The sequence below is a fragment of the Ranitomeya variabilis genome, chromosome 7, assembly GCF_051348905.1.
Source record: "Ranitomeya variabilis isolate aRanVar5 chromosome 7, aRanVar5.hap1, whole genome shotgun sequence".
In the NCBI taxonomy this organism is placed as follows: Eukaryota; Metazoa; Chordata; class Amphibia; order Anura; family Dendrobatidae; genus Ranitomeya; species Ranitomeya variabilis.
In genome coordinates, this window is record NC_135238.1 from 76,150,098 (window position 1) to 76,271,993 (window position 121,896).

General features: G+C 45.1%; 1 protein-coding gene across 1 annotated transcript; it reads left to right on the plus strand.

Annotated features, from left to right (window-relative positions):
- Positions 1 to 53,245: 53,245 nt before the first annotated feature.
- On the plus strand, positions 53,246 to 116,551 carry LOC143786080 (ectonucleotide pyrophosphatase/phosphodiesterase family member 7-like). Its single transcript, XM_077275278.1, has 6 exons — positions 53,246 to 53,561; positions 63,104 to 63,249; positions 90,889 to 91,515; positions 108,553 to 108,826; positions 114,024 to 114,129; positions 115,303 to 116,551. Exons 1-6 carry the CDS (start codon positions 53,309 to 53,311, stop codon positions 115,376 to 115,378), a joined length of 1,482 nt encoding a protein of 493 aa, XP_077131393.1. The 5' UTR covers positions 53,246 to 53,308; the 3' UTR covers positions 115,379 to 116,551.
- Positions 116,552 to 121,896: the final 5,345 nt, after the last annotated feature.

Below are 121,896 nucleotides of genomic sequence, written 5' to 3' on the forward strand. Positions count from 1 at the left end.
TCTTCTGGTCCTTTTTGAAGGTTTCTATGGTAGGCGAGAGTCTGATGTGCTTGGGTAGAGAGTTCCAGAGTATGGGGGAAGCACAGGAGAAGTCTTGGATGCGGTTGTGGGAAGAAGAGATAAGAGAGGAGTAGAGAAGGAGATCTTGTGAGGATCGAAGGTTGCGTGTAGGTAAGTACCAGGAAACCATGTCGCAGATGTATGGAGGAGACTGGTTGTGGATGGCTTTGTATGTCATAGTAAGAGTTTTGAACTGTAGCCTCTGGACGATAGGAAGCCAGTGAAGGGCATAGGGGGGAGCCTGGGGAATAGCAGGGAGACAGGTAGATTAGTCGGGCAGCAGAGTGTAGGATGGATTGGAGTGGTGCCAGAGTGCTAGAGGGGAGGCCAGAGAGTAGGAGGCTGCAGTAGTCAAGGCGGGAGATGATAAGGGTTTGCACTAGTGTCCTGTTAACAGATCGGGCTTATATCTAAAGAGGAACTGGTGGCAGTATACTGTTCTGGTGTTATTGGAGGATCCTGGCTTGGGACCAGTGATGTACATATATACCGCCCTCACCGCAGAGTGCCCTGATAACCAGTACATGACAGGGCAGTCTCTCTGGCGACTACTTATCCTAGGTGCAGTTCTCTGACTGACCTGAGGGTAAGGTGGTCGCAAGAGAGCTGTGACTGTGTAAGCTCCATCACAGATTGGTGATGGTGGGGTGATATCTGTATCCCTCCGGTCCTTTTGTGGTTGTGTGTGTTTTCCTTACAAGCACTAATACGGCGCACCTTCTCAAGGCAGGGTAACTTTTCAGAAATGTATAAACAACTGGGTTCAGCATGTGAGCCATGCATTGCACGTGTATCAGCTTAATGACCTTTAAAGCCACCTAAAGGTTACGCCCATTATCGCAGACAACAAGACCGGGTTGGAGGTGCAGCGGGGAGAGCCTCTGATCTGTCTGTGGTTTTAAAGCTTGCGACAGCTCTGCTGCAGTGTGTGGTTTATGGCTTATCAGATCAGCTTCAGCAGAGCGTGTTGCCACTTTGCCAGTGCGCTGCTGCACAGGTCCCAGCTTGGAAGTGATGGGGAGGGTACTTTAGCAGTGGATGAGGAGCAGGAGGAGGGGAGAGAGGAAGTGGAATATGAAGAGGCGGAAACCCTGACAGAAGTTGGGCCCGCTATTCTTGGGGTGGGTAGGATGTGTGATGTTCCAGCTTGTGCCTTTGTCCCACCGTCCACCAGGTTCACCTGTAAGAAGGTGGCATGGGGTGGTAGTTGTGGGCAAGTCCACTAAGCAACACCAAGTGAGAACCCCAGCCCTTTACATATGAAGAGATGAGTCACTGTGTCAGCTGGAATCCTAATCCCATGAAGCACCACAGAGTTACAATCTTTGTTCCAATGATTAAACTTTACTAAATGGCAAGGTGTCGATCACATCCAGGGGTACAGATCACAGGGGTCAACAGTTCCTATGCTTTTTCTGCCATTTCTACAGACTTTTCGGGTCCCATCTGCTCACCAGCTCCCATCTTGGTCTCAGTCCCCGTAGTCTGCCTGGGGACAATCCTGTCGAGCCGACGCCTGTTAACAACTGCTGGAGTCGCTGTATCCCCCACGATTGGGAAACTCTCTGTGCTCACTGAGGCACTCATCCTGCCCTGGGCAAAACAGCCCAGGCTTCTGCTACCCATGCAGGAAATACTTCCCCTATGCCCCTGTGGCTCTGCACTGTCACACCCTTAACTCCTCCCAGCTGCTTAACTCTTCTGTCCCTTAAGAACGTAAGCACATAAGAACAAATACATTTACAGTAACAAGACATTAAGAGTACATCACATTATGATACCGCATGTAACACAATACAAGAACATGAGAAAACCGCACATTACATTCATAAAACATTAGGAAGCCGCACATGACAAGTTTACTTGACATTCAGGAGAGGGAAGGTAATCGAGTGTCCCCACCACCTCCTTACAAACCCAGTGTGCCGTGACAAAAATGTATTGTCCCTGTCCACAGCTTGTCCAAGTGTCTGTTGTTAGGTGGACATTCCCGATTACTGCGTTGGTGACAGCATGGTTCAGATTGTTTAACATGTGCTTGTCTAAAGCAAGGTTGGCACACCAGGCAAAATAGTGGGGACAATGGCCTGGTGCATGCTTGAAATATTTGGACTACTGCTTTGCATAGGGCACTAAACTAATGTGGACAGCAGAAGCCAGGCTCTGACCCCATAAACAGCGAAGAAAATGGCCTGGTGCATGCTTGGTAGTAGGCAGCAGGAAATGTTTGGACTACTGCTTTGCATAGGGCATTAACTGCCTTTTCAAGTGGACTAATGTGGACAGCAGAAGTCAGGCTGTGAACACAAAAACAGCAGGGAAAATGGCCTGGTGAGTTCTTGGTAGCAGGCAGTAGGAAATGTTTGGACTACTGTTTTGCATAGGGCACTTAACACCTTTTTAAGTGGACTAATGTGGACAGCAGAAGCCAGGCTCTGACCCCAAAAACAGCAGGGAAAATAGACAGGTGCTTTAAAAAAAAGGCAGCACTAATTGCTAGTACTCTGTGTGCTGGAAAAATATTGCTTTGCCTCTAAAAAGAGGTGTTTTAAGATGGACACTGGAAGAACACTTTAACCTCTCCCTACCTAATACACAATCTCTCCCTCCCTGTACTCTGACTTTGTTGTATGTCTTCAGCTATGAAAAGAGCTATGTTTATGTGGTATTATGGAGCTAGTGACTGGCTCCTTTAAACTGTCCCTGCTCGAGTATCTCTCTCCCCCTACCCTACACTGACCTAGTATACACTGCAGGTAGCCCTGAAAAGGGCTTTTGTGTTGTCAAGAGGCCTAAAGACTCTCCCTAGCAGCTGAGCAATCTCTACCTATGCTTGTAGAACACAGCCTCTGGATGCAATGTGCGCAAAATGGCGGCTGCAGGGCTTTGATATAGAAGGGTTAATGTTTTGCCTTTAATTGCCTTTTGCCTACAATTGCTAGAATTGCTAGAATTTATTCTTATGACACTGTAGTCTGATAGTATCCTCTTCAAGGAGGCTATACTTCTTATCATATATTTTCTCAATAGTCAGCCACAACATGTTCAGGGTACATGGTACATAAAGTAGGACCCTGGGTAACGGTGGGGGCTACATGAGTTACATTGAGTTATATTTGTTGTAAATGGTATAAAATACTGCCTCTTGCTCCATTAGATCAGATAAAGTGACTTTGCTCACAGCATGTGTGTAGTTTCCTTTTTTTTCCAAGCGCGCTTGTCAATGAAGGGTATAACCTCCTGATTTGGCCTGATTTGGCATATCTGACATTGGGTCAAAACACAAACAGCTACAACAGCTTAAATAGACCCTATGATGCTGGGCGGCCAGCCAATTACAGTAATGCCACAATCAAGATGTCTGCGGCATTACTGACCAAATGCTGAATGTGTGAACTTGGCCTTAGTCATATACTCAACAAATTTGGCCTTCATGGAAGAGTGGCAAGACGAAAGCATGTTTGAAATCAAGACAAAAGAAGTCCCATTTGCAATTTGCAAAAATCCATGCAGGGAACACAGTTATCATGTGGAAGAAGCTGCTCTGGTAAAATGAGACCAAGGCACAGCTTTTTGGGTTAAATGCAAAACGCTACTTGTGGTGGAAAACTAACACTGCACATCACCCTGAAAACACCATTGCCCATGTCACACAAGGAGGTGGTAGCATCATTCTGTGGGTATACTTTTCTTGCCAAAGGATAAGTGATAACTTTTTGATTGTTGGGGGTCTGACCACCATAACCACACCAATCAGCCAAGCATTGTAGCCGGCAATCTTCGGTGCTCAAACTAAGAATGAATAGTGGTAATGCACATAATTAACCTCTGCTCATTTAGCTTTTCAGATCTGTGATACTTGGAATTAAAGGAGCCCACAGAGGTCCGACTCTCAGCAATTGAAAAGATATCCCCCTGTGGATAGGGTATACCGTAATTTGTAAACGTGAGCTCCTTTAACTCTTGCCAAACAGTTAAATTGCTAACACTAACGCTATAGAAAGAAGTGATATAAAAAATATTTTGAATCCGCTCTGCAGCCATTATTACATTAAGTATCCAGTTTGACATGAGAAATTTCTAGAACGTTCCACTTTAAAGGTGCATGATGCCAGAGGAAGTTTGAACTTGTCCCTGTCTACATATTCATTTTTTAAAACCTCACATCAATATACATTTTATTACTACTCGGGCTGATGATAAGTTTATTGTGTAATAGAGCATTGCTATGACATACCAAAAAGCAGTAGGGTCAACGATCACAATGTCTGGTGCCACATCTTTTGGCAGTCCTGGCTTTCTTTGCCTTGGTGCTGGAAGGGTTAAAATACTTAGTTGGACTCCTGGAGTTCTTTGTCTTGGATTGTATCAGCTGTTCTAAATTCCTTACTCCCATCAGGTATAAGAACCCATCACTTTGCTTCTGACCCTACCATTAATAGTTAATAGAGATGAGATGAGCGACCCTTTCAAGGTTCGGTTCGGCGAACATCCTGTTGTTGCTGAACAGTTCGCCGAACATAGCTGAACCCCATTGAATTCTATGGGAGACATATCCAAACGCAAAGACAACACCTTAAGTGTAGCCAAAAAGCTTCCCAAACAGCTCAAATTAGGGGCAGACACTAGGGAAAGTGGCATAAATTGAGTACAAATAGTATAACTGGGCAACGTGGATGCATGAGACAGGACCCGTGACAGGGTTTGGATCAGCATTTCTAGATTTATTGATCAGTTTAATAGACTACTATTGGAAGAAAAATTTAAAGATAGTAACACAGGTAGTTGACTGATGATCAATTCACCCACAGTTGAAATTTTAGAATTGCACAGCAGCAGTCAGCCATGGTCTATTCATGGACTATCTGGGACTGGACCAGTGGAAGGAGCGGTGCAAGCCTGCTTTGCTTGAAGCCTTGATACATCATGCAACAGCTCAAGCTGCATTTTTGCTCTGCCACACTCAAGTGGCACAAATATCATCTTGGTAGACCACAAATCTTATCAAAATGTAAAGATAGTAACACAGGTAGTTAACTGAAAGTGCAGGCCTGCCGGTCTGGGAGCCCTATTGCTACAGGCAACACACATGAAGGAGACGCAACTTGGAGTGCAAACATTTAAAAAAAATGAATGCCACACACACCTAATGTGGCATCGATTTTCACAGAGTAGAAATAGTGGGCCTCTGCCACCCCTTCCACTACAGGCAACACACCAGATGAAGACCCAAATTGGAGTCCGCACATTTAAAAAAATTATTGTCACACACCAATAAAGTGGCATCAATTTCCCCAGAGTAGAAATAGTATAATAGGCTTCTGGCACACCATTCACTACTGACATCATACCAAATGGAGACCCAACTTGGAGTCTACACATTTGAAAATATTATGGTTACACACCACTAAAGTGTATACAACCTAAGAAAGTATTCAAAGTATCAAAAAACACCACTCAAAAGAGGTATATATAAAATAGTATACATTTTATTAAAAAATAATACATATTAAAAAACATGAATCAAGGGTTGAACATGATACATGTAAGATGGATCTTTGAGGAAATAGTCAAGTAAGATGTGGTCAAGCTGAGGGCAGTAATAGCAGTGGTTTATATAAGCCCTTAATGCCAGGGATGCCAAAAATGGTAATCACGTGCATAAATATATATCATGAAAAGACATTTAGTCAAACCACATGTAAAGGGATAAAATGTACAGCTTACACATAGTGCAGTTAATTGACCGTCCGCAATGCCACAGATGGCCCAACGCATGTTTTGCGGATGTGCTTTCTCAAGGGGAGTGTGTCTGATCATACCTCATCTCATCCATTTATACCAAATAGCCTACTAGTTAGTAAATCATGAACAGTGCATGCCGATACCGCTTCGGGGTCACAGATGCATCGCGTTCGGGCACTCAGCTTCGGCGTGTGTGAGGAGGAAATGCCTCACTAACATCAGTGACACACACCAGTAGTTGGAAGAGGCCTTTAGCAATGCACAGACACTGGGCGCTGAGTGGATGCGCATACGAGTCGCATACGAGTTTTTGTGAAGTATAGTGGGGGCGGCCATTTTGCAGTGCATATACACAACACACTGTTAGTATTTAGAGAAGAGGAGAACAAGTGATGAAGAGAAAATTGAGTTGTAGAATGAACAAGGAGATGTAGCACGAAAGGATTATGGTAGGTATGACTAAAAACCATGGGAATGAACTGAGATAGTTTGATACAAAAATGAAAGTAAATGGAAGAAGACAGAAACAGTATGACAAGATAAAAATGTGGAAGGGGAAAAAAAATAAGGTATGGCATCAATTTACCCAGAGTTGATATGGTATAATGGGCATCTGACACCCCTTTCACTACAGGCAACACACCAAATGGAGACCCAACTTGGAGTCTCCACATTTGAAAACATTGCTGTCACACACCAGTCACCACTAATGTGGCATCAATTTCGCCAGAGTAGAAATAGTATAATGGACCTCTAACACCCCTTCCAGTACAGGTAACACACCAGATGGAGTCTCCACAATTCAAAACATTGCTTGTAACATCAGCAGCAGTGGCAACAGCAGGCACAGAAACCACAACAAAGATGTCACAGACTGTAATAACACAAGATCAATGCAGCAAACTAAAAATTACACCATCGTCGAGCCTGTCCAGTCTGCAACTGGGATGCAAAAGTCCTTTTGAGATCCATGACTTGTTCATCTTGATGAAAGTAAGGCAGTCTACATTGTCAGGGGACAGCCAGATGCACTTATCCATCAGGAGATCACCAGCAGCGCTGAAGACACTTTCTGAGAGAATGCTGGCTGCCGGGCATGATAGGCGAGATCAGGCTACTCTTCTATTTTTGAAGACCAAAATGGAAAAGGGTCCAAACCTCCCTCCTTGATGGCATTGATATTAAGATTGAGATAGTCCTGCACCATCCTCTCCAGTCGTTCACAATGTGTTAGACTTGTACTCTGTTCTGCTGGTGCACAGGCTGGTCTAAAAAAATGTGTGAAATGACTCACAGAAATTAATTATGCCACTTTTGCTGCTGCTAATGTTTTTGCATTGACGTCTTAACGTTCCCAGGGTTAGAAGTTTTTAACTGTGATGCATTGCACACTGTGTGTCTTTGGGAACACCACTGTTAAGATTGTCTACAAGTGTGTTTTGATAATCCAGCATGCGCACGTTCCTTTCCAGGGGGGAAGGTATCTGACAAAATTTATTCTTTTACCGTGGATCTAACAGAGTGGCAAAGCAGTAGTCAGCACTATTTCTAATTTTCTAATCCTAACAATACAGTCATCACGCTGTAGATAGTGTAGCTAGAAAACGTTCGTGTGTTGGGTGCTTCCATTAGATCCAAGCCCATAGTATGTTGGTGGTGGGGTAACACTCAAGAATGCTTCCTCTATCCCCTCCCACCAACCACGGACAAAAGAGAGGGATCTTTGTCTAATTCAACTCCTCACTGTTACGCGCCCATCATGTTTCCCTCCTCGTCATCCTCTTGTTACGTGGCTCCTGTACTTTCAGTAACTTTCAGTTTGTCTGGTACCATGAGCCTCCCTTGATCACTGTAATCCACTCTCTCATGATACCCACCTGTGCGACAACAGTACGGAACTTTTAAATATTGTTATCCCATTCTCCTCTGTTTCCACCACTTCCTCTAGGACGACCACCCCCTCCCACAGACTATACAAAGAGTGCTCCAACATGTAGATGACCGGAATAGTGATGCTGAAGACACTATAGTCAGCGCTAACCATCTTAGCCATATTGAAACCATGCAGAAGGGTACAGAGGTACAGAGGTCCTTCACAAATCAAACAGTTAACCAGTAGGTCAAAAGACCTCTGTAGCTATGCAAGTCAATGACCTGCAGGGTGCGATTGGTGGAAGTGAGCACGCAGTGACCGTGATTTCTGCAGAAGCGCACTCATGCCAGGATAGTGGCAGAGAAAGTGCTGTACCACCAGGTTGAGGATGTGATGCATGCAAGGAACGTGTGTGAGGTTGCCCCGGCGTAGGGCCGCCACGAGGTTTGCACCTTTATCGCACACGGTCTTCCCTGGCTCAAGATTCAGTGGAGAGAGCCATTGCTCAAACTCAGCCTGGATAGCTGCTTACAACTCTTGAGATGTGTGACTGCGATGTCCAAGGCATATTCATATAAACACTGTCTGATTGCGGTGAGCCCTGGCAGCGCAGTAAGGAGGTGGGGGGATTCTCTCTGCACTGTGGGAACATGTGTCTCATTAAGGGAGAGGTTGAGGGTGCAGGTGGAAGCACTAGAGGAGGTGGATGAGCCAGAAGCAATGGAGGAAATGTTAAATACAGAGATTTTTTCCCAAAAGCCTTGGAGATTCTAAGACTTGTGAAGCATCCTCTTTCTCACCTGCCTCCACAGCCACCAGAATCACCCAATGCCCACTCAGCGAGATGTAATGCACCTGTCCATGTTTGCTTGTCCATGTGTCAGTGGTGAAATGCACCCTGGCAGACATAGATTTTTTTCATTAAACGGATGATGCTGTCTGCAACATGCTGGCGTAGTGCAGACACAGCTTTCTTAACCCCTTTACCCCCCAAGGGTGGTTTGCATGTTAATGACCGGGCCAATTTTTACAATTCTGACCACTGTCCCTTTATGAGGTTATAACTGTGGAACGCTTCAACGGATCCTGGTGATTCTGACACTGTTGTCTCGTGACATATTGTACTTCATGATAGTGATAAAATTTCTTTGATATTACCTGTGTTTATTTGTGAAAAAAAGGAAATTTGGCAAAAGTTTTGAAAATTTTGCAATTTTCCAACTTTGAATTTTTATGCAATGAAATCACAGAGATATGTCACACAAAATACTTAATAAATAACATTTCCCACATGTCTACTTTACATCAGCACAATTTTGGAACCAAAATTTTTTTTTGTTAGGGAGTTATAAGGGTTAAAAGTTGACCAGCAATTGAACACCCCCAGCTTTGAACCCCCAAGTATTTCACTACAGTTCATAACGCAGAGCCGTGAAAATAAAAATTATTTTTTTTTCCACAAAAATTATTTTTTAGCCCCCAGTTTTGTATTTTTCCAAGGGTAACAGTTGAAGTTAGAATGCAAAAGTTGTTGTCCAATTTGTCCTGAGTACGCGTATACCCTATATGGGGGGGAACCACTGTTTGAGCGCATGGCAGAGCTCGGAAGGGAAGGAGCGTCATTTGGAATGCAGACTTAGATGGATTGGTCTGCAGGCATCACATTGCATTTGCAGAGCCCCTAATGTACCTAAACAGTAGAAACCCCCCACAAGTGACCCCATATTGGAAACTAGACCCCCCAAGGAACTTATCTAGATGTGTTGTGAGAGCTTTGAACCCCCAAATATTTCACTACAGTTTATAACGCAGAGCTATGAAAATAAAAAATCCTATATTTTCCACAAAAATTATTTTTATCCCCCAGTTTTGTATTTTTCCAAGGGTAACAGTTGAAATTAGACTGCAAAAGTTGTTGTCCAATTTGTCCTGAGTATGCTGACACCCTATATGTGGGGGGAACCACCGTTTGAGCGCATGGCAGAGCTCGGAAGGGAAGGAGCGTCATTTGGAATGCAGACTTAGATGGATTGGTCTGCAGGCGTCACATTGCGTTTGCTGAGCCCCTAATGTACCTAAACAGTAGAAACCCCCCACAAGTGACCCCATATTGGAAACTAGACCCCTCAAGGAACTTATCTAGATGTGTTGTGAGAGCTTTGAACCCCCAAGTATTTCACTACAGTTTATAACGCAGAGCCGTGAAAATAAAAAATTCTTTTTTTCCACAAAAATTATATTTTAGCCCCCAGTTTTGTATTTTCTCAAGGGTAACAGGAGAAATTGGACCCACAAAGTTGTTGTCCAATGTGTCCTGAGTACGCTGATACCCGATATGTTGGGGTAAACCCCTATTTGGGCACACGGGAGAGCTCGGAAGGGAAGGAGCACTGTTTTACTTTTTCAACACAGAATTCGCTGGAATTGAGATCGGATGCCATGTCGCGTTTGGAGAGCCCCTGATGTGCCTAAACAGTGAACACCCCCCAATTATAACTGAAACCCTAATCCAAACACGTCCCTAACCCTAATCCCAAAGGTAACCCTAACCACACCCCTAACCCTGAAACACCCCTAAATCTAATCCCAACCCTAATCCCAACCGTAAATGTAATCCAAATCCTAACCCTAACTTTAGACCCAACCCTAACTGTAGCCTTAACCCTAGCCCTAACCCTAGCCCTAACCCTAACCCTAGCCCTAACCCTAGCCCTAACCCTAGCCCTAACCCTAATGGGAAAATGGAAATAAATAGATTTTTTTAATTTTGTAATTTTTCGCTAACTAAGGGGGTGATGAAGGGGGGTTTGATTTACTTTTATAGTGGGTTTTTTAGCATATTTTTATGATTGGCAGCCGTCACACACTGAAAGACGCTTTTTATTGCAAAAAATATTTTTTGCGTTACTACATTTTGAGAGCTATAATTTTTCCACATTTTGGTCCACAGAGTCATGTGAGGTCTTGTTTTTTGCGGGACGAGTTGACGTTTTTATTTGTTACATTTTTGGGCACGTGACATTTTTTGATCGCTTTTTATTCCAATTTTTGTGAGGCAGAATGACCAAAAACCAGCTATTCATGAATTTCTTTTGGGGGAGGCGTTTATACCGTTCCGCATTGGGTAAAATGGATAAAGCAGTTTTATTCTTCGGGTCAGTACGATTACAGCGATACCTCATTTATATCATTTTTTATGTTTTGGTGCTTTTATACGATAAAAACTATTTTATAGAAAAAATAATTATTTTTGCATCGCTTTATTCTGAGGACTATAACTTTTTTATTTTTTATTTGATGATGCTGTATGACAGCTCGCTTTTTGCGGGACAAGATGACGTTTTCAGCGGTACCATGGTTATTTATATCCGTCTTTTTGATCGCGTGTTATTCCACTTTTTATTTGGCGGTATGTTTTTTTCTTTTTTTTTTTTTTTTTTTACGGTGTTCACTGAAGAGGTTAACTAGTGGGACAGTTTTATAGGTCGGGTCGCTACGGACGCGGCGATACTAAATATGTGTACTTTTATTGTTTTTTTTATTTAGATAATGAAATGTATTTACAGGAACAATATATATATTTTTTTGCATTTTTTGGGGGAATTTTTTTTTTTTTACACTATAACATTGCCCCAGGGGGGGCATGATGTTATAGTGTAAGATCACCGATCTGACACTTTGCTGTGCACTGTGTCAGATCGGCGATCTGACGTGCACAGCTCCTGGAGGCTTCCCGGCACCTGCTCTGAGCAGGCGCAGTGAAGCCACCTCCCTGCAGGACCCGGATGCCGCGGCCATCTTGGATCCGGGCCTGCTGCAGGGAGGAGGAGGTAAAAGACCCTCGGAGCAACGCGATTACATCGCGTTGCTCCGGGGGTCTCAGGGAAGCCCGCAGGGAGCCCCCTCCCTGCACGATGCTTCCCTATACCGCCGGAACACTGTGATCATGTTTGATCGCAGTGTGCCGGGGGTTAATGTGCCAGGGGCGGTCCGTGACCACTCCTGGCACATAGTGCCGGATGTCAGCTGCGATAGTCAGCTGACACACGGCCACGCTCCCCCCGTGAATGCGGCCGATCGCGCTGGACGTACTATCCCGTCGGTGGTCATACGGGCCCACCCCACCTCGACGGGATAGTACGTCCGATGTCAGAAAGGGGTTAAAGAAGTAATGACGACTGGTCAACTGGTACTGGGGGACGGAGAAGGCCATCAGCTTTTTGAAACAGTCTGTATCCACCAGGCGGAAAGGCAGCATTTACATGGCCAACAGATTGCTGATGGTGGAGTTCAAGCTCTTAGCTTTAGCATGTGTAGGAGGAAACATTCTTCTACGTTATCACAACTTCAGGTCTGAGGGCTGGCTGCTGTGCAGAAAGAGGGTGCAGTAGGGTGAACGCGACAAACTGCTGGACTGTGAGTGAGCTGCAGGCAGAGATGTTATGGTGGATTAAGAAAGATGTGGTGTGCTCGGTGAAAAAAAAACAACAGGCATCTCCACTTCCGTAACATCTGATAGGCTCTTACTCATGCATACTCTAGGGGGTAAAGAGATGGAGTTTCTGCAGCTGGAGACCTGTGTGAGATAAGCTAGTCTGCATTTTAGCAGAGTGAGTTTCCCAGACTAAGGCATGTTTATTTTACATGTGCAAGTTCATGCATGTAGTAGTCAAATTATTGCAATTTTTGCCTCTACTGAGCCATTGTTTGCAAATTAGGCAGATAACATGAGTAGGGTCATTATTTGCAGTCTCAAAAAGACCTAGGCTAGGCAACCCTTACCGCCTAACTGGGAACTGCAGACTCATGACCAGTGCTGACCACAGCCAGAGTTGTAGCTGAGGATGCAGTGCTCATCATGGTTGCATCACTCCATGTCTGTGTGGCAAATGACAACAGAAACTCCTCATTTTCCTCCTCCTTTGCTGAGCTACTCAGCTGCATGCCTCTGGGTTCACGCCAAGTGGGATCTACAACCTCATAGTTATCCTCTCTGTTCTCCCACTCCTCACCCTGAGAGTCAGCCTCCTCCTCTTCCTGCCCTGACAGCTCAGTACAGTCCGCGTGCACCTCTGGTATCTGAGTCTCATCAGATTCAACCCCACCCCCATGGGTTAATGTATGGTGACTAGGATCTGAATTTTGCTCAAACCCTACATCGTCCGGCCCCAGATTCAACAGGAAAAAATTGGGGGCAATGGTGCAGATGCTTTCATCCTCTGGATTCTGTGAATATTTGGAGCAGACCTCTGATGCCCATGGAATAGAATGTGAGAACAGATCTTCAGACGCAATCGGCGGATCCCCACAGACAGTTGGGTGGTTGGAAAGTTGTGACATGGGGGGAAAACAAGGGTAATTGGGGTGTCACCTCTGACAATTGTACTGTGTGTGATCTTAAGGTGGAGGAAGAGGAGGCGAGGCCACTTGATGAAGCGCTTGCCATACAATGGAGCACATGCTCTTCCTGAGGCGTACCGCTGTGCGGCTGCCAAAGAATGGGAGTCGAGTAGCCCGTCCAGTAACAGATATTGACAGTTGTCTTTGAATAGGATTAGACAGTGTTTGTTCAGAAGAGCTTTAAGTAACATTTCCACCTAATCCACGTACATGTTGAACACTAAACCTATTCTCCTATTCCTCTTATGCAGCCTTCCCCTTTTTTAACTAGCTGTTTCACAAGCCAAGGCCCAGACCTGCAGTCACCTGTCACTAAATGAACAATCAGTATTTCTTTTCTGAGATAGTATGCCTGAACAACACCTAACGATTGTAAGTGGAAAGATAGCCTTCTGATTTGCCACAGAAATACAGTTTTAGCACAAACTATAGGAAATGGAGTCTGGTGCCTGCAATATTAGCCCTAGTCATTTTGATTAGGAACTAGGACCTCTTCCTGCACTACCAAATGACAAGACTTTGCACAAATCTTTACTGAGGAGATCGTGAAATTGCATAGGATTCCCTCTGATATTGTTTTCAACTGGGGGGGGTTCAATTTATATCTATATTTTGAAAAGCATTTTGTGCTCGTTTAGGGATTCATCTTTCATTTTCATCCACCTTTCATCCACAATCAAATGGTCAAACTGAGAAAGTAAACCAAAATCTTGAGACATATCTTTGGTGTTTTGCATCCGAAAATCTAGAGGAGTGGGTTTTTAATTTACCTTTTGTGGAGTTCACTGTAAATAATCATTGTCATGATTCAGCTGGCAAGTCCCCATCTATTGGGGCGTATGAGTTTCATCCTTAGTTTTGCTCTTTCAATAGTAATTGTTCTTCTGGCATACCAGAGGAGAAACGGCTTTTCTCATCTATTACATCAATATGGTGAGATGTTCTTATTAACTTAAGGAGGATAAGGGTCCAGATACAAGAGTATGTCTGATAGAAAATGCTTACTGGGTCTGGAACTGTGTGTGGTTGATTTGGTGTGGTTATCTTTGAAGAATATTAAATTAAAAGTTCCTTCTTGGAAACTAGGACCCAGGTTCATTGGTCCCTATAAGATTGTTTCCGTTGTCAATCCAGTGGCATTTCACCATGCTCTACCATCTACTTTTAAGACCCATAATGTATATCATGGCTCTCTTCTTATAAAATAATAATAATAATAATCTTTATTTTTATATAGTGCTAACATATTCCGCAGCGCTTTACAGGTTGCACACACATTATCGTCACTGTCCCCGTTGGGGCTCACAATCTAAATTCCCTATCAGTATGTCTTTGGAATGTGGGAGGAAACCGGAGTACCCAGAGGAAACCCACGCAAACATGGAGAGAACATACAAACTCTTTGCAGATGTTGTCCTTAGTGGGGCTTGTACCCAGGACTCCAGCACTGCAAGGCTGCTGTGCTATCCACTGCGCCACCGTGCTGCCCACAAAATGTCTAACCTCCTCTGTACCGACCTTACCAACACTTCCCTGGTTATTGAAAATCAGGAATTCCAGAAAGCTAAAATTGTTGATTCTTGCTTGGTTTGCCAGTCTTTTCAATATTTGGTGAATTGGAAGGGTTACGGTCCAGAGGATAGAATGTGGATACCAGCATCTAATGTTCAGATGACCAGGTTGTTTCTGGCCCTTCATACCTCTTATCCTGATAAACTGGGTTCTCTTAGGAGGGCGGGTACTGTAATGAGGACACCATAACAGAGTGGGGTCAGACGAAAGCAGTGACTGGTGATGCATACACCTGAAATAGTTAGAGCGGCTTCACCATCCAATTAGCAGTACTGTCTTTCTTTGCTCTGGTGCTGCAAAGATTAAACTTCTTAGTTGGACTCTGGAGTTCCATGTCTTGGGTAGTGTTGAGCATTCCGATACCGCAAGTATCGGGTATCGGCCGATACTTGCGGGTATCGGAATTCCGATACCGAGATCCGATACTTTTGTGGTATCAGGTATTGGTATCGAAACAACATTAATGTGTAAAATAAAGAATTAAAATAAAAAATATTGCTATACTCACCTCTCCGACGCAGCCTGGACCTCACCGAGGGAACCGGCAGCGTTGTTTGCTTAAAATGCGCGCTTTTACTTCCTTCCGTGACGTCATGGCTTGTGATTGGTCGCGTGCCGCCCATGTGGCCGCGACGCGACCAATCACAGCAAGCCGTGACGTAATTTTCAGGTCCTCAATGCCTAATTCTAGGCATTCATGATTTTAAAATTACGTTCCGGCTTGTGATTGGTCGCGTCGCGGTCACATGGGCGATGCGACCAATCACAAGCCGTGACGTCACGGGAGGCAGGAAACGCGCGCATTTTTAAAATTACGTCACGGCTTGTGATTGGTTGCGTGCCGCCCATGTGACCGCGACGCGACCAATCACAGCAAGCCGTGACGTAATTTCAGGTCCTGATGCCTATTTCTGCATTCAGGACCTGAAATTACGTCACGGCTTGCTGTGATTGGTCGCGTCGCAGTCACATGGGCGGCACGCAACCAATCACAAGCCGTGACGTAATTTTAAAAATGCGCGCGTCTCCTGCCTCCCGTGACGTCACGGCTTGTGATTGGTCGCGTCGCCCATGTGACCGCGACGCGACCAATCACAAGCCGGAACGTAATTTTAAAATCATGAATGCCTAGAATTAGGCATTGAGGACCTGAAAATTACGTCACGGCTTGCTGTGATTGGTCGCATCGCGGCCACATGGGCGGCACGCGACCAATCACAAGCCGTGACGTCACGGAAGGAAGTAAAAGCATGCATTTTAAGCAAACAACGCTGCCGGTTCCCTCGGTGAGGTCCAGGCTGCGTCAGAGGGTGAGTATAGCAATATTTTTTTTATTTTAATTCTTTATTTTACACATTAATATAGATCCCAGGGCCTGAAGGAGAGTTTCCTCTCCTTCAGACCCTGGGAACCATCAGGGATACCGTCCGATACTTGAGTCCCATTGACTTGTATTGGTATCGGGTATTAGATCCGATACTTTGCCGGTATCGGCCGATACTTTCCGATACCGATACTTTCAAGTATCGGACGGTAGCGCTCAACACTAGTCTTGGGTTGTATTAGCTGTTCTAATTTTGTTCCTGCGGCATCTCCACCATCCATTATAATCTGGGGGTCAATGATAGCCTAGAACACCCCTAGTTCAAAGGATTGGATAGGTGCCTGGATTAGATAGGTACAGTCCCTGGTCACTATGTGACAGGCAGCCCTAAAATCATTACCCTTGATCATTTCTGAGGGCAAAAAAAACTGTATTAACAATGGTAGTTATTAGTTAATAGATGAACTATCTATTTTCGCCTGTTGTAATGAATGTGTGTTAGCAGGCTTGCCCCGCAATTAATATTGTTTTTGTTGCCAGGACTTTCAAGTTACAAGTTTAGTTATCTAATGTCAGATAATAAACTGACCTTAGCTGGATTTTCTTAGATCCACTTTCAAAGGACTGATAAATACAGTAAAATATAAGTAAGTACAGTTAACATATCTATAACTCGCTAATAAACCAGAATCACAACATACAAAGCCAAGAAGATATGTTAACCCCTTTCCAATGTTGGATATAATAGTACACTCAGGTCGGAATCCGTCCCTTTGATGTGGACTCTGGCGCTGAGCCCACATCTTTTCTGGGACATGTCAGCTGTTTTGAACAGCTGACATGTGCCTCTAATGGTCATGGGTGGAATCGAGATCCACCCGCGGCTGTTAACCTGTTAAATGCTGCTGTCAATCTGATAGCAGCATTTAACTCATGCTTACCGGAAGCACACCGGAAATCCCGCCCATCGTTGACCCCATCACGTGATTGCTGGTCTCTGATGGGTTGGCATGACAACCACAGGTCTACAGCAGACCTCTATGGTTGTCATAGCAAGTGAGCACTTCGGCTACACACAGGTGGTCTGATCATCGCCTGTGTATAGCAGAGCCAATCAAATTACTGCAGCTTCTAGTCTCCCATGGACACTATTGAAGCATGCCAAAAGTAAAAAAAAGGTTTTAAAAATATGCCAGGCAGGCCTGTAGTGTATTGTATTATATATATTGCATGCCGCACTGCAATCAGAGGGTGTATTTCAATTGGGCATATCTATGAGTGGCAGTAGGTAATTTCTTTGTATCTTGCCTACCCGTTTATTGTTCAGTGGTCTATCCTTAAGCGCGGTATCAATTCTTTATATCACATAATTTTAGCAACACTTCTGCTCAACAAGTTGTGAGATCCCATTTCGGGGTGTCCTTCTCAACAACAACAGTAATATGGGGGACCCGTTCCAAACCCCCAACGTAGGCTTGGGCGGGTTGCAGGCATAACCATTCAGACCTTTCTTAGGCCACGCCAAACGGTTTTGATTCTGGATCACTTTCAAACAAACAGGGTTCTACTCACGCTGCCAGTGCGTGGTAAAACCAATAAGATGCACCTCTAAGTGCTAACTATTTACAGTAAAAGTTTTCAGGTTATTCACCATTCATGACCCTGCTGTCCTTTAAACTTTAATAAACAATATTAAACATTCTTAACCAGGTAACAAACTGTTAACTCGCATTTATTCACTTATTCATTTATTTATCTATTGCTTTTTCCAGGGCAGATCCTCAGGTCTGCAACCTCCTGGTTGGGAATAGTTTTCTGCAGATGTCACAACAGGTGACTCAAACGATTTTAGTCCAGGATCTGGGGTCTGGGCTTTGGCCGGCATATTACGCTGTTCCATGGCCTCCCACTGAGCTCTGCGCTAATGCCTTTCTGCCTCCAGTTTTAATATCTGCTGCTAGCAAAAATCTTCTTTACTAATCACTTCCACATGGTTGGCTCCTGCTTGGGCCTCCTCTGGGAATCCCATTAAATCTGTCTCTGGGTGACTCCAGCGAATCGCCTCCCCTTTTCTACATGCCCTAAGTGACAAGAGTTCAGGTACCATAGGTTCTTTCAGGGCACCCTCCAGGTCTGCTATGCGGTCCCAGGTTACTGCTGTGACTACCTAAACAGGTGTTAGGGTCGGCGGGAGTTTTAAAGGTCCTACCAGGGTCTCCTCCACTACTGGAATGCATACCTGCATTCCCGGTGCCGGTCTCCTCCTTTGGCTCCGCTGGGGTCAGGAGCGCCGGTGGCAGGGTCTGTTTCCTAGGTGGCATCATTCTCTTCAGCAGCATCTCCTTCCATGCGGTCACCGCTGCCAGCTGAGAATGCAGGAGTTGCTGGGCCAGCTCCTCCATCTCAGCACCGAGGAGCTCCGGATCCAATGCTGTCATCTGGTCCGGGGGTTTTTCTGGCTGACCGGGGAAGTCCACTCCTTTTTCGGTAGGTTGCGGCAGCTCTCCACTGCCGTCCGCCATGTTGCTTTCCGGTTCTTCCTCGTCAGTCCGCTTTCTCGTGGTTTCATTGCACCACGCTTGTCTTCTAGGGCAGTTCCTCTTGTTCTTCCCACCATCCCAAAGGCGGACCTCTCTTGTTGACGGACATACTTCTCTCACATAATAGTATTGGTGAGGGGTGGCCATAGCTTTCGCACTGTTCCTCCAAGTTCCACCCACAACAACACGCCCTTCTCCTCTTGCACGCCACATGGTGCTGCAATGGTGCGGGCAATGGTGGCAATTAACAGTTCAATGGTCTCTCAATTAAGCACAGTCTTAGGAGCACAAGACCCAGTTTTCTGAGTCAGTCTATCCTGTTCATGATGCCAAATTGGAGCGCCCGCAAGGACCATGGGGTACTCAGAACTGGGCCGGTTCTTATAGGTATGTGTCATGCAGCATAGACCCAGTCTATGGCCCTGGGCGTCCAATAAAAGGGGATGAATGGAAATGGGAATAAAGTCTAATGTAGTAATGTTCGTAACGTCACCTGTGGTCTTCGGCCAGGGGTGGCTGACGTTGCTTAAAGGGGTCCTCTGGGTCTGATGGTATTGCAACTTAGATGGTATAGCTCCCCACTGGTAGAGCTTGGTCCCCAGGGCTGTAAGTGATGTGGGTGACAATGTTGCTATGGACAGGTAGGTATGCAGAGTAGGTGATGCCGGAAAAAAACAGAATGACACAGCATGTTGCAGTTTTCACAGATTTAATTACAGTTTGGGCCCCCAGCCGGGGTGCTGTGTCCTCCAGGTAAGAAGTCCAGGAATTACAAGCCAAGTTGTCTATCAAAACAATAACAGCTAAGCATGCCCCTGCATCAGACGGAACACTGAGCTGTCAAAGGTCTGACAGCTTCAGCACTCCCCTTTGCTAGATTGGATGGCTGAGCCAACAGTAACTGTATTTCAGACACACTAAGGGGTGGAATGAAGAAAGTACCCCGTCATCTAGGGGGGGGCCACCAATCCCCCAGGCTTCACAGGAAATTTTAGATGGAAGGTTCTGACTAACAGCTCTGCCTTCACATTTCGAGTTATGACCCAGGATCTCTCCTATGGTCTGTGTCCCCTCCAGTGGATGAGGAATTGCAGAGAATTTCAGACCCTATTAGGTCCTGCAACCCTATGAACCTCATACTCCAAGCCACTGACAATAGAAACCTGAGGAGACAGGGATGAGTGAGACACTGTCAAAGGGACAAACTACTTTCATAGGGATTTATGGAACATGTTAGGGATGCAAAGGGACTGAGGAAGCTTTAGTCTGAATGCAAACTGATTGACCACCTCAAGGATCTCACCTGGACTAATAAACTTCGGACCCAACTTCACCGAATACACTTTAAGTTTATTATTGCTAGATAACAACCAACTCTTAATCCCAATCTCAAAACAGGATTCCCCAAATGTCTTCTATGGGCATTCTGGTTTTTTTGGCAAATCAGAGCGATCCCAATTTGTTTTTAATCTCCCTTCAGACATCCCCAAGTCTTTGTGTAGCGCCCCCACTGCCGCAGGGCCGAGGGGTACCCGGCACCGGGCCCCTGGGTCTCTGTTCTGGGGTTGTCACGGTGGCTAGGCCCGGTCCGTGACCCTGCTGAGGGGCGTACAGTGAATAATGGATGCGGTTGGTGGTGGTGGTGCGGTGCAGTAAATAACGAGGACACCAGGTTGCAGTCACTTTACCTCTTTACTGAAGGTCTCTGAGTCCTCAGTCCGGAATACGGTTCACCAGGCTGCGCAAGTCCGGCCGGTCCAATGGCACCTCCAGAGTTCTCCTTGCAGGTGGAAATCTGTGCCTACCTGCTAGCGCTATGTGTTGTGGTCCTTCCCTGCTGTGCCTACGGAAAGTCCCCACAACTGTTGTGTCCGTTTCTTAAGTTCCCTCACAACTCGATTAGATGATGTTCTGCTAATCCTCCGTCCCTCCCTGATGTTACGGTTAGGACGGCACCCGTATGACGGGTAGGCTCGGAGCTCTTCCGGGACCCTAGAGTCGCCCCTCTCCACAAGTTGCCCCCCAAGACTGCATAGGTGATTTAGATGAGACAGCCCGCCTTTGACTGACTGTCCTGCCGTTGGTTTGAAGTATTGCCTGAAGCTGAATATAGTAATACTTCCTCGGCGTTCCGGCCGCCGGTTGTGCGCCTCAGTAGGATGTTGCCTCGGTCTTACAGCACGACTCCTACTGGTATTCTCCTCCTTGCTTTGATCTCGTTTCTCACTCAGCACAATATATCTCGTTTCTCTTCCTTTCTTAGGGCACCGCCGCTATGCTGAGCAGGCACGGTCCCGTGACGTTCCTTCTTGTAGCCAGGCCTCTGTCAGGGTCCCAAACCTGACAGGGACCCTACCGAATCTTCCCCCACAACACCCTCTGCCACCAGGTGTTGTCTGGTCCAACCCAGTCAGCTTTCTCAACTAACTTCCTGCCTGACCCCCAGTTTACCCAAGTGGTGAGGAGTGGCCTAATAAATAGCACCCTTAGCTCCCCCTGGAGGCCCGACTGTGAAATGTATTGGTGTCTGTGATACCTGGTCAGATGAACTCCTTCAGTGCCATCAGACGTACCATAGCTCCTCTTAGCGGCAGAGCTTCAGTACTGCAACGACCAGGACTCTGGGGCGCTGCCTTTGCATGGTGATCTCCACCCCAGGACATTCAGAACTAATCCTAGAAAATTCACCAGAATGTGGATGAAGACGGTAATTAAAGAAAAACTGTGAGTTTCCAGTAGACTGATTTACTCCATTGTTAAAGGCAAACTCAGCAAGATGTAAAAAGAAGAGACCAGTCCTCCTGCCGAGCTACCACAAAGCACCTTAACCCCTTAATGACCGCCAATACCTCTTTTTACTGACCTCAGATATGAGAGAATAGCATCCCCATGCATGCATGTGACAATCCAGCAGCTGTTGGCTGTCTACTATAGCTGAAAGCTTGCTGAACCAGCCACGATCAGTGTTGTCACTGTCCATATGTTTAACCCCTTAGATGCTGCTTTCAATAGTGACTACAGTGGGTACGGAACGTATTCAGACCCCTTTAAATTTTTCACTCTTAGTTTCATTGCAGCCATTTGGTATATTCAAAAAAGTTCATTTTTTTCTCATTAATGTACACTCTGCACCCCATATTGACTGAAAAAAACAGAAATGTAAACATTTTTGCATATTTATTAAAAACCAAAAACTGAAATATCACATGGTCATAACGTATTCAGACCCTTTGCTCAGACACTCATATTTAAGTCACATGCTGTCCATTTCCTTGTGATCCTCCTTGAGATAGTTCTACTACTTCATTGGAGACCACCTGTGTTTAATTAAACTGATAGGACTTGACTTGGAAAGGCACACACCTGTCTATATAAGACCTCACAGCTCACAGTGCATGTCAGACCAAATGAGAATCATAAGGTCAAAGGAACTGGCCAAGGAGCTCAGAGACAGAATTGTGGCAAGGCACAGATCTGGCCAAGGTTGCAACTGAATTTCTGAAGTACTCAAGGTTCCAAAGAGCACAGTGGCCTCCATAGTCCTTAAATGGAAGAAGTTTGGGACCACCAGAAGTCTTCCTAGACCTGACCATCCTGCCAAACTGAGCAATCATGGGAGAAGAGCCTTGGTGAGAGAGGTAAAGAAGAACCCCAAGATCACTGTGGCTGAGCTCCAGAGATGCAGTAGGGAGATGAGAGAACGTTCCACAACGTCAAATATAACTGCAGCCCTCCACCAGCCGGGCTTTTATAACAGAGTGGCCCGATGGAAGCCTCTCCTCAGTGCAAGACCTATGAAAAACTGCATAGATTTTGCTAAAAAACACATGAAGGACTCCCAAACTATGAGAAATAAGATTCTCTGGTCTGATGAGACAAAGATAGACATTTTTGATGATAATTCTAAGAGGTTTGTGTGGAGAAAACCAGGCACTGCTCATCACCTGCCCAATACAATCTCAACAGTGAAACATGGTACTATGTGAGTGTTTTCAGTTGCAGGGACCGGACGACTGGTTGCCATTGAAGGATACATGAATGCGGCCAAGTACAGAGATATCCTGGATAAAAACCTCTTCCAGAGTGCTCTGGACCTCAGACTTGGCTGAAGGTTCACCTTCCAACAAGACAATGACCCTAAGCACACAGCTAAAATAACAAAGGAGGGGTTTCAGAACAACTCTGCGACCATTCTTGACTGGCCCAGCCAAAGCCCTGACCTAAACCCAATTGAGCATCTCTGGAGAGACCTGAAAATGGCTGTCTACCAACATTCACCATCTAACCTGATGGAACTGGAGACGATCTGCAAGGAAGAATGGCAGAGGATCCTTCGGGATCAATAAAGTGTATTGTATCATAGGATCCCCAAATCGAGGTGTGAAAATCTGGTTGCATCATTCTGTCATGTCGGACACTGTTCAGACCAGGTCGTTCGACAGACAGCGGTAATTCCGCTTTTGACCACTATGCGCTCATTGGCGTCGGCTAGATTTCATCTAGCTGGTCCGGGGTTAATTTACCTGGTGCTCGGATTGGTAGCTAGGCCATGCCCACTGCCTTTAAATAGTTCTTCTGAACATTGGGCGTCGCCGATTATAGCTTCTGTCTAGTGCTTGGTTATCTCGGTCTGGAGTGGTGAGCTAGGCGTTGGAGTATCGTATCTGGTGGTGTATTTCCCTTTGTCTTATTTACTCCTTCCTATATTTGTATTTATTTTACCCTGTGCATTTATAGTGTATTCCTGAGTGACTGCGGCGTGGTGTATATTTTCCGTTATCCTTGTCTGTGCTAACTGTGGGTATTGGTGTATGATCTTTTCACTGGGTGGTGGGCGGTGGTTTTCAGCCTAGGGTTGAAACAGGAGACAGGGTCGAGGCCTAGACATGCACACCATCAGTGTAAACTCTAGGTAGAGGGTCAGTCAGGATTTCCCTAGTCTGAGGGAAATTGCAGGGGCCCAGGTTATTAGCTCTTGCCCACCTAGGCTTCCCATGACATTATAATCGGCCTTAAAAAAAAAAAAGGGGTTTCCTTTTTTGTTGTTTTGTCATGGATCCCATGACTTCCATAACCCGCCAGTTGGAGGTGCTATCCCTACAGGTCACTGAATTGAGAGGAACAGTGCAACAACAGGGACTAGCAGTATCTAATGTGCAAGCTGGAGCGAAAGGAAGAGTTGCTGAGCCTAAGTTTCCTTTGCCTGAAAAGTTTACTGGGGAACGCAGTAAATTTGTTTCTTTTCGTGAAGCTTGCAAACTGTATTTCCGTATGCGCCCGATCTCCTCGGGTAATGAGGCTCAGCGTGTAGGCCTGGTGTTGTCATTGTTAAACGGGGATCCCCAAGCATGGGCATTTTCTTTGCCATCTGATTCTGCTGCATTTGACTCTGTGGAGAGTTTTTTTCCTTTCTTGGAAATATTTACGATGAGCCTGACAGAATGGCTCTAGCAGAATCTAAGATATGCACTATTCGCCAGGGGGAGCGAGTTGCAGAGGATTTCTGTTCTGAATTTCGTCACTGGGCGGTCGACACTCAGTGGAATGATCCAGCGCTGCGGAGTCAGTTTATTCATGGGGTTTCTGGAAGGGTTAAAAAAGCCCTTCTGATGTACGAGACTCTTGCTTCTCTAGATTCCGCTATGAGTCTTGTTGTCCGCATTGATTGCCGTTTGCATCAGGGGGAGCATGAGACACCGCCTACAGGAGAGGGTTTAGGATCACGTGAGGTTGCTGCAGGTGAGCCCACGGAGCCTATGCAAATCGCAGGGGTGTCACATGTGAAGCGTCGTGCCCCTGAGCTCAGGAAGCAGGGAGCCTGTTTTTACTATGGTAAAATTGGTCATTTTATTAACATCTGTACTCTGCTGTCTAAGAAAAACTCAACGGCGGAAAACTTCTAAGCTCAGAGGGTGTGGAGGAGACCAATCTGAGCTTATGTATATCCTCCATGGTGGTTTCTCAATGCATGCTCCCTGCTAAGGTTATTATCGCTGGCAGTGAGCTGCCAATTACTGTGTTTGTGGATAGTGGTTCAGCCACAAATCTCATTGATGAGGAGTCTGCGCGCACAGCAGGTTTTAGGATTGAAAAACTGCCTCATCCTATCCGTGTGGTCACCATCAATGCTGCTCCTCTCTCACAGGGGGAGATTACTGAATTTGTGGCTGAGGTGAAACTCCACATTGGGGTTCTACATTCCGAGCAGGTTACATGTAAGGTACTCAGGAATCTTCCTGCTCAGGTGGTTTGGGGTTTTCCATGGTTGTCTATGCACAACCCGGTTATTGACTGGAAAACTCAGGACATAGTTCAGTGGAGCGAGTTCTGCCAGGAGAATTGCCTGGCCACATGTGTGTCTGCTGTGACTTCAAGCATTCCAGAGTCACTTCTGGATTTTGTGGATGTGCTTTCTGAGAAGGGTTGTTCAGAGTTGCCGCCACATTGTCCCTATGACTGTACTATTAGGTTTAAACCAGGGGCCAAATTGCCTAAAGCAAGGATGTTTACATCTCCGGTCCGGAGAGACAAACGTTAAAGGATTACATTGCTGAAAGTTTGAGCAAAGGGCACATCAGGCCTTCATCCTCGCCTGTGGCAGCAGGGTTCTTCTTCGTGAAGAAGAAAGATGGCGGATTACGCCCGTGTTTGGATTTCAGGGAGTTGAACCAGATTACGGTTCGTGATCCATACCCTATGCCACTGATACCAGATTTGTTCAACCAGGTGGCAGGTGCTAAGTGGTTTACCAAGCTTGACCTCAGGGGGGCGTACAACCTCTTAAGAGTCCGTCAAGGTGATGAGTGGAAGACGGCTTTTAATACCCCTGAGGGTCATTTTGAAAATTTGGTGAGGCCATTTGGGTTGACTAACGCACCTGCAGTGTTCCAACATTTCATTAATGATGTGTTCTTGCATGTTTGGGGAAATTCGTTATCGTGTACCTCGATGACATTCTCATATATTCTTGCGACCGTGATACTCATTTAGGTCATGTCAGGCAGGTGTTACAGCTTCTCAGAGAGAATAAGCTGTATGCTAAACTTGAGAAATGTGTGTTTTCTGTTCAAGAGTTGCCTTTCTTGGGTTATATTGTTTCTGCTTCTGGTTTTAAAATGGACGCCGCTAAGGTGCAAGCGGTGTTGCATTGGGAACGGCCTGATAACCTGAAAGCACTTCAGCGGTTCCTTGGGTTTTCTAACTACTATAGGAAATTTATCAAGGATTTTTCCATCATTGCTAAACCGCTAACTGAAATGACTAAAAAGGGTACCAATTTCTCCATTTGGCCTGAGGCTGCTGTGCGCAAATTCGAATTTCTTAAGAGCAGTGTCAGGTCGCCGTTATCACCGCCGCGGCCCCTGCTGTCCGCTCATACTTACCGTTCCACGGCGTCCCGGCACGCTCCTGTTCTTCCTCCAGCGCCGTCTCCTCTGCTCGCTCTCCCGGCTCCTGCTTCCTGTCGGGCGCGCGCGCATTAGGCCTCTCTGAGCACGCGCACACTGTTCTTTTGTACTGACGCTCCTCCCTCTGCTCTCTGTGGTCTTGGAGGACCATGACCCGGAAGGTACTCTGCATTTAAGCTCGCCTCTTCCTTTCACCAGTGCCTGTTGTGATTTGTTCTTTTGCAAGTGTCTCTGGCTCTCTCGCTTCTCTGCGTACTCTGCGTTCACTTCTCGTATTGTCTTACGTTTCTATTTTCTCGTTTCAGTGCCTAACCTGTTGTGAATTCCGTTTGGGCTCCCTCTGTTATGGAAATATTAGGGTTGGATAAATTTATCCCTCTGTGTGTGCTGCGGCCGCTCCCAATTAGACTGAGTATTTTGAGCGCTCATCAAGAATGGACTGTACACAACTGTGACAGAACAACATTCCATCAATACTGATACTTTATTGTACATACATAGTTTTATGATAGCAGATAGAAAGGAGTGGTTAGGGGTTGTCAGGGGTGGTTAGTTAATTACCATATTGTCTAGCTCCTCTGTCATTGGTTATCTAAACATATATGGAATATTGTGATTAATGCTCATATGACTGCTGACCAAGCAAGTAAACTTGAGTTCTGTATGTAGGACAGAGTTGAGACATCTGACACTGTTGGTCTGCGGTTTCAGCAAGATTCAGCTATATTCTAGGCATTATTTCAGACATCTGACCCGAGTTCCTGTTTTTAAGATGGAAAAACCCCATACAATCTGTCTGGCTTATATCAGTTTGTCAGCCATTTTAAACCATTGATTATAATGTATATATTAGCTGTGAGCATATGATGAGTGGATCCAAGTGGGTCTTCCCTCCAGTTTCACAGAGTTTGGTGTCATCAGCTGCACTTGAGCAGGACCATCAAATCTGGGATCGAGTGGTGTTCTCCTTACAAACTTTTTTCCACCAACTCCCAGTCTCCTGGCTTCTAGGAGTGCATACCGGACACTGAATCTGGATCTGGCAATGAAGAAAAAAACTCGAGAATGGATGTTAGCAAGTTTCTTGGTGATTTCAATTACATAAGCAGACAAAGTATCATATTGCATAATCAGCTGCTGAGGGAAAGGATACCCCTAACCTGGGACTAGACATAAACAAAATTTCATATGGTAACAGCTTTTCTGGGCCTCTGGGAGTATGCCTAACACTGAGTAGTGTGATTGGGAGTGTGTAGGCCTAAGTCTGACCCTACTGCTGACTGGATCTCTCGTGTGAGATTTGCTGTGAATGCGGGTCCCTGGTCACTCTCTATCACTTCTGGGACCCCATAGCGGCATATCTCGTCTCTGAGAGTAGCTTCTTTGCAGTAGTCTTTGCTGACTGGTTCTTCACTGGGAAAGCTTCTGGCTGTCATCCTGAGAACATGTCCACGGCCACAAGGGCATATTCGAATCCTCCACTTGGCGGCATCTTGATGTGGTCTATCTGGATCCTCTGGAAGGGGGTACGGTGGTCTGGCAAGATGATGTATGGGAACTTTCTCCATTCTTCCAGGGTTGCATTGGCCACAGGTCAGACAGCTGTTTATGAACTTGGCTGTTAGGGTGGAGATTTCTGGGGCGAACCAGTAAGCACCAATCGGATCATTCATCTGTGCCTTTAATCTGTGTGTGGGCCCATGTGCCCACTGGACCACGATAAGGTACATGCTTCGGGGTAAACAGGGTTTGTAGTCCATTGAGTATACCCTTCCTTCTTCATGTGCTGCTCTCTTCTGCATCCAGCATTCCTTCTTGTCCTTTGGGGCTTGCTCTTGCAACTTTTTTGAGCAGATCCCAGGATGTCATCTTGTCAGGTTTCCTGTCTTCAGCCGTCTTGTAGTAGCCGTCCGGCTCTACGACCTCTTCCACTTGTCCATATTGTCTTCCCTTGACTGTTTCTTTGGCTGCCATATCCGCCATGTTGTTGCCTCGTGCCCCAACTGTGTTCAGTTTTCCATGCGCTTTGACTTTTAGCATTGTCACCACTTTTGGAAGTTGAAGTGTGTTCAGCAGGTCCTTAATGGCTCCATGATGCTTCACGGTTGTTCCGCTTGCTGTGAGGAAGTCCCTTGCAGCCCAGATGGGTCCGAAGTCGTGTGCTATGCCATGCAAGTACCTTGAATCGGTATACATTTTCTCAGTCTTGTCTTCTGCCATCTGGTAGGCCTTCATCAGCGCTATCAGTTCTGCTTCCTGGGCTGACAGACTGGGCGGCAGACTTCTGGACCACAGGATCTCTTGATTGCTGGTCACTGCACATCCCGTGTGGAATCTTCCTTCATCATCTGCGAATCTGGAGCCATCCACATAGAGGATCAACTCTGGGTTGGTCAGTGGCTCTTCTGCCACCTTGGGTAGTCCTGCTGTTTCCTGTTGCATGATGCTGAAGCAATCATGGTCATCCGTCCGGAGCAAATTCAGATCCCTGCAGAAGGTATCATGCAGATTTTGATCAGACTTTTTATCTGAGGGTCCATATCTGTATCCCCCCTTGGGAGTTGGAGTAGAGTGGACAGGCTGAGGACTGTGCATCTGGAGATGGTGACATTGTCGGGCAGGAGTAGAGAGCACTGGAGGTGAAGATGCGTGGCGGTGAAGAGATGTTTTAGCTGGGTTTGGTTGAAGATTGCTGAGATGTCATGCAGAACCAGGATTTCCAAGCTGCGACTGCTGCTCTCATGCGGGAGGAAGAGGCTTCCCTTGCAACTGGATCCACGCAAGCTGAAAAGTAGTCCGAAAGTCTCCGCTTTCCCCCCTTAAGCTGTGTCAGGACTCCAGTAGCAAGGCCTTCTTTTCTCATCAAGTAGAGACGGAATGGCTTCTCGTAGTCAGATGGGCCTAGTGCTGGCGCTGAGACTACTGTGCCTTTTAACTTCTTGAACGAGCTGAAGGCTGCATCAGTCAGGAGGAACGGGGCCAAGCTGACGTATTCACACAGAGGCTGCATTAGGACGGAAGCATCAGGGATCCAGGCTCTGCAATACGAAACTAGACCAAGGAAGGCCTGTAGCACCTTTGGAGTTCTCGGAGGGACCATCTTCTCCACTGTGGTCTTCTGGTCATCTGGTGTTTCGCCTGGTGAGCAATACAGTGTCTCTGGAACGTAACTTGCTTCAGACACCACTGGACTTTGTTCTTTGAGATCTTGCAGTGCTGCTCCACCAGGTAGAGTAGGAGATACAAGGAATGGGCTTTACACGTGTCAAAGTCAACTGCACAAAGGAGTAGATCGTCCATGTATTGTAGCAGGGTTACTTCTGCATGTTCTGCGACCCAGTTGGTGAGGACTGTGGACATTGCTTTGGTGAACTGTGAAGGGCTGTTCTGGGCCCACTGTGGCATCACTGTCCATGTGTGGTGTCCCCCCTGGTGCATTAAGGCAAACAGGAACTGGTCTTCCGGATGAAGGGGAACACTGGAGAAAACATTAGCCAGGTTGTTCACTGTGAACACTTTTGCTGTGACAGGCACATTTGAGAGCAGAGTGTGCGGATTCGGCATAATTGCAGTTTCAAACACCGTGGCGTCATTCACAGCTCTCAGGTCATATACCATTCTGAACTTGGCTGGCTCTCCTTTTACAGTCTTTTTCTTGACGGGGAAAAGCGGGGTATTGCAAGGCGATGTGCGAGGAACAATGATTCCTATTTCCAGGTAGACCTTCAGTTGGTCAGAGGCAGCTTGACTCTAGGCCTGGCCTGGGCCTTACGAGGGTACGGGGTACATGGCTTGAGTGACACCCGTACTGGGGCAACTTGAGGTTTTCTCATGTGCTGGGGACCCTTAGACCATAGACTTTCTGGTACTACATCCAGTACCTCCTTGGGTAGGCCTCATTGATTGTTTAATGTTCTTGTAGGGCCGCCAGCATGACTCTTCTCGGGTCAGGGATGAAGAAAGTGTCACTGTCCCATCTTCCTGGAACACTGTGGTTGCCTTCAGCTTCTGCAGTAGGTTCGCTCCCAGCAGGTTGAGTGGCAGGTCCTTTACACCACAAACTGGGACAGGATAGAGTGTCCTGGCTGAGTGCACACGCTCAGTGGCTTTGTAAGCTGAGAATGTCTGACTTGACCATCAATGCCCATGCGAGACACAGAGGATTCTGATAGGCAGGTGGGATCAGTGAGTTCCACAGGTGTCATCACACTTCTGGCTGCACCACTTTGGATCTGACAATGCCATCCATTTTAAGGGTAATTTGAGGTAGTGGTCTTGCAGATGAAGTTTTACATGTCAGGAGCATAGTGTCTTGCGGGCCTGGCTTGCTTGCCTCTGTCCTATGGACGGGGTACTTCACTGCTTTCTGCACTTCTTCCTTGACCTGTTTCTCTGGACCAACTCTTGGGTTGCATGGGTCCAGTTTCTTCGGGGGCGTGGGTGCCCTGCACTGGTTCTGGAAATGGCCAAACTTGCCACAGATGTAACTCTTGACACTTCTTCTGTCTTTGTAGGGTGGTTGCGCTTCCAGGTCAGTGGTCACCATGAGAGGGGCTGTCTTCTGCACCCCTGGTTGGGACTCAATCCCTTTGGCTACTGTGGACAACATGATGGGTACTGCAGCGGCAGCGTGGTCCGGCCTGCTGATTGAAGCTGCGGTGGTAAGACGGGGCCTGCAGGTGCATTCGTGGCGAGGCCCGGGGGTGCCATGAGACCGGCGGCTGCATCCAACCCAAGGTCTTGGGGCATTACAGGGGCTGCGGCTGCATCTGCCATCACTTCTTCCCCCTGCTCCAACATAGCTTCTCCCCTTTGCTAACCTTATTGAGGTCGGTGTCTCCTCTATGGAGTCTGCAGCGGTTCTTCCGGTGTGTTGATCGGCACTAAACAGTCTCCTAGGCGCACATAAAACATTTTTTCTGGGTCAGTCCACTGCTATTGACCTGTTCCTAGGCCTAGCCACTATCAGTGGTTTCCTGATTGGCTGTCTCAGTCCATGCCCAAAGGCCTGTGTATCTGGTCATGAATGGTGAAGCCCAAGTCTTGGAATACTTGCATTACTCTGCCATGAAACTTCTTTACAGACTCTATCTTATCTTGGCTCATGTCATGGCTTGTCCTGCCAATCTGCCTTTGGCCCACTCTCTGAGCTGTTCAATTAGCTGTGGCCCTGACTCCCAAGCGTGTACGTCTGATTCTGCTGGAAGTTTGAATTGTTCCTTCATGATTGGCCAGAGTGCATCACCTGCTTCTATTTTCATTCATGGCCCAGAGATCATTCCAGGTGGCTGCATATGTTCGCTGGTTCTGCTACATTCTTCGGTAAAATGGCATGGGATGCATCCCTGGGTCTGGAAGATTGTCATCTGACTTGAAGTGCAGTGCACATAGTGTAATGGTGGTGCCTCTATCTGCCCTTGCATTCTTGGTGCCTGTGGGTTTCTTTTCTAGTACTGGACAGCATGTATGATGTTCCCTCTTCATCTTCATCAGAGGAATAGTTGTGATAGCTTGTACTGGGGTCGTACACTGACTGATTTTGGACTTAGAAGTTGCTTTTTTATGTGAGGATGTCTCCCCCCTTGCTGAAGCTATGATGGATTAGGCTTATAGTTTCATGTTGGTGTGAATGTAGGCAGCTCTGACCGGTGCTGAAGCGGTACATTATCAATACATGGTGATATAGATAGAGAGAGGGTGAGGAGAGATGGGTGTGGAGAAGGAAAAGGAGGAGGAGAAAGGTGTGGTGGGGGAGTGGAGAAGGAGGGAGGAGAAGATGGGAGGTGTGGAAGGAAGAGAGTGGGAGGAGAAGAGAGAGGAGTGGAGAAGGAGGGGAGAGATAGAGAGGGGAAGAGAGAGAAGAGAAAAAATGTGGAGGAAGAGGAGAGGAAAGGAGAGAGAGAATGCGGAGAGAAAAGACTGACAGAGAAAAAAAGAAAGAGGATAGAGGAGAACAACAAGAATAATAGAGAGGAGCAATTATGCCTTCTCCCTGTAGGGAGAGACGGGGCGCACCACATACTGTGCAAAAATAACTACCTACTGCGCAGATTCTCTTGTCTTATACCCACAAAAATCACTTCCTGGTTTGCTCACATAACTTTCTGTACCACCTAAACGATGTAAGCTCTGCTGCCACTTCATACCATGTATTAGTATTCAGCAATCTAACATCAGCTAACTTCCCTTATTTTCCTTTCTACGTCATGCCATTCTGCAGCTTGAAGTCTGCCATTCTAATGAATTTCACGTACTTTATACCTTCCAAAATCTTCACATACTCAACACCTTCGTGTTCTGCCACTATCTAGGGGCTGTTTGCTCATCAGGAAATAAAAGACTCTCCTGTTGCTCGGCCACTCTATTCCCCATGGCAAAAGCAAAAAAAATGAAAAACACACAAAAATGAAAAAAAAAACAGTACTAAGGAAAAGAAAAAAAACTTCTAAAAATGAGTATATAAAACTCTAAGAAAAACCCAAAACGATAAGAAAAACCGTCAAAAACTTAGTTCACAACCAAAAACTCAAAATTTTGATACAAAAGGAAAGAAAAAAAACTTTTTCCCCAAAAAAGTAAAAAGGTAAAGAGATTGAAGATTGAGGAAAACTTAATTAAAAAAACTTTAAAATGCCGCAAAAAGAAAAAGACCCTTTAAGAGAGTAAAAAAAATTAAAAATTAAAACGGCTTTTCTCTTCTCCTTTTTTTCTTTCTTTTAGAATCTATGCGCTCGAATGCAGTCAGAGACACACTTCCTCTTTTTATTCCGTATGCCATTGCAATAATATCAAATGTCACTAAAATCATGTATCTGAAAACACTTATGTCACATCAAAAATTATAGATACAATTTAAATTTCACTCCTTCACAAAAAAAACTACACATAGCCAGCATTGCAGCTGAAAACAGTCAGAAAAAAAAAAAAAAAAAACAGATGTGACAGTTTGATTTACAATGCATCTCTGCTTCAGCTGAAAAAAGAGGAAGTTTAAGAGAACTATTTCTGCTTCTTAAAGAAGCAACACTTGACAGACAGAAACAGATAGACAATCCGAGAGATGCCCTTTTAAATTCTGTGACACATGCAGGTTGCGCTGGGAACAGACTACTGCCAATCGCACTGGACGCACCTGCGCCCGGGCCGCCTGAGTGAGAAGCACAACAAGCGGGAAATCTACCACCCCGGTCCGGACGTCCTGACTGGATCGCCGGCACTACGGGAATCTGCAGTAGCCCTCTAAGTTATCACTACCCGTGCCTGGAACATGGGACTGCCTGTCCCGAGACCTCCTGTCTCTCCTATGCACGGGAATCCTGCAATAACTTATCGAGCGATTTGACCTCCTGCGGTCTGTTTCCCAGCAACCACAAACAAAAGTCACTTTTTCCGTCCTCTCTCGGATTTTACTCAAACACATAACACATACACGGCACACAGCAGACACCTCCCAGGGTGGATTCGTGGCTACGGATTTTTTACACTACCTGGGAATTTGTGACCAGACCACACCTGACCGGCAAGAGGTATAGACAAGGACTGGGCACAGGGGACTTTCAGGTAAGATGATAACATTTTCTTACCTTACTTATGGAGCTGCGCAGTCTCCTGCCCCTGTGCCAAGGCCACGGCTACAACCTCCGTATTTCCGGTCAGAAGGATCCCGTGCGTTTCATCCATGCCGTTGGGCGCCATTATGTTATGGAAATATTAGGGTTGGATAAATTTATCCCTCTGTGTGTGCTGCGGCCGCTCCCAATTAGACTGAGTATTTTGAGCGCTCATCAAGAATGGACTGTACACAACTGTGACAGAACAACATTCCATCAATACTGATACTTTATTGTACATACATAGTTTTATGAAAACAGATAGAAAGGAGTGGTTAGGGGTTGTCAGGGGTGGTTAGTTAATTACCATATTGTCTAGCTCCTCTGTCATTGGTTATCTAAACATATATGGAATATTGTGATTAATGCTCATATGACTGCTGACCAAGCAAGTAAACTTGAGTTCTGTATGTAGGACAGAGTTGAGACATCTAACACTGTTGGTCTGCGGTTTCAGCAAGATTCAGCTATATTCTAGGCATTATTTCAGACATCTGACCCGAGTTCCTGTTTTTAAGATGGAAAAACCCCATACAATCTGTCTGGCTTATATCAGTTTGTCAGCCATTTTAAACCATTGATTATAATGTATATATTAGCTGTGAGCATATAAGTATATATTTGATTATAGAGGAGTATACATGCAAGTGAGATCTACATGATATATATATTTCTATCACACCTCTGGTGGCCTTTAGCGATATGGCTGGTCTGTAGCTGGGCTCAGCTGCTTCATTTCCTGCTATGCTGGATCCTATTTAACTCACCTGGACCTTCACTTGTTGCCTGCTGTCGTTGTATTCAGTACTGGTTCTGACCTCTCCTGGATTTCCCTTGTGACCTGTCTCCTGCTGGAGAAGCTAAGTCTTGCTAGTTCTTTTTGCTCATTGTTTCCTTGAAAATGTTTCTCAGTGTATGATTAGTTCAGTCCAGCTTGCTTATATGTGATTTTTCGCTTGCTGGTAGCTCTGGGGTGCAGAGTGCGCCCCTCACATCGTGAGTCGGTGTGGGGGTTCTTGTACTTTCTGCGTGGATAGTTTTTGATAGTTTTTGTACCGACCGCACAGATTCTTGCTATCTTCTGTCTATTTAGTGTTAGCGGGCCTCATTTGCTTAAACCTGTTTTTCATTCCTGCGTTTGTATTTTCCCCTTAACTCACCGTTATTATTTGTGGGGGGCTGTCTAAACTTTGGGGTTATTTCTCTGAGGCAAGTGAGGCTTTGCTTTCTCTCTAGGGGTAGCTAGTTTCTCAGGCTGTGAAGAGGCGTCTAGGTTTTTAGGTAATGCTCCACGGCTGCCTTTAGTGTGTGTGGATAGGATCAGGATTGCGGTCGGTATAGTTCCCACATCCCCGGAGCTTGTCCTACTATTCAGGTTTACCTATCAGGTCAGTTTGGTGATCCTACCACCGGATAATAACAGTACAGCAGGCCAGTAAAGAGTTAATGCATCGCAAAAGAGGGATAAGAGAAATCCTGAGTTCATTTTTTTTTTTCCTCTGCAGTGTGTCTAGCCTCTCTCCTCCCCTTAATCTCTGGGTGGTTCAGAATTCAGCTGCAGCTATGGACTTTCAGAGTCTGTCTTCTAGTGTGGATCATCTCACTGCAAGGGTACAAGGCATTCAGGATTATGTAGTCCACAGTCCTATGTCAGAGCCTAAGATACCTATTCCTGAGCTGTTCTCCGGAGACAGATCTAGGTTTTTGAACTTTAAAAATAATTGCAAATTATTCCTTTCTCTGAGACCTCGTTCCTCTGGTGATCCGGTTCAGCAAGTTAAAATTATTATTTCTTTGTTGCGTGGTGACCCTCAAGATTGGGCATTCTCTCTGGCGCCAGGAGATCCTGCATTGCTAAATGTGGATGCGTTTTTTCTGGCGCTTGGAGTGCTTTATGAGGAACCTAATCTGGTAGACCAAGCAGAAAAGGTTTTGCTGGCTCTCTCCCAGGGTCAGGATGAAGCAGAGGTTTATTGTCAGAAGTTTAGGAAATGGTCTGTGCTCACTCAATGGAATGAGTGTGCCCTGGCAGCGATTTTCAGAAAGGGTCTTTCTGAAGCCATTAAGGATGTTATGGTGGGGTTCCCCACGCCTGCGGGTCTGAATGAGTCAATGTCTTTGGCCATTCAGATTGATCGGCGTTGGCGGGAGCGCAAACCTGTGCACCATCTGGCGGTATTTTCTGAGCAGAAGCCTGAGTCTATGCAATGTGACAGGATTCTGACCAGAATTGAACGGCAAAATCACAGACGTCAGAATGGGTTGTGCTTTTACTGTGTCGATTCTGCTCATGTTATCTCAGATTGTTCTAAGCGCACAAAAAACTTCGCTAAGTCTGTCACCATTGGTACTGTACAGCCTAAATTCATTTTGTCTGTTACTTTGATTTGCTCTCTGTTATCCTACTCAGTTATGGCTTTTGTGGATTCGGGTGCTGCCCTGAATTTGATGGATTTGTCTTTTGCCAGGCGCTGTGGTTTTATCTTGGAGCCTTTGCAATTCCCTATTCCACTAAAGGGAATTGATGCCACGCCATTGGCCAAGAATAAACCTCAGTACTGGGCTCACGTGACCATGTGCATGACTCCTGCACATCAGGAGGTGATTCGCTTTCTTGTGTTACATAATCTGCATGATGTTGTCGTGTTGGGTCTGCCATGGCTGCAGGCTCATAATCCAGTCCTGGATTGGAAAGCAATGTCTGTGTCAAGTTGGGGTTGCCAGGGGATTCATGGCGATGCTCCTTTGGTGTCAATTGCTTCTTCTACTCTTTCTGAAGTCCCTGAAATTTTGTCGGACTACCAGGATGTATTTGATGAGCCCAAGTCCAGTGCCCTACCTCCTCATAGGGATTGTGATTGCGCTATAAATTTGATTCCTGGTAGTAAGTTCCCTAAGGGACGACTTTTTAATCTATCTGTACCAGAACATGCCGCTATGCGGAGTTATATAAAGGAGTCTTTGGAGAAGGGGCATATTCGCCCGTCCTCGTCCCCTTTGGGTGCGGGGTTCTTCTTTGTGGCTAAGAAGGATGGTTCTCTGAGACCCTGTATAGATTATCACCTTCTAAATAACATCACGGTCAAATTTCAGTATCCTTTGCCACTGTTGTCCGATCTGTTTGCTCGGATTAGGGGGGCCAGTTGGTTCACCAAGATAGATCTTCGTGGAGCGTATAATCTTGTGCGTATAAAGCAGGGCGATGAATGGAAAACAGCATTTAATACGCCCGAAGGCCATTTTGAGTACTTAGTGATGCCTTTTGGGCTTTCTAATGACCCTTCTGTGTTCCAGTCCTTCATGCACGACATCTTCCGAGAGTATCTGGATAGGTTTATGATTGTGTACCTGGATGATATTTTGGTCTTTTCTGATGATTGGGAATCTCATGTGAAGCAGGTCAGGATGGTATTTCAGGTCCTGCGAGCCAATGCCTTGTTTGTGAAGGGCTCTAAATGTCTCTTCGGAGTCCAGAAGGTTTCCTTTTTGGGCTTTATTTTTTCTCCTTCTACCATTGAGATGGATCCAGTCAAGGTCCAGGCTATTTTTGACTGGACTCAACCTACATCGGTAAAGAGTCTTCAGAAGTTCTTGGGTTTTGCTAATTTTTACCGTCGCTTCATCACTAATTTTTCCAGTGTGGTTAAGCCTTTGACGGATTTGACCAAGAAGGGTTCTGATGTGACGAATTGGTCTCCTGCGGCCGTGGAGGCCTTTCAGGAGCTGAAACGTCGGTTCTCTTCGGCTCCTGTCTTGCGTCAGCCGGATGTCTCTCTTCCCTTCCAGGTCGAGGTTGATGCTTCTGAGATTGGAGCAGGGGCTGTCTTGTCACAGAGAAGCTCTGATGGCTCTGTGATGAGGCCATGTGCTTTCTTTTCAAGAAAGTTTTCGCCTGCCGAGCGGAATTATGATGTTGGTAATCGGGAGTTGTTGGCAATGAAGTGGGCATTTGAGGAGTGGCGACATTGGCTTGAGGGAGCCAAACATCGTGTGGTGGTCTTGACGGATCACAAGAATTTGACTTATCTCGAGTCTTCTAAACGGCTAAATCCTAGACAGGCTCAATGGTCGCTGTTTTTCTCCCGTTTCGATTTCGTGGTTTCATACCTTCCGGGTTCGAAGAACGTGAAGGCTGATGCCCTTTCTAGGAGCTTTGTGCCTGACTCTCCGGGAGTTTCTGAACCGGCTGGTATCCTCAGAGAGGGGGTGATTTTGTCTGCCGTCTCCCCTGATTTACGACGGGTGCTGCAGGAATTTCAGGCCAATAGACCTGACCGTTGTCCACCGGAGAGACTGTTTGTCCCGGATAGATGGACCAGTAGAGTCATTTCCGAGGTTCATTCTTCGGTGTTGGCGGGTAATCCTGGGATTTTTGGTACCAGGGATTTGGTGGCTAGGTCCTTTTGGTGGCCTTCCTTGTCGCGGGATGTGCGTTCCTTTGAGCAGTCCTGTGGGATTTGTGCTCGGGCCAAGCCTTGCTGTTCTCGTGCCAGTGGATTGCTTTTGCCTTTGACTGTCCCGAAAAGGCCCTGGACGCATATTTCCATGGATTTTATTTCGGATCTTCCAGTCTCTCAGAGGATGTCTGTTATCTGGGTGGTTTGTGATATTTTTTCTAAAATGGTCCATTTGGTGCCCTTGCCTAAGCTGCCTTCCTCCTCCGATTTGGTTCCACTGTTTTTTCAGAATGTGGTTCGTTTGCATGGTATTCCTGAGAACATTGTGTCTGACAGAGGATCCCAGTTTGTGTCCAGATTTTGGCGGTCCTTTTGTGCTAAGATGGGCATTGAATTATCTTTTTCATCGGCCTTCCATCCTCAGACGAATGGCCAAACCGAACGAACTAATCAGACCTTGGAGACTTATCTGAGATGTTTTGTTTCTGCTGATCAGGATGATTGGGTGACTTTTTTGCCATTGGCTGAGTTCGCCCTCAATAATCGGGCTAGTTCTACTACTTTGGTTTCGCCTTTTTTTTGCAATTCTGGTTTTCATCCTCGTTTTTCCTCAGGTCAGGTTGAGCCTTCTGACTGTCCTGGGGTGGATTCTGTGGTGGATAGGTTGCAGCAGATTTGGAACCACGTGGTGGACAATTTGACGTTGTCACAAGAGAAGGCTCAGCGCTTTGCTAATCGCCGTCGCTGTGTGGGTCCCCAACTTCGTGTGGGGGATTTGGTATGGTTGTCTTCTCGTTATGTTCCGATGAAGGTTTCCTCTCCTACATTCAAGCCTCGTTTCATCGGTCCTTATAAGATTTTGGAAATCCTCAACCCTGTGTCATTTCGTTTGGACCTCCCAGCATCGTTTGCCATTCACAATGTGTTCCATAGGTCATTGTTGTGGAGATATGTGGTGCCTGTGGTTCCTTCTGTTGATCCTCCTGCTCCGGTCTTGGTCGAGGGAGAATTGGAGTATGTGGTGGAGAAGATCTTGGATTCTCGTGTTTCGAGACGGAAGCTTCAGTACTTAGTTAAATGGAAGGGCTATGGTCAGGAGGATAATTCCTGGGTTGTCGCCTCTGATGTCCATGCGGCCGATTTGGTTCGTGCCTTTCATTCGGCTCGTCCTGATCGGCCGGGGGGCTCTGGTGAGGGTTCGGTGACCCCTCCTCAAGGGGGGGGTACTGTTGTGAATTCGGTTTGGGCTCCCTCTGGTGGCCTTTAGCGATATGGCTGGTCTGTAGCTGGGCTCAGCTGCTTCATTTCCTGCTATGCTGGATCCTATTTAACTCACCTGGACCTTCACTTGTTGCCTGCTGTCGTTGTATTCAGTACTGGTTCTGACCTCTCCTGGATTTCCCTTGTGACCTGTCTCCTGCTGGAGAAGCTAAGTCTTGCTAGTTCTTTTTGCTCATTGTTTCCTTGAAAATGTTTCTCAGTGTATGATTAGTTCAGTCCAGCTTGCTTATATGTGATTTTTCGCTTGCTGGTAGCTCTGGGGTGCAGAGTGCGCCCCTCACATCGTGAGTCGGTGTGGGGGTTCTTGTACTTTCTGCGTGGATAGTTTTTGATAGTTTTTGTACCGACCGCACAGATTCCTTGCTATCTTCTGTCTATTTAGTGTTAGCGGGCCTCATTTGCTTAAACCTGTTTTTCATTCCTGCGTTTGTATTTTCCCCTTAACTCACCGTTATTATTTGTGGGGGGCTGTCTAAACTTTGGGGTTATTTCTCTGAAGCAAGTGAGGCTTTGCTTTCTCTCTAGGGGTAGCTAGTTTCTCAGGCTGTGAAGAGGCGTCTAGGTTTTTAGGTAACGCTCCACGGCTGCCTTTAGTGTGTGTGGATAGGTTCAGGATTGCGGTCGGTATAGTTCCCACATCCCCGGAGCTTGTCCTACTATTCACGTTTACCTATCAGGTCAGTTTGGTGATCCTACCACCGGATCATAACACTAACCCTTGTCTTTTTACGTGCTTCTTTTCAGCTCCAGTCCTCCTGTGTCTCCGTTTCCCCGGTGCTCCTGTTTCTCAGATTAGTCCTTCCGTCCGTGGTCCAGTGTCCTCATCTTGTCTACTGGTTTGTCTCCCATTCTCCTCCTGTTTAGTCTGTTTCCCGTTACCCACTTCTCTTCATCCTTCTTGTTTTGTTTTTCCCCCGTCATCCCTGCCTTGGTACCGGCTGCCGTGCAGTAGTCTCCCCTGGGCCAGCTCCTAACGCTCCCTGTATAGGGGGTGGTCTATCTGGTCCACTCGTCATGGGGAGTGTTATGACCCCAATGGCGAGGGTCTCAGAGATATCAGCAAGTCTGCAAAGTACAAAAATCCAGCTCATAGGGCAGTGGTAACTGGGTTGACCATATATCTACTCCTAACGCCAACCCTAGAAGTAGCCGGGGAACATGCCTACGTTGGTCGCTAGATGTCTCGCGCCAGCCGGAGAGCTAACTACCCCTAGAAGAGGAAAACAAAGACCTCTCTTGCCTCCAGAGAAAGGACCCCAAAAGTAAGATACAAGCCCCCCACAAATAATAACGGTGAGGTAAGAGGAAATGACAAACACAGAGATGAACTAGGTTTAGCACAGAGAGGCCCACTCACTAATAGCAGAATATAGTAAGATAACTTATATGGTCAACAAAAACCCTATCAAAAATCCACGCTGGAGATTCAAGAACCCCCGAACCGTCTAACGGCCCGGGGGGAGAACACCAGCCGCCCTAGAGCTTCCAGCAAGGTCAGGATACAGATAATATACAAGCTGGACAAAAAATGCAAACAATAACGAATTGCAAAAAGCAAAAAAAAAAACTTAGCTTAATCAAACAGGAACCAGGATCAGTAGACAAGAGCACTACAGATTAGCTCTGATATCAACGTTGCCAGGCATTGAACTGAAGGTCCAGGGAGCTTATATAGCAACACCCCTGACCTAACGACCCAGGTGAGCATAAAAGGAATGACTGACAAACCCAGAGTCAAATCACTAGTAGCCACTAGAGGGAGCCAAAAAGTAAATTCACAACAGTACCCCCCCCTTAGTGAGGGGTCACCGAACCCTCACCAAGACCACCAGGGCGATCAGGATGAGTGGCGTGAAAGGCACGAACTAAATCGGCCGCATGCACATCAGAGGCGACCACCCAGGAATTATCCTCCTGACCATAGCCCTTCCACTTGACCAGGTACTGAAGCCTCCGCCTGGAGAGACGAGAATCTAAGATCTTCTCCACCACGTACTCCAACTCGCCCTCAACCAACACCGGAGCAGGAGGCTCAGCAGAAGGAACCACAGGCACAACGTACCGCCGCAACAAGGACCTATGAAATACGTTGTGAATGGCAAACGACACCGGAAGATCCAGGCGAAAGGATACAGGATTAAGGATCTCCAATATCTTGTAAGGACCAATGAATCGAGGCTTAAATTTGGGAGAGGAGACCTTCATAGGAACAAATCGAGAAGACAGCCATACCAAATCCCCAACACGAAGTCGGGGACCCACACCGCGGCGGCGGTTGGCAAAACGCTGAGCCTTCTCCTGTGACAACTTCAAGTTGTCCACCACATGATTCCAGATCCGCTGCAACCTATCCACCACAGAATCCACCCCAGGACAGTCAGAAGGCTCCACATGTCCCGAGGAAAAACGAGGGTGGAAACCAGAGTTGCAGAAAAATGGCGAAACCAAGGTGGCAGAACTAGCCCGATTATTAAGGGCAAATTCAGCCAACGGCAAGAAGGTCACCCAATCATCCTGATCAGAAGAGACAAAACACCTCAAATACGCCTCCAGAGTCTGATTAGTTCGTTCCGTTTGTCCGTTAGTCTGTGGATGAAAAGCGGACGAAAACGACAAATCTATGCCCATCCTACCACAAAAGGATCGCCAGAACCTGGAAACAAACTGGGATCCTCTGTCCGACACAATATTCTCAGGAATGCCGTGCAAACGAACCACGTTCTGGAAGAACACAGGAACCAGATCAGAAGAGGAAGGCAGTTTGGGCAAAGGAACCAGATGGACCATCTTGGAGAAACGATCACATATCACCCAGATGACAGACATGCCCTGAGACACCGGAAGATCCGAAATGAAATCCATAGAGATGTGTGTCCAAGGTCTCTTCGGGACAGGCAAGGGCAAGAGCAACCCGCTGGCACGAGAACAGCAAGGCTTAGCTCGAGCACAAGTACCACAGGACTGCACAAATGACCGCACATCTCTTGACAAGGAAGGCCACCAAAAGGACCTGGCCACCAGATCTCTGGTGCCAAAAATTCCCGGGTGCCCTGCCAACACTGAGGAATGAACCTCGGAAATGACTCTGCTGGTCCATTTAGCAGGCACAAACAATCTGTCAGGTGGACAAGAGTCAGGCCTACCAGCCTGAAATCTCTGCAACACACGTCGCAGATCTGGAGAAATAGCTGACAGGATAACTCCTTCCTTAAGAATACCCACAGGTTCAGCGACTCCAGGAGCATTAGGCACAAAGCTCCTAGACAGAGCATCGGCCTTCACATTCTTAGAACCTGGTAAATACGAAACCACAAAGTCAAAACGGGAGAAAAACAATGACCAGCGGGCCTGTCTAGGATTCAGGCGTTTAGCAGACTCGAGGTACATCAGATTTTTGTGATCAGTCAAGACCACCACACGATGCTTAGCACCCTCGAGCCAATGACGCCACTCCTCAAATGCCCACTTCATGGCCAACAACTCCCGATTGCCCACATCATAATTTCGCTCTGCCGGCGAAAACTTCCTAGAGAAAAAGGCACAAGGTCTCATAGTAGAGCAACCAGGGCCTCTCTGCGACAAAACGACTCCTGCCCCAATCTCCGAAGCATCCACTTCAACCTGAAAGGGAAGTGAGACATCAGGCTGGCACAAAACAGGCGCTGAAGTAAACCGGCGCTTCAACTCCTGGAAAGCCTCCACGGCAGCAGGAGCCCAGTTAGCCACATCAGAGCCTTTCTTGGTCATATCCGTCAACGGTTTAACAACGCTAGAAAAATTAGCGATAAAACGACGGTAGAAGTTAGCAAAACCCAAGAACTTCTGAAGACTCTTAACTGACGAGGGTTGAGTCCAATCATGAATAGCTCGAACCTTGACTGGGTCCATCTCCACAGCAGAAGGGGAAAAAATGAACCCTAAAAAGGGAACCTTCTGTACACCAAAGAGACACTTTGAGCCTTTAACAAACAAAGAATTTTCACGCAAAATCTTGAAAACCATCCTGACCTGTTCCACATGCGAGTCCCAATCATCAGAAAAAAACAGAATATCATCCAGATAAACGATCAAAAATTTATCCAGATACTTCCGGAAAATGTCATGCATAAAGGACTGAAAAACTGAAGGTGCATTAGAGAGCCCAAATGGCATCACCAAGTACTCAAAATGACCCTCGGGCGTATTGAATGCGGTCTTCCATTCATCTCCTTGCTTAATGCGCACAAGGTTGTACGCACCACGAAGGTCTATCTTGGTGAACCACTTGGCACCTTTAATCCGGGCAAACAAGTCTGACAACAACGGCAAAGGATACTGAAATTTGACAGTGATCTTATTCAAAAGCCGATAGTCAATACAAGGCCTCAAAGATCCGTCCTTCTTAGCCACAAAAAAGAATCCCGCACCAAGAGGGGAAGAAGAAGGACGGATATGCCCCTTCTCCAGAGACTCCTTGATATATGAACGCATCGCGGTATGTTCAGGTACCGACAGATTAAACAGTCTTCCCTTAGGAAACTTACTGCCTGGAATCAAATCTATTGCACAGTCACATTCCCTATGAGGAGGCAATGCACTTGACCTAGACTCGCTGAAGACATCCTGATAATCAGACAAATACGCCGGAACTTCCGAAGGCGTAGAAGTAGCAATAGACACGGGCAGGGAATCTCCATGAATTCCATGACAGCCCCAACTTGACACTGACATTGCCTTCCAGTCCAAGACTGGATTATGGGTCTGTAACCATGGCAACCCCAAAACAACCAAATCATGCATCTTATGCAGAACAAGAAAACGTATCACCTCCCGATGTTCAGGAGTCATGCACATGGTAACCTGTGTCCAAAACTGCGGCTTATTTTCTGCCAATGGCGTAGCGTCAATACCCCTAAGAGGGATAGGATTTTCTAATGGCTCAAGAACAAAACCGCAACGCTTGGCAAATGACAGATCCATAAGACTCAGGGCAGCACCTGAATCTACAAACGCCACGACAGGATACGATGACAGTGAGCAAATCAAAGTTACAGATAGAATGAACTTAGGTTGCAAATTACCAATGGCGACAGGACTAACAACCTTAGTAAGACGCTTAGAGCATGCTGAGATAACATGTGCAGAATCACCACAGTAGTAACACAAGCCATTCTGGCGTCTATGAATTTTCCGCTCATTTCTAGTCAGGATTCTATCACATTGCATTAAATCAGGTGCCTGTTCAGATAACACCATGAGGGAATTTGCGGTTTTGCGCTCCCGCAACCGCCGGTCAATTTGAATCGCCAGGGCCATGGAATCATTCAGACCTGTGGGAATGGGAAAACCCACCATCACATTCTTAATGGCTTCAGAAAGGCCATTTCTAAAATTTGCAGCCAATGCACACTCGTTCCACTGGGTCAGCATGGACCATTTCCGAAATTTTTGGCAATACACCTCAGCCTCATCCTGGCCCTGAGACATAGCCAGCAAGGCTTTTTCTGCCTGAATCTCAAGATTGGGTTCCTCATAAAGCAAACCGAGCGCCAGAAAAAACGCATCAATATCAGCCAATGCCGGATCTCCTGGCGCCAGCGAGAAAGCCCAATCCTGAGGGTCGCCCCGTAAAAAAGAAATAACAATTTTCACTTGCTGAGCGGAGTCTCCAGAGGAACAGGGTCTCAGGGACAAAAACAATTTACAATTATTCCTGAAATTTCTAAACTTAAATCGGTCTCCGGAAAACAGTTCAGGAATCGGTATCTTAGGTTCTGACATAGGATTTCTGGTAACATAATCTTGTATGCCCTGCACACAAGCAGCAAGCTGGTCCACACTTGTAATCAAGGTCTGGACATTCATGTCTGCAGCAATCACAAGCCACTCAAAGGTAAAGGGGAAAAAAAAAAAATGAGAGAGAGAAAAAAAAAACTCAGAACTTTCTTTCTTATAATCCCACTTCTGCAATGCATTTAACATTTAGTACTGGCCTGGCAAACTGTTATGACCCCAATGGCGAGGGTCTCAGAGATATCAGCAAGTCTGCAAAGTACAAAAATCCAGCTCATAGGGCAGTGGTAACTGGGTTGACCATATATCTACTCCTAACGCCAACCCTAGAAGTAGCCGGGGAACATGCCTACGTTGGTCGCTAGATGTCTCGCGCCAGCCGGAGAGCTAACTACCCCTAGAAGAGGAAAACAAAGACCTCTCTTGCCTCCAGAGAAAGGACCCCAAAAGTAAGATACAAGCCCCCCACAAATAATAACGGTGAGGTAAGAGGAAATGACAAACACAGAGATGAACTAGGTTTAGCACAGAGAGGCCCACTCACTAATAGCAGAATATAGTAAGATAACTTATATGGTCAACAAAAACCCTATCAAAAATCCACGCTGGAGATTCAAGAACCCCCGAACCGTCTAACGGCCCGGGGGGAGAACACCAGCCGCCCTAGAGCTTCCAGCAAGGTCAGGATACAGATAATATACAAGCTGGACAAAAAATGCAAACAATAACGAATTGCAAAAAGCAAAAAAAAAACTTAGCTTAATCAAACAGGAACCAGGATCAGTAGACAAGAGCACTACAGAGTAGCTCTGATATCAACGTTGCCAGGCATTGAACTGAAGGTCCAGGGAGCTTATATAGCAACACCCCTGACCTAACGACCCAGGTGAGCATAAAAGGAATGACTGACAAACCCAGAGTCAAATCACTAGTAGCCACTAGAGGGAGCCAAAAAGTAAATTCACAACAGGGGAGGTTCGCTGTTTTGGTTCAGTGGGTTCACCTATCTTGTTCTCCTGGTCCCAAAAGCGTAACAAGCAGTTTTGTTTCAGCCCCCATTCTTGTGCAGACAGATGTATCAAAACCTTTTTGTTGTAGAAGTCGATGCGTCTGAGGTTGGTGTGGGGGCGGTACTATCACAAGGCTCATCTTTGAGTAATTTGCGTCCATGCGCCTATTTTTCCAAGAAACTGTCGCCCGCCGAACATAACTACGATATTGGCAACAGGGAATTGTTGGCAATCAAGTTGGCCTTTGAGGAATGGTGACACTTCTTGGAGGGGTCGGTTCATCAGGTTACTGTTATTACTGATCATAAGAATTTGCTGTATTTGGAGTCAGCCAAGCGTCTGTCTCCCAGGCAGGCTCGCTGGGCATTGTTTTTCACGCGGTTCAACTTTTGTTGTCACTTACAGACCAGGGTCTAAAAACACTAAGGCGGATGCTCTGTCCAGGTGTTTTCCAGGGGGAGAACCTCGGGAGGATCCTGTACCCATCCTCCAAAAGGGTGTTGTGGTTTCGGCTCTCACTACCGAGGTTGAGGCTCAGGAGGAGGTACCGTCTGAGCTTCCCATCAACAAATCTTTTGTACCGCTTCATCTCCGCTTAAAGGTTTTGGCGGAGCATCATGATGCTGTCCTGGCTGGCCACCCAGGGGTTAGAGGTACCTTGGAGTTGGTGTCACGTCAGTTTTGGTGGCCCAAGATCCGACAGGACGTGGTCTCATACGTGTCAGCTTGTACCACGTGCGCTAGGGCTAAGACGCCACGCTCCCGTCCTGTTGGCACACTACTTCCTCTTGAGGTGCCCAGTAAGCCATGGACGGAAATCTCCATGGATTTTATCACTGACTTGCCCTCCTCAGCTGGGAACACGGTCATCTTGGTGATTGTTGATCGGTTTTCAAAAATGTCGCATTTTGTGTCTTTGCCTTCGTTGCCTATCGCTAAGACTCTGGCTCAGGTATTTGTGCAGGAGGTGGTCAGACTTCATGGGGTTCCATCTGACATCGTGTCCGATAGGGGTACTCAGTTTGTGGCAAAATTTTGGAAAGCATTTTGCTCACGGCTGGGGATCAAGTTGTCTCATTCTTCGGCATTTCATCCTCAGTCAAATGGTCATACTGAGCGTATGAACCAAAATTTGGAACAGTACTTACGCTGCTTTGTCTCTGATAACCAGGAGGAGTGGTCTACGTTCCTTCCTTTGGCTGAATTTGCCATCAATAATCACCGTCAGGAGTCGTCTGGGGAGTCTCCGTTTTTTTGTGTTTACGGGCTACATCCTCAATTTTGTACTTTGAGTCAGAGGGGCTCTTCCGGCGTTCCAGAGGAAGACCAGTTAGGAGCACAATTGTCATCAGTCTGGAGGAGAGTTAAACAGCGCCTGTTGAGTGTGGGTGCTAGGTACAAACGTGTGGCTGACAGTAGGCGTGTGCCAGGTCCGGACCTGAGTGTGGATGACTGGGTGTGGTTATCCACAAAGAACATAAGACTCAAGATACCTTCTCTTAAATTGGGTCCAAGGTTTATTGGTCCATTTAGGGTCGCAGCCATCATTAACCCTGTAGCATACCGATTGGAGCTTCCTACGGTGTATAAGATACACAACGTGTTCCACAGATCGTTGCTAAAAAAGACAGTGGGTCTTGTGGACGCGACACCTATGCCTTCTCCAGTCTTGGTGGATGGTAATTTGGAATTCGAAGTCTCCAAGGTGGTTGACTCTCATGTAGTGCGCCGCACTTTACAGTACTTGGTACACTGGCGTGGTTATGGGCCTGAGGAAAGGTCCTGGGTACCAGCCTCGGACGTTCATGCGGACCGGCTGGTCAGTATGTTTCACCGCCATCATCCGGACAAGCCGGGTCCTATAAGCCGTGAGGGCCCTGGGGTCCCTCATAGAAGGCGGGGTACTGTCATGTTGGACACTGTTCAGACCAGGTCGTTCGACAGACAGCGGTAATTCCGCTTTTGACCACTATGCGCTCATTGGCGTCGGCTAGATTTCATCTAGCTGGTCCGGGGTTAATTTACCTAGCTAGGCCATGCCCACTGCCTTTAAATAGTTCTTCTGAACATTGGGCGTCGCCGATTATAGCTTCTGTCTAGTGCTTGGTTATCTCAGTCTGTAGTGGTGAGCTAGGAGTTGGAGTATCGTATCTGGTGGTGTATTTCCCTTTGTCTTATTTACTCCTTCCTATATTTGTATTTATTTTGCCCTGTGCATTTATAGTGTATTCCTGAGTGACTGCGGCGTGGTGTATATTTTCCGTTATCCTTGTCTGTGCTAACTGTGAGTATTGGGGTATGATCTTTTCACTGGGTGGTGGTTGGTGGTTTTCAGCCTAGGGTTGATACAGGAGACAGGGCGAGGGTCGAGGCCTAGACATGCACACCATCAGTGTAAACTCTAGGTAGAGGGTCAGTCAGGATTTCCCTAGTCTGAGGGAAATTGCAGGGGCCCGGGTTATTAGCTCTTGCCCACCTAGGCTTCCCGTGACACATTCCCAAGAAGACTCATGGCTGTACTAGCTCAAAGGGGTGCTTCTACTCAAAACTAAGCAAAGGGTCTGATACTTATATATTCACAGTATATATATATATATATATATGTGATATTTCAGTTTTTCTTTTTTAGTAAATATGCAAACATTTCTAAGTTTCTTTTTTTTTCAGTCAAGATGGAGTGCAGAGTGTAAATTAATGAGAAAAAAATAACTTTTTTGAATATACCATATGGCTGCAATGAAACAAAGAGTGAAAAATGTAAAGGGGTCTGAATACTTCCGTACCCACTGTATATCATATAAATGTTGAACAGAATGTGGGGGGCTTCCTCTTTCTGCCCATCGGCACTCAGAGATCATGATTGTGTGGTCCTGATGTTTACCATGGCAATTCACAACTAAATAGCGGCCTTAGAGTCTGCCGGCTATAGAGGCCTGTTCAGAAGTTAGTGACATTCAGATGGTAAAAATACATTTTTTCATTCCTGTCATGTCACTTTGCATTAATTCCTGAAAATCACCTGAAGGGTAAATAAACTACCTGACAGCAGTTTTCAATATGTTGAGGAGTGCTATTTTTAAAATGGTATCAATTTGGGGGGTTTTCAAATATATTGGACCCTCAAAGTCACTTCAAACCTGGAAAGGTCCCCCAAAAAATAAATTTTGTAACCCATTTCCTTGAAAAAATGAAACGTTACCCCTGCATTTTTAAACTTCCTAAAATGTTAACAAAATAAAATAACATTTTCAAAATGGTGCTGATGTAAAACCGACACATGGGAAATGTTATTTATTAATGTTTTTGTGTGGTATGACTATCTGGCTGAAAGGGATAATCATTCAAATTTTGAAAATTGCAATTTTTTTAATTTTTGTCAAATTTCTGATTTTTTTATAAATAAACACAAAACATATCGATGTAAATTTAACATCATCATAAATTATAATATTCCTCGAATAAACAGTCTCAAATCACTGGGAATTGTTGAAGTGTTCCAGAGTTATTACCACATAAAGCGACACTGGTCAGATTTTAAAACAATTGGCTCTGTCACTAAGGGGTTAAAATTTCGTCCAATGATTGATTTGTCCTCTCAGTCTGACCATTCATTTCGGGGTGATAAGCAGTTGAAAATGACAAGTCAAACCCGAGTTTAAGACAAAAAACTTTCCAGAATTTAGAGACAAATTGCACTCCCCCATCTAGACACAATGTTAAGAGGAATCCCATGTAACCTTACAATATGAGAAAAAAACAACCTGGAGAGTGTCTCTGCATTAGGTAATCCTGACATGGAACAAAATGAACTTGTTTGCTGAATCAGTCAACTACTACCCAGATAGCAGTTTTCCCACCAGACTGTAGCAAGTCCGTGATGAAATCATTGGACAAATGAGTCCATCATCTTTCTGGAATTGGCAATGGAGCCAATTTCCAGGCCGACCAGTTATGACAGATTTTAGCGTGACTTTACAAGCAGATACAAAATAAATCTTTAATATCATTTTGCATGGACGGCCACCAAAAATTTCTAGCAATGGCTTTCTGTGTAGCAGTAACCACAGGATTACCACTCAAGATGGAATCATGACATTCCTATACCACACGCAATCTTAGGTATACAGGCACAAATAATTTGGACCATAGAGTAGCAGAAGGAGCAGACTACTGTACTTTACGGATCTCCTCTTCCAAATCTGAGGTTATCATCGAAACCACAATATCCTGAGGAATAATGGAGGATAGAAGTTCTGGAGGAGAAATTGAATTGAGACTAAAAGATAACGCGTCAGCTTTCACATTCTTCGACCCCGGCCTGAATGTAACGGAAAAATTAAACTTAAAGAAAAATAAGAACCATGTGGCCTGTCTAGGAGTTAACTGTTTAGCTGATTCAATGTAAGCAAGATTTTTGTGATTAGTGCTCACAGTACAGACAGAATCCAAGATCTTGTCTACATCTTTCTCCACAACACAAAGACGGGCAAATGTAACCTCCAATGGCTCCACCTCCGGTAAATGGACGTGCTTCGGAGAAGTATAACGGGCAGCCTCCTGTTCACTACATCTCTCACTGACTCTGCGGTCCATTCACATTGCCTCCGATAGAGAACAAGGAATGTCATGAAGGACCAGAGAATCCTTAAAGAGTTTCTTTAAGGCCTTTGTGGAACTGGCACCTGGAACTGCATCGTTCCACAGAACTTCAGTGGACCACTGCCAGAACTCAGGTTCCTGATCTTAGCCTCAGCGACCTGGGTTCATCATAGATCAGACCTAATCTGTCAAAAAGTGAGTCAACAGAAGACAGTTCTGGTGTTTGTGAGGACAAGGAAAGTGTCCAGGTCTGAGGATCCACAGCAGTCTCATGACTTCTTTGCATCACAGGTGGGTAGCAAAGTAGAGGCACTGGAATGGTGGGGAACTGAATAGGTAAGTAAAGCCTACAGTGGGGGAAATAAGTATTTGATCCCTTGCTGATTTTGTAAGTTTGCGTACTGACAAAGACATGACCAGGGTAGGTTAATTTTAACATTGAGAGATAGAATATCAAAAATAAAATAAAGAAAATCACATTGTATAAATTATATAAATATATTTGCATTTGGCAGTGAGAAATAAGTATTTGATTCCCTACAAACCATTAAGAGTTCTAGCTCCTACAGACCAGTTAGATGATTCTAATCAACTTGTTACCTGCATTAAAGACAGCTGTTTTACATAGTCACCTTTATAAAAGACTCCTGTCCACAGACTCAATCAGTCAGACTCTAACCTCTACAACATGGGCAAGACCAAAGAGCTTTCTAAGGATGTCAGGGACAAGATTATAGACCTGCCCAAAGCTGGAATGGGCTGCAAAACCATATGTATGACGCTGGGGGTGAAGGAGACAACTGTTGGTGCAATAATAAGAAAATGGAAGAAATACAAAATGACTGTCAATCGACATCAATTTGGGGGTACCATGCAAAATCTCACCTCATAGGGTATCCTTGATCATGAGGAAGGTGAGAGATCAGCCTAAAACTACACTGGGGGAACTTGTTAATGATCTCAAGGCAGCTGGGACCACAGTCACCAAGAAAACCATTAGTAACACATTACACCATTAAGGTTTAAAATCCTGCAGTGCCCACAAGGTCCCCCTGATCAAGAAGGCACATGTGCAGGCCCATCTGAAGTTTGCCAATGAACACCTGGATGATTCTGTGAATGATTGTGAGAAGGTCCTGTGGTCAGATGAGACAAAAATTGAGGTCTCTGGCATTAGCTCAGCTCGCCGTGTTTGGAGGAAGAGAAATGCTGTCTATGACCCAAAGAACATAGTCCCCACTGTCAAGCATGGAGGTGGAAACATTATGTTTTGGGGATATTTCTCTACTAAGGGCACAGCACTACTTCACCGCATCAATGGGAGAATGTATCGAGCCATGTACTATAAAATCCTGAGTGACAACCTCCTTCCCTCAGCCTGGGCATTAAAAATGGGTCGTGGCTGGGTATGGGTATTTCAGCAAGACAATGACCCAAAACATACAGCCAAGGCAACAATGGAGTGGCTCAAAAAGAAGCACATTAAGGTCATGGAGTGGCCTAGCCAGTCTCCAGACCTTAAGCCCATAGAAAACTTATGGAGTGAGTTGAAGCTCCGAGTTGCCAAGTGACAGCTTCAAAATCTTAATGATTTAGAGATGATCTGCAAAGAAGAGTGCATCAAAATTCCTCATGACGTGCGCAAACCTCATCATTAACTACAAAAAATGTCAGACTGCTGTGCTTGCCAACAACGGTTTTGCCACCTCAATTTGGCGGGCCCTGATTACGGTCCGATGAGCGGTGTTTTCTGTTCTTTCATTCACTCCTTCCTTTCCCGCTGGCCGCAATGTTGTCTTAAATTTGATTAGGTTTCCTCCGTAATACACGCGTGTGCAAGGCAATCTTGCCTTGCGTATGCGCAGTATGCTTTGCCCAACTGCGAAATACTTCCTGGACATAGTGCGCCGTCGCATGCGCGCTAATGCTTTTCGGCTTTGCCCGCAGTTGGGCAAAGCATACTGCGCGTGCACAAGGCAAGATTGCCTTGCACACGCTTGTACTAATCAAATTCAAGACAATATTGCGGCCAGCGGGAAAGGAAGGGGTGAATGAAAGAACAGAAAACACCGCCCATCGGACCGTAAACAGGGCCCGCCAAATTCAGGTGACAGAGTCTTGTTTGCCAGAGGGATCAAATACTTATTTCTCACTGCAAAATGCAAATAAATGTATATAATTTATACAATGTGATTTTCTGGATTTTATCTTTGATATTCTATCTCTCAAAGTTAAATTAACCTACCCTTACAATTATAGACTGTTCATGTGTTTGTCAGTGGGAAAAAAATCAGCAAGGAATCAAATACTTATTTCTTCCACTGGATTTTTATCATTGTCACTATTATTGTCACTATTATTGCAGCTTTTACCTCATTTTTGCATAAATTCTGGACAACCTTTTAATTAATTATATAATTTTTTGAATCTGGCAGACAAATGTGGTTATTAGTACTACTTTTGGAGAATGTAATTTGCTGAAACCATTGTTGATACCAATGGATTTTTATTGGTGCATTACATTGTAGTGTTTGTAGTTATCATGTAGATAAGCAATACAAGAAAATAACACCTTGAAGATAAAATACTTAAGCATGTTTTCCCATGATTCTGAGTTAGGTGAGCTTTGTCCTGATAAGTGATTGATAAGAAATTAGCATACAGATTCTTCAGTGACAGTCAGCAGATCCCAACATTAGCTTGCCATCACTACATTACCATGAAAACCCATAAGACTGTAATATTATTTTTTGCTTTTTTTACGCTCATTTTCTGTAAGCCAATCCTGCGGAATGGAAAAGCAAAGAATAACAAACTGCTGGTGATCTCATTTGATGGATTTCGATGGAATTATGATCAAGACGTTGATACTCCACTCTTGGACTACTTGGCAGAAATTGGAGTAAAGGCGAAATACGTCAGCCCACCATTCGTAACAATGACATCCCCCTCTCACTTCACCACCATCACTGGTAAGTCTGAACATTTAATACACAGCTTTCTAATTTTCTTGAGCTTCACAAAATGTTCACCAAGGGGTAATATAATATATTAAACTGTGCAATTCATAGGCCTTTACGTATGTCAATGGTTAATAATGTTAATAACGAGAAAGTATCATCTGAGAACAGCCAGATCTTGGAGATTTCATCATTTTACTAGATGAATATGAAAATATTTCATTATCTGGCATGGATACGGCTTGCAGACCATTAGTAACTGCTGATCGCCTGCATGATTCACAGGAAACAGTATAATGTAGGCATTGAAAGAGAAGAGTTCAGAGGTTGCTTTCACCAGGGTGAGCAGTATATAACATAGACAGCTCTAATGTAAGGCTTAACAATATATAAAGGTGTGCTCAATTTACCACTGTTCAACCACATTAACCCTAACCCTAATGTATGTAAATATTAAGTGTTACTCCAAAGATAGTATGTTTTTCCTTATTCATAGAATTCTCTACGGAGCTCCATCTTGAATGGAGAAGATGTGTGCGTGCTCTATGTCCACTTCATTAATTGTCAATGGGACTGCCATAAATAGCTCCACTTTCTCCAGTAGGAGACACTGAGCCCAGTGATTGCCTGCAGCGCTGATATGCACTGTAGTAGTGATGTCACCGCTGCAGCCTGTGAACAAAGACTGGAGCAGCAGCAGAGAGGCAGCGCTGGAATAGCGAGAGTAACAGACACTCTTATTTTATTCTAGCACAAGCTGATAGGCTGCAGAAACTTATTCCCAGAAAGGTATATTCATATGCAGCAAATTACTTGTAGAATTTCTGCTACTGAAAGGTCATCTGAATCAGGTGTATGTGCAGCAACAAATTGCAGTGTGTGAATATGCCCAAATGTTTCTTCTTTCTATGAATATGTCAATTAGGTGAGTGACTAGGATTGCTATGGAAAATGTTACCTTCATCTTAACATAGCCGATAACTACAGAAAGATTAGTGGATAAGTGTGGTAACCTAAAATACACCAGCCTATGTCACGAATCAGAAAAATCATGTGCAAACAGGGTACCAAATGGACACTGAATCATACTCATCGACTTCTATGGAGATGAAAAACCAGGATGCCCAGAGTGAGCCGCAGAAGAGTTTTCCCATTAATTCCCTGTCCCTCCCCACCTTTATTATGCCCCCAGAAGCCTCTGTTAATCTTCAGTCTCTATGATGCTCAATTGATGCACATCTGTAGCACCTGGAAGACTTATGTTGGAATTGACACTGCCCCCTGAAGAAGCCCGCAACGCGAAACGCGCGTCGGGGCATGCTGTATGCATAGTGTGCTCTCACCCTCTGATATGGGTAAGTTTTGTCTCTAACCGCTGCTGTCCTGCACAATTGCACTTTAGCATGAGCACTTTTTCTAGGACGGTAATAGGACTACTCCATTTATTTATGAATGGCCAGATGCTTGTATAGATTCAGGTTTTTGCACCGGACCTGCAATACATTATTTATGGTGGATTTCTGGTCTTGCGGTTTATTACTATGGGTACAGGACTAACACACTAGTAGGTTTTAACCTTTTCCTGACCCATTTTTCAGGGGTGATTCCTTGCAGCCATTGTGCATACTGTTTTTTGCTCTTTTATCCCCTTCCAGACACTCGTCCATAAAATGTATTTGTATATATATTGGGCCTGTATGTGTTCCTTTGTTTTTTTGTATTTTATGTCTATGTTGAACTTAATAAAATTTATATGCAATCAGATTTGTGGTTGGCCCCGTGTACTGTAGTTATATGAGTCCTGAACTCCTCTCTCCCGTGTAGGTATTATGTTCCCATTAGGAGTGACTCTTCTTGCATAATGCAATTTCAGATGTTATAAGGATATCCGCTATGTCAGACCTTGTTAATTATGTTGGAATTGACCCAGCCTATTTTGACCTTAATGACCTGGTCTTTTTTTGCAATTCTGACCAGAGTCCCTTTATGAGGTAATAACTCAGGAACGCTACAACGGATCCTAGCGATTCTGAGAATGTTTTTTCGTGACATATTGGGCTTCATGTTAGTGATTAATTTAGGTCGATAATTTTTGCGTTTATTTGTGAAAAAATTAGAAAATTGGCGAAAATTTAGAAAATGTCGCAATTTTCTAATTTTGAATTTTTATTCTGTTAAACAAGAGTTATGTGACACACAATTGTTAATAAATAATATAACATTTCCTACATGTCTACTTTACATCAGCACAATTTTGGGAAAAAAAATTGTTAGGAAGTTATAAGGGTTCAAAGTTTATCAGCAATTATTAATTTTTCCAGCAAAATTCACAAAACCATTTATTTAGTGACCACTAGGGTTGAGCGAAACGGGTCGACCATTTTCAGAAGTCGCCGACTTTTGGCAAAGTCGGGTTTCATGAAACCCGACCCGACCCCTGTGTGGGGTCGGCCATGAGGTCAGCGATCTTCTGAATCTGGTATCGGAATTCCGATACCGAGTTCCGATATGTTTGCGATATCGGAACTCGGTATCGGAATCCACATTTAAGTGTAAAATAAAGAATTAAAATAAAAAATATTGATATACTCACCTCTCCGACGCAGCCTGGACATCGCCGCTGGTAACCGGCATCTTCCGTTCCTAAGAATGAGCGCGTTCAGGGCCTTAGAAGACGTCACGGCTTTGTGATTGGTCGCGGCGGCCCACGTGACCACTCAGCGACCAATCACAAGCCGTGACGTAATTCTCTCAGCTCCTAAATTCCTCATTCTAGGAATTTAGGCCATGAGAATTACGTCACGGCTTGTGATTGCTCGCTGAGCGGTCACGTGGGCCGCCGCAACCAATCACAAAGCCGTGACGTCATCTAAGGCCCTGAACGCGCTCATTCTTAAGAAGGAAGGCTGCCGGAAAGAAGCCGAGGGTGAGTATATTCCTATTAGGTATATACTCACCCTCGTACGTGCCCTGCTTCTTTCCGGCAGCCTTCCTTCTTAAGAATGAGCGTGTTCAGGGCCTTAGATGACGTCACGGCTTTGTGATTGGTCGCGGCGGCCCACGTGACCGCTCAGTGACCAATCACAAGCCGTGACGTAATTCTCATGGCCTAAATTCCTAGAATGAGGAATTTAGGACCTGAGAGAATTACGTCACGGCTTGTGATTGGTCGCTGAGCGGTCACGTGGGCCGCCGCGACCAATCACAAAGCCGTGACGTCATCTAAGGCCCTGAACTCGCTCATTCTTAGGAACGGAAGATGCCGATTACTACCAGGGCTCGACAGAGGGTGAGTATATCAATATTTTTTATTTTAATTCTTTATTTTACACTTAAATATGGATCCCAGGGCCTGAAGGAGAGTTTCCTCTCCTTCAGACCCTGGGAACCATAGTATCCCATTGCACTGCATTGGGTTTCGCGTTTCGGCCGACCCCGACCCCGACTTTTTTATAGGATCGGCCGATTTCACTCGACCCGACTTTTGAGAAAGTCGGGTTTCGTGAAACCCGACCCGATCCTATAAAAATAAAAGTCGCTCAACCCTAGTGACCACATCACATTTGAAGTCCTTTTTTGGGGCATACATGACAGAAAACACCCAAAAGTGACACAATTCCAAAAACTACATCCCACAAGCTACTCAAAACTACATTCAAGAAGATTATTAACCCTGCAGGTGCTTCACAGGAACTAAAGCAACGTCGAAGGAAAAAATGGACATTTTTTTTTTCCAACAAAAATTTTCTTTTAGCCTCAATTTTTTTAATTTTCACATGGGCAACAGGATAAAATGGATCCTTAAATTTGTTTAAAAAAAAACACAAGTAGTCAGCTCACCTGGAAATCTGCCACCTCTTATCTGTTCCTGCACGGAGGTAGGAGCACACAGTCCACAAGAAAAAAAATATGATAGGTCCAGCAGGAAATTCAAGTAAAACTCGTATCATTTTCTTCATATTTAAAACATTGATAATGGTAAACCACTCAAAAAGTATTGCACAGCATCATGCGTAAAAAATTCATGGAGTGGCAGCGTTATTTGTTTGGCAATTTCTCCTGAGTACACAGATACCTCATATGTGTGGGTAAACCACTGTTTGGGCGCACAGCAGGGCTCGGAAGGGAAGGAGAGCCATTTGACTTTTTGAATGGAAAATTAGCTCCAATCATTAGCGGACACCATGTCGCATATGGAGAGCGCCTGTGTGCCTAAACATTGGAGCCACCCCACAAGTGACCCCATTTTGGAGACTAGACCCCCCCAAGGAACTTATCTAGATGCATAGTGAGCACTTTGAACCCCCAGTGGCTTTACAAATTGATCCGTAAAAATGAAAAAGTACTTTTTATCACAAAAAAAATTTTTAGCCTCAATTTTTTCAATTTCACATGGGCAACAGGATAAATTGGATCCTAAAATTTGTTGGGCACTTTCTCCTGAGTACATCGATACATCATATGTGGTCATAAACCACTGTTTAGGTGCATGGCAGGGCTCAGAATGGAAGGCACGCCATTTGACTTTTTGAATAGAAAATTAGCTCCAATAGTTAGCGGACACCATGTCGCGTATGGAGAGCCCCTGTGTGCCTAAACATTGGAGCTCCCCCACAAATGACCCCATTTTGGAAACTAGACAATTTGTCCTGAGTCCTCTGATACCCCATATGTGGGAGAAAACTACTGTTTGGGCAAACAGTGGAAACTTACCACAAGTGACCCCATTTTGGAAACTACACCCCCCAGGGGAACTTGTCTAGATGTGTGGTGAGAACTTTGATCCCCCAGGTGTTTCACTAAAGTTTATAGTGCCCGGGCATGAAAATTATGAAAATTATAATTTTTCAACAAACATGATCTTTTAGTCCTTAATTTTTTATTTTCCCAAGGGTAATAGAAAAATTTTGACCCCAAAAGTTGTTGTCCAATTTGTCCTGAGTATGCCGATACCCCATATGTGTGAGAAAACATGAAAACATGTATGAGCACACGTGGAGGCTCGGAAGGGAAGTAGTCACGTTTTGGAATGCAAACTTTAATGGAATGGTCAGCAGGCATCATGTCGTGTTTGGAGAACCCTTGAAGTGCCTAAACAGTGGAAACCCCCCAATTCAAACTCCAACCCTAACCCCAACACACTTCTAACCCCAACCACAAGCCTAGCCCTAACACACCCCTAACCCTATTCCCAACCCTAACCACAAACCTAACCCTAACACACCCCTAACACTAATCCCAACCCTAACCACTAGGGTTGAGCGACTTTTATTTTTATAGGATCGGGTCGGGTTTCACGAAACCCGACTTTCTCAAAAGTCGGGTCGAGTGAAATCGGCCGATCCTATAAAAAAGTCAGGGTCGGGGTCGGCCGAAACACGAAACCCAATGCAGTGCAATGGGATACTATGGTTCCCAGGGTCTGAAGGAGAGGAAACTCTCCTTCAGGCCCTGGGATCCATATTAATGTGTAAAATAAAGAATCAAAATGAAAAATATTGATATACTCACCCTCGGATGCGCCCTGGTACTAACCGGCAGCCTTCCTTCCTAAGAATGAGCGCGTGAATGACCTGCGGTGACGTCGCGGCTTGTGATTGGTCGCGAGCGGTCACATGGACAAGCCGCGACGTCATCTAAGGTCCATCACGCGCTCATTCTTAGGAAGGAAGGCTGCCGGAAAGAAGCAGGGCACGTCCGAGGGTGAGTATATTCCCATTAGGTATATACTCACCCTCGGACACACCCTGCTTCTTTCCGGCAGCCTTCCTTCCTAAGAATGAGCGCGTGAAGGACCTTAGATGACGTCGCGGCTTGTCCATGTGACCGCTCGCGACCAATCACAAGCCGCGACGTCGCCGCAGGTCATTCACGTGCTCATTCTTAGGAAGGAAGGCTGCCAGTTAGTACCAGGGCGCGTCCGAGGGTGAGTATATCAATATTTTTTATTTTGATTCTTTATTTTACACTTAAATATGGATTCCGATACCGATTCCCGATATCGCAAACATATCGGAACTCGGTATCGGAATTCCGATACCAGATTCAGAAGATCGCCGACCTCATGGCCGACCCCACACAGGGGTCGGGTCGGGTTTCATGAAACCTGACTTTGCCAAAAGTCGGCGACTTCTGAAAATGGCCGACCCGTTTCGCTCAACCCTACTAACCACAAACCTAACCCTAACACACCCCTAAGCCTAATCCCAACCCTAACCCTAATCCCAACCCTAACCCTAACGTTAGCCCCAACCCTAACCCTAACTTTAGCCCAACTCACTTTAGCCCAACTCTAACCCTAATGGGAAAACTGGGGCAGAGAAGGTAATCACTGGTGCAGGGGGTGATCACCAGGGCAGGGGGTGATCACCAGGGCAGGGGGTGATCACCGAGGCAGGGGGCAATCAGGGGGGCAGGGGGTGATCAGGGGGGCAGGGGATGATCACTGAGGCAAGGGGGCCATCAATGGGGTAGGGGAAAATCAGGGGGTAGGGGGTGATCAGGGGAGCAGGGGGTGATCACTGGGGCAGGGGGGCCATCAGCAGGGCAGGGGGTGATTACCAGGGCAGGGGGCCATCAACGGGGCAGGGGGTGATCAGTGGGGCAGGGGGGCCATCAGCGGGGCAGGGGTGATTAGGGGGGCAGGGGATGATCACTGAGGCAGGGGGGCCATCAATGGGGCAGGGGACAATCAGCGGGCAGGGGGTGATCAATGGGGCAGGGGGCCAAAAGCAGGGCAGGGGGTGATCAGGGGGCAGGGGGTGATCATCGGGGCAAGGGGGCCATCAGCAGGGCAGGGGGTGATCAGGGGGCAGGGGGTGATCAGGGAGGCAGGGGGTGATCACTGGGGCAGGGGGCAATCACCAGGGCAGGGGGTTATCACAGGGGCAGGTGGTGATCACCAGTGCCATCAGCGGGGCAGGGGGTGATCAGGGGGGCAGGGGGTGATCACCAAGGTAGGGGGGCCATCAGCAGGGTAGGGGGTGATCACCGGGGCAGGGGGCCATCAGCGGGGCAGGGGGTGATCAAGGGGGCAGGGTGTGATCACTGGGGCAGGGGACAATCACGGGGGCAGGGGGCGATCACCGGGGCCATCAGCGAGGCAGGGGGTGATCAGGGGGCCTTCAGCGGGGCAGGGGGTGATCAGGGGGCAGGGGGGGCCATCAGCAGGGCAGGGGCTGATCAGGGGGGCAATAGGTGATCACCCGAGCAGGGGGGCCATCAGCGGGGCAGGGGGAAATCACCAGGGCAGGGGGCAATCACCAGGGCCATCAGCGGCACGGGGTGATCAGGGGATGATCGGGGTGATAACTTGGGTGGGGGGATGATCACTAGGGCAGGAGGGGGCTTTCAGGTGTGGGGGGGAAGGAGCGGGCTGAGGAGATGCAGCAGCAGATGGAGATGGAGCTGGCAGCTGTAGCAGGACAGGGGGGTGATCACCGGGGCAGGGGGAGGGAGCGGAGGTCGGGGGGTGGAATAGGATGGTGGGGAGAGTGAAGGGCAGCAGAGGGGAGTACCTGATGGCAGCAGCAGCAGGGGCGGCAGGGGTGGCGGTGGCCGTGATGGCGTTCAGTCGGTGATCACGGTCAGTGGCAGGGCAGCAAGCAGGCACGTTGCTTTTCAGCTTCCAGGGACGGGATGAAGCTGAAGAACAATGACAGCCATACTTTACTCCGCCCCTCCACATCTGATTGGAGAGATAGCATCACATAGACACTAGCTCCAATCAGATCTGGGGGGTGACAAAAAGGTCACCAGGAGCGATCGTAGCCATGGGGGGGTACAGTCACCCACCCGGGTTCAAGTACAAGTCCCTCTGTACCTGCAGGTCAGGTGACATTTGAGTTAACCCATTCACCCGACCTGCAGGAATGCGATCCCGCCATGACGCCACATAGGCGTCACAGATCGGATTGGCTCCGACTTTCATGATGCCTACGTGGCGTCACAGGTCGAGAACAGGTTTGGGAAATTTACCTATTTCTTCAAAATTCTAGGAGGTCTGCTTTTTCTTCTTCAGGATCCTTCTAGACCAGGGTTTCTCAACTCCAGGCCTGAAGACCCACCAACAGGTCATGTTTTCAGAATTTCCTTAGTATTGCATAGGTGATAGAATTAATGTTTGAGCAGGTGATTAAATTATCACATGTGCAATACTAAGGATATCTTGAAAACTTGACCTGTTGGTGGGTGTTGAGGACTGGAGTTGAGAAGCGCTGTTCTAGACATTTCAGGATAGTTGGGAAGTGGGCATATTTTGGCCTTGATTTCGCTGTCCACATGCTGTGGTCTTATTGTTCAATTATTTTCCATGTTTTGTCTTGTCCAGCTTGGTCTGTATAAGGATTTGTTTAGCCAAGCTGGTATCTCTGGAGATGCAGATATACCCTCCATGTCTTTAGTTAGCTGTGGAGTTTTTGTATTTTCTGTGGTGGATATTTTCTAGTGTTTTAATACTGACCGCATAGTACTCTGTCCTGTCCTTTCTATTTAGCTAGAAGTGGCCTCCTTTGCTAAATTCTCATTTCAGTCTGTGTATGTTTTTTCCCTCTCCTCTCACAGTCAATATTTGTGGGGGGCTGCCTGTTCTTTGGGGATTTTCTCTGAGGCAAGATAGTTTTCCCTTTTCTATCTCTAGGGGTAATTAGTCCTCCAGCTGTGTCGAGGTGTCTAGGGAGCGCTAGGTACATTCCACGGCTACTTCTAGTTGCGGTGTTAGGTTCAGGGTCTGCGGTCAGTACAGGTACCACCTTCTCCAGAGTACGTCCCATGCTGCTCTTAGGCCACCAGATCATAACATTAACCACAGCTCCCATTCTGGAACTCATCTGGGACCTACTTCTCTAGGGTTCCTGGTCCTATCCTTAACAAACTTGAAATGGCTGCAAAGATCAGCTCAGCCTATCATTGGTAGCAGTGATTCATCTTTGCCATGGATTTGGCTGAGTGGGCATTTTTGCCCATTTCTTCATTTCTTGAGCGTTTAGTATGGGACAAGGACAGAAAGACCAGCAAGGAGCAGAAGTGCACCCAAACAGAACCTATGGGAAAATGAGGAGGGTATGATTTATTTTATAATGTTAAAGCATTTTGAAGAATTGAAAAAAATATTCCATGGAACACCCCTTTAACATAAGCTGCATGAAAAAAATGCTTTTATAAACAAAACCAATCAGACCATATTTCCTAGTAAACACCATCCTCATCTCTGTCTCATAGTTTTTCATTCAGTTTCCTGCTGCTACCAAATAACCTCAGGCAGATGTATTCTGCTTTCTCCACATTAAATCTGCTGATCACACTGCAGATAATTTCTTTTGTTGAATTTGTTATTTGTGAAATTCATAATTGGAAATTCCCCCAAAGCAAATTACACATTTCCATTACAGTAAATTATGTCCCAATGCAATTTCCAAGCTTTAAAAATATAATACTATTTAATTATGTTCTACGTAAAACTGTTCAACCACCTACTTGTTTTGCCTATTTTCTTTACTGTTTCCGAAAGTTTCCCCCTGCATCATCATCTAACCTGGATTTTATGACTCTTTCAGGCCGCTGGATTGAAGATCATGGTGTTATCCACAATATGAAGTTTAATACTGAAACCCTTGAAAAGTTTACTTACAAAAAAACCCAAAATATGTCAGAATGGTGGGACAACGGAGTGCTTCCACTATGGATCACGGCACAGAATCAGGTGACATTCAGGGCTGTAAATACTGTATATGCTAGTTGTTACACGGCGCCTGTCATCCTTAAATCACATTTCAATTATTCAAGTATATAGGGGGCTTAAACATTAGTGATGGTCGAGCACTAAAATGCTCGGGTGCTCGTGTAGCACCCCGACTGCCGCAGGGCCGAGGGGTACCCGGTACCGGGCCTCTGAGTCTCTGCTCTGGGGTTGTCACGGTGGCTAGACCCGGTCCGTGACCCTGCTGAGGGGCGTACAATAAAGGTGTAGGTATGATGACGATGTTACGGTGCGGTGAAGTGCCGGTCGCAGTAAATAACGAGGACACCAGGTTGCAGTCTCTTTACCTCTTTACTGAAGGCTTCTAGATCCTCAGTCCGGAATACGGTTAACCGGGCTGCGCAAGTCCGGCCGGTCCGATGGCACTTCCAGAGTTCCCTTTGCAGGTGGAAATCTGTGCCTACTTTCTAGCGCTTGTGTGTTGTGGTCCTCCCCTGCTGAGCACCCCGGGGTAGTCCCCACAACTGTTGTGTCTGTTTCTCGTGTTCCCTCACAACTCGATTCTGATGTTCTTCTTCTCGTCCCCCAGATCTTATGGTAGGACGCACCCATATGACTGGTAGGCTCGGAGCTCTTCCGGGACCCTAGAGTCGCCCCTCTCCAAAGGTTGCCCCCTATGTCTGCGTAGGTGATGTAGGTGAGACAGCCAGCCTATAACTCACTGCCCTGCCATTGGTTTGAAGTAATGCCTGGAGCTCTATACTTCCTCGGCGTTCCGGCCACCGGTTATTTGCGCCTCAATAGGATGTTGCCTCGGTCTTACAGCACGACTCCTACTGGTATTTCTCCTTGTTGCGTTGATCTCGTTTCTCACTCAGCACAATAAACCTCGCTTCTTGTCCTTTCTTGGGGTACCGCCGCTATGTCGTGCAGGCGCGGTCCCGTAACGTTCTCTCTGTTCGCTAGGCCTCTGTCAGGATCCCACCCCTGACAGGGACCCTTCCGAATCTTCCCCTACAACACCCTCTGCCACAAGGTGTTGCCTGGTTCCAACCCAGTCAGCTTTCTGATCTAACTTCCTGCCTAACCCCCAGTTTTACCAGACTGTGAGGAGTGGCCTAATACATAGAACCCTTAGCTCCCCCTGGAGGCCAGACTGTGAAGTGTATTGGTGTATGTGATACCTGGTCAGATGAACTCCTTCAGTGCCATCAGACGTACCATAGCCCCCCTTAGTGGCGGAGCAACAGTACTGCAACGACCAGGACTCTGGGGCGCTGCACTCGTGTCGAGCAAATTGGAATACTCGGGTACTCGGCCAGAACAACGAGCCCAATGTAAGTCTATGGGAGACCCGAGTATTCTAACCGCGATCCCCCCAGGGGTTCTTTTAAGGTTTAAAAACGTCTGAAAATGATGGAAACACTACTCAAATGACATGGGAACATCATGGGGATCGCCCCTGGAAGCATTCCTGCCTCCTAGTTCACAGCCTTAAAGGGAACCTGTCACCTGAATTTGGCGGGACCAGTTTTGGGTCATATGGGCGGGGTTTTTGGGTGTTTGATTCACACTTTCCTTACCCGCTGGCTGCATGCTGGCCGCAATATTGGATTGAAGTTCATTCTCTGTCCTCCGGAGTACACGCCTGCGCAAGGCGCAATATTGCAATATTGCCTTGCACAGGCGTGTACTCCGGAGGACAGAGAATGAACTTCAATCCAATATTGCGGCCAGCATGCAGCCAGCGGGTAAGGAAAGGGTGAATCAAACACCCAAAAACCCCGCCCATATGACCCAAAACCGGTCCCGCCAAATTCAGGTGACAGGTTCCCTTTAATCATTTTTTTCCGAGATTCGTGCCATTTTTCCCGGTGCCACAAAAAACACATGAAAACGAAACTAAAACGGGATTTGCTTGGAAATATGTCAAGGTACATCCTTTGCAGGTTAATGACTTGCCTGTAAGGCCAAATATTTAACACCAGACTGAAAATTTCCTCTCCCTCTTAGGCTTAGTTCAGACGCAGCGTTTTTGAAGCGTTTTTCAACTTTAACATTGTTTTCAACCACTACAAATGCATTCACTGGGAAATGTAATTGTAACATTTAACACCCCTAGCTCGCCATGTGGTGTGTGACACATAAGCAGACCCATCTTGTTTCATTTATGAAGGAGGAACTCTTGAAGTCACACAGCCTATTTTTACTGGTGCATCAGGCGGCATTAATCTTCTTAAAGGGTTATTATGAAACAGTGGGTCTACTAAGGTGTTGCAGCCTATGCTGTGAGTGGATGGGCTGCCAAGAATTACGACGCACCACAATACCCCTGTCATAAGATGTCCAGGGGGGACTCCTGAAAAAGTGTTGCATTGAATTCAAGGACTTCCCTGTTACCAATTCATATGCACCCCAATAAGCCTTTGAACCCACATACTGGATGGGCCCAGGAAAATCCACTTCACAATATGTATTTTGTGCTCCATACTCCTTTGTTTTATACATTGGCGGCAAGGCCAGCCCTGCTGCATAGTCAGTCATATGCACCCCATTAGGCCTTGGAACCCACATATTGGATGGGCCCAGGAAAATCCACTTCACAATATGCATTTTGTGCTCCATACTCCTTTGTTTTATACATTGGCAGGATTCTCAATGTGATTGTCTGAATGCATTCGGTATACAGTATTTCAATCTTGCTTACAAATCGCCATTTGTATATTCTCCATTTGTACATTTGAGGCAGACAAAGTTAAGGCTCGCAAGGAGAGAAACAAATACAGTGTACAAAGCTATATTTTTAATGAACTACTGAGGCAAAGTAATAGCATTGCTTTATCAAATTTACAGTATATGAAGTGTCTTGTGTCCAATGTTAGCAACCAGGCAACACAAAAAGGAGCTTTTCAAGTGAGCTCTTTTAGGTACACAAATGTTATGAAGTGTTTACCAACAAGGATGTGGTTTCACCAATGGGGGGGTACCTTTTGTAAAAATAGACTAGTGCCACCACAGTCCCCCTTGACCAAACTTCATCAGCCTATAACAGTACTGAGCACGTTCACCCAGATGATCTAGTGGCAGGTTCATTTTAGATTGCAGGAGACCGAGTTAACAAGTAGGCCCAAAGTAATGTCATGCTCAATTCCCCAATGTGGGGTCCATTTTTTTTAAAATAAAAGAGTGCCATCACAGGCCCTTGGCCAACATGCACCGTACAGACCACGTTCACCCTGGAGATCTATTGGCAGGTACAGGTCAGATTGCAGGAGACAGAGTTAAGAAGTCGGCCCAATGTAATGTCATGCCCAAGTCCCCAATGTAAAATCCTTTTGTTTTTAAATAAAAGAGTGCCATCACAGGCCCCTTGGCCAACATGCACCATACAGAGCACGTTCACCCTGGAGATCTACTGGCAGGTACAGGACAGATTGCAGGAGACAGAGTTATGAAGTAGGCCCAATGTAATGTCATGTCCAATTCCCCAATGTGGGGTCCATTTTTTAAAAAATATAAGAGTGCCATCACAGGCCCCTTGGCAAACATGCACCGTACAGACCACGTTCACCTTGGTGATCTACTGGCAGGTACAGGTCAGATTGCAGGAGACAGAGTTAAGAAGTCGGTCCAATGTAATGTCATGCCCAAGTCCCCAATGTAAAATCCTTTTTTAAAAAAAATAAAAGAGTGCCATCACAGGCCCCTTGGCCACAATGCACCGTACAGACCACATTCACCCTGGTGATATAGTGGTTCTGGATGAGAAGGATGAGGATAAGGAGGAGGATAAAAACAAACAGACCAAATCTGGAAGAGTATACCCATGTGTGGTTGTGAAGAGGTGCATGAGAATACACCTCCACAAGAGAGAGAATGTGTTTGAGGAAATGTTTCGCTGTTTTCACTTGGTGGTGTACAGAAGTCTTTCCCAATCCAGGCCTTGTTCATTTTGATAAGAGTCAGCCTGTCAACATTTTCAGTTGACAGGTGGATGCGCTTATCTGTGATAATTCCACCAGCGACACTAGAAACCCTCTCTGACAGAACGCTAGCAGCAGGGCAGGCCAGGACCTCCAAGGCGTACAGAGCCAGCTCATGCCACGTGTCCAGCTTCGATACCCAATAATTAAAAGGCACAGAGGAATCATGGAGGACGTTTGTACGATCTGCAAGGTACTCCCTCACCATCTTCCCAAACATTGCACTTCTTGTGACAGCACACCTTGCCTCTGTGCCGCCACGATGGGAGGGTCTGAGAAAACTGTCCCAGAACTTTGCCATTGTTCCCCTGCCTGAGCTGGATTGTACTTCTGTCTCTCTCGCTTGGAGCCCTTGGTTGTACAACAAACTCTGATGTCTGCTGCCAGTGTTCTCACATGGGAATTTTCTAAGTAATTCCTCTACAAGGGCTCTGTGGTACTGCAACATTTTAGTACACCTCTCTGCCTCAGGCAGAAGAGATTGAAAGTTCTAGAAGTGTCACCAACCAGTAATGAGTGTCACCCAAAATTTTGATAATCCGAGGGTCATGTGAAATGCAGCGCAACATAAAGTCAGCCATGCGTGCCAGACTGCTAACAGGCAAGACTTCTATGTCCTCATCAACAGGACGACTGACCATGCTGTCCTCCTCCTCCTCATCCTCCTCCTCCCTGTCCTCAGGCCATCCCCGCTGAACAGAAGCTAATACAGATGTGTTTGTAGTACCGTCTATAGCGCATGAAAATAACTCCTGTTCTTCCTCCTCCTCCTCCTCCTCATTGCCTACCAATCCACTTTGAGAAGACATGAGGCTGGGCTAATGTAATCCCCCTGTATGTTTTCTTGCTATATGTCCTCATGCTCCGCCTGCAATGCATCCTCTTTGATTGTGAGCAGAGAGTTTTTCAGAATGCTGAGAAGCGGGATGGTGATGCTAATTATGGCGTCATCGCCGCTCACCATCTTGGTGCATTCCTCAAAGTTTTGGAGGATGTTACATATGTCTGACATCCATGTCCACTCCTGAGGTCTTATCTGTGGAGTCCGACCTGAAAAACCCTAGTCCATGCCCTCATCATCTCCCGCCTCGACTACTGTAACCTCCTGCTCTGTGGCCTCCCCTCTAACACTCTCGCACCCCTCCAATCTATTCTAAACTCAGCTGCCCGACTAATCCACCTGTCCAGCCCGCTATTCCCCGGCCTCTCCCCTCTGTCAATCCCTTCACTGGCTCCCCATTACCCAGAGACTCCAGTACAAAACCCTAACCATGAAATACAAAGCCATCCACAACCTGTCTCCTCCATACATCTGTGACCTTGTCTCCCAGTACTTTCCTGCACGCAACCTGCGATCCTCACAAGATCTCCTTCTCTACTCCCCTCTTATCTCCTCTTCCCACAATCGCATACAAGATCTATCTCGCGCATCACCCCTACTCTGGAACTCTCTACCACAACATATCAGACGCTCACCTACCATTGAAACCTTCAAAAAGAACCTGAAGACCCCCCTCTTCCGACAAGCCTACAACCTGCAGTAACCACCGATCGACCAAACCACTGCACGACCAGCTCTATCCTCACCTACTGTATCCTCACCCATCCCTTGTAGATTGTGAGCCCTCGCGGGCAGGGTCCTCACTCCTCCTGTACCAGTTGTGACTTGTATTGTTAAAGAATATTGTACTTATTTTTATTATGTATACCCCTCCTCACATGTAAAGCGCCATCGAATAAATGGCGCTAGAATAATAAATAATAATAAAAATAAATTCAACGACCTTGTTGATGTTGGTAGTCAACAACGGCCCTCTTCTGCTCACAAATCCTTTCCAACATATGCAGCGTAGAGTTCCAGCGCGTGGGGACATCACACAACAGTCAGTGAGCTGGAAGCTGAAACCGTTGCTGAAGCATGGCAAGGGCAGCTGAAGCTGTAGGTGACTTTCCGAAATGGGCAGACAGATAGCGTACTTTCACTAGCAGATCCAGCAGCTCCAGGTAGCTTTTCATAAAACGTTGAACCACGAGGTTAAGCACATGGGCCAAGCAAGGTACGTGTGTGAGCTCACCTTGCCTCAGAGCCGCCACCAGGTTACGGCCATTGTCACACACGACCATGCCAGGCTGTAGGTTCAACGGTGTCATCCAAACATCTGACTGCTCTTTCAGCGCTGTCCACAACACTTCTGCATTGTGCGGTTTGTCACCTATGCAGATTAGCTTCAGCACAGCCTGTTGCCGCTTGGCTGAGGCAGTGCTGCAGTGCTTCCAGCTTCTGACTGATGTGTTGATTTCAGACATGAAGGATGAAGAGGAAGGGCCAGCAATCCTCGGTGTGGGGAGGATGTGTTCCATCCCAAGGTCTGACTGAGTCCCGGCTTCCACTATGTTAACCCAGTGGCAGTCATTGAGATGTACCATCCCTGCCCACAAGCACTTGTCCACGTGTCCGTGGTTATGTGGACTTTCCCGGTAACAGCATTGTTGAGGGCATGGGTAATGTTGTGGGACATATGCTGGTGTAATGCCGGTACAGCACACCGGGAGAAAAAGTGGCGACTGGTGTTGTGAATTCCGTTCTCGGACTCCCTCCTGTGGTACTTTGGTGAGTTCTGTCTTTGGACTCCCTCTAGTGGCTTTGAGTGGAACTGCTGGTCCTTGAGGTTGGCTTTCTCAGCTGCCCTCGTTTATTGCTATGCTGGCTTCCCTATTTAACTCCACTCAGATCGTTACTTCATGCCAGCTGTCAATGTCTCAGTATTGGTTCAGATCTCTCTTGGACTTCTCAGATGACCTGTCTACTCCAGCAGAAGCTAAGTTCCTGCTAGTTCATTGGTTGTTACTGCTAATTCTAGTCCAGCTTGCTATCATGATATTTTCTTGCTAGCTGGAAGCTCTGGGGGTGCACCGTGAGTCGGTGTGGAGGTCTTTTTGCATACTCTGCGTGGTTTTTTGTAGTTTTGTTTTGCTGACCGCATAGTTCCCTTTTCTATCCTCTGACTATTTAGTGAAGACTGGCCTCCTTTGCTAAAACCTGTTTCATTCCTGTGTTTGTGACTTTCCTCTAAACTCACCGTCAATATATGTGGGGGCTGCCTTTTCCTTTGGGGAATTTCTCTGAGGCAAGGTAAGGCTTCTATTTCTATCTTTAGGGATAGTTAGCTCTTAGGCTGTGAAGAGGCGTCTAGGGAGTGTTAGGTACGCTCCACGGCTATTTCTAGTGTGTGTGATAGGAGTAGGGTTTGAGGTCAGCAGAGTTCCCACTTCCCCAGAGCTTGTCCCGATTCCTAGTTTAACCATCAGGTCATTCCGGGTGCACCTAACCACCAGGTCCATAACAGTACAGCTGGCCCAAAAAGTGTTAATGCATCTCAAAAGAGGGATAAGAGAAGTTCTGAACCCATTTTTTTTTTCTTTACAGTGTGTTTTGTCTCTCTTTTCCCCCTTAACCTCTGGGTGGTTCAGGACTCAGGTGTAGATATGGATATACAAGGTCTGTCCTCTTGTGTGGATCAACTCGCTGCAAGGGTGCAAAGCATTCAAGATTATGTAGTTCAGAATCCGATGTTAGAGCCTAGAATTCCAATGCCTGATTTGTTTTCTGGGGATAGATCTAAGTTTCTGAATTTCAAAAATAATTGTAGACTGTTTCTTGCTTTGAAACCCCGCTCCTCTGGTGACCCCATTCAGCAAGTAAAAATTATTATTTCTTTGTTACGTGGCGACCCTCAAGACTGGGCATTCTCCCTTGCACCAGGAGATCCTGCATTGCTTAATGTAGATGCGTTTTTTCTGGCGCTTGGATTGCTTTATGACGAACCAAATTCAGTGGATCAGGCAGAGAAAATCTTGCTGGCTTTGTGTCAGGGTCAGGATGAAGCGGAGGTATATTGCCAGAAGTTTAGAAAATGGTCTGTGTTACTCAATGGAATGAGTGTACCCTGGCAGCAATTTTTAGAAAGGGTCTTTCTGAAGCTCTTAAGGATGTTATGGTGGGGTTCCCCACGCCTGCTGGTTTGAATGATTCAATGTCCTTGGCCATTCAAATTGATCGGCGTTTGCGCGAGCGCAATGTTGTGCACCATTTGGCGGTGTCCTCTGAGCAGAGGCCTGAGCCTATGCAATGTGATAGGACTTTGACCAGAGCTGAACGGCAAGAACACAGACGTCAGAATGGGCTGTGTTTTTATTGTGGTGACTCCAGTCATGCTATCTCTGATTGTCCTAAGCGCACTAAGCGGATTGCTAGGTCTGTCACCATTGGTACTGTACAGCCTAAATTTCTTTTGTCTGTTACTCTGATTTGCTCTTTGTCGTCCTACTCTGTTATGGCATTTGTGGATTCAGGCGCTGCCCTGAATTTGATGGACTTGGAGTTTGCCAGGCGCTGCGGTTTTCCCTTGGAGCCTTTGCAGCATCCTATTCCTTTAAGGGGAATTGATGCTACGCCTTTGGCCAAGAATAAACCTCAGTACTGGACTCAGTTGACCATGTGTATGGCTCCTGCACATCAGGAAGATATTCGCTTTTTGGTGTTGCATAATTTGCATGATGTGGTCGTGTTGGGTCTGCCATGGCTACAGATTCATAATCCAGTATTGGATTGGAAATCAATGTCTGTGTCTAGTTGGGGTTGTCAAGGGGTACATGGCGATGTTCCGTTGATGTCAATTTCTTCTTCCACTCCTTCTGAAGTCCCTGAGTTCTTGTCGGATTACCGGGATGTATTTGATGAACCCAAATACAGTGATCTACCTCCTCATAGGGATTGTGATTGTGCTATCAATTTGATTCCTGGTAGTAAGTTTCCTAAAGGCCGACTTTTCAATTTATCTGTGCCAGAACACGCCGCTATGCGGAGCTATATAAAGGAGTCCTTGGAGAAAGGGCATATTCGCCCGTCGTCGTCACCGTTGGGAGCAGGGTTCTTTTTCGTGGCCAAGAAGGATGGTTCTCTGAGACCTTGTATAGATTACCGCCTTCTTAATAAAATCACGGTCAAATTTCAGTACCCTTTGCCTCTATTGTCTGATTTGTTTGCTCGGATTAAGGGGGCTAGTTGGTTTACCAAGATAGATCTTCGAGGAGCGTATAATCTTGTGCGTATTAAGTGGGGCGATGAGTGGAAAACCGCATTTAATATGCCCAAGGGCCATTTTGAGTATCTGGTGATGCCATTTGGGCTTTCTAATGCGCCATCTGTATTCCAGTCCTTTATGCATGACATCTTCCGAAAGTACCTGGATAGGTTCATGATAGTATATTTGGATGATATTTTGGTCTTTTCGGATGATTGGGAGTCTCATGTGAAGCAGGTCAGAATGGTGTTCCAAGTCCTTCGTGCTAATTCCTGGTTTGTGAAGGGGTCTAAGTGTCTCTTCGGAGTTCAGAAGGTTTCCTTTTTGGGCTTCATTGTTTCCCGTTCTACTATCGAGATGGATCCTGTTAAAGTTCAGGCCATTTATGATTGGACTCAACCTACATCTGTGAAGAGCCTTCAGAAATTCCTGGGCTTCGCTAATTTTTACCATCGCTTCATCGCTAACTTTTCTAGTGTGGTTAAACCTTTGACTGATTTGACCAAGAAAGGTGCGGATGTGGTGAATTGGTCCTCTGCGGCCGTTGAGGCTTTTCAGGAGTTGAAACGTCGCTTTTCTTCGGCCCCTGTGTTGCGTCAGCAAGATGTTTTGCTCCCTTTTCAGGTCGAGGTTGATGCTTCTGAGATTGGAGCAGGGGCTGTTTTGTCTCAAAGAAGTTCTGATGGCTCTGTGATGAAGCCATGTGCTTTCTTTTCTAGAAAGTTTTCGCCTGCTGAGCGTAATTATGATGTTGGCAATTGGGAGTTGCTGGCTATGAAGTGGGCATTCGAGGAGTGGCTACATTGGCTTGAGGGAGCCAAGCACCGCGTGGTGGTCTTGACGGATCACAAGAATTTGACTTATCTCGAGTCTGCCAAGCGATTGAATCCTAGACAGGCTCGATGGTCGCTGTTTTTCTCCCGTTTCGATTTTGTGGTCTCCTACCTTCCGGGTACTAAGAATGTGAAGGCTGATGCCCTTTCTAGGAGTTTTGTGCCTGATTCTCCAGGAGCCCCGGAACCGGCTGGTATTCTCAAAGAGGGGGTAATTCTGTCTGCCATCTCCCCTGATTTGCGACGGGTGCTGCAGGAGTTTCAGGCTGATAGACCTGACCGTTGTCCAGCGGAGAAACTGTTTGTCCCTGATAGATGGACTAGTAGAGTTATTTCTGAGGTTCATTGTTCGGTGTTGGCTGGTCATCCTGGGATTTTTGGTACCAGAGATTTGGTGGCTAGGTCCTTCTGGTGGCCTTCCTTGTCACGGGATGTGCGTTCTTTTGTGCAGTCCTGTGGGACTTGTGCTCGGGCCAAGCCCTGCTGTTCTCGTGCCAGTGGGTTACTTTTGCCCTTGCCGGTCCCGAAAAGACCCGGGACGCACATTTCCATGGATTTTATTTCTGATCTCCCTGTCTCTCAAAGGATGTCTGTCATCTGGGTGGTCTGTGATCGCTTTTCTAAGATGGTCCATTTGGTACCCCTGCCTAAATTGCCTTCCTCCGCTGATTTGGTCCCATTATTTTTTCAGCATGTGGTTCGTTTGCATGGCATTCCGGAAAACATTGTGTCGGACAGAGGTTCCCAGTTTGTCTCTAGGTTTTGGCGGTCCTTTTGTGCGAAGATGGGCATTGATTTGTCTTTTTCTTCGGCTTTCCATCCTCAGACAAATGGCCAAACCGAACGAACCAATCAGACTTTGGAGACCTATCTGAGATGCTTTGTTTCTGCTGATCAGGATGATTGGGTGACCTTCTTGCCTTTGGCTGAGTTCGCCCTTAATAATCGGGCTAGTTCGGCTACTTTGGTTTCGCCTTTTTTTTGCAATTCTGGTTTTCATCCTCGTTTTTCTTCAGGGCAGGTTGAGCCTTCTGACTGTCCTGGTGTGGATTCTGTGGTGGACAGGTTGCAGCAAATTTGGACTCACGTAGTGGACAATTTGACGTTGTCCCAGGGGAAGGCTCAACGTTTCGCTAACCGCCGTCGCTGTGTTGGTCCCCGACTTCGTGTTGGGGATTTGGTTTGGTTGTCTTCTCGTTATGTTCCTATGAAGGTTTCTTCTCCTAAGTTTAAGCCTCGTTTCATTGGTCCTTACAAGATTTCTGAAATTCTTAATCCTGTGTCATTTTGTTTGGTCCTTCCATCTTTTTTTGCCATCCATAATGTGTTCCATAGGTCGTTGTTGCGGAGATATGTGGCGCCTATGGTTCCCTCCGTTGATCCTCCTGCTCCGGTGTTGGTCGAGGGGGAGTTGGAATATGTGGTAGAGAAGATTTTGGATTCTCGTATTTCAAGACGGAAGCTTCAGTACCTGGTTAAATGGAAGGGCTATGGTCAGGAGGATAATTCCTGGGTTGTTGCCTCTGATGTCCATGCTGCCGATTTAGTTCGTGCCTTTCACTTGGCTCGTCCTGATCGGCCTGGGGGCCCTGGTGAGGGTTCGGTGACCCCTCCTCAAGGGGGGGTACTGTTGTGAATTCCGTTCTCGGACTCCATCCTGTGGTCATGAATGGTACTTTGGCGAGTTCTGTCTTTGGACTCCCTCTAGTGGCTTTGAGTGGAACTGCTGGTCCTTGAGGTTGGCTTTCTCAGCTGCCCTCGTTTATTGCTATGCTGGCTTCCCTATTTAACTCCACTCAGATCGTTACTTTATGCCAGCTGTCAATGTCTCAGTATTGGTTCAGATCTCTCTTGGACTTCTCAGATGACCTGTCTACTCCAGCAGAAGCTAAGTTCCTGCTAGTTCATTGGTTGTTACTGCTAATTCTAGTCCAGTTTGCTATCATGATATTTTCTTGCTAGCTGGAAGCTCTGGGGGTGCAGAGTATGCAAAAAGACTCACGGTGTGGAGGTCTTTTTGCATACTCTGCATGGTTTTTTGTAGTTTTGTTTTGCTGACCGCAAAGTTCCCTTTTCTATCCTCTGACTATTTAGTGAAGACTTGCCTCCTTTGCTAAAACCTGTTTCATTCCTGTGTTTGTGACTTTCCTCTAAACTCACCGTCAATATATGTGGGGGCTGCCTTTTCCTTTGGGGAATTTCTCTGAGGCAAGGTAAGGCTTCTATTTCTATATTTAGGGGTAGTTAGCTCTTAGGCTGTGAAGAGGCGTCTAGGGAGAGTTAAGTACGCTCCACGGCTATTTCTAGTGTGTGTGATAGGAGTAGGGTTTGAGGTCAGCAGAGTTCCCACTTCCCCAGAGCTTGTCCCGATTCCTAGTTTAACCATCAGGTCATTCCGGGTGCACCTAACCACCAGGTCCATAACAGACTGGGGACCGAGTACCTTGAGACAGCCGCCGCCATCAGGTTGCGGAAAGCTTCCATCTCAACAAGCCTAAAAAGCAGCATTTCTAGCGCAAACAGAAGAGAAAGAATTGAAGACTGTGGCCTGTGGGGCGTTGGCTGGGTATTTCCACTTGTGTTCCAAAGACTGGGTTATAGACAACTCAGCGCTGTGCTGGGACAAGGACGTGAACACGCTTGATGATGGTGCTGCTTGACTGTGGGCCACAACAGGTGCAGGGCTAGAGGCATCTTCACTTGCACGGTGTACTGGGGATTGGCTTCTACACAAAACAGTGGAAGAAGCAGTGGTGTAGCCAGAAGGCAGTGGTCCTGGAGCCTGGGGTTCGGCCCACAAAGTTAGGTGCTTTGCTTGCATGTGCCTGATCATGCTGGTGGTGGTCAGGCTGGTTGTTTTGCTACCCCTGCTTATGCGGGCATAGCAGGTGCTGCAAATGGCCCATTTGGGGTTATTGGCAGAGTCTTCAAAAAATAGCCAGACTCGGGAAGATCTCACAGGTGGAATGGCAACTTCACTCATATTGTTGTTACTGGGAATTGATGCACGCCTTATGTCTGTGGCCACCACACTGCTTCCTCTTCCCCATTTCTGCTGCTGTCCTCGCTATGCATGTCCTCCTGCCAGGTTGGGTCAGTCACTATGTCATCCACCACCTCGTCTTCCACATCCACACCCTGCTCCTCCTCCTGACTTTCTGGCAATTGTCTCATCATCGTCCACCTCTTGTGACACTTTCCCACCATTACCTTCGTGTGACCGGGGCTGGACAAAGCTTTGGGCAGCTCTACATGCGATCTCATCTTTCCCCACTTCACGTTGACCGGCAGAGATTTCTGAATCTTGGAATGGAAAACTGAACAGGTCTTCAGAGTGTCCAACTGTGGGATCAGTTGTCTCAGGGCACTCGGCATGGTGGGAGGAAGGAGGATCAGGGTAAGGAATATCCTGGCCACAGTCACGGCTACTCAGACTTGACTGTGTGCAAGACAAGGTGGTGGTGGTGGCTAAGTCACTGGAAGCATTATCCGCTATCCAACCAACAACCGTTTCACACTGCTCTGGCTTCAATAGTGGTGTGCTGTGGTCCCCCAGAAACTGGGACAGGAAGGTTGAGCGAGAAGATGTGGGTCTTTGTTGTTGCCCACTTTCACCTTGCCCACTGCATCGTCCTCTGGATGCACCATCAGCATCACGTCCACTTCCCCGTCCCTTGCCCCTTGCCTTAACCATTTTAAATGGACTACTGCACTATTTCAAATGCTCAACACAAATGTCTTTATTACTAGCAAAATAATATGTGATCAGTACTGTATCCCTGCAAATCTACGATTTTTCAAACCCAAACACCAGACCTGACAGACTGTATTCAATTTTTTAAAGTTAATTTCTGCTAAATAGCGCTGTATAGAATTTGAGTATCACATAGCCACAAAATAAGTACACCGGCCTCCAATGACCCACTTAGAGCACAGAGATATATGATTGCTGTAATGGAAATACCACACTGGCAAATCTGTAGCCTTTGAATTTTTTGGGAGGCTAAATTGCGCTGTATACATTTGAGTATCACTCAACTACAAAATAAGTACACCGGCCTCCAATGACCTAACTTGGAGCACAGAGATATATGATGGCTGTAACAAAAATACCACACTGGAAAATCTGTGGCCTTTCAATCTTTTGGGAGGCTAAATAGCGCTGTATAAATTTGAGTATCACTCAACTACAAAATAAGTACACCGGCCTCCAATGACCTAACTTGGAGCACAGAGATATATGACGGCTGTAACGGAAATACCACATTGGAAAATCTGTGGCCTTTCAATCTTTTGGGAGGCTAAATAGCGCTGTATAGAATCTGAGCATCACACAGCCACAAAATAAGTACACCGGCCTCCAATGACCAAACTTGGATATATGAGGCCTTTTTCGGTGAATTCAAAACACCAAAAAAAAAAAAAAGGGGGGCAAAGGGTAGCACACACAACTATGCTACGTATGCCTGACAAACTATCACTTTTCAACAGGCCTCAGTCTGACAGAACAGACTGTATATTTTAGCAGCAGGCAGTTATGGAGCTTTGTGAAGGATGCATTGGGAGCAATGGACGCACATACAGTGTCTGCAGGCCTTGCACTGAGGTGGATATGCTGTGCCCTGCCTGCATAGCGCTGCAATATCGGGACCCACGAATTAGCCCTAAAAAGGACTGTTGGTTTCTGAGGAGTTGTGGATGTAAGGCCGGCGTCACACTTGGCGTAAGACAATACGGTCCGTATTTTACGGCCGTATTACGGCCGTAATATGGAGAAATGTTCCCAAAATAGTGATCCGTAGGCAGGGTGTGTCAGCGTATTTTGCGCATGGCATCCTCCGTATGTAATCCGCATGGCATCCGTACTGCGAGATTTTCTCGCAGGCTTGCAAAACCGACATCTAATGGATTTATGTGCTCAAATGTTCGGAAAAACATATATACAGATGTCATTGAGACACATATATATATATATATATAGTCTGTATTTATATTTCATTCAGCGCGATATCTGTGAAAAGCCGGTAATTCAATTGCCGGCTTTTCATTTCTCCTTCCCAAACCCGACAGGATATGAGACATGGTTTACATACAGTAAACCATCTCATATCCCCTTTTTTTTTGCATATTCCACACTACTAATGTTAGTAGTGTGTATGTGCAAAATTTCAGCGCTGTAGCTGCTAAAATAAAGGGTTAAATGGCGGAAAAAATTGGCGTGGGCTCCCGCGCAATTTTCTCCGCCAGAGTGGTAAAGCCAGTGACTGAGGGCAGATATTAATAGCCAGGAGAGGGTCCATGGTTATTGGCCCCCCCGTGGCTAAAAACATCTGCCCCCAGCCACCCCAGAAAAGGCACATCTGGAAGATGCGCCTATTCTGGCACTTGGCCACTCTCTTCCCACTCCCTGTAGCGGTGGGATATGGGGTAATGAAGGGTTAATGCCACCTTGCTATTGTAAGGTGACATTAAGCCAGATTAATAATGGAGAGGCGTCAATTATGACATCTATCCATTATTAATCCAATTGTTTGAAAGGGTTAAAAAACACACACACACATGATTTAAAAGTATTTTAATGAAATAAACACAGCGGTTGTTTTAATATTTTATTGCTCTCTCAATCCTTTTGCAGACCCTCGCTTGACAAAACAATAAACGCACAAGATACATACCCTCTGTTGAACCGTCACATCCCACGAGGTAATCCATCTGAAGGGGTTAAAATAATTTACAAGCAGGAGCCCTGCAAATGCAGCTGTGCTCCTGCTTGTAATTCCCCGGCGAATGAAGGAAATGTAGGTAATTGACCTACATTTCCTTCAGTCGCGGTGATGCGCCCCTGCTGGATGTTCTCATGAACTGCAGCCTGGGAACTTTTTCCCACGCTCCAGGTCATATGAGGACATCCACCAGGGGGCGCATCACCGCGACTAACTACTACTACTAACATTAGTAGTGTGGAATATGCAAAAAAAAGGGGATATGAGATGGTTTACTGTATGTAAACCATGTCTCATATCCTGTCGGGTTTAGGCAGGAGAAATGAAAAGCCGGCAATTGAATTACCGACTTTTCACTAACACCACTGCGTATTTCTCGCAAGTCACACTGCTGGTCCGTGTGGAATCCGTATTTTTCTCGCCCCCATAGACTTTCATTGGCGATTTTTTTGCGCAATACGCTGACAAACGCAGCATGCTGCGATTTTGTACGGCCGTAGAACGCCGTATATTACGGATCCGTAATATACGGCTGATAGGACTAGACCCATTGAGAATCATTGCGCCGTATGTTATGCGAGTTTTACGCACGTAGTTTCTGCGCTCTTACGTCCGTAAAACTCGCATGTGTGACGGCGGCCTAAGAGTTGCAGACCTACACTAAGTCTAAAACCATGATTCTGACCCTATCTCAGCAGCTCTCCCTACTCTCGCTGAATCAGGAACAGAATGCGGTGAGCAGGGCGACGCCTGGTCTCTTATACTCGGGATGATGCTGTACGGCCCAGCCAATCACTGCACGACCACAACAAAGATGGCTGCGGCGTTTCATGGCCTGGCAGACAATCCCTGCACCGTGATTGGGTCTCAAAAGTCCGCCAAAACTGCTGGGTAGAGACTGCAGTTACCGCTGAATAATCCCGGAAAAGCTCGCTGCTCGCTGAGTACGCCGAGCATAGCGATACTCGGGCGAGTAACGAGTAGTGGCGAGCACGTTCGCTCTTCACTAATAATCATACTTCAAGTATAGATTTTACTTCTTAAGCTCAACAGAAGATTGAGGACTCCTCGGTGCCCCCTTGGTATGGTCAATGGTCCAGTGAACCATTCCGCCCCCTCAATTAACATGCTGACTGCCTCCCCTTAGCTTAATTGAGAGCATTCGTGCTGCAGGGCCGTACTGACAATGCAAGAACCGAGTGCATATTCGGAGTGTCAGTGCGACCACGCTCTTATCTCTCGCTCCTGTCTACAGCACCCAATTGCTGCAGACAGGATCACACAGCCACTCACCACTCTGATATCCTGTCTGCAGTGAGCAGGAGTTGGGAGAGGGAGGAGAGTGCACCCGCAATGACACAATGTAGATCTACTCACTTACTCTCGTGTCAGTTCCGACGTGCAGGGCCTGGAATTCAATTCTGGTAGTGCTCGCTCTGGGTATGTTGAGTGAGGGGGCAGCACTGTGCAATAAGCCCACGGAAACCAAAAGGGTGCACCAAGGAGCCCATTATATAGGAGTCAAAACATCCAGCTACAAAAGTAAAACTTACTGTATGCTGCAGTAATTAGTCTCAGTATGGGCTAAGTCCTCTATAGGACTGTATCAGTAGTCCGAATCACATCTTGGGGGTCACAGACTCACTTTAAGCTGAATTCATATGCTCAGAATTAAAATAAGGTGTCATGAGCATGAAAAAGCAGTTTTCTTGAAGCTTGTTCTACAGCACCCAGTGATACTTCAATCACACATACCTTTTTTATGCTGCATGTGTTAGTATTCATCATTAGAGTTGAGCGACTTTTACTTTTTTTGGATCGATTTGGGTTTCGCGAAACCCTACTTTGTCAAAAGTCGGGTTGGGTGAAATCGGCCGATTATTGGAAAAGTCGGGGGCCGACTGAAACACGAAACCCAATGCAAGTCAATGGGGAATCAAAGTCGGCAGTGAGTGGAGGACAGGAAAACACCTACAGTGCCCATTTTAATGCCAAAAACATCAATTCTTATTACTGAAGCTTGTCAATCTTAATTTACTTTATAATAATAGTTAGGCATTGAAAACTGGGGGTCATTTGGCTAAAGTTGTGGGGGGGTAGGGCTGGCTCAAGTTTTTCGTGGGCTCAGGAAACGCGGAATACGTCACGGTGGTGGAGCAGGGAGAGGTAAGTATTTAAACTTTGCAAGTGCTGTGATCCTGAGCAAGCAGTGGGGGCCCACTCGTTGGCATTGGCACTGGCACAGGGCCCCTCATAGTACGGCGGTGTCTTTGACGGTGGGTGGCGCCTCCCAACGGCAGAGACACTTTTGTGTACTATGAGGGGCCCTGTGTCAGTGACGTCGCCAACGAGTATGCCCCCCACCTGATGAAGGAACCTGCATTTTCATCTGCACCTTTCTCTTTGTACCCGTGTAAGGTGGTATAGTATGCGGGAAGGGGAACCTGACTTTCATCAGGGTCAGATTCTGGCTGTGTAGAGTGCAAGGGGAATGTAGTGGTCTGGGTCAATCAATGTACCAGCAGACTCATCTAGCAGTGGCTGGGCAATGGGCAGGATGAGGAGGAAACACTGATATAGGCCCAAATAATAAAGTGGGCTAAATGCAGTTCAAAATTGGTAACAGGACTAAACAAGCGGCATTGCTTATTTCAGTGGAGGACAACTGTAATGAGAGGCTGACACAGTGAGTAGGCCCAAATAAGTAAGTAGGCTAAATGCAGTTCAAAATTGGTAACAGGACTAAACAGGCGGCATTGCTTTGTTCAGTGGAGGACAACTGTAATGAGAGGCTGACACAGTGAGTAGGCCCAAATAAGTAAGTAGGCTAAATGCAGTTCAAAATTGGTAACAGGACTAAACTGGTGGCATTGCTTTGTTCAGCGGAGGACAACTGTAAGGAGTGGCTGACACAGTGAGTAGGCCCAAATAAGTAAGTAGGCTAGATGCAGTTGAAAATTGGTAACAGGACTAAACTGGCGGCATTGCTTTGTTCAGTGGAGGACAACTGTAAGGAGTGGCTGACACAGTGAGTAGGCCCAAAAAAGTAAGTAGGCTAAATGCAGTTCAAAATTGGTAAAAGGACTAAACAGGCGGCATTGCTTTGTTCAGCGGAGGACAACTGTAAGGAGAGGCTGACACAGTGAGTAGACCCAAATAAGTAAGTAGGCTAAATGTCTGCCAAAAATTTTTTCACAAATAAACAGGTCGCATAGCTAGGTACAGGGGTGGGCTCCTCTGCTGGGTAGCAGACAGTGGTAGTAGGTGCAAAGTATTAACTGGTCTAAATGGAGGCCAGGGCCCCTATATATTTTAACAATCATCTATCATTTCAACAAAATTGTATTCACAGTGCCATTGAAGGATTTAACAGCACAGACTACACAGTGGTGGAGCAGGGAGAGGTAAGTATTGCAAGTGGTAGAGCACTGTTCGAGCTGGAGGGAACACTCTCTCGTGGGTGGTGGTACTGGCACAGGGCCCTTCATATTACGATGGTGTGTCTGACGTAGGTTGTGCACCACCACCATCAGAGACACTTCATTGTACTATGAGGGACCATGTGCCAGTGCAGTCGCCCAAGAGTGGGCACACCCACCTGTCCAGGCAAACGCCACTCGTACGGGTGCTTGCGCCAGGTGGTGACCACGGCCCTGTGGGGGGAGTCAGCCCATTTAGGGAGGTATAAAAATGGCCTATGGTGGACATTCAGCAGCTGCAAATGGAGGAATTGGAGAAGTCAGTAAGAGGAGGCCAAAAGCAAGACATTTTTCAGGCAAGCTACGAGTCAGCAGGGGAAGGTGGGGCCAAATAATTTGAAATCCATGATTGGTTCATTTTAATGAAGGTTAGATCATCAACATTTCGGGTAGCCAGACGTGTCCTTTTTTTGGTCAGTATTGAACCAGCATTGAATACTCTTTCTGATAGCACACTAGCAGCAGGGCATGCAAGCTCCTGTAATGCATATTCTGCCAATTCAGGCCAGGTGTCTATTTTAGATGCCCAGTAATCAAAGGGGAATGACCTGTGAAGGAGAACATCGATAAGGGCGGAAAAGTAGTTCGTGACCATACTGGAAAAATGCTGTCTCCTGTCACTTTGAATCGATGCAGCAGTACCTGTCGTGTCAGCGGTCGTTGCGAAATCACTCCACAACCTGCTGATAAAACCCCTCTGTACAACGCCACTTTGGATTTGTGCACCTCTAACACCTCTGCCATGTTGCCCACTACAGCTTGTGTGAGAACCATCACCACCGCTGTGTGCTGGGAATACCTGAACCAAACGGTCTACAAGAGTTGCTTGTTTGGTAGCCAATATTTGCTCAAGGTTCTCATGTGGCATGATATTTTGTAATTTCCCTTTATATCGTGGATCCAGGAGGCAGGCCAACCAGTAATCGTCATCGGTCATCATTTTCATAATGCGCTGGTCCCTTTTTAGGATACGCAAGGCATACTCAGCCATGCTGGCCAATGTTCCAGGTGTCAATTCACTGCTTGTGCTGGGTTGAGGAGCACTTTCTTGCAAATCAACATCACTTGTGTGTCCCGCAAAAACCCTGTACCTGACCTTGCAACGCCACCAGTTTCTATTGCCCCCTGAGAAGCATCCTCCTCCCATAAATATTCATCCCCATCATCCTCCTCCTCCTCCTCTTTGTCCGCCACCTCGTCCAGGAGAGTTCCCTGAGCAGACAATGGCTGACTGTCATCAAGGCTTCCCTCCTCCTCGGCTGCAGACGCCTGCTCCTTAATGTGCGTCAAACTTTGCATCAGCAGACGCACTAGTGGAATGCTCATGCTTATGATGGCGTCGCCTGCACTTACCAGCCGTGTGCATTCCTCAGAACACTGAAGGACTTGACAGAGTTCTTGTAGCTTCGACCACTGCACACCAGACAACTCCATGTCTGCCGTCCAAGTGCCTGCCTGTGTATGTGTATCCTCCCACAAATTAATTACAGCACGCCTTTGTTCGCACAGCCTCTGAAGCATGTGCAGTGTGGAGTTCCACCTTGTTGCAACGTCGATTATTAGGCGGTGCTGGGGAAGATTCAGCGATCGCTGATGGTTCAGCTTACGACTGGAGTGTACGGGCGACCGGCGGATGTGCAAGCAAAGTCTTCGCACCTTCAGGAGCAGGGCTGGTAACCCCGGATAATTTTTTAGGAAGCACTGCACCACCAGGTTCAAGGTGTGAGCCAGGCAAGGTATGTGTTTCAGTTCTGAAAGGGCTATGGCAGCCATAAAATTCCTTCCGTTATCACTGACTACCTTGCCTGCCTCAAGATGTACACTGCCCAGCCATGACTGAGTTTCTTGCTGCAAGTACTCGGCCAGTACTTCCGCGGTGTGTCTGTTGTCGCCCAAACACTTCATTTGTAACACAGCCTGCTGACGCTTAATACTAGCTGTTCGATAATGGGACACGTCGTGTGAAACACTGGCAGCTGCGGATGGAGTGGTCATGTGACTGCGCTCTGTGGACGAGCTTTTGCTTTTTGGAGGAGGAGGAGGGGTGGCGAACTCCTACAGCCATCTGTTTCCTAGACCGTGGGCTAGGCAGAACTGTCCCACTATGGCTGTCCCCTGTGGACCCTGCATCCACCACATTAACCCAGTGCGCCGTGATGGACACGTAAAGTCACTGGCCATGCCTACTGGTCCATGCATCTGTTGTGAGGTTCTCCTTTCCACTGACTGATTGCCTCAGTGCATGGACAATGCGGTCTTTGACATGCTGGTGGAGGGCTGGGATGGCTGTTCTCGCAAAGAAGTGCCGACTGGGTAGGTCATCAGGTCTTTGAAAGCTTCACTTTCAACCAACCAGTAGGGCATCATCTCTAACGAGATTAGTATAGCAGTGTGGGCGTTCAAACCCTGTGTACGCGGATGAGAGGATGAGTACTTTCTTTTCCTATCGAGAGTCTCTTGTAGGGTGAGCTGGACTGGAGAGCTGCATATGGTGGAACTAGCGGTGGTGGTGGTATGGTGGTGGTGGTGGTTGACATGGCGGATTGAGAGAGGGTTGGTGATGGTATTCTTGATGTTGGCCTACATACAGTGTTTCCTACCAAAAACCTTGTGATTCCCTGACTGCTTTGGCCTTGCGACGATTTCTCCACATTTGCTGCTGGTGGTGTCCTAACTGGTGGGCTTACAGTGAGGGAAGCAATGTAGCGTTGCTGACTGCCTTCATTCTGAGCAGGTGCACCAACAGTACGGGACGTTTGGTAGTTAATCCAGGCTTGCAAGTGCATGCTGATTAAATGTCTACGCATGCACGTTGTATTTAAATTTTGAAGATTCTTCCCTCTGCTAAAGGTCTTTGAGCATTTCTTACAGATAACTTTTGACTGATCATTCAGATCTTGGTTAAAAAATTGCCACACTGCACTCTTCCTACTATGGAATACCTTTTCAGGCATTGCACGCTGTGCTACTTTCACCAGATGGCCACGCTGTCCTAAAACTGTTTTTGTTTTGACACACGTTTTTGGCCTGATACGGGCCTGCCAGATGACAGCTGTTGCGATGTAGATGGCTGAGCTACTGGCAGTGGCACCCTCTTCCCTCAATGGCTGCCAATCTGGGTCAACAACTGAGTCATCTATCACCTCCTCTTCAATGTCATGTGCACCTTCCTCTGTGTCACCGTGTAAGGTGCTATAGCGTTCGGGACGGGGCACCATAGTCTCATCAGGGTCAGATTCTGGCTGAGTACACTGCGAGGGCAATTTAGTGATCTGAGTCAATAGAACAGCATAATAATCTAGCTGTGGCTGTGTATCAGTGCACTCCATGTCCGATTCATCTTGTAATGGGCAGTTAACAATTTCCCTTTCTAACCCAGGCACGGTATGTGTAAAGAGCTCCATGGAGTAACCTGTAGTGTCGCCTGACGCATCCTTCACTTTTGGTTTGGGTGAAGGACACAAGGAAACGTCTTGTTCCTGACCGGTAGCATCCACTGACGACTCGCTGCTTTTATATTTTGAACTTTCTGAAGAAGAGGCGAAAGAGCTAGAGGCTGAGTCAGCAAGGAAAGCCAAAACTTTTTCCCGCTGCTCCGGCTTTAAAAGTGGTTTTCCTACTCCAAGACAAGGGAGCCTTCGAGGCCTTGTGTAGCCAGACGATGACACTAGCTCAACACCTCCAGCCTTAGGTGCTATTTTGCTTTTCCCACTACCACCAGATGCTCTACCACCACCACCACCATCAGTACCAGCTGGCAACGACCGCCCACGGCCTCTTCCATGAGACTTCCTCATTTTTGGGAAAATGTTAACAAAATAACAACCGTTATATGGTACTGTAAAACAAGGTAGGTGGTGTACATAAACTTGTTGAGAATTGAAATCTCCCTTTTTATTTTGGGGAGACTGCACCGCAACTCAGGCCCAGTGTATAACACAACACAATGTAAGTGGCAGAAAGTGGCTGGCTGATATACGACAAACTAACAGAACTGACGTATATGCACTTTGTGACAATTTGAATCTCCCTTTTTTTGGGGGGAGACTGCACCACAACTCAGGCCCAGTGTATAACACAACACAATGTAAGTGGCAGAACGTGGCTGGCTGATATACGACAAACTAACAGAACTGACGTATATCCACTTTGTGACAATTTGAATCTTCCTTTTTTTGGGGGGAAACAGCACCACAACTCAGGCCCAGTGTATAACACAACACAATGTAAGTGGCAGAACGTGGCTGGAAGATATCTGAAAAAATCCAAGGACTGTAGTACAATTTCATTCTCCCTACAATGATCTCAGGACAAGTATGGCAGCAACAAAAAGGACTGCTGCACACAAAAGTGTGGACAAATAAACAAGATAACTGCAGAAAGGAGCAACAGGATTTTTGCTTTTAAAAAAGCAGTTGGTTTGCACAGCAGCGTGCAAACAGCAATGCAGCTATCAGGGAGCCTTATAAGGCAGCCTAATAAGCTACAGAGCTGATGCACAAAAAAATAGCCTCCACTGTCCCTGCAAAAAAAGGTGGTGTTGGACAGTGAAAATCGCTACAGCACAAGCGGTTTGGGGGTTAATCTTCCCTCCCTAACTATATCCCTTCTTCTGACGAAGCTGCAGCAATCTCTCCCTATGCTGAGATTGGCAGAAGTAAGATGGTGGTCGGCGTGCATGCCCCTTTATAGCCCCTGTGATGCCGCAGAAAGCAAGCCAATCACTGTCATGCCCTTCTCTAAGATGGTGGGGACCGAGGCCTATGTCATCACGCTGCCCACACTCTGCGTCCTCCTTCATTGGCTGAGAAATGGCGCTGAATGCATCATACGAATCGCGACTTTGGCGCGAAGATCACCGACCGCATGGCCGATCCCACACTAGGATCAGGTTGGGTTTCATGAAACCAGACTTTACAGAAAGTCGGCGATTTTTGAATTTGTCCGATCCGTTTCACTCAACCCTATTCATCATCATATTTTTAACAACAAAACATACTGCAAAAAAAGGTGGACCCACTGATCACTATCCAACAGCCAATGATTAAGATCCCACAATGTTGCACGACATAATGCAAACACTGCCCACTAAACTGATTGCTTAAGTGGGACATCCTGTAGTTCACTAATGCGACATTCAGGCCATGTGCACACGTTCAGTATTTTTCGCATTTTTTCGCTATAAAAACGTGATAAAAACGCAAAAAAAACGCAAAAAAACGCTTACATATGCCTCCTATTATTTACAGTGTATTCCGCATTTCTTGTGGAAATGTTGCATTTTTTTCCGCGAAAAAATCACATTGCGGAAAAAAAAGCAACATGTTCATTAAATTTGCGGAATTGCGGGGATTCCGCACACCTAGGAATGCATTGATCTACTTACTTTACGCATGTGGCTATGCCCACCATGCGGGAAGTAAGCAGATCATGTGCGGTTGGTACCCAGGGTGGAGGAGAGGAGACTCTCCTCCACGGACTGGGCACCATATAATTGGTAAAAAAAAAGAATTAAAATAAAAAATAGTGATATACTCACCTTCGATGGCCCCGGAGTCTTCCCGCCTCTCAGCGGTACATGCTGCCGCTTCCGTTCCTATAGATGGTGTGTGTGAAGGACCTGCGATGACGTCGCGGTCTTGTGATTGGTCGCGTGACCGCTCATGTGACCGCTCACGTGACCGCGATGTCATCGAAGGTCCTGCACACACACACCATCTATAGGATCGGACGCTGCCGAGGAGATTGGCTGTCTGCAGGTGAGTATAACCATTTTTTTTATTTTTTTTATTATTTGTAAACATTCTATCTTTTACTATTGATGCTGCATAGGCAGCATCTATAGTAAAAAGTTGCTCACACTTGTCAAACACTATGTTTGACAAGTGTGACCAACCTGTCAGTCAGTTTTCCAAGCGATGCTACAGATCGCTTGGAAAACTTTAGCATTCTGCAAGCTAATTTCGCTTGCAAAATGCTAAAAAAACCGCGAAAAAAACGGGAAAAAAACGCAAAAAAAAAATGCGGATTTCTTGCAGAAAATTTCCGGTTTTCTTCAGGAAATTTTTGCAAGAAATCCTGACGTGTGCACATACCCTCACATGTTGTTGCAGTGTTGGAATTTTTACAGGTATGACTGTCTCCGTGTGTTCGTCCGCAGAGCAGACAAGTACAAGAGCTCACGGCTATGTGTAAGATCTAGTCTGGTAGCATAAATCAGACAAGAACATGCTGCAATTTATTACATGTCGACCATTGGTCCATGTGGAAATCGACCATGTGTACTGGTAGATTGTCTTTAATTGGTCTGTGTGTTCTCTGCATGTGGCCTGTGGCGCACACAGACAGCACACATGTATGAATATATGCGGGAAATCATACATTGATAGTGATATTCTTCTAACATATAGCGGTAAAACAAAGCAAGTTTTATCAGCAGCATGTCATATATCACCCGATGACCTACATTTCTAACTTCAGTATTTATTACCTTATTTATGCTGATTGTATGTGTCAGCATATATGAGACTGTAGGTGAATACTCGTATGAGAAATGGTCAAAGAACAGTAAAATAAATATTTTGATGAGTTGTCTTTGATTTAACATATAGAGGGTCAGTTATTAAAAATGAAGTTGAATAAAATGACACCTTGATATCTGCGATCGAATGTTGTGTTCCAGAGAAATACAGATTTTTCTTACATGTAAATAAGCTGTAAAGAGCTATAGGTCGGACACTGATCTGTATGAGAATCTGCCTCCAGAGACAAGTAACTAACACAGAACAGTAAAACTGAACTTTGTCTTTTTGCAAACACATGTTTTGCAGCTCTTGAGTTCTGCAGTATAGCAACAATATAGCCCTGTCAACCTGAGAGCCGGAAGCTGAGCCTAACCTGCAGATGTGTCAGTTATAATCACAACAGCCCTGCAGTGAGATTAAGAGAGCACTTGTAATGCCTCCCTCCATGTAAAATAATTACTTTAGGCAGATTCTCATACAGATCTCTGTCTGGCCCATAGATCTTAATAGCTCATTTACATATAAGGAAAACATAGATTTCTCTAGAATTAGACATTGGACAATAGATAACAGGCTATCATTTCATTCAGCTTCCTATGACCTACGTGACCATATAGATGGTTTCCGAGGAACAATCCTACTGACAGATTCCCTTTAAGTCTTAATGGCCATGACATTTCTGAAACCATATTAGGATGTCATCAAATTAAAAATGTCAAACTTGTTACAAATCACCAACTCAAACAGTGTTTCATGGCCAGAGACTTTGACTAGCATGTCCCAGTGACACTTAGGTTTACACTGTCAGTCCATATAAAAGGATCTGAAATTTACTGAAGAGGCACCTAGGTTGTAGTCACTGAGTAGCTGCTGGCTAGTGGAGCAAGTGGATGGTGGAATTGTTCACAAGTGAGGTCAGTACTAAAAAGATACAAAGTCAAAGACCAGGTCAAGGGAAAAGCTTGGGTCAAATTCAAAGGTGAGGCAAAGATATGACGCACAAGAGCTGTTAAACAGTCCAAGATCAAATCCAATTATTCAATAAATGGATTAATAAGCAAAGTAGTCAATAAAAAATAAAGTCTGGCAGAGGAGAGAAAATGGTGCTGTATCTGTAAAGACACAGGTGTAAAGTAGGAGTTTAAATTGAGCACCTTTAATCCCCATTGGAACCAAAATCATTTTGCCATTGATTCAATGACTGACTTCTAAAATTGCCTCGTCAGCTTGACCTGACATAAATGTAATAGGCAATAAGTAAATGACCTGGCAGTGAACACTCCACCCAACAGGAAGATAATCTTTTCTCCTACACTGGAGGGCTTAGTGAGGTTTGACAGTGAGGGATACATGTTACCCAACTGGAGGGGACACTACTCTATAAACAGAGGACTCAGATTCAGTGCAGGCTGTGCAGCGAGCCTACCATCTAGCAACGAGCTCACTGCAGCCCCCTCTACTGTCATCACTTCCTGTGGAGTCAAGGTGGCAACATCAGCACCAGGAGTGGTGAGTAAATAGCAATACCTTCCGTACCAATCTCCTTCCTCATCTTATCAATCCTTACCGATTAAGATGATTCCTAGTACTCCTATAATTTTTGGTTGGCTATGGTGGTCACATGGCTAGATGGTGCGTTTCTGTACTTGTCTACACCTGTTCACAAGCCATCCAAAAATGAGACTTTTGCTGCAAATCAGTGGTTAGCTGCATCCACGCTGCACATGGTCTACTGTGGGGAAGGACAAAGACTGTCAGAGGGCTCAGAACTGTTATTTTATAACACTATAAGAGGTTTTCAGTATTTTTAGTATGGCTGGACAACCCAAAGTACATGAGCACTCTTTATAGTCCAAGTCCCAACAAATATGTGCTAGGTTTAAAAATAATTGAAATATATGGTAGCAAAACAAAATTGGTTACTTTCTTAAAACAGACTGAAAATGGATAAGGAGATTAAAAAAGGCTGAAAGAAGAGTTGAGTTCTTAGCTTTATTCTTTTTTTTGTCTTTTCAGGGCTTCAAAGCTGGTTCTTTTCACTATCCAGGAGGAAACGCTAACTACAGTGGTAAAACAGTCAACAAAGCACTGGCAGAAACATCTGACCACCCTGACAGTGACGAGAACGAGTGGAGAGAGAACATAGATATTGTCATGAAATGGTTCAATGAAGATGGTTTGGACTTTGTTACCCTCTACTATGGAGAACCTGATAAAAGCGGACACCTATATGGGCCAGAAACTGAAGAGAGAAAAACAATTATTAAACAAATAGATAGAACTATTGGATATCTTTTACAAGCAATTGAAAAAAGCAATCTTAAAGATAATTTGAATGTAATTATTACATCCGATCATGGCATGACCACGGTGAAGAAAGAACCTCTTGTAGAAGAAATTAAGCTGTCAAATTATATTTCCTTTCCAGACTTGGTTAAGTTTGACATTCTAGACTATGGAGGCTTTGGAATGATTGTTCCAAAAGAAGGCAAGGAAGAAGAACTATATCAGGCACTTAAAACTGCACACGATCATTTGAAGGTATATAAGAGGCAGGAATTTCCTGAACGTCTCCATTATTCCAAACATGAAAGGATTTTGCCGATTTTGCTTTATGGCGATCTGGGCTACAGTGTAAATGGAGTAAGTATGATTTTACACTAATCTCCTTGCTTTACATTTATTTTTGCCTATGGCGTTTTCATTTTTGTACCAGTAGATAAAATAACACACTAATTAGTAGAGATGCAATGTTTGGTCTTGTAATTGATGTAAAGAAAAATGCACACACACATAAGGGAAAGTCAACTAGACATGATGATGTAGGAAAAAAGATCAGACTGTCGAATTTCAGCTTTTCTAAATGAACGCACCACTGCTCTATTATAACACTTGCACAATTGAACAGTGACATTTGGGACCGATTCATCAAGATTGGCATAGCACACAATTGCTGTAGAAGGCCATGAATTAATTAAATTTACAAGACTAAATCTTATGTTTAGAATTTCAATTTATATGTAAAAATTGGATGCTATATGAATGATCCATCTGGGATCCAATTGTTTTTCTTTTTTGCACATCCATAGAAAAGAATAGGTGAATCATATCCGAAAAATGGAAGAGACTACGTATGTTGCAATTATTTTTTATGAGGACATTGGGTGCATGTGAAGAAACTTTCACCTAAACAGCCCACTTGAATAGATGTCCGTGTTAGATCAATATTTGTCACAAACAGCACTCACATGCATGTACCCTGACACCGCTTATTTCCTCTGTAACTGAAGGGAAATCTGCTGCCCCACTTACAAAAGTGTAGTTTGAACAAATAATATATAAATTATTAAAATCCCCAATGTTTTTTTGTCTTTGTGGGGTTGACAAAATAGGAGTAATAAACATTTAAAAAAAATAAAGTAAAAATATACCCTCCCAACAATCTTTTTCAAACTTTAAGGCAGAATTTTTTTACGAAAGCAAAAAGTAAAATTTATAAAATAGGTAAATCTTATAAATATAAAAATGGTAGCAAAAATAATCATTGAAAAAGTGTTAAAATCTGGAGGAACCGCTATTCGGAACAATGCAGATAATTTTTCCCTTATTATTATAGTCACTCTAATGGCACCACAAATCAACATCACTTTGACTGCAAAAGGGATGATAAAATTGTATCTTACTCATAGTTGCATAATTTTGCAATTAGTCTAAAGGAAGTACAAATGCGTCCATTATACATTAACAATTCATGAACTAGCAGAAAAAACTCAGTCTACAGTAAGCAGATGGTGGAATCAATAAAATGCCACAGAACAGACAAAGACTGCTTATTGTCAGCAGAAGACAAGTTGTTCAAGAAAAGAAACTTATTCTATTAGACATGAAATGTACGGTTCCACTCCAGCAGTCAGCACAACTCTACTGATACTCTAGACAGCAAATTAGCTCACTAAAGACTTCCATTACAATTCATCGCTATTTGCTAAATGTTGCAATTATTTTGTGTATCATATAATAACGTTTTATAATTTGTTCTGTCCAAATTTTAAACCAATTGCATTCTGAATGAATAGAGTCATAGATCAATGGTAAGTTACTGTAAAACTACAAGAACATATATTAACCCCAAAAAGTGAGAGCAGACTTAAGAAAGCAGAATCATATACTAACATTCTGTACAAATTTAGGAAACCGACTTTGATTCTGGAAATCATACAATATCATTTCTATACACAACTTAATTCTTTAATTGCATAGAAGGGAGCGATTGGTTTCTGGGTTTGGAAACATTTGGGTTGCTTGTTATACAGCATATCATAACTTTCTAGCTAGAGTGTCACAAATTTTCCCGGTCAGTCGAAGTTAAATCCAGGACTACATATTATAACTTATTTTCTTTTATTCTTATCATTAGATAGGACATTAGATAGATAATAACTGTTACAATATAACTGGTACTGTTACATACTTAGGCAGTAAACTGGTTCATGCAGCTTTATATGAACACCCGAGCCTTACACTATGGCTGGTCCGAATAACTAAAGCAATTGTTACCATCCACCTCTCGTGTCTCCCCTTTTCCTCATAGTTTGTAAGCTTGCGAGCAGGGCCCTCAGTCCTCCTGGTATCTGTTTTGAACTGTGATTTATGTTATGCTGTAATGTCTATTGTCTGTACAAATCCCCTCTATAAGTTGTAAAGCGCTGCGGAATATGTTGGCGCTATATAAATGAAAATTATTATTATTATTATTATTATTATAATAAAGAGGTTGTTCAAGGGATGTAAATTGTTTATGAAATGCCTCTAGCTGGTTAAAAAAAAATTATGAAGGGATCAATACTCATCCTCACAGTCCTTTCCAAGGTCGCGTGCAGGTGCTCATCTGGTCACTTCAAGTTTTTGCTTCCTAGTCCTATCCTCGAGGCTATGGAAATAGCCAGAAATGCCAATTATTGCCTATACCTGTGGCATTCTTCAGCCAGTTTTTGGCTGAGCTCGCATCCATGGCTGTTTCCATTGTGATGAAAACAGGATGGGGAATATAAATTGGCAAGGACTTTGCCAGTGCTAAGACAGGACCTATTGATCTTCAAGGTCTAGTATTGATTTTTCTACGGACAAATCCATTAAGGGTATGTGCACATGTTGCAGATTTGCCTGCAGAATTTTCTGCACCTCTTGACAAAAAACGCAGGTAAAAGTCTGCGGTTTTTTTATGCCTTTTTGATGCATTTTTATGCGGTTTTGATGAGGATTTGTGATGTAATTTCTTTGTCCAACCTCTTATTTTACATACTCCATGGAAGAATAGTGTTTACACACAGACAGACAGATAGATAGATAGATATAGATAGACAGACAGATAGAACGATATAGATAGATAGATAGATAGAAAAATGGTACATAAATAGTGCACAAAATCTGCACGCGATATCTTTAATTAAAAAGAAAATGGCGCCAGCTCCCGTGCAATTTTCTGTGCCAGAGAGGGAAAGCCAACGTCCGGGGGCCAATATTTCTAGCCTGGGAAGGGGTTAATACCCATGGAGCTTCCCAGGCTATGAATGTCAGCCCGCAGGTGTATATTTAGCCCAAAAATGACATGGGGTCCCTCTATAATTTATAGCCAGAAAGGCTACGCAGACAGCTGCAGACTGATATTCATAGCCTAGAAAGAAGCCATGGATATTGGCCCCCCAGCTAAAAATACCTGCACCCAGCCACCCCAGAAATGGCACCTGTCTTCCCACTGTCCTGTAGCGGTGGCATATGGGGTAATAAGGGGTTAATGTCACCTTTAATTGTAAGGTGGCATTAAGCCTGGTTAATAATAGAGAGGCATCAATAAGACACCTATCCATTATTAATTCCATAGTTATAAATGTGTTAAAAACAAGACACAGCCAGAAAAAAGTAGTTTAATTAAATAAAACAGTACACATTTTTTCATAATTTTTATTCCAATCAAAGCCATCGATCACCTGCAAAAAAATTTAAAAAACAAACACAAATACTCCCTGTTCCAATGTAGTCCCTCTTTAATAACCAGTGTCCCACGACGATCTCCCCTATAGAGTGGTCACATCAGCAGATGTCACCGCTCTATAGGGCCTCTGATGACACACTGACTGGAGACAACCCTCCCGCAGTGTATCATCAGAGTTCACTTTACTGCACTACAGCCGTGAGAAAATTCTCACGCTGTAGTGCTGCAAGTGACAGGTGAACTCAGGTGACCTATCAGCGGCGGAGTGATACAGTTGTATCATGGAGCCTGTTATGACCCCAGTGGACAGGGTCTCAGAGGAATGTGTAAGTCTGCAAGATACAAAAATCCAGCTCATAGGGCTGTGGTAACTGGGTTGACCAAATAGCTACTCCTAACGCCAACACTAGAAGTAGCCGGGGATCATGCCTACGGTGATCGCTAGATGACTCGCGCCAGCCGGAGAATCTAACTACCCCTAGGAGAAGAAAACAAAGACCTCTCTTGCCTCCAGAGAAAGGGACCCCAAAGCAAGATACAAGCCCCCCACAAATAATAACGGTGAGGTAAGAGGAAATGACAAACACAGAAATGAACCAGGTTCAGCAAAGAGAGGCCAGCTTACTAATAGCAGAATATAGCAAGATAACTTATCTGGTCAACAAAAACCCTATAAAAATCCACGCTGGAGATTCAAGAACCCCCGAACCGTCTAACGGTCCGGGGGGAAAACACCAGCCCCCTAGAGCTTCCAGCAAAGGTCAGGATACAGATAGGAACAAGCTGGACAAAAATTCCAAACAAAACAAAAGCAAAAAGCAAGGAAGCAGACTTAGCTTGAAAAACAGGAACCAGGATCAGAGGACAAGAGCACAACAGATTAGCTCTGATTTCAACGATGCCAGGCATTGAACTGAAGGTCCAGGGAACTTATATAGCAACGCCCCTGAACTAACGGCCCAGGTGAGGATATAGGAAAAGACAGACGCTCCAGAGTCAAATCACTAATGACCACTAGAGGGAGCAAAAAGCAAAATCACAACAGTACCCCCCCCTTAGTGAGGGGTCACCGAACCCTCACCACGACCACCAGGGCGATCAGGATGAGCGGCGTGAAAGGCACGAACTAAATCGGCCGCATGAACATCAGAGGCGACCACCCAGGAATTATCTTCCTGACCATAGCCCTTCCACTTGACCAGGTACTGAAGCCTCCGCCTGGAGAGACGAGAATCCAAGATCTTCTCCACCACGTACTCCAACTTGCCCTCAACCAACACCGGAGCAGGAGGCTCAGCAGAAGGAACCACAGGCACAACGTACCGCCGCAACAAGGACCTATGAAACACGTTGTGGATCGCAAACGACACAGGAAGATCCAGGCGAAAGGATACAGGATTAAGAATTTCCAATATCTTGTAAGGACCAATAAAACGAGGTTTAAATTTGGGAGAGGAAACCTTCATAGGAACAAAGCGGGAAGAAAGCCACACCAAATCCCCAACACGTAGTCGGGGACCCACACCGCGGCGGCGGTTGGCAAAGCGCTGAGCCCTCTCCTGTGACAACTTCAAGTTGTCCACCACAAGATTCCAGATCCGCTGCAACCTATCCACCACAGAATCCACCCCAGGGCAGTCAGAAGGTTCCACATGACCCGAAGAAAAACGAGGGTGGAAACCAGAGTTGCAGAAAAACGGCGAAACCAAGGTGGCGGAACTAGCCCGATTATTAAGGGCAAACTCAGCTAACGGCAAGAAGGTCACCCAATCGTCCTGATCAGCAGAGACAAAACACCTCAAATAAGCCTCCAAAGTCTGATTAGTTCGCTCCGTCTGTCCATTAGTCTGAGGATGGAAAGCAGACGAAAACGACAAGTCAATGCCCATCCTACTACAAAAGGATCGCCAGAATCTGGAAACGAACTGGGATCCTCTGTCTGACACAATATTCTCAGGGATGCCGTGCAAACGAACCACGTTCTGGAAAAACACAGGAACCAGATCGGAAGAGGAAGGCAGTTTAGGCAAAGGAACCAAATGGACCATCTTGGAGAAGCGATCACATATCACCCAGATAACAGACATGCCCTGAGACACCGGAAGATCAGAAATGAAATCCATGGAGATATGTGTCCAAGGTCTCTTAGGGACAGGCAAGGGCAAGAGCAACCCGCTGGCACGAGAACAGCAAGGCTTAGCTCGAGCACAAGTCCCACAGGACTGTACAAATGACCGCACATCCCTAGACAAGGAAGGCCACCAAAAGGATCTGGCCACCAGATCTCTGGTGCCAAAAATTCCTGGGTGACCTGCCAACACCGAGGAATGAACCTCGGAAATGACTCTGCTGGTCCACTTATCAGGCACAAACAGTCTGTCAGGTGGACAAGAATCAGGCCTATCAGCCTGAAATCTCTGCAACACACGTCGCAGATCTGGAGAAATAGCTGACAAGATAATACCATCCTTAAGAATACCAACAGCTTCAGCGACTCCAGGAGCATCAGGCACAAAGCTCCTGGAAAGAGCATCGGCCTTCACATTCTTTGAACCTGGTAAATACGAGACAACAAAGTCAAAACGGGAGAAAAACAATGACCAGCGGGCCTGTCTAGGATTCAGGCGTTTAGCAGACTCGAGATACATCAGATTTTTGTGATCAGTCAAGACCACCACACGATGCTTAGCGCCCTCGAGCCAATGACGCCACTCCTCAAATGCCCATTTCATGGCCAACAACTCCCGATTGCCCACATCATAATTTCGCTCCGCAGGCGAAAACTTCCTAGAGAAAAAGGCGCAAGGTCTCATAACAGAGCAACCAGGGCCTCTCTGCGACAAAACGGCCCCTGCTCCAATCTCTGAAGCATCCACCTCAACTTGAAAGGGAAGCGAGACATCAGGCTGGCACAAAACAGGCGCCGAAGTAAACCGACGTTTCAACTCCTGGAAAGCCTCCACGGCAGCAGGAGCCCAATTAACCACATCGGAGCCCTTCTTGGTCATATCCGTCAAAGGTTTCACAATGCTAGAAAAGTTAGCGATAAAACGACGGTAGAAGTTAGCGAAACCCAAGAACTTCTGAAGACTCTTAACTGACGAGGGCTGAGTCCAATCAAGAATAGCTCGGACCTTGACTGGGTCCATCTCCACAGCAGAAGGGGAAAAAATGAACCCCAAAAAGGGAACCTTCTGTACACCAAAAAGACACTTTGAGCCCTTGACAAACAAAGAATTTTCACGCAAAATTTTAAAGACCATCCTGACCTGCTCCACATGCGAGTCCCAATTATCAGAAAAAACCAGAATATCATCCAGATAAACGATCAGAAATTTATCCAGATAGTTCCGGAAAATGTCATGCATAAAGGACTGAAAAACTGAAGGGGCATTAGAGAGCCCAAAAGGCATCACCAAGTACTCAAAATGACCTTCGGGCGTATTGAATGCGGTTTTCCATTCATCCCCTTGCTTAATGCGCACAAGGTTGTACGCACCACGAAGGTCTATCTTGGTAAACCACTTGGCACCTTTAATCCGGGCAAACAAGTCAGACAATAGCGGCAAAGGATACTGAAATTTGACAGTGATCTTATTTAAAAGCCGATAGTCAATACAAGGCCTCAAAGATCCGTCCTTTTTAGCCACAAAAAAGAATCCCGCACCAAGAGGGGAAGAAGACGGACGGATGTGTCCTTTCTCCAGAGACTCCTTGATATATGAACGCATAGCGGTATGTTCAGGTATCGACAGATTAAACAGTCTTCCCTTAGGAAATTTACTGCCTGGAATCAAATCTATAGCACAGTCACATTCCCTATGAGGAGGCAATGCACTGGACCTGGACTCGCTAAAGACATCCTGATAATCAGACAAGTACTCCGGAACTTCCGAAGGCGTAGAAGAAGCAATAGACACAGGCAGGGAATCCTCATGAATACCACGACAGCCCCAACTAGACACTGACATAGCCTTCCAGTCAAGGACTGGATTATGGGTCTGTAACCATGGCAGCCCCAAAACAACCAAATCATGCATTTTATGTAGAACGAGAAAACGTATCACCTCGCGGTGTTCAGGAGTCATGCACATGGTAACCTGTGTCCAATACTGCGGCTTATTTTCTGCCAATGGCGTAGCATCAATACCCCTAAGAGGGATAGGATTTTCTAATGGTTCAAGAATAAAACCACAGCGCTTAGCAAATGAGAGATCCATAAGACTCAGGGCAGCACCTGAATCTACAAACGCCATGACAGGATAAGATGACAGTGAGCAAATCAAAGTTACAGACAGAATAAACTTAGGATGCAAATTACCAACGGTGACAGGACTAACAACCTTAGATATACGTTTAGAGCATGCTGAGATAACATGTGTAGAATCACCACAGTAGTAGCACAAGCCATTCCGGCGTCTATGAATTTTCCTCTCATTTCTAGTCAGGATTCTATCACATTGCATCAAATCAGGTGTCCGTTCAGACAACACCATGAGGGAATTTGCGGTTTTTCTATCACATTGCATCACATCAGGTGTCTGTTCAGACAACAACATGAGGGAATTTGCAGTTTTGCGCTCCCGCAACCGCCGGTCAATTTGAATAGCCAGGGACATGGTATCACTCAGACCTGTGGGAATGGGAAAACCCACCATAACATTCTTAATGGCCTCAGAAAGGCCATTTCTAAAATTAGCGGCCAGTGCACACTCGTTCCAATGTGTCAGCACGGACCATTTCCGAAATTTTTGGCAATACACCTCAGCCTCGTCCTGGCCCTGAGACATAGCCAGCAAGGCTTTCTCTGCCTGAATCTCAAGATTGGGTTCCTCATAAAGTAAACCCGAGCGCCAGAAAAAACGCATCAATATCAGCCAATGCCAGATCTCCTGGCGCCAACGAAAAAGCCCAATCCTGAGGGTCACCCCGTAAAATGAAATAACAATTTTTACTTGTTGAGCAGAGTCTCCAGACGAACAAGGTTTCAGGGACAAAAATAATTTACAATTATTCCTGAAATTCCTAAACTTAAATCGGTCTCCTGAAAACAGTTCAGGAATCGGAATCTTGGGTTCAGACCTAGGATTTCTGGTAACATAATCTTGTATACCCTGCACACGAGCGGCAAGCTGGTCCACACTTGTAATCAAGGTCTGGACATTCATGTCTGCAGCAAGCTTAAGCCACTCTGAGGTAAAGGGGAAAAGAAAAAAAAAAAAATGAGAGAGGGAAAAAAAAACTCAAAATTTTCTTTCTTATAATCCCACTTCTGCAATGCATTAAACATTTAATACTGGCCTGGCATACTGTTATGACCCCAGTGGACAGGGTCTCAGAGGAACGTGTAAGTCTGCAAGATACAAAAATCCAGCTCATAGGGCTGTGGTAACTGGGTTGACCAAATAGCTACTCCTAACGCCAACACTAGAAGTAGCCGGGGATCATGCCTACGGTGATCGCTAGATGACTCGCGCCAGCCGGAGAATCTAACTACCCCTAGGAGAAGAAAACAAAGACCTCTCTTGCCTCCAGAGAAAGGGACCCCAAAGCAAGATACAAGCCCCCCACAAATAATAACGGTGAGGTAAGAGGAAATGACAAACACAGAAATGAACCAGGTTCAGCAAAGAGAGGCCAGCTTACTAATAGCAGAATATAGCAAGATAACTTATCTGGTCAACAAAAACCCTATAAAAATCCACGCTGGAGATTCAAGAACCCCCGAACCGTCTAACGGTCCGGGGGGAGAACACCAGCCCCCTAGAGCTTCCAGCAAAGGTCAGGATACAGATAGGAACAAGCTGGACAAAAATACCAAACAAAACAAAAGCAAAAAGCAAGGAAGCAGACTTAGCTTGAAAAACAGGAACCAGGATCAGAGGACAAGAGCACAACAGATTAGCTCTGATTTCAACGATGCCAGGCATTGAACTGAAGGTCCAGGGAACTTATATAGCAACGCCCCTGAACTAACGGCCCAGGTGAGGATATAGGAAAAGACAGACGCTCCAGAGTCAAATCACTAATGACCACTAGAGGGAGCAAAAAGCAAAATCACAACAGGAGCCCCTGGAGAGCGGTCACATCTGCTGATGTGACAGCTCTCCTCGGGAGATCGTTGTGGTACAATCGTTATTAATTGGTTTACGTCGGACACAGGGAGTATATTGTTTGTTTATTATTTTAATTTTATTTGCAGATGATCGATGGCTTCAGGGATTAGATGTATATGGTAACTATGTACTATATGTGTACTGTATGTGTTTTTTTTGTTTTTTTAACATTCAACACATTAGCTGGATGATGGGACTACTTTCCTATAGTAGGCTAATGGTGTCACTGCAGCAGGCATAGCCGGATGGAATTAGTAGTCCCATCGGACGATGCCTGCCTACACACAAACCCGCACGCACACACACACAGCCCTGCACACACCCACACACAGACACAGATTTACGCAGACACCGGCACACACATACACACACACACATACACACAGATCCCCGCACACAGACACGCACATAGTCTCCACCCACACCCCGCCCACACACTTCCCTCCTCCCGATCTGCTTTGTTTCTCACAGGCACATCCACAGCAAATCCGCAGATCTTTTTTACATCTGCGGTTTTGCTGCGGATTGGCCTGACTCAATGGAAGTCAATGGGTGCAGAAAGGCTGTAGATCCGCAAAAAGAATTGACATTCTGGAGAAAAAAATGCTGCATTTCCACAGCATGTGCATAACAAATCTCCATTTCCCATAGTTTAACATTGTCTGTGCACTACACTGCGAAGTTGATATGAATCTGTGCGGCCACAAAAACGCTGCGGATCCGCATCTAAATCTGCAACGTGGGCACATAGCCTAAAGATTTTCAAGATTTATAATAACTTTAAAGCACCGCTCTAGCATTTTTTTCTAATTTTAGCACTGGAGTAGTGTTACTAATTTAAATTCCCTGCACTTAGTCTTCTACTTACCAGCCACCGTTTCATCTGTTAGTGGCGTCACTCTAGTCGTATTCTGTAAGTTGTAACCGGCCAGATCACTCCAGTGTTTACTCGGCAATCTGAATATATCATTTCTCAATGTAAGTCTATGAGCCAGAACTAGGTTTAGTCTAGGTTGAGTCTAAAAACCCCGGGTTTTTCATTATTCAAACAACAAACCTGCTGCTGATCCCAAAAAAGGGATGATTTTAAATTGGTTAAAATGGAGGATATTGGGTGGCCAGCAATACTTCACTAGATCCCTGCTCTATTTTCTGACATGGCAGAGACTGTAATGGGCATGAAATTGCATCTAGTAATTGAAGTAAAATGTATAGGCACTCATATTGCCAGTCAGCATCTGTTGGAAAAAATACACAGGTTTCTGTATATATCTCAACTGTAGTGCTCTGTGTCAGTAAGAAAGATTCAATACAGTCAATTCACCAAGAATTTTGCTATAAAGTGCATACGAGATATATTTACAGGATATAGTTGTGAAAATCAATGAACATTTCACATCCTCATACACTTAAAGACTCAAGTGTCAATTGCAATTTTGAATAGTACCACTGAGTTTACCATTCAATGTACTGAAAAACAAGAAAAAGAAATTCAAGCTCAGTAAAATTACAAAAAAATGAAATTTTTTTTTGGATTTTGTTTTTACAGGCTCTTTACTTTGCATGGTAAAAATGACTTGTCAACATAATTTTACAAGTCAATGCAATTGTGGCAATATAAAACTTGTATACGGTAGTTTAAGTGGTGAAAAAATTTTACTTCTCTTGTCAGCTTCTGAGACCAGTCACATTTTAATTTTTTGCTTAATCGAGCTGTTTAAATTCTTGTATTTTGTGCCCTGAGCTGATGCTTTTATTGATATCATTTGGGTGTAAAGATCAAGTTTTGAACATTGTTTGAGGAATTGTGGCAACTGTAGTAGAGCAGTTCTGGTGTTTAACCAAAAGGGTTAATTTATATTATACTTTGATAGATTGGACTATTACAATTGCGAGATATCAAAAATTATTTGTAATTTTTATTGTATTTTATTTTTAATGGGAGAAAAAGTGGTTATTACAATTTTTATATTTTCTTAGAACTTTTCACATGTTTATTACTTTATATTTTAGTTCCTTTAGAGGACTAAACCTGCAATTTATCAATTGTTTAAGCTACAATCTATCTAAACCATCCTAGCAATCTACTGGCACACCGCAATCGAGTCATTAGGTGCTGATGGATATGTAGACCGGTTCACCCCCTGGTTAAAGCTCTTTAAATACAACTGGAAGAGTTTCACAATATTATTTATGTGGCTTAAGTAGAGACGGAGCTCAGCTCCGCTCACTTCTGTTGGGGGCACACTGTGGCTGTGTAACACGGATATCATCTGCCAGGAAATATGCATGCTCACACACACTGAGGTCTGGTCCAATGGGTGTCTTGATCTTGATCAGGTGCATCGTCTCTTCTTACGATCGCCATCCTCCTTCCTTACTTCATGCGGATGATGCATCCTACATCATCCAAACAGAGCAAAGTACAGTAGTGCACATGCACCGGTTTTACCAGGAACATCGTCGATCTTTGGCCTTTCCCCATAAATGTGTACTACAGATGTTTGCTCAGGGCAGAGAGCAGTATGACTACGCAGGAGCACAGTGGGGCGCACTGTGTGGATAGTGTAGGACACGTCATTCACATGAAGCAGGGAAGGAGGCTGGTGATCACAAGAAGAAAGGAGGCGCCAGACCAAAACCAGAGATGCCCGTCAGACTGGACAGCACCATTTTTTTTTATAATAAAGCTCTTTTTTGTGCCTTGGAGAGGGGATTGAGTACATGCATACAACATACTACACTATAATGCTGTAACAGATGGCTTACAAGTGCTGGCCGTACCTTATATGGGGAAATCTTGGTGACAGGTTCCCTTTAAGATTGCAAATTGGAGATACATACATGCCACACAAATAACACAACAGCGCCATAGTTGCATTAGCATTTTTGGTTGGTTCAAAATATTTTCTAGGGTTGTATAAGTTTGGTTACATTTTTTATACACATTATACTTATGTCCAAAATGCATGGTAAACGAAAAAGTGTCACTGACAATGGATTTGATGCTGTAAGAGAAAACAAAAACATAAAAGAGCTAAAAAAAGATATTGGAGCCACTAGATTTAGCAGTAACACTTCCGACACTGCTGTCACTAGCCAGGATGGCAGAAGTGGAGGTACCAAACACAGGTCACAAATAGCCTCCTTATCATCTGGGAAGCATATTAGTGAGGAAGAAGTGGAGCGTGTAATAGAATATATGGCACATCATTCAACTCATTAACGGCTGGAAGATGTTACCTCTGACAGCGACACAGTCAGTTTATGTCATTATTCTGTACAGTCAACCTTATCTGACAGCAAAACACCACATGTACATAACAGACTTTCAATTTGGGCAATTATAATTCTATTTATTCAGCCTCTTAGACCACTAGTCCACAGCACTCCAGCGCTAAGGAAGATATTTCAGAAGAGCAACGGAATCCTATTCATTTACTGGATGACAATGACAGTCATCCTTTGTCCTGAGATGGCATGGGGCTGGATGAGATGGAGTGCATAATTCAAATGCCTCACTGTGTTGCTGGCTCTGCCAGCCATGGTGATAGGGGCACTGGCAGTGGTATTGGCACTCTGAATCCACTGCTACTGCCAGTGCCATTTTAGACTCCAGAGCAAATCTACAGGGGCAAATCAGATGTTGGTGCAAGAAACTCAACACATTTCACTCACTGAGAAAACTGTCAGCCAAATTATTGCTAATGCTGCTGATTTTAATAATACTGTTGAATGGTGTCATGTAGGTGGAGTTGGCATTACAGAGCAGAGCCAATGTCCAGCTAAAAAGATCTTCTGGGGGAAGACTCCTTCTTCTGTGATAAGCTGAAGAGCAGGTGTAGTCATGCCTGATGTTAGTATAGGAAGCTAAATAGTGCCTGACTGCTCTAGTGTTAGCAATATGCGGACACCTCAGGAGTCGGAATTATTTTCCACGTTCTATGAGGACCAATATATTCCAGTATATAGTGTTATGATCCTAGTGGCTTAGGATCACAAATCTAACCAGCTAAGTAGAAAATAATAGGACGAGCTCTGGGGATGTGGTAACTGGACTAACCGCAAACCTGATCCTAACCGCATACACTATAGGCAGCCGTGGAACGTTTCCTGAAATCCTAGACGTCTCTTCACGGCCTGAGAAACTGACTACCCCTAAAGAGAAAGTAAAGACCTCACTTGCCTCAGAGAAATCCCCCAGAGATATAGAAGCCCCCCACAAATAATAACGGTGAGTTAAGAGGAAAAGACAAACGCAGAGATGAAACAGGTTAAGCAAATGAGGCCCGCTAACGCTAGATAGCAGAAAATAGCAAGGGATCTGTGCGGTCAGTAAAAAACCCTATGCAAAAATATCCACGCAGAGAATGCGAGAACCCCCACACCAACTAACGATGTGGGGGGAGCAACTCAGCACCCCAGAGCACCAGCAAGCAGGGAAATCACATATTAGCAAGCTGGACAAAAACTCATCATATACTAGGAAACATCTTGAACACAGATGAGCAAAAATAAGCAAACAGAACTTAGCTTCTCTTGGAGAGACTGATAACGGATGTAGACAGGAGCAATCAGAATAGCACTGAATACAACGGCAACAGGCAAGGAATGAAGGACCAGGTGGATTAAATAGGAAACCTAACTAGCAGATGACGAGACAGCTGATCCTGCCAGAAACCTGCAAAATAACAAAAAGAGCCACCAGGAGGAGCCCAAAGAGAGAACTCACACAGTACCACTCATGACCACAGGAGGGAGCCCGGAAACAGAGTTCACAACAATATAGGCTCAATTTTTTGAGGTAAAAAAGGATACACCTTGGCAGAAATGGACTAGGAACTACATTTCTCGGTCAGCACATGGAACGACATGTGGGGAAAGTAAACTAGCCAGCCAGATGAGCAAGGCTCAAGCTATCCTCCTACTGTACTTCTAGTCATGAACATGTTTCTGATAGCTAATCCTCATACAAAACCTTTTGAGTACCGTAAATGGTAATGTACAACTTAAAGCAGACTCATTGTTTACTGATGATAGCTCCACACCAGGCAATACTCATAGACTTCTTCCACATCCTTCTCAATGAACGTCTCCTAACCCCCACCATAACTGGATAACTCCTAATCAACTATAATCAAGCAGCCTTGTAAGTGACAATGGAAAAAGCATCATGGCTGCCATGCAACTAAGCAAAGTAACACTTGCTCACTGCATGGGGCATGCCCTCAGGTTAATTGCACATTTAAAAAAATAAAATGGACTCACTGGAACAAGAGAAGTGTGTGGGTACTTCGGCCATTCTTATGCAGTGAAGAACAGCCACCAGATTTACAGCGTTTCTTACTGAGCCGCTGGTTGATTTGCAGCGTGATGGAATTCATGACTGAATATGTTGCATCTGGCAAATAAAGGAAACGTTTTTTAAGACTTCACCTGGATTGGATGCTGTCCTTCATTGTGGATTTGAATATGTTGCACCATCTGTATGAGGTAGTGACTGTGTGGTGACAGGTAATATTATGTAACAGAGAAACTTCAGCTTGTGTTACCTTGATGTCCACCATTGGTAAGTGATGAAGGCCATGTGTCACTTACTGAAAAAAGGTCCAATATTTGCTACAAGAAACAACTGCGCCTTTAGCAGACAAAGATGCAACAAGACATAGAGCAAATTCTAAAATTTTCTCAAGGCCATTGGTCTTTTCGGTTTGTTTTCCTGAAAGTGAAAAAACACTGTAAGCATGCTAATTTATTTCAATGATCAGCTGAATGGTTAGCATTCTGGACTTGCAGCATTGGAGTTCTGGGTTCACATCTGACCAAGGACACAACTGCATGAATTTGCCTTGGTTTTCTCTGGGTACTCCTTCCAGAATTCCAAATACAGACTAATAAGAAAATTAGAATATGAGGACAATGTACAGAAGGTGCTGTATAAGCAAGCATAATTAAAAAATAATGGGAAATAAGGCACTTGAAGACACCTCTGTACGAGACTTATCTGTTGCTGAAACAATTAATGGGCACTCCTTTGAACAGAAGAAAAAAATTCTCATAATTATCATATCAAAGGAAGTTAAATCAGATGTGGCAAATATTAATATTTAAGCCACCGAGTATGATAGTATGGGCTTAAGGCCTTAAAGGGAACCTGTCAGCAGGATTGTGGACAGTAACGTACACACAGTGTCAGGTCGGCGCCATTTTACTGATTAAAATGATACCTGGGTGATGAAATCCGTCTTGTGGTTGTTGTGTAATCTTTATTTTCAGTTATGAGCTAATGACATGCTCATGCTTCAGAGTGGGCCTGGAGGTATGGGGGTCTTCATGTTGTGCTCTGATGACGTACTTATGTGTATGGCTTCTGACAGGTCACTGATGCCTCGCTGACCCACCCCCTATTTTACATAATGAATATTACATATATTGTTCTAGAAAAAAATCATCTTCTGCATGCGGTGGCATCCTCTGCGCTGCAGCATGATCGCATGTGTAATGTGCAGTTAATTATCATTTTTGATGGTATACATTACTTCATTTAAAAAAAATCAGTCTGAAAATGCCACGGGTCGAGCCTGCGCAGTAGCATCTATCGGCGATCCTGCGGCACCATCTTGGAGGAGGCAAATTTTATTTTTCTGTAGCAAGGTGGCGCCGATAGCTGCTACTGTGCAGGCACGGCCAGGGCCATTTTCAGACTGATTTTTTTTTTAATGAATTAATGCATACCATAAAAAAAATAATTATCTGCACATTATAGATGCGATCATGCGGCAGAGCAGGCGCCGGCAGCGGCGCCTGCCTGCAGAAGATGATTTTTTTTCATTAAAGATATATAATATTCATTATATAAAATAGGGGACAGGTCAGTGAGGTATCAGTGACCAGTCAGCAGTCTGCATTCTGAATAGCACCATATGAAGCCCCCCCCCCCCAACAGGCCGCCCCGGAACACGACCATATCATTAACTCAAAACTGAAAATAAAGATTAAACAACAACCACAAGACGGATTTCATCACCCAGGTATCATTGTAATCAGTATAATGGCACCGACCTGACACTGTCTGTCGGTTACTGAGCACAGTCCTGCTGACAGGTTCCCTTTAATGGAACCTTTGACAACAAACTATCTATAGTTATTGTTTTATTAATTCAACTTAGTCATAGTACAACAAAACATACTGCAAATGGGCAGTCTCACAAAGATAATCCTTTTTTTAGATGTCCCAATAATCTACAGATTTCCTTGACTCCTCTGACTTACTGCATTGATGATCACCTGTTTTAGTCCAAGGAACATCTGGATTTATATTTCTTATTCATTAAAATGTGACAGGACATAGGTGGAGGGGCATCTAGGACACTTTCCTCAGTCCAGGGTGTCATGAGGTTATTTTAATACATTCGACACTATTCATTTGACACTATTCATTTGACAAACATTATATCTTTAGTGTGAAACTGCATTTCCATAGAAATTATTTGTATTATATTTACCGTACTTCCCAATTATCTTTTCTCTGCCACCCCATTTTTATAACACTTTTACTGTTTGTTTTTTCAGCGATATATATTTTATGTTAATAAGGGAGATCATGGATTTGACAACAATGAAATGGACATGAAGATGATTTTTCGGGCCTTTGGACCTGACTTTAAAAAGAATTACATTTCAGAGCCATTTGACAGCATTCACATATATCCCCTTATGTGCAAACTCTTGGGGGTCATTCCAGAGCCACACAACGGCTCTATTGCAGTAACTGAAGACATGATTTTAAGTACAGGTAACACAGACGGGCCAGATGAGCCGGGGGAGACCAATGATGATCAAAATAGTAAGTAACATCAAGACCATGGCTTACTTAATTCTTGTGTTTAACTAAAAAAAATGTGTTCAACATAATATAGCTATAATCCAGAATACTGAACAATGCTCCCTCCTCAGTTAGTACTACTGCACCTGATATTTTTATTTCAGGGTCAGTCTAGGCAGTTTAAACACATTTCAGTAGCAAATACGGGGTCTTTCCCCGTTTTAGTTGTTCACTACTTGGACAATCCTTTTTCATTCTTCATGTTTGGCCCGGTGTAACAGGCCAGATTAACCCCCCTCCCCCCCCCGCCCAGAATATACCCGGGGTTAAAGTGGCCTAGGCCAGATTATACCCTGGGTATATTCTGGCCTAGCCCAAACTATACCCCGGGGTACAAATTGGACTAGTCCAGATTATACCCCTCTGGGTCAGAATATACCCCAGCTGCTGTAGATCAGATTTTTCAGCCTTTTGAGAACCATTGAGTGATATAATCAATAACGGAGCCCCAGGCAGCAAACAGGGCCCCAGGCAGTGCACAGGGCCCAAGGCAGAGCACAAGGCCCCAGGCAGCGCACAGGGCCCCAGGCAGCACACAGGCGCCCCAGGCAGCACACAGGGCCCCAGGCAGCACACAGGGCCCCAGGCAGCGCACAGGGCCCCAGGCAGTGCACAGGGGCCCCAGGCAGCCCACGGGGGCCCCAGGCAGCACACGGGGCCCCAGGCAGCCCACAAGGCACCAGGCAGCCCACAGGGCTCCAGGCAAAACACAGGGCCCCAGGCAGTGCACAGGGCCCCAGGCAACACACAGGGGCCCCAGGCAGCGCACATGCACCCCAGGCAGCGCACAGAGCCCCAGGCAGAGTACAGGACCCCAGGCAGCACACAGGGGCCCCAGGGAGCGCATAGGGCCCCAGGCAGTGTACAGGGCCCCAGGCAGTGCACAGAGCCCCAGGCAGCCCACAGGGGCCTCAGGCAGCACACGGGGCTCCTGGCAGAACACAGGGGCCCCAGGCAGTGCACGGAGCCCCAAACAGCGCACGGAGCCCAAGGCAGTGCACAGGACCCCAGGCAGCCCACAGGGGCCCCAGGCAGTACACAGGGCAACAGGCAGCACAGAGGGGCCCCATGCAGCACAGAGGTGCCCCAGGAAGAGCACAGGGGCCACAGGAAGTGCACAGGGCCACAAACAGCGTACGGGGCCCCAGGCAGTGTACAGGACCCCAGGCAGCGCACAGGGGCCCCAGACAGTGCACAGGGCCTTAGGCAGTACACGAGGTCCCAGGCAGCGCACGAGGCCCCAAGCAGCACATGGAGCTCCAGGCAGAACTTGGGGCCCCAGGCAGCACAGAGGGGGCAGAGACAGCGTACAGGGGCCCTGCGCGCTGTCTCTTCCCCCCTTGCACACTGTCACTTCCCCCTTCCTTGTGCACTATCTCTGCCCCCTGTGCGCTGCCTGGGGCCCTGTGTGCTGCCTGAGTCCCCGTTCACTGTCTCTTTCCCCTTGCATGCTGTCTCTTCCCCATCCCTTGTGCACTGTCTCTGCCACTCCGTGTGCTGCCTGGGGCCTCGTGTGCTGACAGGGACCCCTGTGTGCTGTCTGGGGCCCCATTTGCTGTCTCTGCCCCGTGTGCTGCCTAGGGCCCCAGTGTGCTGCCTGGGGCCCCTGTGCGCTCCCTGGAGCTCATGTGCTGCCTGGGGCCCCATGTGCTGCCTGGAGCCCTGTGGGCTGCATGGGGCCCTGTGTCCTGTCTGGGGCCCTTTGCACTGCCTGGGGCCCTGTACGTTGTCTGGGGCCCTTGTGCGCTGCCTTGGGCCCCTTTGCACTGTCTGGAGCCCTGTGCGCTGCCTGGGGCCCCTGCGTGTTGCCTGAGGCCCATGTGTGCTGCCTGGGGCCCAGTTATTAAGAATGTCACTCAATGGTTCTCAAAAGCCTGAAAAATCTGATCTACAGTTGCTGTGGTATATTCTGACCTGGATGGGTATAAACCGGACTAGTCCAATTTGTACCCTGGGGTATAGTTTGGGCTAGGCCAAAATATACCCGGGCTATATTCACCTGCAGTACCGCCACTGTTCCAGCGGTGTGGGCACTTGCATTCCCAGGGCTCTAATGTCTGGATCTAGAGTCTGCCATGAGAGATAGACATATATGATAATGAAAAAGGCCAAATTTATTTTGTATTACCTTATGTAATTATATCAACAGCAAATTACTACAAATGTATACCAGGCCTTTATTTTGTATAATCTTTCTGACATAGTCAACACATGTAATGTTGATCTAGACACTTCCTATCATATTTTGCTATCATGATTAATGTTTATTTTTGGCATTTAATTATTGATCTGGGATATCTTTTTCAAGAATGTGCATTTATTGCCGCTGTAAGCATTTAGAATCTATACAGTGATTTGGCGCTGTGTCCCTTTTGGGCTATAGACACCCTTTTAGTGAATACTTTGTACTATATTTAAATGAATTAATAAAGTGAAAAGCTTTATCAATATCATTTTATGAAAAAAGCACTTCTTTGTCCTCTATAAGATATTTTAGAGGCTAGTATGTTTCAGCTTTTGTGGAGTGTTACCCCCATTTGACTACAGGGATTGGTTTATTTGAGACTATTATGTTTATTATTTCCGGGGCTCGGTAAGGTTGTTATGTCAGCCTTGCACACAACCATCACAGGCGACACTGTCCCCACTTTCGGATGTATTGAACAACAACAGGAAGTTAGTGCTGCAGCTGATATCTGACTTACTCTTGACATTTGATTTGTCCAAAGGCAAGGACAGTGCTGATTCGTCACTAGGCTCACATGTCATAAAAACCTCACGTGAGCCCCAGGAAGTCGAGTACCTCTAGTAAAATAAAACTAAGTGATACATCCCGTACCGGTGCTATTCTAGCACTTGGTCTCCAAGGGCTCACGTGACATTATTAAAGCAGTTTTCCCACAAACAATGTTCATTTTAATCAATAGATTTTTGACTTATAATACATTCCACGATTGGATGTATTTCAAGAAATTGTTCCTGTGCTGAGATAATCTTATACATGTTCCCTGCTGTGTACTGTGTAATGGCTGTGTCTGACTGTGTAGGAACATGGTCTGATCATATCACAGCTCCTGGGCACTGGGGGAAGCAAAAGAGTATACAGACAGGACAGCATGGGATCGCAGCTGATTCTTTCTGTGAGGTAAAACATTTCCTAAAAACAGCCAGTGAAATGTTCTGCCTCACAGAAATAATTATTTGCGATCCCATGCTGTAAGATTTTCTCAGCACAGAAGAGAAAGGGAAATGTTCTCCAGCGGCAAACTTAAGGTACCTTCACACGAAGCGACGCTGCAGCGATAGCGACAACGATGTCGATCGCTGCAGCGTCGCTGTTTGGTCGCTGGAGAGCTGTCACACAGACCGCTCTCCAGCGATCAACTATGCCGAGGTCCCCTGGTAACCAGGGTAAACATCGGGTAACTAAGCGCAGGGCCGCGCTTAGTAACCCGATGTTTACCCTGGTTACCAGCGTAAAATCTAAAAAAAACAAACAGCACATACTTACATTCACGTCCCCCTGCGTCCACTTCCTGACTGACTGAGCGCCGTACAGTGAGAGCAGAGCGGTGACGTCACCGCTGTGCTGCTTTCACTTTCACTTTGCGGCGCTGAGTCAGAGGAGGAAGCAGACTGCAGGGGACGCAATGTGAGTATGTGCTGTTTGTTTTTTTTACATTTTACGCTAGTAACCAGGGTAAACATCGGGTAACTAAGCGCGGCCCTGCGCTTAGTAACCCGATGTTTACCCTGGTTACCAGTGTAAAATATCGCTGGTATCGTTGCTTTTGCTTTCAAACACAACGATACACAGCGATCGGACGACCAAATAAAGTTCTGGACTTTATTCAGCGACCAGCGACATCACAGCAGGATCCAGATCGCTGCTGCGTGTCAAACGAAACGATATCGCTAGCGAGGACGCTGCAACGTCACGGATTGCTAGCGATATCGTTATAATGTCGTTTCGTGTGAAGGTACCTTAACAGTGAATAAAATGATTTTCTTGTTGGATGAAGAAACTCCTTTATTGTACCAGCATGTGGAATAAAAAAGCTGGCCATCTAGAGAGTAGCATTCATAGAAACTGACGTGTTTCAGCAAAAAGCCTTAATCATGGTGTATCAAACCATACTGAACACTTGAACAGAGTTCTGATATATCTTACTTACTCCCAGCTAAGGTGCAATAAATCAGGGTTTGTTAATTTTAGCAAAGTTTAATCCTAAAGTATGGGGTAGGAGTTTCAGAGTCAAAGACTCATGGCTGAAGTCATACAGCCAGGGTCAGATACATGCTACCCGTGGAACATGCAGCATGTATCAGCTGTCAGGTAATCTTTAAGTACAGTAATTTGGCCTACTTGTCAATATTTGTGAACTTAGAATAAGTCCCATTATTTCACTTACATGGTTTTTACTTTTATTGAGTTGTACTTTTAGCCATTACATTGTTGTGTGTGTAGTTTGCATTTGACAACTTATTTCTTTCTCTCACTATCTCTTTGCTTTACCTCCAGTATAACGACTGTCAGTGACACATGTAAAACCTACAGGAAACAAAATGACCAAAAACCCTGCTGTAACTAAATAAGTAAAAAGCAAAAGTGCATTTAAATAACACAGGTTTCTTAGTAATACTGTTTTTGATCAAAAATAGCATAAAAGCCATCCCTCCTCGACAAGGTGACTCAGATCGGGACGGTCCTAATATGAAAAACCTTATCATGTGTAAGAGTTGACCTCAGTGTGTGAATAAGGGCAGACAAAAGGACCGGGTCTCAACCAGTGGACACCAGTCTGGGGAAGCCTTTAAGTGTAATTTCCAGCTCAGGAAAGGGAAGCCACACCCGGGCTTGCATAGAATGCAAAAATACAAAGAAAAAACCCAAAACTGAGCTTGGTTTGAGTTGGCACACATGCAGCACATAAACGCATGTTCACATTGGCCATAAAACATATAAAACCTACAAGAAGCAAAATGAGCAAAAACCCTGCTGTAAATAACTAAGTAAAAAGTAAATAAGTAAAAAGCAAAAGTGCATTTAAATAACACAGAGTTCTTAGTAATACTGTTTTTAATTAAAATGTATATCATGTACCCTGATATAACAGATCTCTTGACTGTAACTGTTTTATGCTTTGTCCTTTTGCAGATGACGCCATATTTATAGCAGCGATTGTGCTATCTTCGGTATGTGGAGTGCTCCTGCTAATCTTCCTATTCTATGTGCCATACACAGCCGTGAAGAGGAAGAAAGGGTAAATACTAAAAAATAAAATCTGTTAGAAAGGTTGTGCTCATAATTCCCAATTTAGCAGCATCTGTTTGTTTTTTAAGATGGTAAGAATAATGGAAACTTGGGAATGATTATGATTAGTACAAAATAGCTCTTTTCCATAGAAACTAAGAAACCAAGTCTGTCATTATCAAAATGTCATGTTAAGGAAGCAATCTAAGGCTCTATCTATTATCTATACATCTATGTGATTTATAGCATCTAATAGAGGTGGACTAATTTTTCTCTTAGCTATGGCAATGCTGGTGCCTGTGCAAAATTTGGTCAGATACAGTTGACTGAAAAAGCAGTAACCCGTTAGTCATAAACCAGAGCCAGAGGCAGCTGGGGTGCGAACAGTATCTAGACAGGCAAGGTCCAAGCCCTGCTAAAGTTGTGTCTCATAAGCAAAAAACTTCTATGTCATGTATCATGTTAATCAGCTTCTAAGCGCCATTACAGTCTTGTGTTTAGAGTCCAAAATCCATCTGATAGATCCTCTTTAAAAATGAATCCGTGTCTCTGCCGCCATCCCTGACATGCATAATAAATCATCACGTTTCTAAGGGTTGATGGGAGCCAGTGTGAATGAGCAATAATGCCATTTAAACACTTGTCAGTGATTGACAGCAGCATGTAAATAGTTAACAGCAGCGTTTAAAACTCAGCATTGATTACTACTGTTAGACACAGAAGCATCCACATATAATGTATAAAATGTAATATGGTCGGCATCCACAGCATGTGGAGGGAGCTTAGCTCCTGACTGTTCTCCGCACACGGACACCCCTTTGCTATTCTGTTACAGAGTTTATTTTAAGTGAAATGGTTTTATGAGATAAGAAAAACATGTTACTTGCTATCTGTCATATTTCTGTGTGTCTATCATGTCTATCGTCTATCTATCCATCTATCATGTCTGTCCTGTTCATCATCTATCTGTCTATCTATGACTATCCATTATATGTGATTTCCACAGCATTATTCCAGAGTAAATTAACTTGAATATTAAGCGCAGCGTTCATCTGTACACTCTACTGACAGACATTTATTACTTTCTCTGATCTCTTTACTAGTCCCCAAAAATAATTCAGACAAGCTTGTGTGACAACAGATTGATTCAATTTTTCTTTTCTTATGTTTTGTCTCTTGACAGAGCGAAGAAAGAAACAGAAGAGGAAAGACGGGAAGATGACATTAAAGAAGACAAACAACCACAGACGTCACTGTAGATTATTAACTGTACTGTAATTATTTAGTCTTATGTGTGCAGCAAGATCACAAAAGAACATCTGTTGCATGAGATACAAAACTTTTCACATTTTGCCACTTAGTATAGAATTCACACATCTATTTAGTGCACTGTATTGATCCTGAGTCTATAACATGCATTTTAGTCCTGGAATGTGCAGTTAATGCATCATATATATATATATGATGATCCATTCCCCTTAATAGGGCTCACAGAAAACTATGGGCCAATATTGTACTTTTGCGTGACTCTGATTTTTACGATTTTACCACATGTTCTGTATTTGGTCAGTATTTTACCTCAGTATTTGTAAGTCAATATCAGGAGTGGGTGATAATTACAGAAGTGGTGACGTGTTTCTATTATACTTTTCCTCTAATTGTTCCTCACCTGGTTTTGTCTTACAAATACTGAGGTAAAAGTTTGACTAAATAGTGAATGTGTGAACATGGCCTAAAAGTAAGTTCCCACAATGAGCTTTTGGTGCGTTTTTGACACTTCGTAATTTTGTTGCACAAAATCGCAGCTTCTTACAGTTCCAGCACAGTGAATGGGATTTATAGAAATCTCATGCCCACTGTGCTTTTTTAATGCAGCATAATCTGACCTGCGCTGCATTTTTGAAGTACGTAAAGTCTCTTGCAGGTACACTGAGCTTTATGTGCAGATTTTCTCTATAGATTTCCATTAGAGGTAGAAAATCCACAGGTAAAAAAAAACACACACGCGTTGTTAGTGTGTTACCGCTGAGGAAAGGCACTAACAACACATGAATTCTGCACATTACTGTGTCAATAAAGTTTTGTCAAAGCCAAATACCAATAAGTATAAAAAAACAAAGCAAATTTATTTAAACTGTGACACACAAAAAAGAGACAAAAACTGCAGTGTCAGAAACCCGATAAAATTGCATGTTAAAAAAAATTAACTCAAATACGCAATGAAAAAACCTAAGTTATATAATTTACTTAATAGGTACAGAAATAGTGCAGAAAATCTGCAACATCAAAAACTCACAAAATACTCATCTTGGGAATGTAGACTTAATATGGAAGAAATAGGAATACACTGTGTTCCAAATTATTATGCAAATTGGATTTAAGTGTCATAAAAATTTAATTGTTTTGTTTTTCAAATAAACTCGTGGATGGTATTGTGTCTCAGGGCTCAATGGATCACTGAAATCAATCTTAAACACATGTGATAATTGGTTTTCCAGGTGATTCCAATTAAAGGAAAACTACTTAAAAATGATGTTCCACATTATTAAGCAGGTCACAGTTTTCAAGTAACATGGGAAAGAAAAAGGATCTCTCTGCTGCTGAAAAGCATCAAATAGTGCAATGCCTTGGTGAAGGGATGAAAACATTCGAAATTTTCCAAAAACATAAGCGTGATCATCGTACTGTTAAGAGATTTGTGGCTGTATCTGAGCACAAATGTGTTTGTGCTGATAAAGGCATAATGAGGAAGATTTCTGCCAGGCAAGTTTATCGGATTAAGAGAGCAGCTGCTAAAAAGCCATTACAAAGCAGCTAACAGATATTTGAAGCAGCTGGTGCCTCTGGAGTCCCTCGAACCTCAAGGTGTAGGCTCCTTCAAAGGCTTGGTGTGGTGCATAAACCTACTATTCGGCCACCCTTAAACAGTGTTCACAAGCAGAAATGGTTGTATTGGGCCCACACATACATGAAGACTAATTTCCAAACAGTCTTGTTTACTGATAAGTGTTGAGCAACCCTGGATGGTCCAGATGGATGGAGTAGTGGATGGTTGGTGGATGGCCACCATGTCCCAACAAGGCTGCAACGTCAGCGAGGAGGTGGAGGAGTCATGTTTTGGGCCAGAATCATGGGAAACAGCTGGTAAGGCCCTTTAAGGTTCCTGAAGGTGTGAAAATGACCTCTGCAAAGTATATAGAATTTCTGACTGACAACTTTCTTCTATGGTATAAAAAGCAGAAATGTGCCTTCAGGAGCAAAATCATCTTCATGCTGACAATGCCCCATCTCATGCTGCAAATAATACCTGAGTCATTGGCTGCTATGGGCATAAAAGGAGATAAACTCATTGTGTGGCCACCATCTTCCCCTGACCTCAACCCTATAGAGAACCTTTAGAGGATCATCAAGCAAAAGATCTATGAGGGTGGGAGGTAGTTCACATCCAAACAGCAGCTCTGGGAGGCTATTCTGACTTCATGCAGAGAAATACAAGCAGAAACTCTCCAAAAACTCACAAGTTCAATGGATGCAAGAATTGTGAAGGTGACATCAAAGAAGGGTCCTATGTTAACATGTAACTTGGCCTGTTAGAATGTTTTAGAGTTAAATAGCTTTTTTGTTCAGTGGATGTGACCTCCTAATGCTGCAAATTCCACAAATGAGCATTTTCAGTTCTTTAAAACATATCAAATGTATAAAAATTCTACTGTGCATAATAATTTGGAACAGTGCATTTTGAGTTTTTATTCATTTTGGAGATTATACTGTTATCATTGGGAGGTTTCTTCAATAAAATTCGATGTATAATCTAACAGGTGATGACTTTTATTAGACTGACTGTCATTTGCACCCACCATTTAGGAAAATCTGATAAAAATGTAATTTGCATAATAATTTGGAACATAGTGTAGTTCAATCATATGCTGCAACACTCTGGGGAAAGAACACCCCCCTGCCATAGGTTAGAACAGTCTACTACTGTGTGAGGTACATAATGAAGGACACACAGGTCTCACTGCAGGGCCATTACAAGTTCCTATAAGTACAGCAGACCTGAGAGTCATTACTGACACCTTTGAGCCTTCACTTACTGGCAGTCCATGTGGGGGGAAGAGCACTACAGCTGAGTTTACCTGCGTCACATTACAAACCTAGTAGCCTGTTCTTAGCTATAGTGGGGCATGTTCTTTTTCTCCTGGGCTGTTGACTGCTCATGATTGTTCAGTATCATTTATTGAGAAGTACACACCCACAGTGAAACCTATTTGATAATGCCCACTTGGATTTTATGAAAATTAACTCATTAACTGTCAATTACTTTGATTGCAAATATCTCCACAATGGAGAGTCAATCTTCAATGGATGATTCTTTCCATTCCCCAGGAGATAAGGGGCCACTAGGGGCCACCTGAGGCCATAGTCTCTTATGAGCACAAGTGAACGCTAGGATAAGGCATTGATCTAGGTTTGATATGTCCGAAGGATACTAGGGTCAGTCTACATACTCCTGGCATATGCATTGGGATCTTTATCAGTACCTAAGACAAAATGTTGAGGACAAACAATTTTATTATACGCCTTCCTATTATTCAATTACTATACTATTTTTGTATTTCCTCAATGTTTTTAAGATTTCTGTTTGCTGTTGGTGAGTGACGTAGCCAATCTAGGAAATGCTTGAATAACTGGACAGTCTGGATTTTAGACTGATGCAATGTACTAAATATTAGAATGATCTGTGCAGCATCTGCTTTTGTTTAGTTAAGACTCTGTTCACACCTGAGTTGGAGCCTCCTTCGCAGATTCTGGACAAAATAGTGCAGCACGTATGCATGAAAATAATCACATACACATAACGTGTGTCATAAAACTTAATATATAACAATTTAACCCTTGCAGCTTATTTTAACCCCTTAGTGACGGAGCCAAATTTTTTCAATCTGACCAGTGTCACTTTATGTGGTAATAACTCTGAAACACTTTAACAAATCCCAGTGACTTTGAGATTGTTTTTTCATGACACTTTATACTTTATGATAATGGTAAATTTAGGTCAATATGTTTTGAGTTTATTTATAAAAAATTTCAAAAATTTGAGAAAAATGTAAAAAAATTTGCAATTTTGTACATTTGAATGATTATCCCTTTAATCTAGTTGGCCATACTACAGCAAATCATTAATAAATAACATTTCCCACATGTCGGCTTTACATCAGCACCATTTGTAAAATTTTATTTTATTTTGCTAGCATTTTAGGAGGTTTAAAACTGTAGAAGCAATTTTTCGCTTTTTCAAGGAAATTTACAAAATGTATTTTTTTAGGGACTTATCCATGTTTGAAGTGACTTCAGGGGTCTCATATATTGGGAAACCTCCAAACGTGATATCATTTTAAAAACAGCACCCCCTGACATATTGAAAACTGCAGTCAGGTAGTTTATTAACTCTTCAGGTGCTTTACAGGAATTAATGCAAAGTGGTATGACGGAAATGAAAATGTGTTTTTTTACCACCTAAATGCCGCTAACTTCTGAACAGATTACTACAGCCATCAGATTCTAAGGCCGCTATTTGGTCATGAATTGCCATGGCAAACATCAGGACCACACAATCATGATCTGAGGGCACCAATTTGGATAAAGAGGAAGCCCCCACACTCTGTTAACCATATATAATGATGTAGTCACTATTGACAGCAGCATCTAAGGGGTTAAACAGATATGGATGGTGCCAACACTGATCGTGGCTGATACAGCAAGTTGTCAGCTATAGTGTACAGCCGAGAGCTGTGGGATTGTTACCTGTATGGGAAGGCTATTCTCTTATATCTCAGGTCAGTTAAAAGACGTATTGGCTGTCATTAAGGGGTTAAGAAACGCTGACATTTACATGAGATTGCAGGGAAATTCCGGAGCTATAAAAGAACATTTCTTCTCTTCACTTCTGGAATATGCATTAGCAGCTATGTAACTAGTTTCTAGATACGAGAAATAAATTAATGTTTTCCAACAAAAGATATTCCTAAAATAAAAATCACCGAGAAAATAAACTCTGCGCGTTCTGATTACCAAGGCTACATGATTCAGTAGTCAACAATTACCCCAGGCCGCCGCAACTGACATCTGCATAACTTTGTCTATTTTATTAATTATGGGAAAAAACAAACAAACTGAGCCATAGATTACAAGAAATAACACAAACTTTCTTCTGCCATAGTCGCATTGCATTGATTAACTCTTTTCAGTCATTTTCTAAATGTATTGAAACCGGCCCTCTTCATACCCCTGATAAAGAGATTTGCGCTATGCAGTAACAATGAGAGCACTTTTGTTATTCACCTGTCCCTGCTCCAGTGCTGCACTTTGTTCCCTTCTTCTCTGTATTGGTCTGTGCCAGGCTACTCTAGTAACCCATCAGGCATCTCTGACCTCATCATCAAAGACCTCATAAGGATGGCTCAGGCAGCCATGAGTTGCCTGAGTATTCAGCAAGTATAGTTGTATTTGCAGGAGTTAGCTTTTTCTTCCTCTTGACTCTGCTCCAGTCATGTGGCTTATTATCCTTCCTGCATCTAGTGCCAGAGTTCCTGCTACTTACTGGCTCCAGTGAATCATATTACTATCATATTGCTCTCTTAGCATTGCTGTGCCCAACTCCAAATTATAAAAACTCATAAGCTTTGCTGAATCAAGCTAAACATTTCAAACTAATTTCTCATATGGAGGTACTTGATTACATATACATCTCCGCTCTTCCTGTGGTTAACCATACCCTTCTGCAAGATATCTAATTGCATATTTTATCAGTTGTAAATGGCCTCCAGCTGCATCTATTGCTTCTAGTTGTACGTGCCTATCTGCAATCCTGCTTAGCCATCTGCATCCCAACCTTTGAAGAAGGCAAAGAGGGACAAAGGTAGTGGCACCCATTCTGCAGCTAGTCATACCCATATCCACGCCCCAACCACACCCATTTAGCACTGCTGATCACACTGTTTCATAAACAATAATTATAAACAGAAAAAAATATGGCCACACAGTGCTCCATACAGTTTAATGGCCACACATGATGCTCAATACTGTATAATGGCCACACAGTGCTCCATACTGTATAATGGCCACACATGATGCTCAATACTGTATAATGGCCACACAGTGCTCCATACTGTGTAATGGTCCCACATGATGCTTAAAGAGCTCTGTGTAACTCCACCCCCACCACTGATTCTGCCTATGCACAGTGTACACAGAAAGCTGCCAATGAGTGGTGTGGGCGGGGTTACACAGAGCTCAGCATTTAGAGAACTGCTTGATCTGCAGCAGAGAAAAGTGATTTATCAAAACTGCCATAAGCAGCCCAGAAACTGGATACATCACTGGAATCAGTGTCTCGGCTGATAAATATACATTATATTATTATTATCTTTATTATTATAGCACTCCAGCCAATTATTTATTTATTTTTATGCTATACAACCCTTCCAACTGACTAATGCATTAGGTCCTATTCAGACAATCATAATATGGCTTTACATAAGGGCCGAATGTTGAGAGGCAAGAACATAGTTTGAGATGTCCTGATTTATTCTGACGGGGTCTAGTCCCGTTCTTGGCATCACATATGCAGTTTCAAAAAAGAGCAAGATAGACACATACCACACAGCTATTCAGAATAGACAGGCCAGGTTTGGAACCATCCCTTGAAATATTCAAAAGACATAAAACGTACGGCAAAAATTGAAAAAAAAAGTCTTCAGGTAGATTCACTGCCACG

Bases quoted from the DNA above. Each gene is read 5' to 3' on its own strand.
- LOC143786080 (XM_077275278.1), top strand. From the start codon at position 53,309: ATGAAAACCCATAAGACTGTAATATTATTTTTTGCTTTTTTTACGCTC. The intron at 53,562-63,103 runs GTAAGTCTGAAC...TGACTCTTTCAG, and splicing joins TCACTTCACCACCATCACTG to GCCGCTGGATTGAAGATCAT. The intron at 114,130-115,302 runs GTAAATACTAAA...GTCTCTTGACAG, and splicing joins GCCGTGAAGAGGAAGAAAGG to AGCGAAGAAAGAAACAGAAG.